At 36.3% G+C, this 144,179-nt stretch overlaps 1 pseudogene; it reads left to right on the top strand.

Moving 5' to 3' along the window:
- The first annotated feature begins 15,331 nt into the window (after positions 1 to 15,331).
- On the top strand, positions 15,332 to 16,437 carry LOC107520986 (annotated as a pseudogene).
- The last annotated feature ends 127,742 nt before the right edge of the window (positions 16,438 to 144,179 follow it).

Here is a 144,179-nt window from a genome sequence, read left to right on the forward strand (position 1 = left end):
TCATTCTTATAATATTAAGCATTAAATAAGAGAACTATTAAGTATACAGCATTGAATAAACAACCAATAAATAATATTTTTATTATTGTTATTATACATCATTCCTCCACTATATTCTAAGGTTCTTTGTCAAAGATCCAAACCATCATCACTTTGAAGCCCTAAAGAGCATCACCATCTAAGATGCTGAGACCCATACATTCTTGTCTAAAGCCAACTCATGGATTTCATCTGGTCTGGGGACCTGTGGTATGGTTTGGGAATCATCAATGACCGTCAGCTCTGAAATGATGCTTAGTACATGTACTATCTGTTATGATACCTATGATATGATATTTAATCTTCTAGTTCTGTTAAGAGGCGTGATGAGGTAATGAACTCTCAAAGGACAGGAATCAGATGGCCTACCCATTCCACACCTACCATGCATCTGTAATTAATAGGCATTCAACAAATATTTGGTGTAATAGGAACCTAGAATTTCTTCCTACCCCTATCCTATAATTCTGGAGTTATTTAACTTAATTCAACATATACTGAGTACCTCCCGTGTACTAATTATTGTATTTGATGGTGAGAATATGATTGTGAAATTCTCCCAAATTCCAATACTCACCAACTTTTTCAAAAGATCACTTTGACCCTCTTGAAAATTGAACACCAACCTGTTTCTGCTCTTGAAATGATGTCATTTCAAATATGTGTTCAGCTCCAGAAATGCCAGTCCCCACCTTCTCTCTTCTTATCACTAATTAAGCCAGTACCAGGACATGTGAGATTTGCATATTCCCTAACAGAAACAGAGTCTGAGGGTAGCCACTTCTGTCACTGATTTGGCAGCTCAAAGATTTCAGGGCCAAGGTCTCTGCAATGTTCTTGGCCTTTCTCTCATTGTCTCCAGGGCCCAGATAGCAAGTTTGTATTCCAGGCATCAGGAAAGGGAGAATGGAAAACCCAGAAAGCACAGCATCTGTGGCAGGAAAACAATGTTTCCAGAAATCCCATACTTCGGTTTATGCATCACTGGCCAAAATTCTATCACATGGCCTCCCCTAGGTACCAGAGAGGTCTGGAAATGTACTGATTTTTTTTAAGTTAGATATATTGCCTCCCTCAAAAAACTTGGTGAGTAAAGCAGGATGGGAAATGGAGATGGGGTAAACAATCAAAACACTCTGCCCCAGCATTATTCGCTTCTTGACACTGGGAATGAATAATAGCCAGGGTTTCTTACTGAAATCTTCATTCTTAATCACCTCTTTCATCAAGCTGTTACAAAAATAAGAAGTCTTTCAGCAGCTGCCTAAAGCTCAGCTATCCTTCAGTCTCCTGAATTGGAGAGTTATCCCTGCTACCAGGTCAATGACAGTCATTCACTTTGGAGAAAAAAGCTTTTAATATAACAGTAGGGTCAGTCTCATCCCAAGTCAAGAAAAGCTGCTTCTCTTCCCTCATAAGAAAACAACTCCAGATGAATAGAATAAACTGAATCAATATTTTTTCATTACTTTACAGATCAAGATGGTGATTAAGCTTTGCCCTTCTACACAGTGGAGTTCATACCAGAAGCTTCACCAACAGCCACATGGCTTTCCAGCAACTTAGAGTCTCATATACTGATGTATGAGTCCCCTCCCTCAGACACACCATCCTCATAGTTATGAAAAAAATCATCTCATGGGGTATGAAAAAAATCACCCCAAGTCAGTTTGGAAATATACCTAGAGCAGCCCCTATAATCTCACATGAACCAAACCACCAAAAGATGAGCCTCAAGAAATCTGTGTTGTACACCTGAAAGTAATATAACATTCTATGGCAAATGTAACTGAAAAAAAAAAAATTTAAACATTTAAAAAAAGAAAAAAAAAACAGTAACAGACTCATAGATGCAGAGAACAAACTGATAGTTACCAGATAGGATGAGGATTGGGGTGCTGGGTGAAAAAGGTGAAGGGATTAAGAAGTACTAGTTGTTAGTTACAAAATAGTCATGGGGATGTAAAGTACAGCATAGGGAAAATAGTCAATAATAAAATAAATAAATAAATTACAATCCTAAAATCTTTATATCAAGTTAAGTTTCCATTAAAATTAGATAAGAGAATTGTTTCTTTGCATCTTTTTGCCAATCTGATGAAAAAAATTGTATATAATTTTTGTATTTGCCTAATGTCTGAAAAATATGTATTGAATAAATAATTTTTCATTAAAAAAAGCCACACCGTACCCCCAAAAAGTTGAAATAGATACTATAATGTTGGGAGAACCTCGAAAAGCCACAGGGAGAAGAAATGGGGAAAAGCATAAAATAAGTTGTTTTGCTTTAGTCTCTTCACAAGCAGAACAAGGATGACTAAATCAAAATCTGTGTTTCGGTGTGTTAGCTTTGTCCCAACCAGGCTGTTGGGACATATAGAGACATGGAATCATATCCTCCACTCTCTATCTCCTTCAAATAACACAACTAACAGCACCAGTGAATAGTAATCTTTCCTTTCGCAAGCCTGTCATAACACAAGGTCTAAAACTCTCAAAACGGTCGCCACATCCTTCCTGTCATTGAAGACATAAGTGTATGTATCTGTTGCCACAATCAGTTGTGAATTCCTTGAGGGGTTCTTCACAGCACCCAGTCACCCAGTGCTGCTGCTTATGTCTCTTGATATTTTTTGGAGAAGGGGAATGGTTATCAAAGAGAATTGGAATGTAGAGCGTTTAATTAGAGCTCATAAAATATTTTTCATTGTTTCATTGATGTTTAACTCCATGACATCAATAATGTTAGATTCCGATAATTACTATACTTTTCATCATTTTCCTCCAAAACCTTATAATTGTTTTGCCACCATGTAGCTTGAGTGGTTTTAAGTAGTTATTGAATTGCTTCAAAATTCCATTAACTTTTACTTTTTATCTACTGTGCTCATTCTTTTTGTCCATGAAATTTGACTAATGGAAATTGATTTCTTTCTCCTAAGTGTCATTTTCTTGCCACATCTAACCCATGCTGCTAACTCATAGGTTTTGATGCAGCGGCCGCTAGTGTTAAATTTGTAAATTATGCTTATATTTCTTATACTTGAAGAATATTATTTTGCATCTTTCAGTAGGTATTTTATCTATAATATTATGTTCCATTCCAGGGGGATTTTCACTTTCTTTTTTTAAGTGGAAACTCAAATGAGATCATTGTTATCTAATTCAACAAATGTTTGAATGTCCCCATCTGCTCTGAGTCTTTGGGGGCGACTGTTGTTATTACCTTTTATTGCAATGACCTAGGAATCATTCATTTTATAACTAAGACTTTACTACTCAGTGCACAGGGAAGATACCTTGGTTATGCTTGTCTTTGGTCACTTCTACATTCTATTAACTCTCTGTGTACCTTGGACTAATAGCCGGATATCTCTAAGCTTTAGTTTTCTCATCTGTAACTGAGTCACAGGGTTGTTGCAAGATTTGTGTAAGAAAAAGTTAGAAAAAGTTCCAGGAAAGGCGCCTATAACATAATAGGGTGTTAAATAACGGTTCATTATCTTCTCTAATCATCTTCTCAGATTCTCCTTTCTTCCTATTTCTGTTCTATACCCTAAAGGCCTTGTAATAGCAGACTTTTAATAGCAGACTCTGTGAGTCTGAAAAAAAAATAATGTTCAAAAGAAATAAATTTTAGGCATCCGATAGGAAAGAATTCTAGGGCCAGAAGAACCTCCAGGTCCCATAATACTGCACTATTTTAAACTATGCTTTCTGCCTTCATCCAAGAGCCTAACCTCTGGGCTCATTTTTACATCAGACAAAAAGAAAACCAAAAGTTGAGTTTTTCAGAATATTTGAAATTAGATAAGTCACTTGGGAACAGTGCAGCCTCCTTCTTAATTTTGGCCATGGGGTTTCATATCACTCTAATGAGAAGAGAGGAGAACAAGATTTAAAAAATATCTTGTAAGAATTGAAGGCATTGTGGAGTCTCTGAAACAGGTGTGTTACTGGCTATCGGCAAATTATTGTTTCCTAAGTGTCTCTCTCCTGAAAGCTTTATGGGGGCATACTTTGAAATTCAATAACAAAATAAAATGATGGGTGTGGTCAGGTGTATCTTACAGTTTTCCAATTCTGTAAAGTAGGAATTCTCTATGAGGATTTTAAAGTACTTCTTGCTTTTATTAAGTGTCAGTTCTGCTGTTCAGCAGTAATTAAACAGAAAGGAAAATGTCAAGAATGATAAATTACTATTAAAGGTTTATTCTTTCTTTTTTTCAGAAACTAGTCAGCTCTGTATCATGAGATTCTAAAATACTAACTTTGAGGGTATTGAAGGAGAAAGACTTCCTGCTATATTATTTTTAATAAATGATGTCTCAAATCCATGTAAATTTTAAGATCTATGATTTAAATACAACCCACCATGCCTAAATACCCCATGTTTATTCAATTTCATTTAGAACTACTTGACCCTGCAGAAGTAAGTCACAGTAGCTGAAAAAGGCGTAAATGGCCCAGTTTACTACTATATTGATAACTATATTTCAATATTCAACATAGGGAATAAAGCGGAGGTTAGCGAATGATTTTTCTGAATAAAGTCAATCATTATTAAAGCTTTCAAGAGACAAATTTCTAAGAGCCTCTGGCATTTCTATTGAATCCAAATAAAGCCTTAGCAACCATGATGAAGAACATTAAAAGCCAATTACTTTTTCAGAGCATCATATTTCAGACTGTAAGTCTCATTATTTGAGATAATCAAATTTCCAGCTTATTTCTCAAACAAACAGAAGTTAAGATAATAAGCAAGGTGGAGGTATGAAGCAATTTAAAGACCTCAACAATTGATTAGTTTTGGACGACTATATCCAATTGCAATGAGAGTATGTGTGAAATCTAGAAACAGTTCAAATCAACATTGGATATTAGGGTTCTCCAGAGAAACAGAATCAAAAGAAATATATATCTATATCTATAATCTATAATCTATCTACATAGAGATTTATAATATTATGAAGAATTGGTTCACATAGTTATGGAGGCTAAGTCCTACAATCTGCTGACTGCAAACTAGAACCTCAGGAGAGCCTGTGGTGAAGTTCAGTCCAAGTTTGAGGTTCTGAGAACCAGAGCGCCAACATTTTCACTACTTATAGGTGAATAATCAGAAAATTAGTTGATAACAAGTAAGTTCAGAATAATTAACCCTAAAAATATCATAGCTAACATTAATTTAACATTTATTATATTCCCAGCTCTGTTAATATTTATGATCACATTTTATATTCACAGCAAACCATTTTACGGATGGGGAGCCTGAGGCCGAGAGAGTTTAAGTAGCTTGCTCAGTGTCACCCTGCAGTAAAAGGTCAGTAGGTCTGACAGGAGTCATTGCTTTTAACCACAATGCAGTGTCTTTCTCTCGTTTCATGAGGAGCAGGATTATATCCAAGGGTGGAGGAATCATTATATCCAAGGGTAGAAGAAGTCTAACAGAGAACCAACAAAAGAATAAAAACTCTGACAAGTTTTACCAGATGTTTTAAACTTAATAAAAATGTTAACATGAATTAAACCTCGATTTTTTAGGTTCTGCCAGGAAAATTACAATTTAATACTGTGCAAAAAAAAGGAAAGATAGCTAACAATTAAGTGGCTCACTTCCATAAGGAACAACCATTTTGGGGGGCAAATAGCTTATAGATTGAGACTATTTCAGCCTTTGTGAGTAAAAGAGAATCTGTATTTCAAACTTTATTATGTGTTTTGCCGATCTACATCAATCCTTTCAATCATAAAATTCACAGTTTATAGAGTTAGATTCTAAAAAGCTTGCCATATTACTATGTATGTATTTTATTGTGCAGTTAAAAGAAAGATAATAAAAATAAACATTTTATGTTCTATTCAAATCAAATTTGCTAAGTAATCCTTTTAGAAAAAGAGGAGAAAACTTTATGGGGATCTTTTTTGTTTTTCTTTTCTTTTTTTTTTTTATAGTGGATCTTACCTAATATAGCAAGTCAGGGATACAGGATTAAGGACTTGTAAATTTATACTCCTTTTCAACAAAAATTAATTAACTCCACTCTGGCAGCACTAATTTCTAACTCACTAGCATTCGTCTCCCTATGTCTTCTGAAGCTCTCCCCATTCTTTTTCTCTCTATCTCCAGAAATCCTGCCAATTCTCGTGTATTAACAATTAACATGATACTCCAGCCCATAAGGATCAATCGTTTCTCGCCTCTGCACAAGGGTAAAGCAGTCAGTTGATTTTTGGGTGTTGTTGTATATTGTGGCAAACAGACTCTAAGACGGCCTCCCATGGTCCCCATCTGCTGGTATGCATGCCTTTGTGTAACCTCCTTCCCTTTGGTATGGATGGGAACTGTGCCTTGTTTCTAACCAATAGAATTGACAAAGGTGATAGGATGCTACTACCTTGGTTACATTATATTACATAAGACTTCATTTTGCCAACAGACTCACTCTAGAAATTCTCCTTGCTCATTTAATGAATTAAGTATCCAGATTGGAAAGCTTACATGGGAGGACCTCTAAGAACAATGAGCTGCCTCTAGGAATGGAAGATGGCCTCCAGACAGCCACCAAGAAGCTGGGTCTTCAGCCCTACCAATGCAAGGAAATGAATTCTACCAAAAACCTGAGTGAGCTTGGAAGTGTTTTCTTCCTCAGAAGAAAGGGTAGCTTGGCTGACATCTTTATTACAGGCTTGTAGGACCCAAAGGAGTGGAACTAGCTAAGCCATGTCCAGATTCCTAATCCACAGAAATTGTAAGATAATAATTATGTATTCTTTTAAGTCACTAAATTTGCAGTTAATTTGTTATGCAACATGAGAAAACTCGTACATATGTCTTCCTCTGAAAACTCCAACTCAAATACCTCACACTGAAACCTTCCACAATTCTAACTCTGTCTCTTAATTGCCTGACTTTGTAGAATCCCCAGACCCTGGCTTCCCTTTTTGTCTATGCGTTAACTTCCTCTTAGATATACAACCATATTCAACTTAGAATCCGTATTTAACTTAGAATCCATGGTTTATCACTTTACTTTCTTGCCAATATCTTCAATACCCTGTTCCATTTTCCTCCATAGCAAATACCTGGCAAATGCCCAAACCTAAATAAATCCAACTATTTTTCTTCACTATTTTTACCCACAGTGATTGAGAAAATCATTCAACTGTACAAACTGGTGATATAGAAAATTAATGAATACAGAAACATTTGTTTTATTAAAAATAATCAATATGTATGTGCATTTTGCAAAAAAAAAAAAAAACATGTAAAACGGTGACAAAGTACTAGATGCAAATTTAAATGAGAACCCTCTCCACTGGTGAATAATGCAATAAAAATAAATAAATAAAGGTAATTTCTTCAGTACTTAGGTAATGCTATTTCAACTATATTTTTAAGCCCTACAAACACTTAATTATTCTGTCATTCCGGATATGCCCGATTCAAGGGAGCTCAGGAAGTGGGAATTCCAAGAATCCTCCCTTGTGACTCAGTAAAAGCATGTGATAGGCTTTCTATTTTCATTTTAGAAACAGTAATATTCTTCATATTATTTGGTAGAAAAAGCTACTTTGAAATTCTAATTTGCTTTGACTTAAGATATTTTCAGTTAGAATGCTAGTGCCTCCTGAGGGCATCCTGGAATTGTTTTAATGGTTTATAATTCCCGGGAGTGTAAAATAATACAGCTAAACATTTTGTCAAATGTATTGGATCGATGGTTCTTTGTTACTGTGCTTGTCATATACGAATAAAAACTCTCAGCTGCTTTCCTCCCACCAACATCATTTCTATATTTTACTTTTTTCAGATACAGAATATTCAGAAAGTAGGCAGATAGTGTTATTTTAATGAATTCTACCTGTTTATAATATAATTAGCATTGTATGTTCAGGACAGCTTTGTCATCTGAGAGCCAGTGTTTTTTTTTAACTCTAAGAGTATGTAATCTTAAAATAAGTAGAAATTTTGTATTTTATTTATATTTGTAAGTATGTCAGGGAATTTTCTACTTTCTAATTTTTTACTCCCCTAAAATGTCATAAATTATCTCCTTGTCTAGCTTTAGCGTTTTCTGGGGGTTTTTTCTCTCTCTCTTTTTTTCCAACAGCTTCACAAAGATAACCTTAGGACACCAAAATCTAAATCCAAAAGATATATTATTCTCTTTTTTCATAGGAATCGTGTTTAGTTGATAATGAGCCATAAAATAATGTTTAAAATGAATACAGTATTTATTTATTCATCACTCTTTCTAGAGCAAGCTTTATGCAAAGCTATGAATTCACTTTGGTAGTGTGCCTGCCAGATTCTGTGAAGTAGGTGAAGTAATCGTAAGTTTCTTTTATTCCCTGTCTACCCCGCTTTCCATCCTTTCAGTAACCACCTTCTTATATCAATGGAAAAAATGCTATCCGACAACTGGCCATAAGCCTTGGTTCTTTTCCATAAGAACCCATTCGACAAATGTCTACTAAATACTAAACACTGTGCTAGTGGAGATGCATTTCTACTCATTATGCTCTTTCATTCTGCCTGTAATAGCTTACCCCTATGTATTGTGCTTCACCTGATTTGGACTTGTTAAATACTCTCCACTCAGATCTCAAATTGATCAACACTTCCTCTAGGAAGCCATCCTTGACTGAGTTCAGTGTCCCGAGCAAGCAATCCCATAGCACTTTTATTCGCCCCTTTTGTATCACTCTGTGTTACAGTTATCTGTTTATTTTGTGACCATAATTAGATTGTTACACTTTTTTCAGTTGGGATTCTTCTTGCCTAGTAGAGGACCTGATACATCAGTACAGTTGAATAAATATGGAATCAGAAAAGAAGAGCAGCTCCAGTGCTATGAGAATCAAAGAAGCAATAGATTAATTTTCCTGGGAAGATTATAGGCTCGGTGGTGGTTTACGAAGAACTTAAGAAGGACAGAAAGAATTAGGAGAGAAGGCATTTCAAATGAAAAGTTGAGCTAATAATGATGTAGGCTTTGTAAAAATCATGAAATATGGTGTAGATTGGAACAAGAATGCTGAATGAAGGGATTCAGGCTTTATTTTCTGCAGTCAAATATAATCTTAAACTAAATTGAGGCAGAACCAAAAATAAGGTATAAATCAACAGCTCCTGTCTTCCATTTAAGATGCTTATCATCCATATACGTTCCCCACGCTTCTCCTCACACTGCTTTTACTAACCTGATCCCTCTATCTAAAATGACTTTGCATCCAAATGCTGAAGTCCAGATTTTAGGTCTGCAACAAGATCTTCTTACATGTCAACTCCTCTATGAAACCAATAATACTAATAATGATCATATTGGTGGTGATGCTAATTATTGAAAACCTATAATGTCCCAGGGACTATATTAGGCACAAAACATAGGAATTTTAATCTCCATTTTATAAAGTGCGAAAAAGACTCAGAATTCTGGTTAAATCGGAACCCAGACAGTATTTGAACCAAGGTCCATTAACTTCAGTGCCTACACCTTCTCTACCATGCCACCTTCTACCTGGGCTTTCCTTCTTCTAGAGCCCCATAATAGCATCTTATCCATGTCTCAATATAGCAACTTCCATGTTTCTCTTGTACCACACTAATGCTCCCCTCTTCAGTGAGTCTCTTACCTTGAACATCCTGTGTGATTCTCGCCAATTGCCAAGCAGAAATTTTCCAGTGTGGTCAGTAGACAGTTGTTGAATGAAAATGCTCTAAAGGTCATTTTTTTATAATATACCAAATTTAGCTGCATAACAAGATGCGTGAAATTAATTTGTTCAAGGTATTAATTATAGTTGAAGTTAAGCTCTTCCAAATTGTTTTCTGTTGTAATTTTTACAGTAGAGAGAGAGAGAGAGAGAAAGAGAGAGAGAGAGAAAAGAAGAAGAAGAAGAAGAAGAAGAAGAAGAAGAAGAAGAAGAAGAAGAAGAAGAAGAAGAAGAAGAAGAAGAGGAGGAGGAGGAAGGAGGGAGAAAAGAAGGAAGGAGGAGAAAAGGAGCAAGGAAAGAGGAACAAATCTTATCATTGGAATGAGATGTACTATTTTTGTTCGCACAGGAGGAAATCATCTTTTATTCTTATTTATGGAAAGAGGCATATCCAATGCCCCTTTTCAAAAGATTTTTGGCTTTCACCACAAATCTTCTCTGCAGTTTTTGAAAAGTAACCTTGGCTAGTTGCCAGTACTCTGATTTCATAAATATAACCAGGAGTAATTGATGATTCTTCCTTCTCCACAAGCAGGGAGAAAAAATTCCTACTCTCTAATATATATACAAATTCAATGCCTCTTGAGTGACCTGAAGGCTTAAGTTTTCCTCTTTGAAATGTAACTAAAGCAATAGAATTTAACCAAATTGACTACATAGCCCAGTTTAAGATTCATTCATCATACAAAAATTAAAGTCAATTTAGTCTCATCAATAGGGCCTCTATTTCAGTTGTCACCAGAAATAACTTTACATGATTTCAGTCATTTCAGCATCTGTTCATATATAGCTTATTTCCCTTTGGATTACATAAGCAAGATAAAATGTATAAAATAAGAACTCAAAGGAAAGAAAGCAGTTTGGATATGGTGGTGGTAGTAGTGGTATGTGCTCTTACTCCTTGTACCTATGGAGCTGATCTAAACAAGGTACTAGTTTTGAAATGAAACATACATAAGACAGCTACAGAGATAGAAGGCAGCTAGCTGTAACAATGGTCTTTAGTTATTAAAGGTCCAATCAAAAATATGTTCATATTTTTCTTAGTCTTTGGCTTTCTAACATTTTTGATGAGTGTATATTTACAGTATCTATCTCATTCTATAAAGTGAATTACACAATTTATGACTCTGATTTAGTATCCCACCATGCCTATTTCCTCTGAGAGTAAATATATCCAGTCGAAAAGGAATGACGAGTTGAAGAAATTCATACAAGTTCTTCCTCTGCACTTGACAGTTTATGTCAGTCTCAATTTCCCTTTGTCAGCAAAGGAAGAATTACCCTAAAAATGTATCTTATACACACACTCAGGATATATAGGGATGTGTGAGAAAGATCTGATCACTCCATGACTGAGAGCTTGTGGACTTTTATATGTAGTCAAACGGAATAAAATCCCCCTCCCTGATAACAGGGGAGAAACTAAGGTGTCAGAGAGAATTTTGATGTGTGAGCCAGTCACCATCTTGTTTGGCTCCAGCTCAGACGTTTTCTATAAAATCTATGGGAAGCCTTTCTAACAAAAACCAGGTCAGGAAAAGGCAAATCTACTTTAACAGGGTTGGATTTTTTATTTTGCAAGACAGGTCAAAGACATAGGAGGAATATTTATTCCTCATAAACTAGACTACGTAGTCCCCAGAAGAAAATTAATTCTCACCGTGTTATGTGTTTAGCTTTAGGTAAATAAAGACCTGCAATAATCATGGGTGAAGAGTTAATGGGGTTAAAGCACTACATATTACCCACCTCAACTATGAGCCCAGAGTTTCTTCCCTTCTCTCGGTGGAACAACAATAACCAAAAATTAAAATAATAATAAAAGCATAATCAAATGATTTTATTTCTACCCAGTCAAAACTTAAGGAGACAGAGTTTATAGGACACCAACAGGAACTTGGGACAGGGCTGTGTTATCCTGCGAGAAAGGGAAGCATACTATGAGGGGAGTGCTCATGAGACACAAAGACACCAGAAAAGAACAAGCTGGAAGATAAGCCACAGGGAAACAGTGATAGAGTCAAGGAATGAGAGCAGTGGTAAGGTTTTGTCCCACTGTATGGACAAAGAAATGAGTTGTCTGAAAAAAAAAAAAAATTCTCAAATTTCTGCTACTGTACCGCTCCAGGATACCCACATGAAGGCTTCTTAAACCCTGATCACAGTTCAGTTTGAAGTTAGTCTGGGGGGAAAATGCCAGCACTAAGTAGTAGGTGGGCAGTGGTAGCCTCGGCCCATTATTCATCTGACAGGCACTGGTCTGCCCTTTACAGATTCTACCCTGAGAGGATGTCCAACCTGCAGCTTACTTCTCTGAAATTATTATAACTTTAATTCCCTGACATCTATGACCTAGAACATGGTGAAACAGCCTCATAAAGGACAGGAAAGAAAGAGAGGCTGGCCACAGGGATAACATGAAGTTTTACCCAGAGACACATGTGAAATCCCCTATGGCTGAGAAAGATGAGCCCAAAGAATTATCTTTCATCACTATTTCTGAACTCCATTTCCCTAAGAACACAGCTACCTTTTACCTTTTCAGGAAAACAAAACAAAACAAAACAAACAATGGCTTGACCTACTTGAAGGGTAATCAGGGAACAAGAGCTTTTAAAAATTTTTTCTAGACTGGAATCCCTCCCTTTTTCCTAGTAAGACTAAAAATTTATACCCCACTCCTTTGTTTGAACCAAGAGGCTCTGTACCCCCCATTGCATCTTATCCATTTATTCTAAGACACGAGAGAGTCGAGCGGTGCCATCTACCTTGAAGGCCCCTTGTCTCTCTTCTCGTCATGAAACCCTGGGTCAGATTTCCAGCTCGTATGCCTTCAACAAGAACCAGGACCAAGCAGCTATTTTAGGGCATAGGTGTCAGCTAGAACTCTTCTGTTATTACTAATTTAAGAATAATTCATATCTAATGATAATCTATATGATAGGAAACTACTATTATCTACTACTTATTAACATCATGAGAGCACAATATTTGAAGGTTTAAAGAAACAAAATAACCAAGATATAGCTCATATGCTTAGCATATCAATATAAATTAATTTTAATCACTGTCAAACTTAATCCAATCTTGGTTTTATCTTTCTTGAAGAACATAGACCTCAGTTCCATGCTCCTTTAAGTGTGGGAGCACTTCTGTGTTCACTGAGGCTTATTCCTGAAGTGCTATGCAAACCTCCTCCAACCCTCGTTGGAGTACCCCGGTGCAGGGAAGTACTTTTATTAATTTTTTACAATGTATGGCTAGAAGAGTGCCCAGCCCTGCATCGATACTCTGCTTTGATAACTTAAAAACATATATTCTACTCTTCTTCTGCTCCAAATCAAAGACAGCAGTCTCTTCTCAATGAGAACGCCTGGTTCTTCCTCCCAACTCCAGACCCCTGCACCTCTCATCAGCCTATGAAGAACCAAATCGCTGAGTTACTCTAATACATTTCTTCATTTTCTCTAATCAATTAGGTCTGATTGCTAATAGAAGGGCAACATAAATATCTAATTTGAATAGAAGTCATAAAAAAAGTACTAAGTACATGTTTCCTTCCACATTTTTTACTTCATTTTGTTAATAAATTTCAAAAATCTAAGTCTTACATTAACCAGAATAGGTCTGGCTGCTTCCCCACAACACAGAGTCCTGATAGCTGCTCTTCTTAATTTCTTCTAAAATACATGGTGACTTTTTCTCCCCCTATCGCTTACCCTATTATTTCTCACCTTTCCCAAAATAAACCCTTGAGCTATATGCAATTGTAGCATTTTAGGTACCCATATGAATTCAATAGCATTTTTCCTAATATCTATAAATATTTGTATCTGTATCAGTATATGAATATTTATAAAGAGAAAAAATCCTAAGTATTTTCCTCCGTGTAGAGGTTAGCACAGTGACACGTGTAAAGAGACATTTAATTAATGGATTCTGTCATAATAAGAATCAAGATCATCCATCAAGTGCTCTTTCCATTAGCCTATACTGCCCTATTTATAACCATCATGTACTTTAGAAAATGAACAATCTCTCCATTTTCATGACTGACTACTCAGGGAAATTTGCTTGTCAATATAATAACTGTAACATGATGATAACATTTCCCACAGTTAGATTTAATGCCATGTGTACATATACAGATCGAAGATATGGATCTCGTCAGAATCAGTGAATTCACTCAAGAATTGTGTTAGTAATACTCAAGACCAGGAAGCTGAGACAATAGTCACAGTGATATGGAACCGAAAGATAGAAATTGTGCGGATCCAGTCTACAACGGGCTCAGTAAGGCAATATGACCACTGGATAACTCTTTGTCAGATGTTCTTCAAATACAAATGCTTGGGAGTCATAAAAATGATGGAAGCAAGTCAGAATCACAGTTCAAGCCTCTGAGCACTAACTTGAACATAACAGGAAAAAAAAATGATTATTTATTTTAGAATCCTTCACCATATCATTTCATGGAGTTTTGTTTTGGGGAACTGAAATATAAGATCTGGCCCAACACACTTGCCCTAAAAATGCCTTAAAGGAACAGTCTCTTCTCAAATAATCCTGCTCCAGTTGGGGTAGATAAGCTCAGTCAGAATTCCTGAGTCTATGAGGATTTCAACTGGAAAACAGACAATGTGTAATTAAAAACATAAAATGTTTACTACCAAATAAACATCCCTCCCTACCACTGCCCCAGCCCACATTCCCACATTAGGGACAAATTGACCACTGTTTAGGATCAGAGGTAAGAAAAGAGCAGGAGAGATGTTTGTATCTACATCACAGAGACAGATAATATACAATTTCAATTAACTAAAGTGCAACTAGATAATTCCTTACTTATCAATTTTTTTTCCACTTTCTGATCTCACAGTCTACCTCAGCAATCACTTTAAGCACAAAAGTTGTAAGTACGTTTATAGAAAGAATGTAGCTTTTTAAGATCCTGAATAATCACAGCAGTCTTGAGAAAGAAGAACAAATTTGGAAGTATCACATTACCTGATATCAAACTATACTTCAAAACTATAGTAATCCAAACAGCATGGTACTGGCATAAAAACAGACACATAGGTCAGTGGAACAGAATAAAAAGCTCAGAAATAAATCTACACGTGTATGGTCATTTAATCTATGACAAAGGAAGCAAGAATATACAATGGGATAGAGACAGTCTCTTAACAAATGGTGTTGGAAAAACTGGATATATATATATATGCAAAAAAAAATGAAACTTGATCATCTTCTTACATCATTTACAAAAATAAACTCAAAATAGATCAAACTTAAATGTAAGACTCAAAACCATAAAACTAGAAGAAAACACAGGCGGTAAACCCTCAATATTGCTACTAGTAATTTTTTTTCTGATATATCTCCATGGACAAGGGAAACAAAAAAAATAAATAAACAAATAAAACTACATTATACTAAAAAGATTTTGCACAGCAAAGGAAGCCATCTCTGTCAAAATGAAGACAGAGATATGTTCATTAGATCACTCCTCTCTGTCAGTGGACACCACGGAGAAAGCATTGTCAAAGTCACCTCTCCAGCAGTCATTATGCCTAAATTAGAGTCTCCCACAGAGCCGAACAGCTGCAGAAGCTTTTCATCGAGGGTTTGAGCTTTGAAACAACCAATGAAAGTCTGAGGAGCCATTTTGAGCAACAGGGAATGCTCACTGATTGCGTAGTGATGAGAGATCTAAACACCAAGCACTTCAGAGGCTCTGGGATTGTCACCTATGCCACTGTGGAGGAGGTGGATGCAGCCATGAATGCAAGGCCACACAAGGTAGATGGAAGGGTTGTGGAACCAAAGAGGGCTCTTTCAAGAAAAGATTCTCAAAGACCTGGTGCCCGCTTAACTGTGAAAAAGATTTTTGTTGGTAGTGTCAAAGAAGACAATGAAGAACATCACCTAAGAGATTATTTTGAACATTATGGGAAAATTGAAGTGCTTGAAATCATGACTGCCCGAGGTAGTGGCAAAAAGAGAGACTTTGCTTTTGTAGCCTTTGATGATCATGAAATGACTCTGTAGACAAGATTGTCAGGTGAGTATCAGATGATGGGCATTTGCTAAAGGTTTTGAAATCTATGTTTTATTCTAAACACTGAGATTGTCCTTTTCTTTCTATCTTTGAAATTTTTTCCTTCAGAAATACCATAATGTGAATGGCTACAACTATGAAGTAAGAAAAGTCTTGTCTAAGCAAGAGATGACTAGTGCTTCATCCAGCCAAAGAGGTTGAAGTGGTTCTGGAAAGTTTAGTAGTGGTTGTGGAGGCGGTTTTGGTGGGAATGACAACTTTGGTCGTGGAGGAAATTTGAGTAGTCAAGTTGGCTTTGGTGGCAGCCATAGTGGCAGTGGGGACAGCTATAATGGATTTGGTAATGATGGAAGCAATTTTGGAGGTGGTGGAAGCTACAATGATTTGGGCAATTACAACAATCAATCTTCAGATTTTGGACCCATGAAAGAAGGAAACTTTGGAAGCAGAAGCTCTGGCCCCTATAGTGGTGGAGGCCAATACTTTGCCAAACCACGAAATCAAGGTGGCTATAGCAGTTCCAGCAGCAGCAGTAGCTATGGCAGTGGCAGAAGGCTTTAATTACTGCTGGAAACAAAGCTTAGCAGGAGAGGAGAGCCAGAGAAGTGACAGGGAAGCTATGGGTTACAACAGATTTGTGAACTCGGCCAAACACAATGGTGGCAGGGCCTAGCTGCTACAAAGACATGTTTTAAAGAATACTCATGTGAATGGGCAAAAAAAACCTTGAGGACTGTATTTGTGACTAATCATATAACAGGTTATTTTAGTTTCTGTGGAAAGTGTAAAGCATTCCAACAAAGCATTTTAATGTAGATTTTTTTTTGCACCCATGCTGTTGATTGCTAAATATAATAGTCTGATCATGATGCTGAATAAATGTCTTTTTTTTAAATGTGCTATGTAAAGTTAGTCTGCTCTGAAACCATCTTGGTAAATTACTCCAACAGTTTGAAGTTAGATTTCCTTCAGGGTGATGCCAGGTTCCATTTGAAATTTATTTGCAACCTGCTTGGGCACAGAAGCCATTGTCTTCAGAAACTTTGGTGTAGTTGAATTGACAGTTACTGTGTTGTGATTTGAAATTCACCATTAAAAGAGCCAACTAAGCAGAATAATGAAATTTTTCTTGGTTATTAATGATGTTGGCAAATCCTATGCAATACATCTGAATTGAGTTATGGTACCAGATAAAATTATAGATGGGAATGAAGCATGTATAATCCATTATCATGTATAATCAATAAAAAATGTAATATTCTCTTTAAAAAATCAAAACAAAAAGACAACCTACTTAAGAGGAGAAGATATTCACCTACAATACATGTGACAAGGGGTTATAAAGAACTCATACAACTCAACAACAACAACAACAACAAAAACCAATCCAATTAAAAAATAGGCAGAAGACCTGAACAGGCATTTCTCCAAAGAGGACCTAAAGATGACCAATAGATGCATGAAAAGATGCTCAAGGTCATGAATCATCAGAGAAATGTGAATTAAAACCACAATGGGATATCACCTCACACCTGTCAGATTGTCTATCATCAATAAATCAAAAAATAACAAATGTTGGTAAGGATGTGGAGAAAAGGGAAACTTCATATAGTGTTGGTGGGATTTGGTTCAGCCACTATGGAAAACTTTTGGGTATTTATCCAAAGAAAACCAAAACACTAGTTCATAAACATCTATGCACCCCTATGTTCACAGCAGCACTATTCATACTAGCTAAGATATGGGAGCAACCTAAGTGTTTATGAATAGATGCTTAAATAAAGAAGTTATAGTAAATATATATAGTCATTTAAAAAAATAAAATTTTATCATTTGCAATGACATGGATGGACCTAGAGGGTATTAAGCTGAGTGAAATATGTCAGACAGAGAAAGATGAATACCATATGATTTCACTTATATGTGGAATCTAAAAAGAAAAAAGAAAGAAACAAACACACTAAATGAAAAACAGACTCACAGATACAGAGAACAAACTGGTGATTGCCAGAGGGGAGGGGAGTTGGGGGGCTGGGTGAAAAAGGTGAAGGGATGAAGAAGCACAAATTAGGAGTTACAAAACAGTCACGGGGGTTTAGAGTATAGCACAGGGTATATAGTCGATATTATTGTAAGAGTTGTGTGTAGTGCCAGGTGAGTACTAGAGTAAGAAGGGGGATCACTTCATAAATTACATAAATGTCTAACCATTGTACTATAAACCTGAAACTAATACAAAATAATTTTACAAAAAAAAGAAAAAGAAAAAGAAAAACTTTACATCTGGAATATCCAAAAGGAGGTGGAGTGGGGAAGAATGTATCTTTTTAAATCAACATATCAGGAAGTACATTCTGGGATCCGCGCACTTCAGCCCAGTGTCCTACACATTATGTACTTTTTCACTGACCATTTATGTTCAGATTAATGACACCAAAAGTGTTTCAAGAGCTTCAGTCTTCAAAAAAAATATTCAATATTAGTCACAAAAATCTACTTGCTAAATGATGAAGCATTTTTAAAACTTTCAAATTAAAAACAGCTTTTTTAAATATCTTGGTGAGCAAAAATTTTAATTAAGCAAAAGCTCATTCTTGCAGCATTTTCATTGATTGTTGCATTACTTTATAAGTGATTTGAAAATTATCCATTTTTTGGCATAATTCATGTGTCTCTTCCCCTTCATTTAAGTAATCAAAAATTGTCTGCATCTAAAAATGAACTCGTATGATAAATGAGTTCAGCACATAAATGAGTTCTGTATTCAGGAATTTTGCACTCAAGTTGCAAAAAAAAAAAAACTTTCAAATTTCCTTTCAGAGTCTATTTTGTAAAAATGTGATTGTCCCACTCAGTCATTGAAGAATCTCCATAAAAACTCAAATTCCATTAGCATACTAAATGTCAGCCTTAAATGAAAAGCAGAATGAGGATTGACTGAGATCTTAAATGATCAATAATAGAAAATAATAAACTATAGTTATCAAAATAGCTACCACTCAGTAATCCTAACTATTATGTTTTTAATATGTGTCACTGCTATGCTTTATAATATATATTATCAAACAATGTGCCTCATTTCATAAACCATATACAATCATCAGACATGTCAATTTATAAGCACAGCTTGGGTATACCATTAGAGAAAAGAGAATATACTGAAACCCTCAATTAACTAAACTTTTGCTGCACTCTATTTTTATGAGAGAAGCCAATCACAAGAAAACTCATGGAGCGAACATTTTAAAATCCATTACATCCTAGGGTTTCATGCACATTAAGGCCAAATGCTTACATTAGTGGTTCCTAATCATTTTTTTAAGCAAGAGAAAGACTTTCCCTCCTCCCCAAAAAATAAAACAAAAAGAGAGAAATTATTACAGTTAAAGGGAGGCATGTGCGGCAAGCAGGAAAGAGTTAATTTCAGAGCTCTGCCCACTTCTACCCTATGGATCAATCAGATAAGGCTGGGCTACGTTGTGGTATCAAAAAATCCCAAAATCTCGGTGGCTTAAAATAGCAAAGGTTTATGTCTTACCTCTCTAGGCTGCAGAGGCTCCATCTTGACACTTGCTGCTATTATTACCATGAGAGGAGAGACGCAAGCCTGTCAATTAAAGGCTTCCACCCAGTGAGACTCTCATCTCTTCTGTTTCTATTTCCTTGACCAAAGGAAGTACATAGTCAAAGCTAATCTGAAAGTGATAGAAAGTATAGTCTTTCCAGGGGAAAAGGTAGTGGTGGACAGGGGTCATGCCTAACATATGCCAACCAGCAGTATCAAAGCTACAGCACAGCTCAAAGCCACCACGCCCTCCATGGTTTCACTTAGTGTTATTCAGACAAGGCATTGCAAGATGCAAATTGATCAAGAATAAAATTATTTTTATTTCATACCATAGATATATTAAGAAAGCTAAATGGACTAATATATTAAAGAAAGATCTTAACAACAAGAAAGATTTTCAGAATATCCCTTCGGTCAGCTGGAAAATTCAATTAATCAGACAGAACACAATTTCTCAAATATATCATGGAACTTGCATTAATCTTTTTACTTTTTAAATGAGGTTCAGTAATTCTTAACATAAAACAACCTTCGAAAATTGTAAGAGAACTAATACTGCCTCATTTCTTCTTTTCTACTCTGTCAAACTTGTTACAGGCCAAAAATCAGAAGCAAGTGAAAATAGATTAAAGAGCATCAGTGAAAACAACTTCGATGGCCATCTATGTTATATAATAGTTAATGTCACCCTTGAGTGACTATTGATTTAATATTGTGTATAAAACAGGTTATCAGCTTATGAAGCATGATTAGCCTTACTGACTCTCATCTCTCTCCTATCACACAGTAGACACAAGATTAGAGTCAACAAGAATGATCAAAGAACTCCCAAAAGCGGCAGCCAAAAAAATAGTGACAACTAATTGAAAAAAACACATGGTAACCTTTTAACGCCTTCATTCTTGAGGGGTGAATAGTCTACACTTAGTAATTCACCCTCTATGTATTATAGGACAACCTAACAATTAATGTTGATAATGGTGACTTTAAGTCATGAATAAAATATCAAAACTATAATGATCTTGGGTGTATCACTTAGCCTCATTAGTGTTTAGTTTTATTAGCTAAAAATAAGGGAGTAGGAATAACTGATCCCTGGTTACTTTGTGATTCTATGAGGCTTGAAACAATTGATCAGCACTAACAAATGTGAACTAGTGACCTAAAGGGGAAAAAAAAGAAACCGAAATAAGGTAAGGAATTAGGCAAGAAGAAAAAGTCAATGAAGTAAGCTGCCAAATGCTTACATGATTTAATAGGCTAAATATGTGGTTCATTTATCATAGGATTTTTGTTACAAATTAAAAGAAAGCCAGCATAAACCAGCTAAAACAATAAAGAAATGTATTAGTTTTCATCGCTAGAAAGTTCAGGAGTAATGTGGGTTCGAAGTTTGGTTTGAGCTAGTAGCACAAAAATGTCCACAAGGAAACCTAACCTCTCCCTGTCTCTATGCTCTGCCCTCCATATTGTCTACCTCATTCTAAAGCTACTCCCCTCATGGTTGCAATATGACTTCATGCCACTTTGTCCACATCCAACATGAAAGAAAGGGCATCTCTTGCTCAGGCTTCCAAAAAGTCCCGAGATTCATTACAATTGGTCCAGGCTGGGTCTCACGTTTGTTCTTCGACTCTGCAGCCAGGTTATAGAGTGTTAATTGTCCAAGTGAATGAGGACCCATATTAGAAACTCACAAAGGGATGACCTTCCCCAGATGCACACAAGCCACAAAGGAAAGGATAGATACCCAAAAAAAGCAGGATTACTGGCAAGGAGAGGAAAACAATGGTTGGCAGATAAAAAGTAAATGTCTACTATCTATAGAAGAAAGCAAGCTAGGAATGGAGCAATTTAACAAGTTGTTTTAATTTATTGGGAAGATATTCAAATGCTTAATTTGGCAAAACACTATTGTAGATACTAGTCGGGTGATACAGAAGTAAGCAATACATAGCCTCTGCCCTCTGGGTAACTTACAATCCAACAGAGGAGAGCAGATATGATGGTTAATGTAAGGTGAAAGATAGGGAATACCTTTAAAAGCTCAAAGTTACAAAAAAAAAAAAGGAATAATAAAGCACATCACAGAGTGTTTGGAGTATCAGACAGAAAACAATTTACACTTCCTAGAAAACAAATAAAATTTCCAAAAAGTAAAAAGAAGCACATATTACGTCTAGCTATTAAAATTCAACAGGATTGTCACAGAGTTTAAAAACTTGTCAGCTTACTTTGATCCTCAGAAAGACACTAAAATAGGTATTAAACAATGTTCAAAATCTGGAGCAAAGAACTTTAGAATCAGACCCCTTCCCCTCAAGTGTCATGGTCTTGCACATCAGTCGCTGGAGGCCTAGACACTGAGGCTTTGGGCATGTGGAAGACTTAAAAGTAAATCCAGCAAACATTTCTGAGCCCCTATTATGGCACAGGCAGCAAAGAATAGTCCAGTGGCCAGGAAATACATGTAAACAGATCATTTCTATGGACTGTTTTAAAGCAAATTTTGAAGTAGCTGGACTGTGGCTAACAAAATCTTGGCTTCCACCACCCCCATTTCCACCCTGAGCAAACATCCAACTGCAGTTGTCTTCTTAACTAAGAAAACAGTCCATCTATACCATACTTTTAACTTTCCATCTTCCCTAAATTCCATCGAAACTACCAACACAAAACCAAACTAGGGGAAATTCTGCATAATTGCTAGAAACTAGAGAACAGCAATATCCACATGACAGAAACAACAGGGAATTTTTTGCTAGATATTGCACAGACAAAACCAGATTGGAGCAAGGGCCAACCCAACCCACAACTCCTTGTGTGAGAAGGAATTGTTGGCTGGGAGTGTAAGTGGACAGGGGTCCATGAGAATTCCTAAATCTGAAAAGCATAGCCCACCTTCCATAAGGACACACAGAGAAAAATCACAGAATGCAACATGACAGTTCAAAAGAAGGGCATCACGCTAAGAAATCAAAACAATGTTTTCCAATGAACTGGGAAAACTAAAAGAAAACTTTACAAATCTATAATTTGTATTCTTAATAATCAAAGAGATATTGCATTCAAGAAAGTAGAACAGGCAGCAATTAGGAGAGGGTTTCTGGAGACTTCAAGAAATGAAAATCATAAAATCCAAATTAAATACTACAATGGAGACATGCAAACAATAGGTTCACTATTTCAAAAAAGTGGGGAAAAAAAAGAGAAAGATTAACAGATCGAAAAGATAAGAGGCAAGGAAGATAGACCCTAGAAGAAACAAAAATCAAGAAATACTAGAACTTTTCGAAGCTGAAGAAAGGCCAAGTATTCACATTGAAACAGTTTATCAAGTAGCAGGTATAATTTGTTTAAAGATGCTGTATTACTTTGCTAGGGCAGTCATGACAAAATACCACAGTCTGGGTGGTTTAAACAGAAATCCATTTCTCATAGTTCTGGAGCTAAAAGTCCAAGACCAAGGTATTGGCAGGTTTGGTTTTGTTTGAGACCTGTCTCCTCAGCTTGCAGGCTTCTTACTGTGTCCTCATGTGGCCTTTCCTCTGTGCATTCACATACCCTTGCTGTCTCTTTGTGTATCCAAATTTGTTCTTTTGATAAGAACACCAGTGAAATTGGATTAGGGCCTACCCTCACAGCTTCATTTTATCTTAATGCCATCTTTAAAGGCCCTATCTCTAAATATAGCCATATTCTGAAGTACTAGAGGTTATGGTTTCAACATATGAATCGGGGGAAGAGGGACACAATTCAGATCCTAACAGATACCAAAAGCAAGATGTTTCATGGTCATTTCTTTAAATTTAAGTATTTTTTTAAATGATATTATCAGAGCTGAGAAAAACAAAGTAATGACAGTAATAAAATCAAGATCATGTAGGTTTAGATCATGTAGGTTTTTCACCTATATTGTTAAGTACCAGAAGTTTTTCCTGGGAAAAAGTCTGCAGAGTTTTGTGGGGAAAAAGATCTTATCTAAAGAATCAACGTACAACCAGGGTCACAGAAAGACATTCTCAAGACACAAAAAGTGAAGAATGTGTAACATCCATTTACTCTTTCCAAAAATAATTACTTCAAAAATTGGTGAATTGTAGTGGTATATAGTAAAATTCTAATCAGCCATTCAAATATAGAATTATATCTAAATAAATGTTGATAGCAGTGTCTTAAAATGTAATTTTTTAAATACATTTTTAAAATTTTTTTAAATTTTTTAAAATTTTTTTAAATGTATTTTTTTAAGTAAGTCTTTAAAATAGACATAATATAAAAATAAAAATGTAAAATAAAAATCTGGACCTAAAATACCAGATCATATCAAGGAAACCTGGAAGAGGGGAGAGAAGGGGAAAATAAAAGAATACTAAGAGAGAAAAACTGATTTAAATATATTGTAATTAATGACATATGAATTAATTACATTGAATAAAAATAAGATAAAAACTTTTTAAATTATTGAGAGTAGCAAATAAAAATATCTCATATGAGGAAAAAGAAAACCTTTTCAAAGAAGTGCAAAAACTTTAAAAGTATAAAATACTTTTATAACCAAATCTATCACGTGTGGTAATAAATACGAATGGATTAAGCTTCCTTATTAAGACCCAATAAAAAAATCCAATAACGGTTTCTTCTTTCTGCTTTTCTTTAGTTTCCAAATTGACTTCAATAGAAATGTTTTAATTTTAATTTAATGTTTAAAATTATATATAAAATGATTTATAAAATAATAAATATGATTATAAAATACAAAAAAAAAACTAGAAAATGGAATCTAACATACACAAAGATTGTATATTTGCCTGTTGTTGCCATGTCAACTAGATACTGCTGGGGACCACACTGCACAAGCTCATACTGCCCCTTCCAAGGCAAACTGCCCCATCCACAATCGCTCTAAAAGATCAGACTCTGTCACCCCTACGTCCTCAGCACCCCAACCAGAGTGGATAGACAGGTTACCCAAGGTCAACCAATCCATGGGCTTGCTTATGGCCTGGTGGGAAACGATGAGTTAGAGCAATTAGATTCCCTCTCTGGGAATTGTTGGAGCTGGAAATATGGGAAAAGGAAGTCAGTCAACAGTGAGAGTCAGAGTTACAGGGCTCCTGATAGCTCCCTAGGTATCTGTGACAAATTCTCCCTTTTTCAGGGGCAACTTGAGCAGCTCTCTGTTCCAGCAGCCAAAAGAGCTGGATCAAAATGTGATTGGAAAGTGGCAGATTCCATTAATTAAGTGATCTGCTCCACATCAAATTCAAAAATTAACCAAAGTGACTGAGTTGATTCATTTTGAATCCATTGTGAGGATGTGAAGTTTACTCCATACTGCATAGTTACTTATTAGAGTTCTGCTTCATAAGAAACAGCAAGGAACTTTGTGTTCAAATTGTTTAGATAGAGTGACTAAAACAATTAACAAGCTGACTAGTGTTTTCACATCTATCTGACCAAACATGCACATTCCTCTCTCCATAGATAAAATCTACACTGTACTTTTTATTCAGGCAAACACTTTTCAGGATTCTGCCTGTTGCAAATTTCTCATCTTTTCTAGGTTGAAAGGATGATAATACATTGAATTTAATTCTTTACAATAAAAACTTTGTCTTGTTTCATGGTGGCTGAGCTTTTTAAAAATGGTAATGTCTAGTTACTTTTTTTTAGAATCAGCAATCATCATCATGTTTCTTATTGCTCATAGATATAATCATTAAAAATAAATAAATAAAAGTACTTGACGTCCATGTGTGTTTGCTGCCTTACCAATATATCTTGTAGAACCCATTTGTTAAACCAGAGTTCTGTAAGGGGTGCTGCCTTTCTGGTTTGCTAACTTTTGAGTAGCAGAACCTTCACTAGAATAATCAAGTGAGGTCAGCCATGTATAGATCTATAAAGAAAAAAGATTTAAAATTTTGTGCTTCTATGAAAATAATGATATGATAGGTGGAGAATGACTGGACTCACACTGTAATTTTATTTATTCAATGGATAAATAAACATGGAAACAAGTGAATGAATGACAAAATAAACAAGTGAATAAAGGAATAACTATAAATGAAATAAAAATTTAACCTTTCTGTTAAACAATTATATGTAGAAACAGTGGATAATCTACTGAAGTATTAATGAAATTTATTTCTAACTTCTCAAATTGGAAATAGTGGGAGGAAAGCCTTTAATAGAAAAAAGATAAAAGATAATATCCCTTTTAGATAGATACTCTCTCAGTTTCTGCTGACATTTTTCCACATTGTTATGGTCAGCAATATTTGCTTCTTGGTATTTCAGAGCCCATGTTACCAATAGCAGAAAAATAGTTTCTCCTCATGCACTTGCTCAATGTGCACTATAAATGCAGTCTTTAGCAATGGCACTTGTAAAGAGAGTTCTTTTATTAAATAATTTCCAAAATGCCAGCTATGTCCTTAATCTATTTCCTTAGGAATGGCTTTTCTTTCCTAGGGAAAGAAAACACATTTTCATATGGTCATAGCACTGTGCTCACTTGCGCGCGTGCGCTCTCGCACATGCTTTCTCTCTCTCTCTCTCTCTCTCTCTCTCTCTCTCTCTCTCTCTCTCTCTCTCTCTCTCTCTCTCTCTCGTGTGTATTTTCATGCCATAGCAAAAGAACATGGTTTTATATTCAAGTACTTTTGGTAGCAAAACAATTTTCTAAGAAGAAAACAGATTCCCCTACTGGATGAAAATACAGCCACCATGTAACTTTCTATATAGTTTTATTATTAAATATTCCCTCCCCCTGACTTAGCTGCTCAGAAGTTTGTATAACTGTTTCAGTATTGATAACTGAATGTTTTCATTCTACCATTCAACCTTTTGGTAAAAATTTTATCTTCTAACCTATTGTGTCTTTTGTGCTCTATTAAATTAACCTAGAATATTCTTCCATCACCAACTCTTTGAAAGCAGGAACTCCAAGATACATAATAGTGTCTGTTACATATGTGAATTGAATTAAATTAAATTAAATTAAAATGACTTAATATTGCTTGGGGTGTTTTCAATGTGGAAAGTAGTATATGACATGTATATGCAAAAACAAGTAACTAAAATATTTAATATGTGGGTAAACACTAGACATATGAAATAGTAAAAATATTAATAAATGCAGTCAAAATATAACTTAACTTATTACATGGATTTGGAGACATTAAATGTTAAATCACATCTCTTGAAATGTAACTTCACAGAATAAAATCCTAACGTAAACATAGTCATTCTTTGGGTTTTGTTTTTCCACCTCAGCCATGTGGTGGGGTCTGATCTCATGGGTTGGCCTGGCTAGCCAAGAAAAAATTAGATAGAAACTGATGCAAAGAAATAGCTTGACAATGAGGTCTGCTACGTTAGGGAAAAAAAAAAAAAAAAAAAAAAACATTCTGAAATGGAATTGTGATACCTATCAGCTCCTGGGGACATAGAAAATTAGTTTGCTCAAAATTCCAAAAGGCGTGCTCAAGTAAGGCAGTTTCAATCAATGCAAAGGAAGGGAGATGGACGCTCACTAACCTGCCAGGTCTAGTCCCTTCTTTATGCCTCTGAACATGTCTGAAGCACATTAAGAAGATATTTATATGCTGCTCACCTTGAATGCAAAGGCACACACTCCACATCTCCCACAGTCCATGCAGGACCTTTCATTTTCAAATTTACAAAGAATAAAATAAAATTAGAGCTTCCCTTTAGAGGGAAGGAAAACAGACTCAAATTAGGCAGTAACATGAATCACTCAATCATCTTTGGAGAGTAACCAGAAAAAGGAGTGTGTGGTAACCTTTTCTTAGGCACACCCAAAGATGAATTTTTTCACACACAATGTAAGTGATTTCTAATTGCTCTCAGAAACTGAAACTCTGAAATCATTAAGTCCCACAGACTTTGTTCACATCGCAGCTTGTAGTAGTTACACTTTAGTGAACTACATTCCTGGCTCTCCCCTACCCATGGGTACTGTAAAACCTTATCTATTTAGATTCTATGATCTAAGAATTTTGGACACTTTAGAAAGTAATTTGGGCTGAAGCTTACCTTACCTATGAAGAAAATATTTCTAAGATATTAGTGTTGTAAATAAAATTGCATCAAATGAGTAAATTTCATAGCACAGGCAAGACCAAGATGGCCTTTAAGGTCTCCCTCGGTCTGACTTAATCTCAAAGACAGGCTCTTCCCAGTTACAGGCCCTGAACATCCCCTTTTCCTAGAGTATTTATTTTAGGAAAACTGTAATTGTACATTATTTCTCTGTCCCTTTAAGATATAAACCGTCAACAACCCAGAGATGTCTTTCTCAAGGACTGGAGAGTCATCCCTTTGAAATGTAATCACCAAAAAAGATACCACCCCTGTATCCCAGTCTCTATGGGAGGGTAGTAGCCGAACTTCCAGAAGAGACAATAAGCACAGATGGCCTAATCGCATTGACCTACCTCCTCCCCAGCATCCTTCAGTACTTTGGATTAGCTCATCCCAGTGTTTAAAAATCTTTCCACCTATTATTTCAGCAGACTTGGTCTCAATCTCTTTTTCCTGTTGTAACACTGTCTTTCTCTCTCTCTACTATCACAATAATTTTGAATAAAGTTTTCCTTGCCTGTTTAACCGGTCCAGTGCACTCTGAAAAACAATTCCTGGATATACCATCATCTACTATCCCCTTCTTCCATGTTTTATTGGGGGCAGCAATATTCCCAGCCAGAAGATTACATGCTCCAGCCCTCTCTGCAACTGAGTGTGGCCGTCGTTGTTCCAGCAGCCATCTTAACTGGAAGTTTTGTGCTCAGGATGGCTGAGGAGAGTGGATGACTGAGTCTGGGAGCCTGCTAATGTCCCTCATATTAGTGGTTTTTATATCGATTGCCATCAGGCACTTCATTCAACACACAGAGTCTGACTAAAATATTCAGCAGGCCCAATTCTCTCTATAAGAACAGTGCTATCGAGTTCCAGACATCCTTCCTTCTGAGGATCTATTGCTCTGTATAAAGTTATGACAGTGGAATCAAAATATTAAATCTCTTTGTTGGATTAGTTCTCCTATCATGTGTAAATCCACACTGAATATGCCAAACCAAAGTGTAAACTCTTTCATATGCCAGAATTTTAAACTTATTGTTAATTGTATGTTTAAATTTGCAAATACTTGAAGGCAAAAGCATGGATGCCAAGTTTTTACTAAGGCCTAAGTTATATCAAACTGGCTTTTTTTTTAGTCATATCCCCTTCTCTGTGACAGGGTCATGTAAGGAGTGTTAATATGCAAGAGACACTACAGGAAAGCTTCCTCTGATCTCTGTGACTTCATGTTTATGGAGTTGTTTCCTCATCTATACAGTAGTGTCTAACCAGACAAAATTTCAGGTCCTGTCAGCTCTGATAGTCTATGACATTGTTATTTGATTTCTACACTGTGTAATGTGGGGATTGCTTACTTCTCCTCCCACACAGGACATAGAGAAAACAAAGTTCTGCTCTAATTCTAGGAAAAAGGGTATAGGAATGAACCCTTGGGTTCCCACTTTCCATCCACTCACTCATTCACTCATTCACTCCTTCCAATAGGAGCAGGAACAATTTATCTGACGGGGAAGGCAAGGAGCATCTGAAATCCACAGGACCTTGTTTACCAAGGGTTAAGGTCACAGCATCAAAAATCGCATTAGCCACAGATCTTACTATCTTGCTGTCTTGGTTCATGTGCCCTCATGCTGAGTGTCCTCTGCCCCTCTGCCTGCTGTCCCAAACAGTATATTTCTTCCACCAGGAGAGCCAATAATCCCTAGTTTCTATGCTCAGGACTGATAGGCAAGTTTCAACTGGGGTATGAGATAAGAGACCAAGCCACCATCCTCTAACTTAGCTTCCCTTGTATAAAGCTGATACTATACTTTAATCCATATTTGATAACTGGCATCCATTATTGGTTAATGAGAACACCACATGCAATAATTGTCCCAGAATAAGGTTTTAAGCTGGTACCTTCTGCACATTCCAGAAAGTCAGAACATGACCCTGTCATAGAAAGGAGGATATGACTAACCTATGGAAAATTATGGCTGGGCCTTGAAGTCTAGGCAACAAAGGGAATGGGGAAGAAATCGACACATGGTGATTAAGGAGAAGGCAAAGTTGCCCCAATCTGAGCGTAATCCATTGCATGATGGTATCTGTATCATTTTCCAACTTAGCCCCAAGAGAATTTACACCAAGATTTACCAAAATAATAAATTTGAAGAGTAAGTTTAATGAGTATCTTCTATCAGAATAAGGTTAATGAGGAACTTCTATCATCAGGGAATCTGTAAGGAATAGCCAAACTATTTGATTCCTTAAGACAATAAATAGATCGAGGAGTTTGCAACAGTCAGAAGGGAAGCCCTCTCTCCTCTCCCACTCAGCAGTGATGGGAGAGGATCAGCAGTTAGCCATGTCTTGAAGCAAAGACAGGAGCTAAGAGGGGCAGATCAAATATGGAGTGAGGAAGGCAGGAGAATGGAAACTGCCAATAGTTATGGTTCAGAGGAGACTAGGTGCTACTGAGGAGGCCCAGAGGAGACACCAGGGATAGAATCCCTAAATGCGACTGGAGTTCCAGTAAACTTTTCACAGCTCAGGAAGGAATTCCAGAGGATTGTTTGTCATGACCTGCGTTCTTAAACCAGCACTGTTCAATATTAATAGGCTGCAAGCCACATGGGTGAATTTTCTAGTAGCCACATCAGAAAAATGAGAATAAATGAGTGAAATTATATTTCATAATATATTTTAGTTAACCCAACATATTACAATATTACTATTTCAACATTTAATCAATATTGAAAATTAAGTTATTTTTTATTCTTTTTTTTTTTTTTAATACTGTCTTTGAAACCTGGTCTATATTTTATACTTACAACACAGCTCCATTCAAACTAAGCCACATTCCATGTGTTCAGTAGCCACATGCAGGTAGTGGCCATGACATTAGATAATACAGTCTTAAATAATAGCCAATTGTCTGGTTAGTGTGGGAAACATGGACGGGGTGTGTGTGTGTGTGTGTGTGTGTGTGTGTGTGCGCGCACGCATGTGTATCAAAATATCTTTCAACAGCAGCAACAGATGTAAACTTTGAACTCTAAAGACGTTACTACTAAACCAAATTGTAGATGACATTATCTTGCAAAATAGGTAATGTTCTTAATCAAGAGCCACCATTTACCCTCATATTGTAGGTTTCATCCTAGGGTAAAAAAAAAAAAAATCCTTTGTTTCAAAATATCTTGAATCTGGCTCCACAAAGCTGCATTTTAAAATCCCCAGATCTGAGGCATTCAAGATTAGCCTCTCCTGAGCAAATCTCCCGCTCCTATTGCAATTCTGGGTTCATATGAATAAGTTGGCCACAAAGTTGCCTCTGCTCCAAAGAGCAAGCATTGCAACTAAACTGTCATCCTTTGTCTCAGTGGGTATCCAACAAAAGTCGATCCTGTAAATTGCCAAGGAAAATGTATCTTCTCTACCCATGAAATCATTTTCACATTCACACAGTAAAAGATTAGCAAACAATGAAAAGATATTGTCACAGAAATCTGCATCAACAAATCAGTCTCCTGCCCTTCCTTTTGCATACTTCCTTTGCATTTGTAAAACCTAAGACACAACTGATGATTTAAATATATATATAAATATATGCATCTTTGTATCCCTATGAAAACGTGCTCTAGAGAGAATAAGATTAGTTGCCTAGTCTCAGAAAAGGTAATTTTGTTTAAAATTTAGGCCTTCTGTCTCTCACAGGGGCAACTGATAAATTAAAACAAAGGAATTAAAAGATATATAAGTTAATGCAGCCTGAAGGCAAACCTCAATTTTAATGTCAACAAACCACAACATTTTTACAAGCTTTTTCCTGCTTATTTTATATTTAAAAAAATGAATACCTGATATAGCAAAAGCATTCATCTTACAAAAACATATACAACCTAAAACAAGCAGACCTTTTTTTTTTTTTTCCCTTCACTAATGAATCAAATTCTAAGCTATGGCAATTAGCAATCATTGAATGATCAATACCCAAGATTGATTTGCTTGGGCATTTGTGAAACTAGATTTTGACAGTAGGAGTTAATGCTATGTGCTGGGAAGAAATCACAAAGAAAGAGAACTTTGGGTAAATAGTGAATCGATGATTTTATCATGTGTTAGCTGTGTTCGCCTTGCAATTTAGTCTCAGAAGCTCAAGGTTACTGAACATGACTCAACCACAGTGACCTGACTTTTGAAATCCGAAAAAAAACATGTCATCATTTGATTCACAAAATCTTGACCATAACCTCACGTTCTCATGCCTGTGATCATTCAGACATATTCAATCTCCAAAGATAGACTCTATTTATCTGCCTCTTCATGACTGGCCCAATTTACCTTTAAGACCTGAGGCTAATTTCTCCCAATAGTGGATGTCAGGAAATGGTAGTTAAACTTTCTTGCATTAACATTGTCATCCTTTTGAAGTGGATCTCACCAATTAATTGTTAGGCCTTGTGGCCCCAAATTTGCAGAAACTGTTTAAGCAAAGCCTCTTCAGTAGCAAACCTATAGCCCCCTTTTGGAATTCGAGTTATAATGTATAAAACCCTATTATTTTATTTTTATTTGAAAAGTGGGGAGAAAATATTTGAGGGCTGAGCTTCATTAATATAACATAAAGAGGGGTTTAAGTTTCCAGGAAGAAGTTCAGTGCACTTTTAAATACTGCTTTACATGTCAATAAATGTTGTAAGCTGAATTTTTGGTGGCATGTTTTGTAAGAAATCTACACTATGTGACTATTCAGCTACTCAATTAATTTTACATTATGGAATAATTTTTAAAGTATATCCCTTACCTCCACTGCTGAAAAGAAAAGATAAAATTTGCCTACCCAATAGTCATTTTCTTTTGACCAGTTTCTCCATGATGGTCACTGCCTCTGCTGCCGTCATCACTCTTCCACATCACACACTGAGAAAAAAAGAAAAGATCGAAATAATGTCTAGCCATCCACAATCCATGACCTCTCCGGACTAACTGAGAAAATCCATCCAGAGCACAAATCTTCAGGGTACCTATAACTTTGACTTAACGGAATAGCGCTTGAATGTGCTGGATCGTGCCCTGTAACAGATCATGTTGATGACAGTCACTTATCTTCTGTCCATACCGCCTACCCTTTCATTGCAACTGGAGACCTCAGATGTCACTCTAAAAAGTCAGCTGGGCCACATTCACTGTGTCAGGTATGCACCAGGACCACCACCTTCTCATCTGGACCCATGGCTCTTTGCTCTCATATATTTGGTTCTATGAGTCTCCTGGCTTCATATCCAGGTTCTCAACATCGGCATCAACAAGAACTTCTCTTTGTGACCAGTTTGAACACTCTTATATGACTTGCTGTCCTCTAACCTGATACTCTATCCTACCCAATCTCACCCCTAGCCATGCAGACTAGCCCCCTTCAGAAGAGAATGACTGCACATTTCCTGCCTGAACTCCTGAACATCACATCTGTTTGGATTCTCTATCACTGTGCTTCACCTGCCTTCTTATAGAATACTCATCAATTATTTCAGCTTGAGGGACACTTTCTACCTAGGCTACACCCTTTAGACCTTATGATTGGATGGAAAGCTAAATGCCAGTCAGCATTAGCAGCTAAATCTACCTTCTCCCCTTTTCCACCTCCATTGCTTGCCCACCCCTGCAAATAGAATACTTCCAAGTCTTATTTATACCTACTTCCTTCCCCACCCCAAATCACCTCCCTTCCACTTGGTCTGCCACATTCTTCCATAGTTATCAGGCCATTGTTGGCTCTTTCTTTGAAAACAACAGCTCTTAAAATGATGTAGATTTTAGGGAATTGAGCAGCAGTCAAAAAATAGGACATCTTTTCTCCTTATCTTAAGTTTAGCCATCAATAGCACTTCACTATTTCTTTTAAAGTACTAGTTTTCTAGGAATTCAACCAAACACTTACATATTCATCAGCTGTTATCTATATTAAATTACCCATACTTTCACCTTCTTCCGTAAGTGCAGTTAATAAAGAGCATTAGAAAGTAAAGCTACTATTTAGGTATGAATTTTGTGGCAAAGTATGTGCAGAGCTAGCAGATACTTTTCCTATATCTGTTGACCTCTCATGAAGGTAGAAAGGAAACTTAACGCTTCAGATATTTCAAAAGATTTGAAATGGTTTGGGGAGAATTTGATTTGCTAAGAAGACTTCTCTAATGGGAATTGCATTTTGAATTGTTATATCACATATCCATTTTTATTGCCATTTCTATTCACTCAGTCATCAGAATACCAGGCTAAAGCATTAGACCATTGGACACAAGAATGAATTCCAAGAATATTAGGGAACCAGGAAAGTGAAGAATAGGTTTAATGACTCATGGGTGAGGCATTAGTCATTGGTCATAAACCAATATGGAACCAAAGACACTAGGAATGAATTCAGGCTGCAGAGCAACAGGTTCTGCCTGTTCCACTGAACAGTTCAAGCAGCTGACTCGACAATTCTGCAGAGTTCACAAAGCAAAGTCCAGTCAGTTTACCCTATTACATCTGCCACTTAACCTTTTAAAATCAAGGTATCATTTAGCATACTAGAACACGCACACAAAAAGTGATTTATGGAAAGATAGGATTCCTAAGAGAGAGAACAATAACCTAAAATACTTAAATACACACATAAGTAAAAGGCTGCAATGGTTAAGCTGGAAATATCTGTTTAAAATGAATTCATTACAATATAGCTTCTAACATAATCGGTTTCAAGTGGTTTCATGGATGACTAGGAATTAGGAATTCTGGCTCTACTTAATTCTGCCTGCACCTGAAGTTACAACTCAGTCTAAGCAGATCCCTCATGTGGTCTGCCTCCCCATTTTGGACACATGTAAAGGAATGTGAACCTTCTCAGGATCCTTCACAGACCTCTCCACCTTTCTGAAGCCTTCCTTGACCCTTCCCCTTACTATAAAGTAAATTGCGCTTCTCTCTGTACCACTTCTTAATCCTGAAGGTATTTCCCCCTTTGCAACATGCCTATTTGTGCTAGTGATTTACCAACTAGTATGCTTCTATCCACTCCCTAATTTCTTATATGCTATTAAGAGGGATTTATCATTGTTCAGGGCTGATGAACAAATTTTGGCAAGGATCTGATTGGGGAAGTCATCTCAATCTCAACTTTAGATTAACTGACCAGAATTGTGGTTCCCAGTGTCTTGATAATTCTGATCCCCAATGTCCATATTCAACTAAACAACCAGCAAGGATGTCATACAAAGATCATAGATATTGAAGTCACACAGGCTTGGATTCAAACTCAAATCTGTCTAAATGTATACTAATGCCTCCATTTGACAAGTATATGTTGTGTATTTACTATGTTTTAGACATGGTTCTTGATGCTGGGAGTATAGTAATAAACAAAACAGATAAAATAGAGAATTGTGAACCTAGAAGAAACTTTAGAGATATTCTAAGTTTGATCGGGATCCATTCATGCCCATTTGCTTACATATTATCTCTGACTGTGCTAAAGCAGGAAGGTTAAAGAGCGGTGGCAGAGACCAGATGGACAAAAATTCTAAAATATTTACTTTATAGAAATTCCTTTTTGCAGAAAAAGCTTGCTCTCCTTTCTCTAAGGGCTGCTCACTTTTTTTACTGAAAGCATTCTTCTAGGCTTTGGGAATACAGTGGTGAATAAAGCACATACCCTGTCTTTAGGGTGCTTGCAGTTTAGAGAAACAGGACCAGTGAATAGGCCATTAGTATCTAATAAGGCAAGTAGATTCCTCCCTGTTTTGTTCATCAATGTGTCCCAAGCACATTGGTACATTGGAAATGCTTAAGAAATATTTTTAATGAATTAATTTCATGTTCCCCAAAGGAAGTGGCATCTTAACAACAACAACAAAAAAAAAGTAGGGATTTTCTAAGCAATTAGAAAAAAGAGGAGAAGAAAACGTACATGCAAAGGTCAAGAGGCTAGTGAATATTTTTAATAAAGTAGATCTCATTGGAATGAGATGGGTGAGTATTGAAGAAAGAGACTGGAGCAGTTAGCAAAAGACAGACCCACAAGGCCTATTAAGACATGCTGATGAGTCGACACTTGACTCAGAGCAATAGACAGCCACTGAAGTATTCAAGCTTGAGTGTGATGTATTTACATATTTACGTAGACACTTTAAAAACAGTGCTCAGTGTAGGGGCTAGGAAGGAGATCCAGGGGCCAATTAGCAAGCAGTGGCAGTTACTTTGCAAAATGACACAATGAAGTCTTCCCATCTAGGAGTCAGTCTAACTCCAGGTCTCCTCGGTGGACAGTTTCAGGCGTTTGGGTGTCTGTGCCCCTTGATTACACCAACACTCACAACTGACAACTGGGAACTGTTAAATGATGAGGAAACACATTAGCAGAGCCTGTGGTATTTTGAAACTATTGTTAAAGTAATTGAAGATTTTAAATAGATATCTTAGAAAATCCAGGCTACTGGTTAGAGAAAAGAAAAGAATGCTTATCATCTCTGAAAAGCATTATCACTTAAAGCCGATTCATAATTCAGTCAGGAAAAAGTTCTTCCCATTCATTTGAAACCCAGTGTGTGGTTTCTCTTCCTAGATTAGAGTAGAGGTGTATGGCAAAGTCACAGGAAGACTAGCATTGCCACCAGAAGGAAACACTATCGGGTAGCACACATTGTCTTGCTCAATTCATCCCTGCTCAAGGTCCTGGTGTGAACCTTGCACACTCCAAAACTCAGGTCCAAGGATGATAAAGCTAAGGGAGGCTGACTCGGGCTTACTATGTTTACAAAAGACTTAAGTATAAACCAGAAAATCAACTTATTATTTTACCATGAGAAATATAAGCAGCAGCAGGTTATTAACATCCTCAGTCTGGTATGTTCTTTTTCTCTATAAGCAAATTATGCAGGGAGATAAGTTATAATCAGATCATTTCATGAAAAGTATAGAATCTACACTAAATAAATTAGTCACATGCTTTGACTATGGTGACATTGGGCTAAAACAGCCAGAGATAGGCATCCTACCATGACAGTGGTCTTGCCAAAGGAAAAGAAGTATTCAAAGTTCCTCAGCTAAGCCTCCTTCTCCCCTGAGTAGTTTTAGGAGAGCACTTGCCAGTATTTGCCTCTCTGACTTTCCATTTTCTCTTCTTCCATTGCTGTCCAACTGCAGTTCCGAATGATAAGTCCTGTCTTTAGATATGTTAGTATAGTTAATTAGGTTACAATCCAGTTTTGCTGACTCAATTTAAAGTCATTCTCAAAAGCATCTTTCAAGTCTTTGAACTAGTCTGCTAGGTGCAGAGGGCACATTTAGTCTCTGGTTTCCAAATTCTTGAATGCACTTCCCTCTTGTTTCCCTGTGCAGATACAATTTCTGATGTTCAAATGCTTGCCCCTCGTCCCACATGTATCTAGAAGCTGAAAGCAGGACTTGATTAAGATAGAACCTCTTGCATTATGGTATTATTCTTGCTTTTTACTACGGTGAATTTTTCCATGTTTGAAATCTGGTTTCCTTAGGATATCATTAAAGCATTTATATTCTTTACTGATAAAAGATCTCTTGGATGCAAGAGACAAAAATAACACTGCAATTTACATGGTGCTTGCTATTTACAGGTACTGGATTAATTACTTAATAACCAGTTTTTCATTCAAGTCTCTAAATACTCTATGATGAAAGTATCATTACTCTCCATACATGTATAGGGAAATTGAGGCTCAAAGAAGGCAAGTGGTTACCGAAGGTCACTAAGTGATACAGCTGGGATTTAAAACTAAGCCCACCAAACATCAAAGCATGTGTGTCACCTACCTGCTCCTGTTCAGAAACATTTAGAAAGAATTAACCTGGCTACTTGTCAGATAGGAGCCTGGCTGTTTTCCATATTCACTGTACTTGTCAACTCTTTCCAGAAATTGAAAGATTAAATGTATTGTATTTTGATGGTCATCTATCTGACTCTTCCGATTTTGGTTTCGTCCAGGTGGTCCCAACCTGCTGCTCCTCATCTTTGATATTGGCAACCCCCTGTGTGTCCCAGCACTTTTAAAGGTATATCATTGCCCAGGAAAAGGTTGGGAAATATCATTTTATTTTGTTATGATCTAGTTTCCCCACACCATGTACTTCCAGACACTAGTAATCAGACTGAACCCAAAATTGTTGCAGGCCTCATGATTGGGTAGATTCTAATGCCTCCTAGGTGTGGCTCTGCTAAACTTCAAAAATTCTGCTCACTTCCATCCTGGAGTAAAGAAGAATTCATATTGATTAGTGAGAGAATGATGTTTCATTTATCTTAATACAGTGGGTACTGAACCGGGTTGGTCATCAGAATCACTTCAGAGATTTTTAAGCATGTAGATTCCAGAGCCCACTCCAGAACTAGCAAATGCACACAGCTCCAGAGCTAATTTGAAACCTCATCCAGATTTATGATTCCTAGTACAGTGGATGCACCCATGGGTGTTGGGAGCAGAAGATCTAGATTTAAGTTCTTGTCTGTCAACATGTGAAATTCACCTTGGGCAAATTCATCTCTTGAGCATCAATTTTCTCTTAAGTATAGGGAGGTTATAAAATACTTATTTCTTTGTATGTGTGGGGAGGACTAAATAAGATAACAGATGAAAAAATCTTTATAAATAATTATTTCATTTAATATCAACATACCTCAATAAGAAAGACTCTAAAGTAAAATGGGCATGCAGTCCAATTTTAGATTCATTTTTGGCACTTAGTGTGTTTTACCATATTCATCCTTGACTTCAATAATTCCAAATTTATGACAAATATAATCATAGCTATCCCTTATAAAAACAAACATAAGCATTTCTGTTATATTTAAAGAGAAGCCAAGAATCTTGAGGAGTCTTTCTTGTCCTCGAGCTATTAATTTGTCTTTCTTTTGGGAAAGGGTGTTTTGAATTTCTTGCTATCAATCTTTCACTTAATATGGAACTTCATGAATTCCAGCTGTTAGCCACATAATTTCTCTCCACATTAGATTTCTGGGCTTTTCCCTTGTCTCTAAATTCTTCCCATATGCTTGTCGGGGGGCCCAGGGCTGGGTGGGAGCAGAAGACAGGAGGCTCAGAGCTGCCCTCTGTCCAAGGGCTAAAGTGATATGTGGGAACACGTGACAAGCCGCGAGTGCTCTCTGTCCTCATACCAGGCCTTCTGCCCTCCGGGCTGCAGCAGCCACCTGCTCCTTATTTTCCTGAGCTATTCTTCAATTCACCATGTTAAGAAAAATAATTATACTTTTTTCAGCCGAAACCGCTCCTAGACTGTCTGCATCCTGGCTTTTGTTTACAAAGGCTCTGTGGTGTTCTTGCCAAGAGAAAAAGAAGAAAAAATACCCTAGTTCATCTTCAGGTTAACCTTTTACAGTCAAGAGCTCTTTTAGTACACTGGAAAAATATGAAACAATGATTCACATGAGAAAGATATGATTCCTAAGAGATAGAACAGATGATAAGAGATAAGAGATAGATAGATGGCTCAAAATATGCAAATATACACATAAGGAAAAGGTTGCAATTTTTAAACTAGGAGTATTTGTTCAAAATGAAATGCACTGAACGTAGCTTCTAACATATGGATTCGCGGCTGACTTGCAACCAGGAATCCTAGGATGGTTGAATTTTGCCAGCAGTTCAGGTTACGCCTCAGCCTGAACATGGGGGATCCCTTGTGCGCTCTGCCTCTTCATATTGACACACATGATGATGAACCAGACCACCCGAAAACCTTCTGATGCTCTCTATGACTCCTCCACCTGATATAAGTTAAAGACACTCTTCTCTCCACCATTTCTCCATCCATCGTAGCCCATCTCACTTTATTCTAATTACTTGGCTACTTCTTCAGCCCTCCTAAAGGTCAAGATTATACCTTATTCATCAAGATGCTTCCCAACCTCCACCACCCATCACAGTATCTAGTAAAGCTCAGGTCTTTGTTGATTAACGTCATGAGTAGCAATGTATGTTTAGAGAATTAAGGAGAATATATGTGTCAAGTATTTGTGACATATTCATCTTAACTTGTTTTTCCATAGCCTTCACTCTTCCCTTCCTCTATGCCTTAAAATCTTCCCTAGACAGACTATATTTGGAGGGCTTATTTAATTCTGAGCACCAGCTTTGAAGAAATGTAGAGAGACTGGAGCACATCCAGAGCCCAGCAGAGAGCCTGGTAGATAGAAGATGCGTCTGATATCTCTTGGGCTTACTTTTCCCTAATTCCAACCACTGCCATAGGACCAGATCAACTCCCACAAATGTAACTGACAGCCCTTGCCTCAGATCCAGCCTCATGCTTTTGCTTCTTCCACAGCTCTTCTCTGCTGAAGAGGTTGGTTTGGGGAGGATACTCCTGCTCAGGCATTTGCAACCTGAGAGTGAGGAAGAGTTAATACCCCACTGGGTGAAATTCTGATGCATAGAAGATGGGAGACAATAGATAAATGCTTGAGCCCTGCTGTGGAATGGAACATCCTGTTCCCCCAAGCAGTGCCCAACATGAAAATACATCTTTTATTCACTCTTTCTCTATATGGTTTCCCTGTCCCTCACTTCTGACCCTAGGTCATACACCCCAATAAAATATTTACACATAAGCTTTGACCAATATTTGAGTGAATGAATCAGAAGGCTGAAATGATATCCCAAAGTACATAAAGAACTAGGGCATAATTCTTTAAAAAATAAAAATAAAAAAAGGAAGACCCTAAAAGAACATAGAACTTGTAATATGGGAGATAGAGTAGGTTTATTCCATGCTGCTCCAGTCAAGTTAAACTAGACCTATAAATGAAAGTACCAACGAGGAAGACCATATGACTCAATGCAGAGTTAGGAAAATGTTTAATGATGAGAACCGGCCTCCCTGCCAGTGTCCTAGCTGCCAGCTCTCCTCTCAGACCATCCTGTGCAGGATTCACAGATTCTTCCTTTAATCAATAGCCCTTTAATCAAGGTAGTTCCTGCTTGAACATCTCTTAAAGTTTGCAACTCACTTAAGGACCAATTCCAAACCCTGGCACTGGAACTATTTGACAGTACAATGAACTGTAGTTTGAGGTAAGGAGAGCTCTGTCACAAGAGCTCTGAGTTCAAGCTATGGCTCATTAACCATTTGGCAGATTTGTTATAAATAAGATTCCTTCCCAGTTCCTTTTCTCCAGGTGCCTGCCAGTCACTTCCACTCTGGTGTTTCATTATCACTTTGTACTTAATTCATCTAAAACAGAATTCATGTTTTCCCCAACCTCTACTAACTTACTTTCTTGACTTTTTTATTTCCGAAGTGGTGTTTTCCAATCCCTTGTTGAATTTCTAACCATGGGCAAGACCTTGCTCAAATGCTACCTCCTCCAAAAATGCTTCCCAGTTTGCCCTCTTTTCTTTTTTTTCTGTGTGCATTATAACAATCAACACACACAATTATAGGTACTGCAAAAAGAAATCAATCTGTGAACACCTTGAGAACAGAGACCATGTCTCACTGTTTTTAAAAAAAAAAAAAAAAAAAAATCTCAGCACCTATGTAGTGTCCTGAATATAGTAAGCACTCAGAAAATATTTGGTAAATGAATCACTGAAAGAATAAGGCAACATTAAAGGACATGATTACTCAAATTACCACAATGTAAAACCTGAGAGTCATTGTTGCCCGCCCCGCTTTCAAATCCCACAGTTAACCGTCTATTAGTCTTGCTTTTTTCTTTAATCCTTCGCATCTCTCCCAGTTTATGTCTCCATCGAAACAGTCAGGTCTAGGACACAAATCTTGTTCAATAATTTCCCAGCCAGTATCCCTACCTCAAGACACTTCCAACACCTTTTAATATCCATTCACTATGGATAAAAACCCAGATTATCATATCTTAAATCCCACTAATGGCTTCCCTCCAACCATGAGATAAAATCCAAGTGCCTTGTCCAGGAATTCAGCCATATTCTAGTCCTCTCTTTCCGTCTTTATTTCCCACATGCTTTATGTCAATCCGCGGCACTCTACTCCCTATATCCCCACACATGGCTTCTGCATTTTTTCTGCCTTGCCAAACCCTACACTATTTTAAGCACCAGTTCAAATTCCTTCACCATCATGAAGACTTTTGTAATAACCTCAGCCCTGAGTGCTCACTTCATTCTCTGAATTTCTAATGTGTTTACTGCCTTCAAACACTCATTTCTCAGAGAATGTTTTAAGGAACAATAGTCTTTTATGACTGCCTCTTGCAAAAATAAATAAATAAACAAAAAGGTTTGTGAAGTCAAATAAGTTTGGAGGATGTATATCACCATGTGTAGTGATAACACTTAACAACTATTGAAAGTGTGTGCCAGTCATCAGCTTCATGTACCTGTTGTTCCGATGAATCCTCATAATAGCCCTATGAGAGGCTAGTCATACCTTAGTCAACAGACAAAAAAGTTGAAGTGAGATATTTGACCCCCTTAACTCTCATTTTTCTTATCTATCAACTAGGATGCAAACCTAGACAGAGCTTATGATACGTTTTTCCTGAATATATACAGTCTGTCAAAATTACAGGTATATAAAATGCTATACAAATGTAAAAGCTTGCCACTATCAGTATTATTTTTGTTCTTCAAATAGATTGGAAGTTCTCTGGAGGCAAACACCAGTCCAGTTCCCCTTTGAATCTCCATAGCAATAAGCACAGAAAATGCCCATCTCCTAAATAAAGAGGTCAATTTTCTTCCCTAATTTTCATACCATTGATGGCCTTTTTAATACAGAAAAAATGACACATTATAACTTCTTAAAGCATTTTTTCATCTGTTAATTCATTTTATTTTCACAACAGTGCTCAGCCAGGTCGGTGTTTTCACTGCTTATTGTATATGATGTGCCCAGGAGTGAATACCTAGGATCTGGCAAGAAATAGACTCTACATCTCACCTAGTGAGTATGAAATCCTCACTCCACCTGACACCAAGGTCCCCCGTTAGCATCTCCAGGAGGGGCCTGGTTGTCCACCTTGAGTAAGTCCCTTTATTTCACTCGATCTCCCCTGACTGTCAACCTCAGAAATATATATAAATGCTATTTATATATATTTTAGGAAAATATATTTTAGGAAAAAAATGATAAAGTCTTTCTGATGTATCTACCTTGAATGTATTCAAGCCACTGTTTTGTGGAAATTAAATCACTGTCTCTCTGAAGTGAATTACTAGAGGAATACATGATATTACACTAAATCAAGCCCCTGTTCCTTTGGTTACTGTTTTGTTTTTCTTTCCCTTTTTGCTTATCCAATCATATTGCCTGTTTGTATTCAGTATTTGAACACTGTAATTGAAACATAAAATATAATACATCTCTTTACATCTCCTTGTGGATATGTGAATGGAAAGTGTCCACATACAGGTGCAGATGTACCCTTCACTGAATAGAACTTAATCCTCTTGTCTTTGCAAGGCCACTTTTTCCGTCCTCAAAGCACTTGTCTAAATAATGGGCTTTGGTATTCCTATTAGCGGCAATTTACTTTCTCTCAAAAACTCCCTCTGGTCTGTAGGGTAGGTTGTTTCCAGTGAATTTTTCTGTTTTTCCCTTTCCCATCATCCTTTTCCTGATCAATGTTTTAGTCTAACTACTTGATTTTCAAATTACTTCATAATTACAAAATGTTTAGCTAATTTTAGCTTAATTCCAAAAAGCAATTTTCATTGGTGCCATCTCTGTCTTTGTCTGTTCCTCTCCTTGGCAATATTGTAGCTAGATGTGAAATTAATTGCGTCTTGATTTTAACAATGCTACCTGAACTAGCTAGCTGTTCTTCTTTGAGGATGCATGAATTTAAAAAAAAAAAAAAAGCATTCAAGCTGATAGGTAAAAGAATTAGGATCTCTTAGCCTGTAAAAGTGTAGAGGGGCGACTATAATGGCCTTTAAGTACATAGGAGATAATGCCTAGTTGTCAGCAACTGCAGGGAGAATAGAACAAAAGAAAATAGGTTTTTAAGAGGAAACGTGGAGATTCAGAATAGAGATAAGGAATAATTAATATCTAAAGACAGAACCAATATAATCTGTAAGTGGGACAAATCTATGGTACGTGTGGTATTTTAAAGATTCCCAGGAAAGCTCCTCTTCCCCCGCAAATGTATCTCTCCTGCTGGCCTCTAAGGAGCTCGCGAAGTCCTCCATCACTCATCCTTTCAACATTCCCTAAGACTTTCTTTAACAATCAAATTTTCCTATGATTTATTAAGTCACAGGGTAAGCAACATAATTTGTTGGGGCCAGCATGAAATGAAAATGTACAGCTCCTTGTTCAAAAATGAAAGACTTTAAGATAGTGGCAGCGGAGCATTAAAGCCAAATGTAGGGCCCTTCTAAATGCAGAGCCCTGTGCAGCTGTGCAGGCCATGCACCCACGAATCTGGCCCTGATGGCTTAGTTCAGTAAGATGGAGCAAACAAGGAGGTTGGACCGTGTGGCTTCTAAGATCCTTTAAGAATCTGTCAAATGGTGGACCTAGATCCAGTGTCTAATCTTGAAGCAACCAACTTCATGAGATCATGTTTTTAGGAAGAGAACGTCATGAGAAGAGGAGGGAAGAAGAGTGAAGGGAGATGAACATGAGCCCAATTCACCCTGCAGTTATGTGAGGACCTATCTTAGGTAAAAGATGATATGATGAGCACAGGGAAACCTGCAAAGTAAGTCTTCAGTCCCTGGCCACTCTTTTGCTGATGCCCCTTTTCTCCAGTACCCCCGGCTAGTCCTCAGCCTCCACAGAAGAGCCTTCTCTTCTCAGCATTAACCAGGTTCCCTCCCTCCAAGCCTATGGGTCTGTGCTTCTCTATTCTCACTCACTGTGCTGCGAGACTAATAAGGTTGATACAAGCTAAGGTGTTACTAGGTACTAATGTCTTAACACCTAAATCTATTATTTCTAAAATGATTCACTTAAAAAGAAAAAAAAAAGAAGAAGATGATGATAAAACGCAACCCTCCAGGACCTAGGAGAATAGCTTAAAATAAAATAAGGCCAAAGTTTGATCTAACGTTTTTAAAATCTTAAATATACATGTACATTCTACTTTCTAGTGCATAATATGGTTGTATCTATTTCCAAATTTTTAAGGAATTTTAATATGTCAAATTACTTTCAACTAGAACAAAATGAATTGTCTACATTTTCACTTTTCTCCAGGCATAAATAAAATATTTGATCCAATACAATCGTGACAAGAAGTCATACTGATATGTGGGAGCCAGTTGGTTTTGTTTTATTTTATTTCACTTGTACTTGACATAATTAGAAGTTCAAAAACACTAGTTCATAAGGGGATAAAACTCATTTTTTCAGGGACTAGCTATAGGATTTGTTGAGGCCAGTTTAGAGCCTCGGCTCTGGAAAGTTTATACGAGTTTTTGAGACCAATAAAATCAGCATGTGTCCTCCCAAAACATAACGTCTGGTTCATTTTGATGCAACCAATTCTCTAACAGCCAAAAGTTTCTTGGTAATACAAAAATAATAAGTGCCAATTTCCAATCATGTACTCTTTGAGTTGTCAAGAAAGGATGAAATTGGCCCACAAAGAAAAAGTGGATTTAGTGGATTTTCTTGAACATTCTGTCATTAAAACATTTGTAAGAATAGAAATTCAAACTTAACCTCTGCCCCATTATTTCTACATATTCACACACAAGTTGATGCTTCCTTTTTGTTCTATGGCTTCATCACACAGGCTGAAGAGAAAACGTAGGTCAGTCTCCTTGAAACAACATTTACATGTTAATCACTGGTTGCCTTTTAATAAATATCAACAAGAAAACAATTGCTGTCATTTTCTGACCACTTCTCATAGACCAGGCACGATGCCAAAGGCCATGCATGCCTTATCTCAGTCACACTAATGCTAAGAGAAGGATGATTATCTCCCTGAGTCATTATGAGGATTAGATGAGCTAAGTGCTAAAAGTTAGCTTAATATTAGCTTATTTACATATGTTATTTTCTTTAATCCTCTTAATAATCTCATGATTAATAAGTTAATAAGATCAACCTATTAAGTAACAGATAAAATTCTATCCCAGTTCAAAAAAAAAAAACAGAAAGCCTATGTTCCTTTTCCTGCACTGCATTCTAACTAGGTCCAAACTCAGCAGATAGAAATTTTTCCATGAATCACTTCTGTTTCATTCCCTTCGTGGAACTGCCTCCACTGACCACCCCAACAAGAAGTGCCTGCTGCCTTTTTTTCTCTGCCATTGGTAATACTCATCTGATATTTATTATTTATTTCTTTATTCTTGTGTCATTATAGCTTATCTTGGTAAAAAAAAAAAAAAAAAAAAGTAGGCACTAGGTAGTAGCTGAGCCTTTGAAGGAAACCAACCTGAGTGAATGTTACTTCCAGATCTGGAGGAGTTTGCAGTTAGAAAGGACACTGAGATACGTGCACAAGATAGGACCAGAAGTTTAGGAGATAAGCACCCCGGGAAAGGCACAAGCAAAGGGCCTCCAGAGTTCAGAGGCAGGGGTCTTCTCAGGTTTGGAGGTCAAGGAAAGCTTCATGAAGAAGGTGACATATGAGGTGGGCCTTGAACAACAGGTAGGTTTGGAGAGGAAGACCTGCCATCCAAGAGAATAATATGAGCAAAGGCTTGGGAACAAAGATAAATAAGTAAATCTCACAGCATCATTATGGAATTAGGACTAGGTCAGTTAAGCTGAAGGAATATGAGCATGTGAAGCGGAAGTTATGGCTGGAAAATTGGGTGAGGAATAGAGAAGGCAAGGACGAAGTTTTATCTTTTATTCCCCTGACAAGATGAAGCCATCGGGAGGCATGGGACAGAAAGGTGGCTTACCCAGATGTGGTCGAAGGGTAGAGTATGCTGCTAATATACAGCAGTGTGGAGACTAGAGGAAACAGGGGAGAGAGAACCTGAGGGGCCAGCTCGCAGATACTTTCCAGGCCCAGTAACAAGAGCCCAACCGAAGATGGGAGAGAGGGATGGGAAACAAGGTCAAGTTCGAGGAACACTTAAGAGCTAGGCTAAGTGGAATTTGGAATATAGCTGGTGAAGGGAAGGGAAGGAAAGGAGAAGGATGGAGGAAGAATCAAAGTCCACTTTGGCTAGAAGAATGTCAGCACCATGCTTCACCATCCATGACAGGCACATTCAAAGAGGAAAGCAATATGCTCCCATTAGAGTACAGGGAGCACCTCAGAGATGTACTTCCATACCTTCCATACCCTATAACATCCTACATGACCTGACTCTGGCTCAAGCCTCACCAACCTTCTGTTCCTTGAACATAACAAGCTCATTCCTCTCAAAGCCTTATACTTTACTCCCTTTGTCTATAACATTCCCTCACCTCCAATCTTCACCTGGCCAGCTTCTTATCATCACTAGATTTTGATTTAAATACTGCTTCCTCAAAGAGGCCTTCGGTGACCATGTAATCTAAAGCAGCCCCTATCTCGTACTCCCAGACACTCTGTCCGATTGCCTGGTTGTATTTTGCACTTTCCACCATCAGTGCGTTTCTTGATTATCATCTGTCTCCCCTCACTAGAATACTGGCTTCATGAGAACAGAGACATTATCTTGTTCATCATTGCAAATCTAAGACCTAGAATGGTGCCTGTCTCTTCATAAGCACTCAGGTAGTCGTCAAATGAACTATATGTCATTTTGCACCACATAGCATCCTCATGGACTGGCTTTCTTCAGAGAACACTGCTTGAACCTAGCCTGTTTTCTCGCCTAAATGCACCTTCATTGTGGTATCATGTCAATAGTACTGACAGAAACTTCTAGTACTTCTACCACCATTACTACTACTATCTATCACATGTTGAGGGTTTACCATTTACCACATAGAATACTAATCATTTTATATACATTATCCTATTTGCCATTGTTACTATGCTTGTTTTAAAGATGGAAATCTCAAGATTAATTTGATGAAATTATGCAGCTTGAAAGTCATACAGCTAGTAAGTGGTAGAATTAGAGCTCGGATCCAGTTTTTCCGACTCAAAAAAATACTATGACATATTCCCTTCCCTGTCAAAAGTACATATTTCCAAGGGTATAATTTAAAAGTTTCGGAAACACTGAACTAAAATGATGGAAGCCCCAACTAGGGAGGGCCTGAAGAAAATATTTCTAAATAGCTTCGAATGATTCTGGGTTACAGACAGGAAGGTGAATGAATTCTTTGAAAGAAAAAGGAAAGTGCTTTTTTCAAAAAGGGTGGAGCTTAGCTAGCCAGTTATTCCTTGTTAGTGTCAGGACAAACATTAATCACCCCACTTTAGAGAAACCCAATTATGAAAGTGGCCTCCCAAAGCGAGGACAGATATTGGGTTTGAAAGAAATGAAACTAACTGAGAGAGAAAGGTTTCATTGCACAGCAGGGCTGTCCACTACAGTCAGTCCTGCCTGCTGCTTACGGCCTCAGCAGAGCCATCAGCAGAGTTAGGGAGATAGAGCTGCACATTTTAGTCAGAAGATGTGAGCAAAAATCGTACAGAGTTTTAAAGAATATTGTACGTTATTGGAATGGGCAATGGGTTTCCCATATGCAACGTACATCCTAATCTCTCTACTCCTGCTAAATTTAGGGCCCATGATAAATAATAGATAATCAACTCTGAGATTCATTAAGATACATTTTGAGCTGAGGAAAATGTCTGTGAATCGAGCAATAATGCCATAGGTGGAAAAATACATAGGAAACCAAATGACCTAGGTTGTGAAAAATAAATATGATATCATGAGGTGATTGTGACACCACTTTTCAAGACTGCAAATAGAAAAGGAGGATGAGAGAAAAGGATGAGGTTTCAAAGCAATACAAAATTTAGAGCTTCCTAGTCTATAGTCAAATGTATGTGAGACTCCAGTAGGAAAGCTGAGGACCTTGATTATCACGTCACTTAAGCATTCTGGATGATGTTATACTCAGCATGCATCCTATCAATACTGGGGCTATACTTCCTTTTTCTAATTCTTAATATTTGATCATTTTCAAACAGAAAATCATAGTCTATATCCCTGCCAAATTTACCAGAAAAATTCTTTTAAAGACACAGCAGTCCATCAGTAGAATTTGTTTGATTTCTGCATTCATCTTAGCAATGGTCCTTACATATGTACACCTCATGTGTCATTAATTTATTTTAATACTTCATTACAGAGTTCTAGAAGCCATATTTCTGTACTGCTAGAAAACAATCTTTAAAAAAAAAACAAAAAAACAAAAAAAACAAGAACAACAAAAAAACAAAAAACCCCAGCTGGACCAGAAATAGAAAAGGTTAGTCCTATATTATTTTCACACCATAAAAAGCATGGGGGCACTGGGGACAATTCTGTTTTAGTAGCAGAAGAAATGGTATAGTGATAATGTTTCACGCTAATAAATTAAATTTTGACTGCCAATGTAAAATAGAAATGTTTTTGATAGTCATGGCCTAAAATATGGAATCTGTAAAAGAAGTACAATTGCTCTAGAAAATGTTTCTTTGTATTTAAAAAAGGAGCCTATCATTTTAACATTTCTCTTAACTTTGCTAAAAATAATAACCATGACAGAATGCTTTTCCCCTACTAACAGGGACGCCAAATGGAAAAAAAATAACTAAAGAACCACAGTGACCTCTAGTGGCGTGAATCAGGAACGTTCTACATGCACACTAAGTTAATTACACGGAGCATTTGTGGATAAAATCATTCTCTTTCTACAAATGAAATTGGAAGAAAATGATAGTACTGTTGGTTCAAAAAAAAAGAATTCAGTATTCATTTCTGGACCTATTTTCTTTGTTATTAGGTGATAGCTTGTGTAGTTACATGACTACATAAAGTCATATGCATGACTTTGCATGACAATCCAAGCATTTCCCTATGCTATTAAAAATCTTCATAAGTATCTTTTGTGTAATAATTTAACCTTTCTTTTTTCTTAGACTTTAAAAGAATTAAAAATATTTTTAAAAAACAAAAAGTTTGTAAAGGAATTCAAATACTATTAGCAAGGCATTGCAATGTAAGGAAGGTCCTTGGGCAATTGCTTTAAGAAACTCATAGAGATGATTTGTAATCCAAATATCAATTATTCAGTGATCCCTCTACTATTTTAAACTGTTAGATACACACTGTGAAGGACTCAACAAAAGAAGTTATGCTGGAGGGATGTGATCGAGGTATTTAAAAGGCGTGTACTTATAAACAATGCAAGGCAATACACTGAGGTTGGAACTAAATATCATAATGAGCTAAGAAAGGGTTTAAGTGGCCAGCCCTCTAGAAAAGGATCAGGAGAGCCATCAAAGGGATAGATAGTTGAAGAGAAAAGGGAATATATAGTCAAGATAGAGTGAATAAAGGAAGCAAAATACAGAAGCAAGAGAGCAAATGGTTTTCCCAAAGGATGAAGAATAGATTTATCCAACAGAGGGTTCAAAAGAAGCAATTCCTGTGACACAAAGGGAAGCGGGTGGAAAGAACATGTGCTGAGCATCATCCATGTCCCATGCCCAGAAGTTTACCTGCTCATCTCACTTATCCATCATTCAACCTTGCAATGATGGGGGTTACTGACCTAGTTTTAAGATGAGGAATTGGAGAGGTGATTCATAAACCAATAAATGGAAAAGACAAGATTTTAATCCAATCAGGTGTCTTGTATGGATTATATTTTCTAAAGTGAGGAAATCTTATCCTGTGTAATCATATTTAATCTATTCATTTACCTAGAAGAAGAAAACTATTTTTATCATAGAAAGAAAGTAGTACACTTCAATTACTCTTCTATCTTGGTGATCATAAATGTAGAATATGTAGTTTACGAATTAACTAAAATTGCAATTCAATGGCCAAAACTCTTTCAGATTCTTCAAAACACTATCCTCTCTTGTATATGTAATTTGTGAAGGCTGAAAACTATGACACCTAGAGTAAGGATGCTAAGCCGGCCTTTGTAAAATTACAAAGGGTAGCCATTCTCTTTCTTGCCCCAAGCAGAGGGGTAGAAGGAGTGAAAATAGATCAAGAACAGCAATGCTGCTTTTTGGGATGGTATTTGATTGTGTTGAACCTGCTCTCAGGTAGCCACACATACCCACAATATTCCTGTACAGAAGGAAACTAACACACAGCTCCCCTACTAACTGCCATATGTCTTTTACATATGTTACCCATTTGATACTCATCCCAGCTACCCAGGGTCACAGAGTACTGAAAAGCTGTGACTGTGCAGTTCAGGTGCTCAGAGTTTGTTCTCACATTCAAAAAGTACAGTTCAACAACACAAGGTCAGTTAAAACTAACTCAAGTCTTTACTTGCATTTCTCAAATATTCTGAGGAGTGTACGTAGGTCACAGCAACACTCTTCTAAAATGTCCTCATTCTCTCTCCGTTTCTTTTCTTACCACCACAACTACTCCAGCACCTCTCATATTTTGAAATTCACACATGCAAAAATTTTTTTTTCAAATTAAAATCTTTTGCTCTAAGGGACTGTTAAGAGAATAAAAAGACAAGTCATAGACTGGGAGAAATGTATCCACTGTGAGGAAATACTTTTCAAGCACATATCTGATAAAGATCTTGGCTTTAAAATATACCAAAAAAACTGTTAAAACCCAACAATAAAAAAACAAACAACCCAAAAGGGGGCAAAAGATCTAAACAGATACCTCAGCAAAGAAGATATACAGACGGCAATGTTTTAAATGTTTAAAATATTATTTTCCTCTCCACTTAGAAGTGGACCCTGAGACCATCCACAAACCCCCACCAGCTGTTGTGGGTGTCAGAGGACTGGGAAAGATGGTCTTCCTCACTGTATTTCCCATGAGAATCTACCCATATGTTTTTTGACCCTCTATCTTTCCTCTTGGCCATTATTTTACTTATTTTGGATTAATTTTCATCCTGTCCCACTGGTTATTCTTATGTCTGTGTCACAGAACCCTGTGCTCTACCCGATGCTTTGTGGCCAGAGAGGCTCAGAACACAGATAGCTCACCTATTCCCTAGGGAGATTCTCCAGGGAGAGGCAGAACTTCCTGAGAGGCCAAAGAGGTTGCCCCCAGGGAAGCAGTGATGATCTAGAGGTGATAACCCCATGTTCAGTCTCTTCCCAGAAAGATTCCTTGCAAAGGAGCTCAGAACTGATTGGTGGGATCTTTAGTTGTCCAAAGGTCTGATCTAAAGATGAACCAGGGTCAAGGTCAGTGCTCAGGGGAAATGACCCTCCCCGTTTTGACTGGTTGTTCAGAAGAATCATTTTCTGAACCTGCCCCTCCCTTTGCTTCATTGTGAAGCTTTTGTTACAAAAATGCCACTCAGGGTCCAGGTCTCTCCAGACCTTCTGGAGTCTACTTCAGAAAGCTCTTTTTGGAAAGGTCTGCTTTGGGAATCCCCAAAGGTAGCCCATGTTAAAGTATCCAGTATTTTCTGAGACAGGACAGAAAAAATAGCCAACTAACAAAATCCTCAAAGAACCCTGTGTAGGAGAGTAATTATACGCAAGTAATTATAACCAACACAGGATACTGAGCCCCAAACTGATCATCAGTCCTCCACAAGTGAATTCAAAGGTAATATCTCTTACTTGAAAGAACTCCCTCATTGCTTTTAAGAGTTAAACATGCAAATAATCTCCTTTTATTTTCAGGCGTTACATCTTTCCTAAGGCTCTAAACACCCTTATTTTTCTTATCTGGTAATTGTCAGCCTGCCAAATCACTCAGGAGGAAATGTTTACGGTGCAGTACATACATTTTTAGTTTATCATTTTGCCATCTGTTCGTGGGAAACTGTCAACACCAGCACATACATACACATTGTCCTCTAGTCTTCTCCTACCTAAACAGTACACAACAGCAGAAGTTCAGCACACAGTTATTAACAGCAGATGACCTTTTCACCGAGATGCGAGGAATATTGTCTAGACACACAGAATGCATGGGATTAGATAGGGTGGAAAATCAGCAGATACCTTCCACAGAGAAAATCATTTTTCTCACACAACTTCAATTAAAATAAAAATGTAAAACTGGAATGTTTTCTAAAACACATCTTTCCTAAAAGAAATATAACCATGATGTCTTTTTAGAGCAATTTTTACTGATATACAATATGTGATGTGGATGCAGTCCCTTCATAATTTTCAAATTCTTGTAGAAGTTTTTCTTTATTTTTACTAATAAGGAAAGATATTAAATTCACTTGATGTTTTCTGAGTGCCTGTTTCGAGATTATTTTTCATTATATCCTCCTTGTAAACATGGAGAATTTTATAATCCCCTTAAAATGTGGTAACTCTACCAGATAAAGAATGTTCTCTGATAACCCCAATTTAAATTTACATTTCTCTGGGTTTTAATCTTTTGCATTTTAAAGATTTATTTTTTTCTTTATAGATTTGATTTAAATTTTAGCTGTACTTTTCTGAATTTAAAGATTTACCTAACTAGGGTTGACCACTGTACATTTGTGAGATTGCTGACCCAGATGACCCAAAAATGAACAAATTGAGATGAGACAGTTAGTTCTAGGTTCTTTGAATCTTGACTAAATTTAAGTAAGTTATTACTTCCCTTACCAAATCTCAGATAAAGTAGGAATATGATACCCTTACAGAGCAATTGTTCGTTTCCTGGCTTAGTTCATTCAGCCTGATAATGACTAATCCTAATAAGACCTGCAGTTGGGATTTGAACCTCCAATGGACCAGCTTGCTTTGCACTAAAAAAAAACCTCTCTTGATTGCCCCTATTAAGCTTCTCAAAGATGTATCTTTTTTGTTACCATGGATACCAGGAAAGATGTGTGAGTATGGATCTGCACAAATCCATAATCACTAATCACCTCCGGAAAAATGAACCCAGAACTTCAGGCCCTACTGAAAATGATTCATAACATCATTTTGAGTAGAAACAAATGTACTTTTCTCCTACATTGAAACAAAAATTCTGAAAGCTACAGCTCACCATCACATGCCAGGCTGTCTTGCCTACCATCACACATGTATATTCATGGAGAAGAGCAATGTCAATCAATACCATAACTATCTTCACTTTTGGTTCTAAATCCAACTGAAAGAAAATTGTTGCAGAACATACTTTAGATTGTAATATACTAGTATCCTACCTTGATTTTAGCCAGACAAAAGATAGAATTAAAACATTAGGAGATCCTCTTTGTAAACAAGCAGAGAAATATTTCTGCAAAAAACAACAACAACAACAAAAAAAAAAACCTGCAGTATAAAGACAAAAGCAGGTGATTACTATGAAGGCATTATTTACCAAAAATCTAAACATCATTAAATTGATATATATTTTTAAGCCTTAGCCATGAGCCAAGCATTGAAGATATTTTTAAAAAATTCAAAACCTATCATTTTCAGAAAGCTTATATTCTGCTTAGGTAAGTGAGGCAAATATACCAAAACAACCTATGAACAGCAAAGACTGTCTAGTCACAGTCCAGAAAAGATAGTATAGATAAGTACTATGGAGATCAAGAAACAGAAAGATCCTTGTAGAATGAAACAATTAGAGAAAGGCTTTCTAGAGATGGTGAGCCTTGAAGTAGACTTGACTTGAGTTAGAGTTGAATAAAAGGATAGGCATTCCACATCAGATGAGGCCGCTTACTTTCTCATAAGGAAGCTGAAGGAAGCCTCTCCGAGGAAATGGTGTTTGAGCTGAAACCTAAATTTTAAGCAGTCGTAATTCCTGCAGGCATCAAGAAGAGGAAGCAGCAAGATCATATGTTCTTAGGAGAAACATAGTTCATGTTCATGTTCTAGGACAGAAAGGAGACCAATGTGTCAGATGCACAGTGAGAAGGCAGAGAGTGGCCCATGGTTCAGGCTGGAATAAGAAGGCAGCAAAATGAGAAAGGGCGTGTATATGTACCAACATTGAAAGTTTCCCAGAAATCTCCAGAAGACTTTGATATACATCCCTCATGACTGCCCTTAGCTGTGAGGATGTCTAAAAATGTAGTTCTTACCCATGCATATTGCTACCAGGGTTCTCTTGAGGAAAGTAAATACTGGGAAGGTATCCAGCTGTGTGAGCATAATATCCAAGTACAAAGTGAAAGAAAACAGTTGGTTATGGGTATCTGGAATCTAGGGGAGTAGTTAGAAATATGAGAAGAAAAAAAAAACAGACATCAGCCTACAGAAGATATTTAAAGCCATGGGACTAAATAAAACTAGTTAGGTAAAAAGTGAAGAAAGAGAAGAAAACTCCAGGTTGAGCCTAGAAACCTTTCAATATCTGAGGTCCAATAGAGGAAGTAGCAAAAAAGGTTGAAAGGAACAGTCAGGAAGACAGAATGAAAACCAGAAGAATATGCTGAACCTTGCTGAGAAGTCATGTTAGAGACAGTAGAGCCGGGGCCCCCAGATTTGGCAACATGGAGATGGTTGGTAAACATGAAAAGAGTAGTTCCGATAGAATAACGAATTACAGGCACCACATTGGAGTGGGTCGAATGGTGACTAGGAGGCAAGAAAAGGGGATCGAGTATAAAAAACTATTCTAAAAAGTCTTGCTATAAAGGAAAAAGAGGTAAAGCAATGATGGAGCATAGGCGACTTCAAGAGACATTTGTTGTCGTTCTTGTCGTTAGTTTGTTTTGCATATTTCCTTGTTTTGTAAGTGGAAAATACTAGAATATGTTTCTCTGCTGATGGAAGACCTTGAATTTCAAGCTGATAGGTTGAGATTTATTTTTAGAAGTGTTGCAAGTTTTAAACCAAAAAATGACGTAATGAAGTCAGTGTTTTAGAAGATTCATCTGAAAAGAGCTTCCCATAAATTGTATAAAATTGGAAAAGTATACATAGCAATGAACAGTGCTAGATGTCCCCCAAAGGGAGCTGACTAATGCAACAGCAAATGGCCTTAAAGAGGCTCCTGAGGTAAGTCAGTTGTGAGTCTTTCGATGGCTAAAGAATGGGCCCCAGAAGGGCATTTAGAATCGATGCCTCTCCAAAAGGCAAAATTTAAACTTAAAGTCTGTCTCCAAGAGACTGTCATAAAAACTCCAAACACTGTAAAATATCTGAGGATAAAATAGTGAAGCTATCACTAAAATCTACTAAATATTAAATGGATGAATGTGTTGGATCAGCACTTATTTTTATTCTTATAATTTATCGAACTGTGTAAATGTACATGGTACTTTATAGAACATAAAACACAAAAGACAAAGTTCCTGTCCTGTGAAGCTTACAGTCTTGTTCAGACTTAAACTAAAACACTGAATGATGATCCCTAAAATTTTTTTCAGCCAAAGTGGTTAGAGAAGGTGTGAGTGCCACTAATACAATAGATCAATGTTTTACAAGTCCCAGTCCACAATCCCGATAGAATTATTAGAGATGATGGACACTTACCAAAGTTTTTTTTTTTTTTTTATCTGTGTTGCATATACATTCCAAAATATTTGGAAATGAACATGTGTTTATTTTCATGGCTCCTCTCTGGTACTTCTCTGGTAACAGGAAGCATGGAAGCCATAGCAAGCAGCCCAGTCAATTTACTTTTCAGATGGAGCTGACAGCCTGCAAGGTGAAGGTGAAATAATTCGCCCTCATTCACTCCACCCACTAGCAGAGCCGGATCCCCATGTGCAGTCTAGTACTCATCTTCTTTCCTCCTTCAGAAGCCAATCAGCTAACAGAAGTTCCATTTATTTCCCCACTGATTTTCATGAAACTCCTGTGACCCTTTTATTCTGTTTCCTCTAAAATTCAGCTGCATTCTGCTGCATTTTAACAAAAGGATCAGCGAAAGAGATAAAAAGCTGCTCTCTAAGGCCCAGGTCCCAGGTTCTGATGGCCCAAAATGAAAGATTGTCCATCTTGAACATGGAATCATCTCTGACAGAGGCTTTTCTGTTCCCTGAGTCCATTTTTGAGGTATTTTTGCTCTGAAAATCAGATGGTGCCCACTCTCAGCAGTCACATTTAAATCAGCCTAAAAATGCAGCAAAAATGCGGTTTGTGAGATTTGGGTGCATAGAACAAAAGCCCACAGAAAAGAGCATACAGTATGTGGTAGATTAATTGACTGTGAAATTATGTTTAAGCAACAAAGCTTTTTAAAGTGTTAGGAATGTAAAGAAGCATGTAAGCAAACTGATTTTCATTATTTGTTGAGGTAAAATGGTTTGCCCTTTTCTCGTGCTCTTTTTCTTCTTTTCTCTTTATAAATGTACCTGCTATGGGATCATTTCATTTAGAAAGCTTTCCTAAACACCAATCCCTGAAAAGAGAGCTCTATTTGCAGAGGTGGTGAATGATTCTTAGCCAACATGATCTGCAGTGGTTTCTATGGATGGTAAAAGCTAATAAAGCACTATACAAATCAAAAGTATCATATTAATGTTATTATGATGAATAAAGTGGATGGTCATTGTTGTGCAGCTGAGTGATTGCCTATCATTTTACAACTGCAAAGGACAATTGAGAAAATTAATCCACCCCACTCATTTTAAAAACAAGGAAAATGCAGGCTAAAATGAAAGAATGTGATTTGTCCAGGACTCCACAACAGGTGAGAGGCTGAGCTGGAGACAGAATGTTATAAAGTATAAGGAGTTATAAAACTCCATTCTCCAGAAAGCTCTCTTGTGTGATACCTCAGGTCTGGATGTGATATCTTCCACCAAACCATACCTGTCAGTTATCTTAGTCTTGCCCAAGAGCATCCTGTGGGTCAGTGACTGAAGGTCCAGGACTAAAACCAACTAAGAAGAAAGGTCAGTCCTTATTAGTCCCATGTTCCTAAAGCTAAAGCCAGAGGAAATGAGGCAATTATTTTGGAGGAATATTAAAATATTGATTCCACGGTCTTTAGCCTATGGTCACAGCAACATAGGCAACATAAATGCACTAAACTGATTTATTTTTAAGCTTCAATTTTCCAAGCATTCATTTTTTTATTTCATCAGAATTCTACAATGTGCCCACTTTGGCTTTTCTATTTCCAAACACTATATTGGTTTCCTACATGATAATCATTTCATAGGATACCACTGTAATAATTGTGCATCGTCTATTTGCTGAACAGTCTATTTTTTGTTGGCATTAATATAGTCTATTGTCTCTTATGTCATCCAATAAAGAACAGAGTATTCTTTGTAAGCATACTTATCAAAATTTTCAGCAAGACATGTGGAATCTATTGTTTTCAGAACAAGTGAATTCACTGCAAATTTAAAGTCAAGCTATAAAATATTTCCCCCTAAAATTCTAGGTTTTTCAAAATGTTGCCAATTCTACAGAGGCTAGTCACAGATATGATGATGGGGTCAGGCTCCTGATTGACAGGAACACATAGGATCACAAAGTCATCAATGTGTGACTTCCAGCCATAGTGAATGTATGTTGAGAGAGATAGAAGCAGGCAATTATAAAGCTCAGGGGGAAATATTATGAATAATCAGAGAAGGAAGAGGTGGAAAGTAAAGTGTGTCTCCTGCCTACCTACTTTCTTCATATGTTGGACATAGTAAATGCATAAGACACAGATCAATTCTCTTTGCATAAAATCTCTAGATTATGATATCTCCATTCCAGATTATGATATCTCCATTCCAGAGGCATTCTGTCTCCCATTCCAGCAATGATCAAGCTTTTCAGGATATCATTATCTCAGTGAGAACCTCAGTAGTCCACCCAAGTCAGGGGAGGTCCTACCATAAGGAAGGGCAGAAAGAAGAAACAGCCCCCTGCAGGTTGCTTTCCCTGCCGCAGCTCTTAGAAAACAAAATCCAAAGAAAAATTTGCTTCTCTCATAGCAATAGGGTACTCCTCCTAAGCAGTTTATATAAAGTAGAGTAAAAAACCCACAATGGTAGAAATGAAGTTTCTGATCTCAAAATGAACTCTTTGAATTTGACGGAGAAGGGAGATGACAAAGCTCAACCTCAGAATTTCCCAACCAAATCAAGTAACAATAGTCGTCATTTATTCATCTGTTCAGCAAATATTCATTGAGTATCTGCTCTGAGCCAGCCACTCTTCTAGGTGCTGGGGATACAGCAGTGGACAAACAGTCCAGGAAAGTGAGTTAGACAGTGTAAATACTATGGATAAAAATAAGATAAGGCAAGGGAGAGACATAAGGACTTGAGAAGGTGGGCCAGTTCTCAATTTTAAATAAGGTGTCCGAGGAGAGGCTTACTGAAGAGCTGACCTTTGAGTAAAGGTCTGTGAGAAGTAAGTGAGTGAAACAGACAAACTGTCTGGGACAACAACAGGAACAAGAGCAAGTTCAAATGCCCTAAGGTGGGAGCAAAACTGGCATGTTCGGGGAATTACAAGGAAGTCTGTGTGGCTGGAATGGCGAAAAGGAGAACAGTGGATGACAAAGACGGAAAGAGAACATGTAGGGTCTTATATATGATAGTAAGGACTTTTACTCTCAGTGACATGATCTGACTTACATTTCTAAAGGATTACTCTGACTTCTGCATTGAGAATAGATTGAATGGGCGGCAGGGGGTGTGGGGAGCACTGGAGGTCAAGGTAGGGAGAGCAGTTAGGAAGCTATTACAGATGATAATGGCTCAGGCCAGGAAGGTAGCCTAAGTGATGTACAGAATGATGGGTTGTGAGTATAACTGCAGACATAACTGCAGAGCCAATAAGATTGACAGATAGATTTTTTTTAATTTTATTATTAGTTTCAAGTATACAGTACATTGGTTAGACATTTATATAGTTTATAAAACAATCCCCCTAGTTGCTCTTTCTCTCCTCTGGCTCTGCACCTAGCCATTACATTAATACAAACTGCATTCCCTATGCCATGCTCCACATCAATTGGATGCGGGATGGAAAAGAAAAGAGTCAAGACTTCAAGGTTTTGAACCTGAATAGCTGGAAGTGTGAACTAAAATGCAGAGTACTGAAAGAGAAGCTAGTTGGGAAAAGATGATCAGAAGTTCAGGTTTGAACATGTTATATTTGAGTTGCTTCTCCTACATCCAAATGAAGATGCTAGGTATAAGAACTTGGATATGCAGATCTAGAATTGGGAGAAGAGATCCTGGATGGAGATATAAATGTCAGTCACAAATACAGAGCTTCTCCACCTGCTGATCCAATTTTCATGGCATCTCTTCCTGTTCTGAACTTGATTATTTTTTCAAGCTCTTTAAATTAAAAGGGCCCTCCTCCTAAGGACTTTAATAATTTAATATTTTTTCCTTCTGTGTAAGTGTCTTAATTCAGGGCTCAGATGAGTAACTAGAAAGGAAAGTTATTATTGTTCTACTATTTCTAGAACTACAGCTTTTAAGTCCTACATTAGTCACTAAAGAAGCTTGAAGAAGACTTCTTTAAAAAGAAAATAAAGTGAGAAATTCCCTGGTAGAATTATTATAGAATTTAATTTGTGACTCTCCTCATTGCAATTTTGTGAGATATCATCAATATTTCACTGTTATGGCACTGGAAACATTCAGTATGTTGGGGTTTTTTGTTTGTTTTGTTTTTTGTTTTTTTCGCATTGTTATTAAAAGTTGTCTGTAGATTCAGATTCCTCAATATAAAATCTTAAGTTTCTTTTGGCTAGTTTCTAAAATTTAAAGATGCATTATTGCCACACTGTCACTTTAAGATATAACAAGACATTCCCTGGTCACCTAGGTCACATGTTTGCCTCCCTTTAGTTATTTGATAATCTAGAAATCGTTTAGTCTCTATCTCTTCCAAAAACTCTCCTTTAATCCACCTGTGATTAAATTGTAAGGAAGAGAATCTCTCCACACCAGACTAAGATAATATTAAGGGATCGATAAACACATACCAGAACTATTTTCTATTGATTTTTGAAAAATCTTAGGTTGTCTTACATTGAGTAGGCAAAGCACACCACAAAGCTCAGGGAGTGGCTGTATTGTACAAATGCAAGAATCTTCTCCTGGACTTGGAGGCAGGAGATGTCTGTTCTGACCACAATAATTCCTTATGCCTGGTTTGTGACAAAGACAATAGCAAATCACTCCGCTTCTCAGTTCCTAAACCCTAAATACAGTCTCATGCTGCATAAAATGTTTTGGTCAACAACGGACTGCATATACAACAGTGGTCCTACAAGATTATAAATTTTCCTGTCACCTAGTGATGTCATAGTCATTGTAACATAGTGCAACACATTACTCATGTGTCTGTGGCGATGCTGGTGTAAGCAAACCTATTGTGCTGCTAGTCATACAGCACATATAATAAAGTACATAATACTTGATAATGATAATAAAGGACTATGTTATCGGTTTATGTATTTACTATACCATACTTTTTATTGTTGTTTTAGAGTGTAATCTTTTTACTTATAAAAAAGTTTGCTGTAAAACAATATGCTGTGTTATACTGGCAGCAGCCTCACACATCTCATGTTTACCACATCTCTTGATTCATCATTTTCTCTTGTAGATGGACCTAGAGGGTATTATGCTAAGCAAAATAAGTCAGACAGAGAAAGACATACTGCATGATTTCACATATATGTGGAATCTAAAAACAAAATAAACAAAACAAAACAGAAACAGATTCAGATACAGAGAACACACTGATGGTTGCCAAGGGAACGGGATGGTGGGAATGGGTGAAAAAGGTGAAGGAGGTTAAGAGGTACACGATTCCGGCTATAAAATAAGTCATGGAGATGTAATGTACAGTGCAGGGAATATAGTCAATAATACCATAATAACTTTGTATAAGGACAGGTGGTTACTAAACTTGTCATGGTGATCACTTCATGAGGTAAACAAATGCCGAATCATTATGTCATACACCTGAAACTAATATAATATTGTATGTCAAATATAATTTTAAAATAAATTTTTTTAAAACTCTACGTCTTCCAAAAGTGTATACCAAACTCATTACTTATTTGACAAATTCCAGATAAAGTAAACTTTCAGATGTGAAACTGTCAAATAAGAAAGATCAGTATAATCATTTGTAATAAATGTAATAGTCTGACTAATGGTCTACAATAGAGAAAAAAATAATTATTTACCCAAATAGTGCATGTATCAAACAAGAAGTCTCATTCAAAACAAAGTAGATCATCGACCAGAATAACAAACAACTTCTACATTTGAAGTTAATTTCCAAATTTTTGGAAATTTACCTATATGCTACAGTTTCCACTTCTGTTCAACTGAAATAATCTTAACTTGTAAATAGAGATGTCAGGAATAATATTTGGAGATTTTAAAATGTATATTCACATCTCAGTGATCCATATATAAGGGTTAGAAGCATCAGTGAGTATTTCTAACTGTAATCCTAAAATTCCTAGAACGACAGAATCATAAGAATGAAACAAGGTCTCAGAGTCTCCATGAGTGTGTGCTTCTTGAATAAGCTGTTCTAACTTTTGCTAACTGAAACACCGTGTATTAATGCTAATTTATTTGTGGATTATAGGGACTGTGATAGCCAATTTCCAAGGTAGCCTCTGCATGCCGTGGTGTTATCTCTTCCCGCATTGTAGAGTTGTTCTATGTGACCAACAAAATGAAGCATAAGTGATGTTATCTAACTTCCGAAATTAGACTCTAAAAGACACTGCAGCTTCTGTCTTGGTTTGTCTGTCTTGCTCTACTCTCTTAAATCACTTGCTTAGTGTGGCCAGCTGCCAAGTCATGACCTTCTTGTGAAGGGGCCCACATGGTAAAGAAATATGACTTTCTGCCAACATCCACATGAATGAGCTTGGAAGTAAATCATCCAGCCCATCAAAAGGCTGCAGTCTGGTTAACAGCATGACTACAACCTCAAGGGAGACCCAGAATCAGTTCCACACAGCTAAGCTGCTCCTGAATTCCTGGCCCATAGAAATTAGGTGAGAGAAATATTTGTTGCTTTACTCTGCTAAGTATTTGAGTCATGAGTTACATAGAAATAGATAACAAAATAGAGACTAACAAATATCTAATATGTAAATAAGTTTACATAAAAACAGATTGTAATCCACCTGCAGTCAGTATAGAAAGGACTGATAATATTAAAAGGCAGGCAAAGATGAAAAGCTCTTCAGGTGTCACAGCTAGACCCTGAAATGTGGCTCACTCTGATGAAATCCAGCCATTATCTGTGAATGTGAGTTCAAGTAGCCAAAATTTGAGGAAATACTTCCCGTTTAGCCATATCCTGGCACTGAAATTCCATTTCTTTCCTTCTACCGGTGCCAATGTGCATATTTTGTTCATGCTTTGTGGCCCTGGTCAGTGCTCAGTTCCTTCCCCAAAACTTTTCAGACCATCGCAGCACCAAAGTGTCTCCCTACCTTTTCTCAGCATCAATTGCATTTAATTCTATACCACAAAACTTATAATTAATTAGGAATTAGTTTAATCTTTCCAGGTACTTTGAGAGCACAGCATGTTTTTATAAGAATTCTATTGCCTTGATCTCCTCATATTATTCCTCTACTAGTGACAGCACCCTGTCTCATGCCCATCTTAGCAATTCAGAGGCATGTTCTGTGCTAGATACTGTATGTGACATTTCTCATCAATTTTCAATCTCTTCCAAGGTTCCCCTGAATTCTGGGGCTTAATGGCTGAAAATTACAGTTTTCAGACTCCTTTGCAGCTATAATTCTGAATATAATTTAGGTTCTGCCAGTAAAATGCACTTATGTGAGATTTGGAAGGTGGAAAAGAGATGAAATCCTTATTTTTTCAGTTGTGATTGGTGAGAAACATGCTCCAGCTAACATCAGTATTGACAGCCCACAACCTTCAAGGCTGTAAGGAAGTTATAAAGGCAGTAATGATAATAGTAACAGCAGCTTCCTGACCTATGGCCATGGCTCAGTCATATGACCTTGAACAAAATGTCCAGAAGTAGTCCCCGCCTCTGGGCCTTCCAAAGATTTTGTAAGCACCTAACTCTTTGTAGTAAATTGTTTGGAGGATATTTGCTCCTGTTGCTTGCATTGAGCCCTGAATGATACACATACCATACAGCTTTCTTTTTTTTAAACCTATACTGATGATCTGGTCATTTTTTTCTTATTTCATTTATCCACTCAACTCTCGATGGGCATTTGCTGAATGAATAGATAAGTGGAGAAGACAAGGTCTCAATGGAAAGACAATAATTTCAGTTTTTAGTAATGTTTGTGGGTTCTTCAGATGGGGATAACAGACAGTAAAATCTAAGATATGCTTTTAAGGATAGAAGTCCAAAGCTTCCTTCAATACTCTGGTGTTAGTGAAATGGCAAGTAAAGGAACTTAGCACGCACTCTTTGCCGATTACCGTAATTGGGTCTGAATCAGAGCAAATGCACAGAAGCGATGAGAGAAGGTGACAATAAAAATGTGAGTGCTAGCCCTAACTCTTTCTTAAATGCTTTGCAGTGGGAAAAATAGTTTTATTACCATAAAATCTTCAACATTTCAGTAACTAGTACTTTGAGGCTAATTTAAAAGAGAAGAATTATTTCAGTGCCTCTGCTTGCTTCAGCAAAATTTAAGTAGGGGAAAAAAGGCATTAGTATAACATTCCGAGATGGGGCTTTTAAGAACTTGGGCTATCCAAATCATTTCAGCAAAGCCCTTCTAAACTCCTAAGAAGGCATAGAAAATTATTGCTACTTAAATATTTAATGTTAATTAAGGCTAGCATATTAGTTTCCAATCAAATTTATGGTAGAATGGAATTATATTTTTAAGTGTTATGTGTATACTTGATACTACATTAGTGTCAACTACAATCAAAGTATATGGTACATTTATGTCCTTTTATAGCATTTTTATTATTTTAAGTGATCATAAATGTTTATAGTAGCTGTAGCTTTATCATATTGTTAATAATGTTTATAATGCTATGGTGCCCGGAGATGAATATAAAGCACACACCCAATTACGACATGTTTTTCAATGTGAAAGTAGGATTTTCTTCATACGCTTTACTTTAACACAATGCAGTCAAACTTTGGCACTGCTGATACATTTTTGCACATCTCCCACAGCAGTTAGAACAGTGCAGGGTACAAAGAAAGTGTCTAATATTTTCCTGCTGCTTGAGTAAATGCATCAGTGTCTGTAGATCAGTGAAAATATTCTGTATCTGAAATACCAGTGATTTCTTGAATTGGCATGCTCTTCCCTCTCCCAATTGTTTTGTTCATGTTCTTCTACATATCAGAGGCCTTTCCTGACCTCAAGGACAGTCCTTCATGAACTACAAGATTTAAAATCGTGAGTCTGGTAGATAATGGCTTCCCCAGTTAGTCTCTCTGCTCCAATTGTCTCTCCCATAATTAAACCTTATATAACTTCTCTCTGAGACTGTGCACCAGCTCATAATAAGGTCTCACTGCTTCAGCGTCACCTGCTTCTATCACCAGTCATTCATCCCATCATCATGCACTGAGGACCACCACATGCCAAGCACCGGCATGACAACAGAGAATATGGTTAAGAAGCCATACTGCCTGGGCGTTCATATCTTAGCTCCATCTGTTACTAGCTGTGTGGCATTGAATAAGTTCCTTAACTTCCCTGGGACTCAGTTTCCTCACTGATATAATGGAGATTAAATTAGTGCCTACCTCACAAATGTATATTAAGTATTAAAAGAGTTAATACAAAGAAAGTGCTCAATAAATAGTACCAGTCTTAGGGATACAAGATTGAGTTAGAGTAATCCTGCCCTCAGAGAAATCACAATCTAGTAAGGAAAGCAGATATTCAATCAGTCATTACTTACAGCACAAGTATTGTGAGAAGAGAAGCACAGAGAGAAAATGTTTAAATTAGACTGAAATTCTGCATAGGCATCCTACAGCAGTCAATATTTGAGACAAGCTTTGCAAAAAGTACAGAGAAGATATTCCAGCCAGAGGCAACAACATCATGAAGGCCTGGAAGTAGAAAGCTGAAGATGGCCAGAGGGATGACGGAGGGTTCAGAGCAGCTGGAAGAGAAGCTGAAGCCAAAGGGACAGTTAGGGAACAGATGATTATGGACCTTGCATGCAACCCTAAGGGATGTGAAAATATCTTTTTGGCCGTTGGATAGAAATTGATGCGCAAAGTAGCTCCAGATTTCAAAATCTACAGAAAACTGTAGGAAACAATCACCCTATCCACTCTCTCCTTATTGTTACTGTACGCAGCATGGTTTTGTCAACTATCTGCTCTATGTCCTGTAACTAAGTCAATCTAATACCCTTAATAAAGTTTACTCAATATGAAAACTTTAAAATTACACATGGACTCTAGATTCCCTTATGTATGCTATATTAAAAGAGAACTTCGGACCATCTATGTTTAATCAGCTCTACTAGAAAATTAGTAATATGGTAGCCCCCCACTGTTCTATGAAATTTCCATTCACTCAAGAGGTGAATCTGCCCAAAGATACAGATGAAGATCATAGTTCTATTTTTAACCTCCTATTCTTCCTAAGTAAAAACAGGGTAATTATATTTCAGAAGTAACCTTTTCCTTCCTTTAGATTAGTAATGGTGTCAAATAGTTCCATAATGGATAATAAAAGTTCTATTAGTGTTATGAATTATATTAGTATGAATCTTTTCCAAAGTCTTAAAATTTTTTAGCTAATATTTTAACTGTCTTAAAATTACAGTATAAAGTACTTTTCAAAAATTCTCTAATGGTTCTATGCCAGCTCACCCAAAACCAGCAATCTTAACCACTGCGCTGTATTAGTTCAAGTTCTTCTCTCTCTAATATAAAGCCTTTAGTAATGCTATATCTGATGCTCTTACTACTCTATATTCTTAAATAGACCTTTACATTGCAAAAACAAGACTTACTTTTCCAAGAGAGCTTCTTAAAACTTAAAACACTCCAGGAATGCCTTCTAGGATGGTGAATGTTAGGTAGAGAAAACAATTGCTTCCAGACAAACAATAGTATTTAAATACCCTTTCTTCTGTCATTGTTTCTCATCTTCTATAATAAATGCTATCCATTTCTAAAAGCCACCCTTTATCAATAAAATGCTGCTTCACACAAACTTTGCTACTTACAGGTTCTATTCCTTCCTTCGGATACCAGAAAAAAATTTTACAGTGATTAGTTATTTGAATTACTCTAAATATATCTTTAGCATCCAGATGAGTAGACTTGGATTATGACTACATGATTACAACATATTTATTTGAGAAGAAAAAATTCAGTCATTCCCTAGGATATTTAATTCCCCTCAAGACAAGTAACAGATTTATTAAAATGTTTACTAATGCTATAAAATTAATATGCTATAATAGACTCTTAATTTTTTTACCTGAAGTAGGTTATATTCATTTATCTTGTTGCATAACAAATTATCACAAACTTAACAGCTTAAAACACACATTTATGATCTCACAGCTGCCATGGCTCAGGAGTCTGAGCATAGTGTAACTGGGTCCTCTACTCGGGGTCTCACAAAGCTGCAATCAAGGTGCCAGCCAAGCTGTATGCTCATCTAGAGGCCCAACTGGGATGAATCTGCTTCTAAGTTTATTTAGTTGTTGGTGAAATTCATTTCCTTCTATCTGTGTAACAAGGGCCCTGATTCGTACTGGCTGTCAGCTGGAGGCCACCCTCAGGACCAAGAGGGCAGTGCAATTCCCTGCCACCATTGTCTTCCTAAAAAGCAGTTCACAACATGGATTTTGCTTCCTCAAGACCAGCAAAAGAATCTCTTCCTCCAATCTGTAAAGACCATATCTTATATAGCAAAACATATAAACAAGAGTGACTTCCCATCACTTTGTTATATTCTATTGATTAGAAAAAAGTCATAAACACCACCTATAATTATGGGGAGGGAATTCAGGGCATGACTCATGGGAGCTCACATGGGTGCTTGAGCTACTACTACCATCCATAGAATACATCTTACCTCTTCACCCTAAAGAGAATAGAATATAAATAATTGTATTACAATTTTATTCATTGTTGGAGATTTTACTATTGCAAAGTTATTAACAAAGCACCTGAAATAATGTTATTTAAAGAGAAAACAATTAATATAATTAGTACACTTCCTCCTGTGTTTTTAAACACTCTGTTGAGGTTTTTGAGACACACTGCTGAGGCTTAAAAAAAATTTAGAGGCATGACTTTGACATTTTTCTGAAAAGTAAACAGGATTTTCAGGGTACGTGAGTGCCTACTGTGCCTCCTACTTATCTTACTGAAGTCTGGCTGGTAGCAGTTAGCTCAAGAATTCACTAGGTTTCTACTGAATGTGTCTGTAGTTAGCATGACTGTATTTTCTGCATAAATCTACCCAAGGATGTTCTCAAAGGGATTAAGCCTGGGTGTAGAGGCAATGCAGCCCTTTATCGAAAAATTCCTGACAAGATTTTCTTGGTTAAATTTAACTTTTGGCCGTAATAGGAAAAAAAAAAAAAAAGATGAATTTGTTCTTTGTGATGCAATTTTCTGGTATAACAAACTTATACACTTCTTAGGAATATCTGGGAAGTTGGCAATGATGTGTTTGACCATTTCTCTTCTGGGATGTGCCATGACTGGAATCCTTAAGAATTTTTCATATAAGACCTAGAAGACATTAACATAAGTTGATCCTCATGATTTTTGGCTTTCCAAATGTGATTTAGGGCAAGAAAGATCACCAGAGGTCTTATATTGCAGTTTTTAATATAAGTTCAGGAAAAATAATGCTTAAGAGTGTATTCAGCAGAGTGCAGAAAAGGAAATGACTCAGTGTTCTTTTATTCTTGACACCTCCTCTCATCACTCTTAACATTACCACTGGTTAGATAATCTAGTTAAAGGAATGTTCAGAATTATCTGGGAAGTTCACACAAAGTAAAGACTTCAGGTAATTGTCACAATTATTAAACCAACGCAGACCCTAAAAAACCTTTTCTTCCATAAAAACTAGAGTCAAAACCATTTTTTGCTTTAGTAATGTAGAAAAAAAATGGAAGGAAAAATATTAGTACTTATTTTTTTAGATAATTATCACAAATATCTTCTTTACTTCACATATGTAACTAAATGTAATAAGAAAAACAAGTCAATATTCTAAAAGTGAACATCTATCATCCTTCCTTCATTCACTCATTCAATATCAACAAGTCTGCAAGGTTCTCTGCTGGGCACTCTACAATGATGAGATATACAGGATCCTAGCTCTACATATTTATGTAATGTGATTTATTAAATATGCTCTCAATTCTAATATATACAAAATTAAATAAAAAGTGAATCCATAATGTATTTCCATTGAAATGCGTCAGTTAGTATTTACACATGCACCATCGGTGTTCAAAAGAAAGACTGAACAAGGTTAAATGCATATTTCATTCTTTTCATTTATTTCTTATCTCATTTATTTCCTGAAAATGTAAATATTATTAAACACCAATTGTATGTACAATTCTTAGTTCAGAATAAACTATAAAAAATTATATTTTTTTACCATAAAAAATTGTTCCCAAAGACTGAATTTGTCTTACAAGTTCTACCAAAGTATTTACTGCTCATTTATTTTTATTTTTATCCTCCATTTTGAGCTAATTTTAAAACTAATCGTGGACTCTTTCAAATGGTACATAACAGTCAACAGAGTCCTTAAAATTAGAGAAAAGACAAAGTCAGAATCCTACATTCAAATGTCAAGTAATTCTGAGGCAGGTAGTTTTCTAACCTCATGACCTCGTATATGTTGGGCGGCAGGCATAGTAGGCAGGGCGTTGGGGAGGGAGCAGGAGTGAGGTTGTGGAGAGTCACTAGCTTGGAACACAACAGACTGAAATGAATCACTTTGTGCAATCTTGGGAGCCTTGCTTCACTTCTCTTGAACTCAGTTTTCTTTCATCTGTAAAATGGATGTAAGTACTACCCCAGAAGTGAACACTAAATGGGGTAATGTAGCACTTTGAAGCACTTTGCATGTAGAGAGCACTCAAAAATGGTTGCTATTTCTTCACTTATAAATTGGGAGTAATAAAACACCCACCTCACAAACTTGTGGAATCAGCATTGGTAAATGCATGAGGAAATGCACAGGCATGGTGCCTGGTGTTAATAGACATTTATTATAAATGTATAAATGAATGAGTGTGTGTGTATGTGTGTGCACACACGTGTTTGCAGAAGTGAGTGTGTTTATTTTATTTTCCAAACCATCATACAGACTAGAAAAGAACCAAATTGTTACTTTGAGAAATGCACAAAATAAAATGGCAAGTTTAGCCACAAGTCCCAAGTCTATATGGTTGATATAACCTAAACAATGCCCTAGGAAGATCTGGAGTTGCTGCCATATAGCTGTTAAGTCTACTTTCATTTTTCACCTTTTATGAGCATCTATCTCATGACTTCCTTATCACACTGGTTCTTTCTCCCTATTCATGAGGGTAAGGTTGAAAAAATAATGTTTGATATTATCTTCAACTTCTTTGAGATTGGTTTAAGATCATTTCAAACTATTAACAGGTAAGATCTTCCTCCTAAAGGCCTCATCCTGAGAAGGTACCATTCCCCATTATCTGTCTTCGTACTGATGAAATGTTCTATCAATAATGCCAATTTCTTAAAATACAGACCGGAAATTCTAATGTAATAACTGTAAAAGACTTGAATACCTAGTGTTTTCTATGCTAACATATAATAAAATAAACCCTGACTGATAGAGCTCTTCATTCTATTTCTCTTTGCTTTGGTTCATCAGTAAATATTCAAGCCATTATAGTAAGTTTACCCACCATAGAATATTTGGTCTATTGAGAATATTCTAATTTTATATTATTATTATTATCTTATTTTAAGCATTGTCCGAACTAATTTCTGATCTGAAAATTATCTCCCACCTTCTCTGCCTTTGTATTAGGGGATATATAGATCCAGCTGCATGTTTCATAGGCCAAAAAATAGCAATGTCTTAAATATGGCAGAAGTTCCTTTTTTTTTCCAGTCATGGGTGGTAGAGGGCTGGTAGGGTGGCCAAGTTTTGCAAAGTCATTAAAAGACCCACACCCCTTTCTTCCCATTATTCCACCAGCCCTAGGCTTCTACTCTCATTCACATGGTTCAAGATAGCTCATCTCCAATCAACATTCTGAGCAGCAGAATAAAGGAAGGAAGTGGGAAGAAGGGGCACATCCTCCCTTTAAGAATGAATTCCAAAAATCACACACCACTGCTCCTCACTTCTCATTGTCCAGCACTTTGTCACATGGCCACACCTAGCTGAAAGGTAAGTTTGGGAAAAGAGTCTTTGTCCCAGAAGTCAGATGCACAGCTAAAATCAGTAATTCCATTTTAGCAGGAAAAAAATGAAAGTGAAAATTGAATCATAATTATTGGTCCCTGCCACACATTTTTGAGAAATATAATGATCATGAAACAACTCTGCAAAAAATTGTTTCTCAGTAAGGACTTCTGGAGTTGGGAGAGGGAAAAAGTTTAACCTGAGAACAAAACAAAGAATTACTGTTGTGGAAAGAGGAAGGCCAACAAAATAAAAAAGCAAAAAAAGTTCATTCTAAAAATTTGAACTTCACAAAATATCTCTCTTCAAACTCTCTTTCGCTAATACACTAAGTTTTGTAAAAGTTTCTTAAATGTCAACAGGACATAAGTTCTCCTGATTTCTATTTTCTATTTTCATGATTTGGGGATTTCAGTTTTGTTTTGTTTTGTTTTGTTTTTTTGTTTTTTGTTTTTGTTTTTTGTTTTTTGTTTTTAATGCAAGATTTTCCTAAGATGGGGTTGTTCCAGAAACTTAGAAGAGGCCAGATTTGCCTGCTTGAACCTACAAAAAAGGAAAACTTTTTTACAGATTTAATATTAATACCATTCATTTGTATATATTAACTTCATAAAACATAACCACCCCTTGAAATAGGAAGAAGAGAAAACACAAGCCCTGTATTACTAGCCTGAAGACAGCTGGTATATTAAAAAGCGCACTAGGTTGAGAGCCCCATGGCTTGGGTCTGGCACTGAATCTTCGTCTTCCCAGCCATGTGACTTTCAGCAAGTCAAGTAATCATTCTGTAATTACTAACAATTTGTAGTAGTCCCCATTGTCCACTGGGAACACATTCTAAGACCCCCCCCGAAATATCAGATAGGGCCGAACCCTATATATACTATGTTTTTTCCTATCATACATATCTATGATAAAGTTTGATTTATAAATCAGCACAGTAAGAGATTAACAATAATAACTAATAATAAAATAGAAAATTTTTAACAATGTATTGTAATAAAAGTTATGGAATATGGTTTCTGTCTCTCAAAATATTTTAATGTACTGCACTCACCCTTCTTCTTGTAAAAGTAGGAAATGATAAAATGCCTACGTGATGAAATGAAGTGAGGTGAATGAGACATAATAAAGTAAAATAACAGTTTTCTGAACACAAGCACTGCGATACCATGCCAGTCCGTCTGATAACCCAGCCTGCTACTAAATGACTAATAGGCAGGGAGCATATGCAGTGTGGATACACCAGACAGAGGGGTGATTCACATCCAGGGTGGGGTGGAGCAGGTCTTGTAAGACTTCATCACAACACTCAGAAAGGAATTGAATTAAAACTTATGAATTGTTTATTTCTGGAATATTTTCAGGCCACTCTTGACTACGGGTAACTGAAACTACGGAAAGCAAAACCATGGATGAGGGAAGACTACTATACTTGGTTGTAACAGAGTTGCAAGTGGAAATCGGCATCTAGACCTTTTTTTTTTTTTTTTTTTTTGATGTATTAATATAATATGTTGTCTAAGAGAACTATCGATTTAAATACTATGGGGAACCCATACTGAAAACAATGTGTATATTTTCTCAAAAGCAAATTCAATAAAAACTGTCAATCTGATCCTGCAATAATTGGCACAATGCTAATCTGGGTATCAAAAATATTTCCACCCCAAACTGTGGTAAAAGCAAGTAGGTGTCTCATAAAAACATAGGTTTGGCTTAATGTTTACAATGAGCTAGCTATTCTCTTTCTGTTTTTTATGATGGTTGAGGCCAGGGGTTATTAAAAGTCCTTTTCAGAGATGGGCTTCTTTAACTTGTCTCTTCTTTCTGTGTGATGGATGAAAAATTATTAAAGGCATTGATTCTATTTCTGAAGGTTTTGTGTTGAAGAGTGTGCATTAAAACATAAAGTGATAAAATAGACAAATCATTCAGGAGATTAATCATTCACTAAACAAATATTTGTGAAAAGATGACCACATGTCAAGCTAATGGGAACTATAAATTAATAATTTAAAATACAGTAACATGTAAAGCCCTAAATCTGTTCTCGAAGAGATGACAGACCAGTGGGTGAGACCATCACATATACACAGAACTACAAGTGAGAACAAATGTGCCTTGTTAGGGAAATGTGGTAGGGGGCCACCCCCTGGCCTGGAGAGATAGCTGTGAGTGGTGGAAGAGGAAAGTCAGGGAAACAATAGAAAACTGTAGTTCAGAAGGAGCTTGGCTCTAGGCATAGAAAGACTGGAGTTGGAATCATGTCTTCATTGCAAAGTAGATAGGTGACAGAAATGAACAATATTACGATAATTAATAATAATATGCTAGATATTTATTTTAGTATTTCTAAAGTACCATCAGCTTTGCAAGACACAAGTATGACCCAATAGAGAAATAAGCCTGTCTCATCTCTCTTTTACTTTTAAATTTCCAGTTAGCATGGGTCTGCCTTGAATGTGTCTGACAAGGTGCAAATGGCACCATTGAGATGAGAATAACTTAGGTACGTACATAAAGGGACGAATGAAGATATTTCAAAATCCCACTTTAAACTTTTTCCAGTAAAAATATGCAAGGAAGAGCTATTTTCACTACAATACAAAATCCTCTTTTGGCAGATACTTTAAGGATTAAACAGAGATTAAACATCTACCCTCTTTAACCTCCTACCAAAAGGAAGCTGACAAGAAATCTTAAGTCCAGCCAAATTATGTTTGTACAAATCAGTGCACAAAACCTGACATCACAAAGGCTGAGTTGTCTTGAAGTGACCTCACAGGCTATGAATGCCAGAAATTTTTTAAAAACCAGAACAATCTTGAGTCTTTAAATTTAATGCTTGAAGGAGAGAATGTATTTCTCAAGAATAAAGTTTGCCCTCATCAAATAGCTACTTCTCATCAAATCAGGTGATGCCAGAGAAAGAACATAAATGGAAAATAAAATTAAGGCTATAAAAGTTTGTTAAATCTTGTCAATTTTTCAACCTCTTCCCAGTTTTCAGAAAAACAATTGGACAAAAGATGATAATCTTGAAAAGCAGCAAAGACTCAAAAATGTGTCTTTTTCGCAAAGAAACAGCATTTGAAAGCCCATGCTGATTTTGGTATGTAATGATTTTCATACTTTCTTTTGTTGTTCTTGGGTTTTTTTGTTGTTGTTGTTCTTAACATAAAAAGATATTGTTTTGTTTTCTTGAGCTTTTATCCTTCAAGTTCATTTCACCTGTTTCAAGGTATTGTATAACTAACTAAACACTGAATAAATTTAACTATGAGTCACCACAGTGTCCTGTTTTCAATAGTCAAGATGACTGGTGCTAAAGCCTTGTTTTCACTGTGGGAAAACTGAGTTCTCCCCAAATCTCCCTGAAGAAAACCAGCTCAGTCACTGTGGAGCTGCAGTTCCCATGTACTCAAGTGGTAAGTCATTCTCAATATAGTACAAGTCACAAGGTCCACTGTTTTTATCAACACAAAGGTAATTCTGGGCTAAAGAAATTACATATTTGATTCTGACTCATCTTCAAAGCAAGCAAAACTAATGTCAATTAAGCAATTAATTTTCTTTTACATAACAATATTTCAAAATATGGACATAAGGATAAAAATCTTCCAAAAGGTTGTGTTTTCAAGCATTTCATAGGCTGCCTGCAAAAGTATTTTGGTATTTGACTCCAAAATACATAATACATTTTTATTTGTCAAGTCAGGGGTAGAAAATAAAAATGGCTTTGGTCTAATTTAATTTCATGATTTACCTCATAAGCAGTAAGATGACTACAGAAAAAATGATAGTGAAGATCACAGTAAAGGTGGTGGTGGTAAAAATGATACTGGCTTTTAATAAACAAGTTATAATTGATATTTTTTATTTGACGGTTAGGAAATAGAAGATGAACCAGAAAAAAATCAGCAGGCCTAGGTTACTTTGGGAATTCATAAAACATTTCACATTAAAAACATTTTGTAGGGGTACTAAGTCTCGATAGAATATGGCCTTTTGAGGGCCAGGGCATGATATTTCTATTTAAAAATGCAGATTAAATAGCATCTAAAGAACAAGATATTGGAAATATCACAAATGAACCTATGGTAACTATATAGTGTGCTCTTGGGCGAGCTACTCGACCTCTCTAAGATTCAATATCTGGCAAATGGCAATAATACCCACCTGAGGGTTTTCATAAGGTTCAAAATAATAGTAAATGTAAAATACTTAGCTTATAGTAAGCACTGAACAAATATCAATTGTCTCTCCTCCTACTTCCACCCCCACCTTCTTCTAGTGTTCTCGTTTTTGTTTTTAATAGAATAAAACTATTTTGATAGAATAGTATTAAATATATTGGAAACACTAATAAAACATATGAAATAATCTCACTAATTAATTCAATGTAAGACCTATCTTTGATTGCACAATGCTTTGTAAATCAGAAACACATAAGGCTTAAATGTTCAGAGAACAGGGCTTCTTCAGAGGCAGACCTAAGGCACACCAAGATATTTGATTTGTTGTTCTATTCTATTCAGTACATCACCTCCATCATTTGTTCAATCAATGTCTGCTCCCAAGAAGAAAAAATTGATTAGATATTACTTCTTAATAACATATGAAACTTCAGTCAGAGTCACTAATTTGGAATTAAAAAAGCAATTTTTTGTGTAAGTAACACTTCTATTCTATCCCTTTCCAAGAGAAGAATGCCTCATCTAATAACCTGTGTCTCTGAGATAAATGAATGCATTAAAGCTCTTAACACCCCTTTGATGGACTACAAATGGTCACAATACAGGACAATATTTGAACAGTAATGATTTGTGCTTTCTTCTTAAGTGTAAGCTGATTGCAAAGGCTCCTAGACCACACAAAGTAAATAGCTAAAGAGGTCATGAATCTTAATAGCTTCCAAATCAGAAATATCTGCAACTTATATGCTCTGACTGGAGTGTGAATGGAATGCATAAATATTAATAGGTCTGGCAGAGCCTCTGCAGACAAGCTGTCTAAAGTTTCACAGCAGGAAGATTGAGGTTGCAATGTACAGAGCAGACATGAGGCTCTCACCTGGAAATGAACTGTCAGCATGTGTGTAAATACATTTTTCCTGAAGGGATATTTAACACTTGGTGCTGCCCTGACACCCAGCAATACTATGCATGGGTATTTAACTCCAGTCCATTATTCAAGAATATGAACATGCAGACCTGGCTCATCTCCAGAAATGCAAAGACAGAACATCCTAGTTTGAGAGTCTGAAAATACAATTCTTTTTCAAAATACAATGTTGAAAACAGCACTAAATCCCTGGAAGATCTAAAATAATACCTCGCTCCATCACTTAATGACTCACTTGCTAGTGGGGCATGACTTGGCACTGTAACATCCTGTTCTCCATAGACAGGACACATGGGCATTGATTGGTCTAATCGAGAAAGAGAGATTTCAGCTCTGAGTTGTGAGTAATACAGTGAACTGAAAATAATAAACATTGGTTAAAAATGGTAACAAAAAGAAGAAAATTAGCTTTTAAATAAAGAAAATCTATGTCGAACAATAAAGAAGATTTTGTCTTTTCTAACCATAGCATCCTGGAAGGAATAAGACCTATATATTAACTTTTCTATACTTTTTCCTATAAGCAGGAACCATTCTCAGAACAAAGTATGCAAAGATTACTTTGCTATCCATAGATGACACAAAACAAGGAAAGAAAAGAAAGATGAGGCATTCTTAGGAGCAGTGAAAAGAATGTGGTCAAATTCACATTTTTCTTCATTTCAATATTTGTGAGGGAAATGGAAATGCACAGGGATACTTATTTTTGTATTGGCTTAAGAATTTTTCTGTACTTTCATAAAGGAATCAGATATTGATTTAAAATTCTTCTGACTTTTGTTCATCTTGGACCAAACAAAGCCAAAAATTTCATCACTAACCACATCTTTTCCTCCAAAAGTAGTATTGGTCATTGTCGACTCTCAAGTAAGAAAGGTAATGAAGCCCTCAAGAAAAAGCAAATACTGATTAGGTTTAGAGATTTGTGAATTTGATTCCTGTTAAAATTTATCAAAAATCTGTCTTCACCAACTTGGGACTCTCAAGAGTAATTACTTGAGATTTGTTAGATTTTTCACACCAAAGTCTATCATAGGCAGCCAAACCAACAAATCCTCATCTACCACCTTTTCACACAAGGCAATTTAAAATAATTAATTATCACCCCCAAAATAATTCAGGCTAAAAGCAAAATTTGAATCTAACCAATAGTCTTAGTGTAATAATCATGATGGCCCTGGATACATTGGCCAAAGAAAGTACCATGAGTTGCCATCATTTGGTCAGTTATGTGCTGCCTCTCCTACAGCGGGGGTCTATTTCTTAAACAAATGAGCTCCTGGAGAACTGTGCACATGTCAAACCTAATCCTTCCATTTAATTTCAGACATACAAGTATTCCCTGCTTTTCAGAAGTTTGCGTTAAACCATTTTGCTTTTATGAAAAGTCTACATAAATTAGGACCTGTTTTCACTAACCAAAAGAACTCCAAAGAGATTTTTACTTTTACAAAAAAATGTGGGAAGTGAAAATAGTGTTAAGGTTTTGTTTTTGCAACGAGCTGTTATAGAGGCAGCATGCATCCAGAGGGGCAGCAAGAGCAGGGCAGCCAAGCTCCTTCCTGGGAACTGCACTCAGCACCTCAGCATCTTAGCATCAAGCCACCATAGATTTGAACTCTGTCTGTGAGCATTTGTGATTTAGCTAAATTATTTTGCGCATCATTAGCAAGATGAGTCCTAAGATATCAGAAAAGCCTAGGAGAGCTCATAAGGGTGTTAAATTTAGTGAAGAATTGACTCAAAATTTTTTTCCATATAAATTAATTATACTTGCTTCTTCACTTTATGCCATTTCAGCTTACGGAAGGTTTTATAGGAATGCCTTACTTTTGGATAATGGGGGAAACCTGTATTACGTTTTCATTTCCAGTAGATCTTGTGATGTAAATTATTCTTAACACTTTACTTTTAAGCTCCTCTCTCCTTCAGCCTCTCTGATAAATTGTTAAAGAACCTAAGGAACTCCATTGTTAAACTTTCAAAAAACTAAATAATCTTTTAATACTAACTGGTCTTCAATAATCTGCTTGCTACATTTGGAATTTTTTAAGCTGCTACACACCTGTGTGAACATTTAGCAGAGACTAGAATTTCATTAGCAATTTCTAAGAGAATTTCAACTTTACGAAAAAGAGAACTGTTCTGTGGGAGAGTGACACCAAGTACAATGCTGGTTAACACACACTTGGCAATGAAAAACCTAGAGCGATTAGTACCTCAGTTATCCCCAAAATTATAGACACAAGATTAGATCTGCATTTCAAAGCTGTCTGCCTTCAGCCTGCAGCCTGCAGATAAAAGAACATTTCTTAGAAGTCACTGCAGAAGGCTTTGGTGTTAATTATGGCCATCTAGTGTCATAATGTCCTTCTGGCTTTTTATATTTCCATTCAAACTTTATTTTTGAAATACTTGCCTTTATCGCCCTAAATTCTGAAAGTTGTTCCTTTCTATCTGAGTGATAGGTAGGACACAGGTGTCATTTTTATCCCCAGGTTTATATTTCTGGATGATACAAAGACAACTTTAATTACAACTTTATATGTGGCTGCTTTCGATGTGTACTAAGGTCTTTTTTAATGTTATGGGTCTTAGAATTAAGAGTTGTGGTTAAGACCCCCCCAAAATGGTGTAGATGATAGAGGCTTCGTTCGTCCCTCTTGTAACCACATCAAAGTTGTGACAGAAACACAGAGCAAACAGCAAGTAAAGTCGCCTGGGATCTAGATGGACAGAAGGACTACAACTAGGTAGAGAAATAAGAAATCATCCTGCAATGGTAGAAAGTAGGAGGCAACAAAGACAAAAGGCTGCCCCTCCAAGTAGCTGAGTAGGACAGAGACAGTGGCAGCCAGCCACATGACCCCTTCATAAAGGAGTCATGTCCGGGAGTGGACTTTCATGGTGACAGATTCACTTGATCTGAGCATCAGTGCTAGGTCGGCTCAGAGGAGGCACCAAGTACTTACAGGTCAGAGGCGAGGGCCAGAAGCGAGGCTCTCTCCCAGACAGAAGTGCTGATGGTATCCATCGTTCCTCTGTTGAGCCCTCCCCACTCCCAGTATGTAGACTTAGCACCACCATAGCTGACACATCATTGAACTGGATAACAGAGGTCACTCTGCCCGGAAGATTCCCTGAAACTCTGCCTCCCCCAACTCCTGGCCTGCTCCAAGCCACATCCAAGTATATCCTCAGCAAGTCAGGTGCTCCTTGCTGAGTAGCACCTTGACTCACACTGGAGGCAACTGGCTTCAGTTTCTGGTGTGGCCTTTTGAGGCAACTATAAGCACAACATCTGTGAATTGCTTGCTAATCTTAACAGGCTGCTCCAGAGGGGCACAGGCTAGGGCTAAACTTGGCCTGCAGCTCAACCCCTCAGGACTTTCCCACTGGACGCCTACTACACAAAGCCACACTAATAAGACTGGGAGACTTAGGACCTTTGATTAGTACATAGAAATAAACAGAAAAAGACAGCCAAAATGTGAAGACAAAGAAGCAGAAATCATATGAGAGAATAGAACAGAGATCCAGAAATAATGGATTCAAGCAATCCAACAGATATAGAGTTCAAAACATTGGTTATAAAGATGTTCCCTGAACTTAGACAAAGTGTAGATGAACTCAGTGAGAATTTTAACAAAGTGATAAAAAAAAAATGGAAATGGAAATTATAAAAGGGAATCAGTCAGAAATGAAGAACACATTATCTGAAATGAAGAGTGTATTGGAGGGAATTGACAGAGTGGATAAAGAAGACGATTGAACCACTGATATAGAAGACGGGTAAGTCAAGGACACTCAATCAAAACAGCAAGAAAACAAAGCCAAGACCATAATGATAATTTCAGGAACCTATAGGACACAATTAAATGTAAAATATCCATGTCATAAGGATAAGAAAACAAGAAGTCAAAGAGATATTTGAAGAAATAATGATGGAAAACATCCCTCACCTGGTAAAGGAAATAGACATACAACCCTAGAAAGCTCAGAGAGTCCCAAAAAAGAGAAACCCAAAGAGACCCACACCAAGACACTCATAATTAAAATCCCAAAGATTAAATACAAAGAAAGAATCTTAAAAGTGGCAAAAAAAAAAAAAAAAGCAGTGAGTTACCTACAAGACTGGCAGCTGATTTCTCAAAAGAAACTATGCAAGACAGAAAAGCTTGGCACAAAATATTCAGCATGACGAAGACTCAGGATCTACAACTAAGAATACTTTATCCACAAAACTGTCATTTAGAGTTGAAGGACAGATAAAGAGCCTCCTAGACAAAAATAAGCTAAAGGAATTCATCAACACCAAGCTAGTATTTCAGGAAATGTTGGAGGGACTTTTTTTAGAAGAAAAAACATGTGTCAAAACCAGGAATAAAGAATGGTAATAACTACATTCCTATTAACAAGTACCTCAAATGGAAAAGAATTAAGTGCTCCAACCAAAAGATAGAGTGGCTGAATGGATAAGAAAACAAGACCCCTATATATGCTGCCTACGATAGACTCACTTCAGATTAAAAGGAAGGAGATGGAAAAAGATATTGCCTAGATGGACCTAGAGAGTACTGTACTGAATGAAATAAGTCAGATAAAGACAAATATCACATGATTGCATGTATATGTGGAAACTAAAGAACAAAACAAACAACAATGACAACAAAAATGGAGATAAACTCATAGATACAGAGAATATTTTGAGGACTACTAGATGGGAGGGATGGTAATTAAGGGAAAAAGGATTAAGAAGTACAAATAGTAACAAAATAGACATGGAGTTATAAAGTGTAACATAAGGAAAATAGTTAACAATGTTAGAATAAATATGTAAGGGGGCAGAGGGGTACTAGATTTAGTGGGGTGATCACTTTGTGAGTTATATAGATCTCTAATCACTATGCTGTACAACTGAAACCAATATATTATTGTATGCCACTTATAATTGGAAAAAAACTCATTGAATTGTACAATGTAAATATGAGCAACTAATTGCCTATTATATTTCTACAAAGCTGGGGGAAGTAGAATGTGGTTAATGTAATGGTTTATTTCCTAAAAATATAAAACTCAGTGGTCCATCAGCACAGAATTGCATTTCTGAGATTTACGATATCAGGTCCATGTATCCCAAAGGTTTTCTTTTCCTGGTCACTTTCAAAGTTTCTATAGAAAACCACCATTCGCTGAATGACATATATCAGTTGTCCCAAATACTGCTTTTGTAGTCATGTTTTTTACTACTGCACAAAGCAGAAGCCTTTGCAGATGGGCAAAAGAATTGAGAACTGGCTATGGTGAGAAATGAAAGCATTACAACACTAGTAAACAGGTTTATCACGCAATGAAAATGGCTTAGAAATGTTGAACTAAGCCAAATGTTCATACTGTAAGATTGATCTGAATCTTTATGTTTTGGGGTGTACAAGGGCCTGCTCAATTATCACAGCTGACAAGCTCTATTTCTCTACTTTTCTATTTTCCTATTTTAAATTGGTCAAAATATGGTTGAATATCTTCAGTTAAGGATATAGAATCATGTTCCCATATGTAGACAAAGGGCTTCATAATCCCCCAGGGCAACATAAAACTCTGGTGTTCTCCTCCTAGCTGCCAAGTCTACAAAATTCCAGAGCTGGTACAAAAGTAACTTTACTGAAAATTGATTATGAATACCCTCAACATTTTTAGAACCAATTTCAACCAGAGTTTCCAAAATTACCACGGGTATTTTTTTGATTTTTCAAAAAAAAAAATTAAAATACATTTTACAGAATCCTTTCAATCATAATGTTCAAGCAGAAATATACATTGGTTTCCCAGAATAAGCCATTAAGACAGCCTTTGAAAGTCTAGGTAATACTCCAGGGCCTATATTTACATATAAATTAGGCCCAGCACATCAAGCAAAAATGTCATGATTTTTAGATACTGCCATTAAATTCTGCACAATAATTTCATATTCCTCACTTTAATAATTAGCATGCCTGAATCTGCATTTACTCAAATAGCTTTGCTTATCTTTATTTTTTATGAAATTTTGCCCCTCATCCTAGGAGCTTAAGATATTTTCACAATACTTAAGATATTCAATTTAATGATAGATCATAAAGGAAAGACTAGCAGTATTTCTGTTATTGGTGCTGTTAAGATATTAATGGGACTTTTCCACCTCAGGCACAGTCAGAAGGTTTGGTGACTTATGCACATCTAAGCAGCACCAGATGCATATAAGCACAAGATAGCTCCATTCATCTCTATTTTACAAAGTAGGAAACTAAGGATCATAGAGAAGAAATGATTTCGTTACCATCATATGGCTAAGAAAGAGCAGATATCCTATTTAAGGATATCCTCTTCTCAGTTTAGTCAAGCAAAATAACCAAAAATATGGAAATACAAAAACAATTATTTCTAAAAGAAACAGAATTCTGAACTTTGTCAAAATCAAAGTCAGTTATACTAGATGTGAATGAAATGTATAAAATATCAAGAAGGTCATCATTAAACTGTCATTGCAAGAACTTGTAACATCTAATTTATTTCTTACTAAGACCATCATTCAGTTATAGTCACGCAGTGTGGTTAAAATTAAATAGTATTTCAAAATTGTTATTAATTATATTAGACAATGTTAAAAGTAATGTTTATCTTGATGCAAAAGTTAAAAAAATGGCAGAGTAATGAGAACATGTAGAGTGAAAACCTAACATTTTAGGAAAGGCAATTTAGCAATATGTTATAGAAGCCTTAAAAATATGCATGCCCTTGACCCAGAAATTCAACTTAGAATGCATCCTAAATTAATAATCTTAATTTTGAAACAAAATAATTTGAGTACAAATATGTTGCCTAATGTTTTATTTATAATAGTGAAAACTGAATACAACCTAAATGATAAAACATAAGACAATAGTTACATAAATTGAAGTATATCTAATTAGTAGACCATGCAGTTAGCAAAATGCTAATTAAGTATACTGCATAATAGCATAGAAATGCATATGGCATATGTTAAATTTTTGAAAACTAATAAAATACACATGCAAAATGCAACATAGTATAAACAACATGATGTAAAAATTATGGAGAACAGACTGGAAGGAAATGTATAAAATTATGAAAAAGGAGTGAGTTTTTGAAAGATTTGCTATCCCTTTGTTTTTTAGGTATTTAAAGTTTTTTGTAATAATTATTATTTTGAAAATTATACATCTTTTATAAATATAAAGAAGAAATGGTCACTGTTAGCTCTAGTAATGGAGAATCTGTTCATTTGAACCAACCTCTTTGCTGAGGAAAATAAAAAAGCAGAATGAAATATGAAAACATCTGCCTAAAGGCACCAGAGACTTAACAAAACAGTGAAAAATAACTGAACTCAGATCTTGGAAAATGTGAAAATCCAAATGAGCTTTTCCTTTAGATCTACTTTTGCCTTAGGACAAATTCCAGAAGAGACTGCTGAAAGTGAAGTCCCTTCAGTCCCTTCACCTAGGGAGACAAAATTTGGAGCCCAGACCTGCTAAATGTAGGAGCTTAGATAAATCCTTAGTGTTTTGGGCTGGGATTTCAAAGATCTATATTATATGCATAAGAGAAAATTATAAGTAAACCAGCCCACATAGGGACTAAAACTCATCTTTAAATCTTCCAGATGGCCCAGAAAAAAATCTCAGTTCCAAAAATTGGATTAAGGCAATCCTAGATTACAAGTGCCCTCAGGCTTCTGGCAAAAGGAAATTCTCTCTGGACAAAGAGACCTTCATCCTAGACTTCAAATTATTTCCACAAATAATTTTTTTTTAAATATAAAGTCTAGATACAGTCAAAGATAACCAGGCATACAAAGGCATGAAACCATAGGAAGTAAAATCAGCAAAAAACCATAAAGTTAAACTGATATACAGGGTCTCAAGATAGTAGAAATTTTAGACATAATTTTAAAATAAATCTGTTTACCATATTCAAGGAACTAAAAGACAATATTTCATTTTCAGCAGAGTTAGAAACTTAAAAGTACAGGGGAAAAAATCAAATTTAAAACAATAATCAAAATCATGAACAGATTTAATAGCCTATGAGATACGGCCAAACAAAAATTAATGAACTACAATATAAGTTAGAAGAGACTTATATAAAGCCTAGAGAGACAAAAGAATGGAAAATACAGGAAAGAAAATAAGTATGTATAAAATATATTTAGTTGAAGTCTCAGGAAGAAAGGGGCGAATAAAGAAGAAGCAATATTTAAAATATAATGGTAAAACTTTTTCAAAAATAACAAAAGATATCAATCCATAGATTTAAGAACGTTGTCAAAAAAGGAACTTAAGGAAAACTCAGGATTTTGCTAATTCAGTTCTCATACCAATGAGCTATATGGCCTGAGCAAGGCATTTCAATCTCCATGGATACATTTCATTATTTGTAAAACAAAGACATTGAATTATATAATAAAAATTTATCTTATGTTTCTAAGAATAGCTATCATTCTCAGTAATAGTCTTTATTATATTGTAATCTTGTAGCTATTTCAAAAATCATGTACAAAAATATATCTCATATCAATCAGCAATATTATAAATCTACACTTCTACTAGTCTGTTAAGTCCTACTCTAACCATCCTTTGGGTTGTTCAACAAACCAGGTTATTTTCTCTTTAAAAATATTATTTAAATGTTCATATGCTCTCTGATGTCCAAGATGAGAGAGAAGCAAGTCTCAGCCTTCAATGAAGCAACATGAACTGATTTGTTTATTATATTGTATTACTGTCAATTAACAAAGAATTGTGCTACAGTACACAGAACAAGTAAGTTTCAATGAAAAAAATTCCCAAATATAGTAAATAATATAGGAAAGATCGAAGTAATAATAATATAAATGTCATCATTAAATTTTCCAAATTTATCTAAATTCTATCAACTTAATTAAATATAAAATCATAATATTTATCAGAGTATCAGCTTGCTAATAGTAAAAGTTATAACAGAGAAACAAAAACTCAAATTATAATAATAGCACTATTTTACCACCAAATTATTTAGAAAAACTCCTTTGATCCTTATATCATCACTTATTTTTTTAAAGAAAGATAGAAGGCATAGAAAAGAAAAAAAAAAACAAGCAGAAACCATAAATAAAGGATATTAATATTCTACTTGCATGTCATAGGTAACATGGCTTTTTTTTTAACATGTGTATTAAAATAAGAAATGTGCCTCATGAATTCACTGTGTTCATAAACTAAAGATAGGGTAAAATATTTCTCTTACCATTGATTAAAGGTGAATAACTTTTCCATCAAACTAGTTTTACATTTACTGATTCCTCATAATCATTTCCTAGAGCCCTTGTAAATAAGAAACTTATATGTTACATTACAAATTTGGAGAATGTACCAGATAACTTAAAGGTAATTTGGCAAAAGTTTTTGGTTTTTTGTTTGTTTCTTTTTTTTTAGGAAAAATAGAAATAGAAATCGTATCTGATTTCTAATTTTAATGAGATGCGAATTGAATGCTTCTCTCTGTTAAACATCAGAAGGGTCGATGTATAACTTATTCTCTCTATTATTCAGGTTCGTGCTGTGAATTTTAAAGTCTAATTCCCTAGTTCATTTCTCTTTCACCTCACCACTGACAATATCTGCTCAATCCTTCCCTGGAATAAGGTTCATTTTCTCTGGTGATAAAGGTATTGAAATTTAGCTTTGCCTGGCTTTCCTTAAGCACTGCATTTGCCGTTTCCATTCAAGATCCAGCCAGTCTTTTGATCATGAAAATCTGAAAAAATTAAAAAGCTCTGCAAAATGTTTGGAGTAAGTTTAAGAAAACTGGGTTATCACTAGCTAATATTAATATTAAGAGGAAGGAAAGAGTACTGAATCTGAGCAGATAAACAGGGCTAGGGTCTTTTATGTAGTCATTAATGTAGAATATGGTTTACAAAGAAATATCATCTGTGAAAACCTAAATGTGACCCTGCAAGATTAGTGATGCGAGCAGTTGATATTCAGCAAATACAAACCCAGTGCAGTTGTTATGCAGCTTTAATTACGCACTTTACACCAGCTGCTAGAGAGGGAGCACTGCCAAGTAATGTATTTAAGGAGAAAAGTTGAGGATAGGTCCTCTCAACTAAGAATATTTTACATGTGAAATGAATGGTAACAAGTTCAAAGCACTGCAGGTGAAACCTGTAATAGTCTGTACATAGAAGTTGGGGCGCTATATGTGTGATCCAAACCCCTCGCTCCTCGGGGGGAAGCTGGAACTTGGGGGTTTGCTCCTGATTGTGAGGCACTATGCTAGGTGTGAGGTTTATGGCAAGAGTGTGTCTCAGTCTTTCCAACCCATTTCAATGCGGGTATTTTCTTAGCGTCCACATCCCATGTGTAGGAGTCACTCAGCTAGTTTCTGGATTTCTCTCAGAAGGAACTAATCCACGTGCAGCTGTATATTCAGTGTGTCCTGGGAGGAGGGAAATTCAGGGGTCTCCTACACCACCACCTTTTTGTTGTATCTCATTCATCTTTTTATCCATCTGACCACCCAATATTGTTCATGAAAATAGTAGGTGCTCAATAAACATTTGTTTAATTGAAGTAAAAGAATATTATAAATATATTTAATGGTGAAAAATCAAACTGGTCACCTTACCAAATAATCTCATTTCATTGATATAAAATGGAAAAGAAATAGCTGTAGATAACAAATATAGGCCAGGTTCCTAGAAAATTCATTTTCATGGAAGACCTCCTTCCCCAACAATGTTGAATAAATATTTCTCTGTTTTGGAAAACTGAAATTTGATAAACTCATTTTTTTATTTATACAGAGTTTTAGAAAAAAATAGTATATATAGCAATTATATGTAGAACAGTACACAAATAGTTGCTACTATAAAAATAGTGAGTGGTTAATAATAGAGTATTTGGACTATAACTACTTTAAACTGTGTTTAATGGGCTAAGCATTGGTAAATAAATTGTTTGTGAACAGTAGAATGGTCAAATCTACTATCTAGAAGAAAGGCCCAGAACTTTAGTAAAAAGTCTATGAGGAGATGATAAACTGACTATAAAACTTTTCATTATTCAGTCATCTCTTTCACCTTATATCTTAAGCCTTCTTATTCTCTCTCCTTTCCTTTAAGAGTTTGCTTAACTCTCCTTTTTCTCAGAAAAAATAAAGCAAAACTCCTTTATCTCTTATGACCTCCCTCCTCCTCTTTGCATCAAAATTCTCAAACGTAATGACTTACCATCAACAATTTCTTAACTATAACCTTCTCCTCTATTCTTAGTCGTCTGTCATTCGCTTTGCAAAATTTTACCAAAATTTCTCACAGAAGCTCCTAATGAGCTCTGCATTGCTAAGGCTAAGAGCTATAATAAGGAGTTCAGCTTTTATTCTATGTGTGATGAGAAAATGACAAGAGGCAGCCAATAACAGTAATTAGAAGCACACATTCCAGAGCCAGACCAACTGGCATAAAGGAAGAACAGTTAAAGAGAGGGCTATTGTAGCTGCCAGGAGAGAAATGGTGAAGAATTACTCTAAGTTTGTGGCAGAGGAGCTAGAAAGAAAAAGAAAGACTCAGGATATTTTTTTGGAGATCAAATGATAAAACTTGCTGAGGAAGTTGGGGCTTAAGTAACTGGTGACAGGTGATAATTTTATTAAGATGTTAGATTTTGGGAGGATAGGCTGGGAAGGAAGGGTAAAAATTCAGAGTTTTGGTATTATGTTTGAGATGTTGAGCAGTCCTCCAAAGGGAGAGATCATGAAATTAAATGGAATGTGTAGTATTGTATATCAGACACTAATAATTCCTGTCCATTTTTAAAATATGACAAGTGAATTCAAAAACATCTATCAGAAATTGTTCATTATTTGTAGAGTTTAGCATTTCTTGAAATTCTCATTTATAAAGTTTGATTCATATTTTTTGAAATTAAGATCGAACTAGGGTTTAATACTACATGAGCAATCAGACACAGTGACAGAGTTCAAAATCGGCGACTTGTGGAAGCAAAGTCTGCAGGGATTTTAGGCTTCTGATTAAAATATATAGACAGCACATAATTTAGGGTTAAGTTTATCTCACGTTCTGATTCCATAACTTTAGCCCCAGAGGAGAAACAAGACTCATCATATAAGCATCCATTAGGGAGCCTGAATACCAAGCTCTAATTTGAGTGTCTTATTAGGTCAACATGTCCTAACATTCATGCAAAAACAATTTAAAATCTCTTTCAGTATGAGAAAAACAAGCACAGTAAAAATAGAAGAAATAAAGTGAGTTAAAATAATAAATATCACTAAAAGGAATAACAATAAGAACTACTCAAAGAAATAGCAAAAATAAATAATTGTTATTAGAAATACATTTAAAAATGTCAAAAATTACATTGATAAGAGATGGGTACCTAGCTAATACAGAGACATCTATCAACTGAACTAGCCTTGGCAGAGCTTTATGCTATGTGGCTATTCAAATCATTCAGTCATTCAGCAAACATTAATGATCACCTCCTTTGTGCCAGGCACAGCACAACGAAATGAAAGACCCAGGCCTTGCTCACTAAGAGTTTATATTCAATACAATAAGTACTATCTGTGATAGGGTAACAGCAAGATCAAAGGAGCTCCTGCCTCATCCCGAATATGGAGTACGGGGAAGAAGGAAAGTTTCAAGCTCAAATCTCTCAATTAAATGATACTTGAGCTGAGTATTGATAATGAATAGCAATTAGGTTCTCAAGAACTGGAAAAAGATTGTCTCTGGCCGAAGAAACACCATACATGGAAAGGGTGACACCAAGAGCTAGAAGGACACTGCTGGAAGGTTTGCACATCAATTTAGCTTGGTTGAAGTATAGGGTGGGTGTGGGGGAAGCAGATGAAGAAGATAATAAGGAAGAGAGGGAAGGTCATCTAAGTCTTCGTATGGCAGATGAGGGAGCTCTGCTATGGTCCTAAAGTCAAGGGATTCCACGAAAAGTGTTTAGTAAAAGAAGTAAAATGATCAGACCTTCATTTTGTATACACTGCTTTGCCCACTTTTGGGAAGGTAGATTCAAAAACTTAAGACTCTAGAGGCAGGGAGTCTGTTCTTGTGTTTATCATAAAATTTGTGCCCTGTAACTCTTAAAATAGACACTTGGGCTCTCATTTAAATCTCGTTCACTTATATTGCAGATTTACTTAGAAGAAACTTGAAATTTTTTTTTCTAGACCACAGAATATTTGAAGTGGCAAATTAATAGGGAATTGAGAAATACGAATATAAATGCAAAGATATAACAGGTAACAACCTAACAAAGGCAAACACAGAAATAACAAAGCAAATAAAAGCACAGTAGCTTGAAGTCATTCAGCAAAGGCGCTTGCAAAACTCAGCAGGGAGACCTTAGTACACAATAGCATTTATTTTTTATGATAATTCAATACATATTTACTGAATACCTCCTGTCTGCTGGGCACTGTGTCCCTGCAGATAAAAGAATAAATTAACCAGGAAGTGATAAAAATGCATGTTTGGAAATTTTCATTAAAGATGATTTTTAATGCCTTTGTTTGGATGATTAGCTTAGGCAGAACGCCTTATTCCCCTACAATGAAGCTTTGTAAAGTGATTTTCTTTCTGTTTTTCTTTCAAGATCATTTAATAAACTATGGTTAATATTAGAAGAGACTACTAACTAGCATACATAAAAATGGAGATGAACACATTCAAGAAAAAAATGAAGACAAGAATAAGATATGACATAATTCCTACACCACCATTCAAAACTGTGTGATTGAGACAAGATACTTACATGATTGGAATCTTATTTTCCTCACCGTGAAATGGGGATAATACTATCCATCAAAGTGTTACTGTGACTTTCAAATAAGCAATAAATAAGAAATTATTTTCTAACTATAAAGCACTACATAACTATAAAGTAATATTAGAATTTGTATTCCCAATTCAGCTCAGCAGGAACATCTTTCAGGACTGTCATTGCTTAGAAATTTTCTCTTGTATTACTGCCGCTATCATCATTACCACCCCTCAGTACTGTAGCCAGATCCCTTACCATGGTTAGTACAGCCTTTTACCCATCCACAGTTATCTCTACATGCCACCACTACCCAGTGATAGCCAGGGTGGCTTGAATACAGAGATGATGATCACAGGATGCAGAAGGATAGCAAGAAACCTAGCAATATATGATTTGCTTTCATGTTTCATTTAGTTAGTAGAGACTAATCTTTATTAATGCAACTAAATGTTGATTAACCATATATTTTAAACTATAAAGACATTATGCTGAAGCAAGACATTTAAACTGAGAACTGAAATCTGAGAAGTCATCAGTCATGAGCCAGAATTTATAATTTGGTAAATTATAAATGTCTCTCTCTTTGCTTCCCTAATCTTGTACTTCTTTCTCCTTTCATTCTTATTCCCAGTGAATGAGTTCATGAAGATAGAAATTTAATTTATTTTAGTGAATCTATTACTTGTGCACAATATCAGTGAATCTTTGTATTATGAAATGAGCATTATTTTTAATTGTATTATTCATTGGAGGATAACGCTTACTACCTAATAGTTCATCCCATAATATCTTGCTGAGAAGAAATCTCTTTTATCTTTTTACTAAGTAACATTTCCTCAGGGATTTTTAACACATATATAATTGTACCCATAAACTCCTGAAAAGTCATTTAATCCTCCTCAATGATGTTTGAAAAAGTTCAAATTTCTTAACATGATTTAAGGTTTGGCATGACTGATATCTCTCAAAACTTACCTCTCACCTCTCCTTACCTTATACTTTCTGTTCCAGTCACATTGAATTCCTTTAATTTCCTCAATTGCACCATCATTTCCTTCGCCTCCAAATCTTTGTATATATTGTCACCTTTATCTCTTACACAAATTTGCCTTCACACTTCATCTGATAAGTTCTTATTGATTCATTAGATTTTCAACTGCAATATTCCTTCCTTCAGGAGGCCCTCTCTGACCCCTCATACCAATACCAAGATTGGTGTCGGTTTCCATCTTCTGTGTTCACATAGCGCCCTGGAGGTGCCATCACTGAAGCACTTACATTACTTTGTAATTGCCTGTATTCCTCACAAGACTGCAAGCTCTGCAAGGGCTGCAGCCATTTCTGTCTTAGCTCACTGTTATAACTCCAACATTTAGCAGAGTCTGTCTATAGGCACTAAATGAATATTTATTATATGACTGAAAGTAGAATGTATCACTCTCAAAGTACCAAACACAATGCTAGATACAGGGTGTACAGTGGTGGAAAAAAGTACATAATGACTTTTCCTTTGTGGGACTTGAAGTTTAGAGTAAAAGACACTAACAAGTAAATGAATAAATAATTACAAAATGTAATGTTCTGTGAAGAAAGTTAGTAGTCTGCTTAGATAAAGAAAAATTATATAGACAAGATCTGGGGGAGGACCTATTTTGATTCAGTGATCAAGAAAGAAATCACTGTGGAGTGAGATTTGAAGTGAGACATGAAAGCTGAGAAGAAGCCACAACATGAAGATCTAGGAGAATAGTTCAAAGACAGCAAGTGAAAACCCTAACAAGGGAAGACAGTGGCAAAACAGCTAAAAAAGATTTAAAACATGTAAGTAGAAATGAATGAGATTACATAGAAAAATTGTGTAGACAAAGAAGACAACAGGATGTAGGAGACAGGCATGATGTACTTCCCTTTTAGAACTGAAAAATACCATCTCTAAATTAAGACCTTAGTAGAGATAAATAGCTAAAGAACTAAACTGATATGCTGAATGCATTAAGCATAGCTAAAGAGAGAACTGATGAATTGAAATAAATCTGAGAAAACAACTCAGAATAAAGTAAAAAGAGGTGGGAATTATGAAAGAAAAGTTGAGCAATGAAAGATAAAATAAGTAGGTCTAATATACATCGAATAAGAATTCCAAAAAAGATAATAGAAGACATGAGGGAGAGATAATTCAAAGACTGAAAAGAGTATGCTGATTTCTGAGCAGGATAAATAAAGAAAAATCTACAGTTGGAAATTTCTTCTTGGCAATATAAAAGATATAAACAAGACATTAAAAGTAATCTAAAAAAAAGACATTGCATATAATGAAATTATAATTAGAGGTTCTGCAACAATGCCAAGGAAAAAAGGAAGTAATAGCTTAAAAATATCTGTGGGAAATAACTCAAGCTAGAGTGTTATCCCCATCTAAATTAATACAAAAAAGTCTATGTAAAATAAAAACATTCTCAGAATATAAGAGGCTGAAAGCATTTACACTCAAAGATCCTCTCTGAAAGAACTACTAAAGAATACACTTCAGCAAAAATGAAATTAAATCCAGAAGAAAGAGAAAAAGAGTGAGAAGCGGTAGTGAGAAAAAACTTTATGAACATGTGTAAATATAAATAAGTACTGACTTATTTATAATAATAAATGATTAATTTGGGCACCATATAAAACACACTATTGAACTAACATAATAGACAAAACTTATGTGAAATATCATTGGTGGAAGATGCTCACAAATGGAGTTAAAACTTTCTAAAAGACCTCCCTAAATTATTCTATAAGAAAATAGAGAGACTAATTAACTTTTAAATTGTAAAATTAAGAGTAAATATCAATTTTAAGGAAAATTGGTATAAAAATAGAATATGTAACTTATAGGACAGAAAATCGAGAAAAGGAATAAAGAAATCTGAATCATATAACAGAAGGCAGAAAAGATGGAGGCAGTCTAAGCAAGGACAAAGAAAGGTAAAATGTATGGCATAAATAAATATAAATATAGCATTAATTACAATTAATGTAAATAAATTAAATTTGTCTATTAAAATGAAATAAGAGAGATCATTTAAAACAGAAACAAAGCCAGTTGCTAATAAGAGACATCTTTAAAATAACATTAACAGAAAAGGAAAAATTATCTACCAGGCAAATACTAACAGCCAAAAGTAATCTTGGGTAGGATGTTAATATTAATAAGGAATAAAGCATTAACAAGGATAAGAAAGTATACTATAATTATAAAAGTGGAAAATTATGTACCAATAAGTATCTATCATCATAATCTTTTAATATACTGCTTGTAGAAAATAATAAATCAATCAGAAAAGGTTAAATGAATATAGAAGATTGCAACAACACAGTAAACTACTTGAACTAATAGATCTATAAAGAATCCTTCATCTGCAGATATTAAATATATATTCTTTTCTGGTATACATGATACATTTACATGAATTGATCAGGTAATGAAAATCAAAAGAAATGTTAACCAAGTCTAAAGAACTGTTGATAGAAAAAAATGATCTGAACATAATTCTATTAAAATATAAATAAATACTTAATAGGATGTTCACTGACGTATCTTTTGCGTATTTAAAAACTGCAAATAATTTAAACATCTAAAAATTGGACAAAGTATAAGTTGTGTTATATATGTATAATAGAATACTACATAAGAGCTAAAATAAATTAATTATGACTACATGTCAACATGAAGAGATCTCCAAAATATATTGGATAACAAAAGCAAGAGGCTGAATGATAAGCATGATAAGTTTATGTTTATTTATGTAATTATTGAAAATACATGAAAAACTTTTTAAATCATTTAAAGTTGGATAGATATGCCTTAAAGTATCAAAACATAAATTGAAAGAATACTCTCCAAAATAATGGTAATAGTGACCTCTGGGAATGGAGGGAGATGTTTGGGACTAGAAAGAGACTTTATACATATGCCCTATGTCTAGAGAGGCAGTTATGTATTTAATTAAAAGCACAAGCTGAGGGGCTGAGACTACTTGGGTTCAAATCTTGATCATGCCACACTGTGTCCAATTCCTCATCTGTAAATTTTAGTTAATAATATTTCCTACCTAGTCGGACTGTTTGGGTTTAAATAAGCTAACACATGTAAAACATTAGACTAGTGCCTGGCACGTTATAGCCACTCAAAAAATAAATGTTAACTTTATTTTTGTGGTTGAGAATTTTTTTCAAAGTACGAAATGGAAAATAAGAAATTGGAGAGAGCAGGTATAGACAACTCTTTGGAGAAGTCTGGCTATGAAAAGCAAAGGAAAATAGTTTACACTCAAAGTAGTATGTGGAATCCAGAGAGTGTTTATTTAAAATGGGAGCGTGTTAAGTGTTTTTGTAAACTAATGAAAATGAACGAAATAAGAGGGAAAGATTGATGTTACAGGAAAGAGGAAATAGCCCAAAGGGCAGATTCTCTGATGAGACTAGAGGGAAAAGGACTCACAGCACATGCAGAAAAATAAGTCCTTGAGGAAAAGAGAAACAAATTTCTACCATTTCAGGAAAGAAAGAGAAAATAATGCAGATATGAAAGTTTGAAGGGAAAGGCTGATGAAGGTCTCCCTTGCTGAGTTTTGTTTTCTCAATGAATTTGAGGCAAAGTCTTCAGTGGAACTTCTAAAAATGAGAAGGTGAGAGTCCATGCATCAAGTGAAAGAATGAGCTTACTAGATTGAAGCAAGCAAGAGGGTCAAGCGCCAGTATTGAGCTTGCACTGAGGCTGGTGATCATGAAGTTACACTTTTTCCAAACTGCCTATCATGTAGCAACTCTTGGCTGTGTGCGTATCTGCATGGAGATAGTAGAAGGTTGGACATTCTAGGGTGTGGATTTCCCAGGGGTGCTATAACAATTCAATGACATAAAAATTATATGGTTAAAATTCAAAATGTACCCAAAAGAGAATTGAGAAGGGAATGAAAACAAAAACTGAGAAATAGCAAGAAAATGGATTAAAGCTCTCGGGGTCTTTGAAGAATTGTTTCCATAGGTGATTAAGGAGGCAAACAAGTAAAACAAGACATTGGTCAGAGAATGGGATGCATGAGTTTATTTTGAATGCACAGCTGAGTTGGAGTGGAAGAAATATTCACTGGGGGTGAGATGGCCAAGATACTAAGAAGCCAGATTATTAGTTAAGTCAAGATATTGAAGGTACTCAAAATTGAGACGTAGATAAACACTGTGATCAGGTGTGTATTTTGAAAACACTGCAGCTACAATAAGAAGAATGAATTGAAAAGGGTCAAGACTGGAGAAAGGGAGATCATTGCAGAAACCCTTTGAGATCATGGTGGTTTAGATTAAGAGAGCAGTAGAAAAGATGGAAATAAATGGATATTTTCAAGAGATGCCGAGGTAGTGGAAAGGCCTCTGTGTTTTGTGGTGGGAGTGGGAGTGAGAAAGGAATCAAGGCATCAAGATCAGGTGACTGAGGCAGATGCTAGTGTAGTTTTCTGAAAAAGAGAAAAGAGGGAATAAAAGCTGCTCTGGGGATCATTTAAATCACTGGTGACAAATCACCTAATCTATATGGATATAAATATATCACAGAAATGACAAGAATAACATCTAGATATTAAAATTCCAGCTAAAGTTTATAGTTTGTTGATCACATATTTTGGTGGTTTGATATTGTTTCTGTATAACAGCAGTACACAATGAAGGCTTTCAAATACAGAAGAAAAATTAAATTATTTTTTAAATTATTTTTAATTTTTCGATTATAGTCGATATACAATAGTATATTAGTGTCAGGTGTATAACATAGTAATTAGACATTTATATACCTTACAAAGTAATCACTCCAATATATCTAGTACCCATCTGACACCATACATAGTTATTACAATATTATTTATATTCCTTATGCTGTACTTTACATTTGCATGACTATTTTGTAACTACTAATTTGTATTTCTTAATTCCTTCCCCTTTTTACCTACCCTGCCAACCCCACTCCCATCTTGCAACCATCAAAATGTTTTCTGTATCTATGAGTTTTCTGTTTTGTTTATTTTATTTTTTAGATTCCTCATGTAAGTGAATTCATATGGCACTCATATTTCTCTGTCTCACTTATTCTACTCAGCACAATACAGTCTAGTTTTGTCCATGTTGTTGTAGGTGGCCAAGATTTTTTTTTTTTATGGCTGAGTAATATTCTATTGTATATATGTACCACCTCTTCTTTATCCATTCCTTCATTGATGAACACTCAGGTTGCCTCCATATCTTGACTATTGTAAATAATACTGCAATGAATATATAGATTCACGCATCCCTTCGAAGTAGTGTTTCGGGTTTCTTAAAATAAATACCCAGAGGTGGAATTACTGGGTTCTTCTTTGTCTCTTATTATAGCTTCTGTTTTAAAGTCTATTTTGTCTCGAATAAGTATTGCTACCTCAGCTCTTTTTTATTTGTTTGTTTTCATTTTCACAAAATACCTTTTTCCATCTCTTTACTTTCAATCTGCATGTGTCTTTCAATCTGAAGTGAATCTCCTGTAGGAAACACATATAAAGGTCTTATTTTCGTAACCATTCATCCACATTATGTCTTTCAATTGGAGCATTTAATCCACTTACATCTAAAGAATTGTTGACAGCTATGCGGTTATTGCCGTTTTATTATTCACGTTTTTTACCTTTTTTCTTTCTTGTTCTTAAAGAAGTCTAACATTACTCATAATAATACTGGTTTGGTGTTGATGAACTCCTTTAGCTCTTTTTTGTCTGGGAAGCTCTTTATCTGTTCTTCAATTCTAAATATCTTTGCTGAGTAAAATAATCTTGGTTGTAGATCCTGGGTTTTCATCACTTTGAATATTTCATGCCATTCCTTTCCAGCCTGCAAAGTTTCTGTTGAAAAATCAGCTGACAGTCTTATGGGAGCTCTATGATAGGCTTTTCTCTTGCTGCTTTTAAGATTCTCTCTTTGTATTTAAACTTTGATATTTTAATTATGATGTGTCTTGGTGTGGGCCTCTTTGGGTTCATCTTGTTTGGGACTCTGCACTTCCTGGGGTTGTATGTCTATTTCCTTCACCAGGTTAGGGAAGTTTTCTGTCATTATTACTTCAAATAAGTTTTCAATTCCTTGCTCTCTCTCTCTTCTCCTTCTGGAACCCCTATGATGCAAATATTATACCTTAAACTAAACAGAGGCTCTTAAACTATCCTCATTTTTTGAATTCTTTTTTCTTGTTGCTGTTCTGATTGAGTATTTTCTGCTACCTTATCTTTTAAATCACTGAGTCAATCCTATGCTTCATCTAATCTACTATCGATTCTTCCTAAGCTATTCTTCATTTCAGTTTTAGTATTCTTCATTTCTGACTGGTTCTTTCTAATATTTTCTCTCTTTGTTAAAGTTCTCACTGAGTTTATCTACTCTTCTCTTAAGTTCATTGATCATCCTTATAACCAGTGTTTTGAACTCTGCATCTGGTAGATTGCTCGTCTCCATTTCGTTTAGTTCTTTTTCTGAAGCTTTGTTCCTTTCTTTTAGTTCAGACATGTTTCTTTGTCTCCCCATTTTAGCTGCCTCTTTGTGTTTGTTTCTGTTATTAGGTAGGGCTGCTATGTTTCCCAGTCTTAATAAAGTGGCCTTACGTAGTAGGTGTTCTGTGGTGCCCAGTGGCAGTCTTCCCTGATCACTTGAACTAGATGCCCAAGGTATATCCGTTGTATAGATTGTATCTGCCCTTCTGTTGTAGTTGAGCTGGGTTGCTATTTGCACATCAGTGAGACTGATTGATTGAGGATTGACCAGTGACTACAGTGGAGGAGCTGTTGTGCAGGGGCTGACCCTATGGAGCAGGATTCACTTTAGCAAGGCTCTGGTGCCTGCCCAGTCAGTTCTCTGGGTATGTTGTCTTCAGATGTAGCCCAGAGTGGTGCTCTGGCTTGGTGTGAAGCTGGCCACCAGGAGTGCTGATGCCCGGGCCCCCCGGGAGGGGCCCTGCTGCAGGCCAAATTCAGCCACAGACTGTGCCCTGCCTGGGGCCACCTGGCATGAGCCACCAAGCCATTTGCAGATACCCACCACCCACACTGGGCTTGGAGGTGCCTTGAGAGGCCAAGCAGCAAACTGAGGCCAGCTGCTGGGCTTGGGGCTGCTCAGCGAGAGATATGGGGCCCATTGAGACCTGATACTGCTGGTTTGGGTTTTGTGAATCTTTGAGACATTTTAGAAAAGTTAGCAGCATGAGCCAAGACAGGCTATTTGTATAGAAAAGCCACTGGAAGAGGCTTGGGTGGGCCCTCAAATTGGGTGGGGCAGGGTCTCAGGGAACCACCAGGGCAGAGCAAATAGTGTTAGCCAAGTTGATGGAGATTCAGGTATGGCAGCCACCTGCATCTGCACACAGTGAATGAGGAAAGCTCAACAAGAAAACAGTGAGTTCTGCCAGCACTTCTGTCTGGAAGAAGGCTGGCCCTACAGCTCTGCCCTGAAGCAAGATAACTCAGTTTCTCCCCATGTGTCCCTGGAACATTTCAAACTACTATTCCAGCACTGAAGCTCAGATCGAGTGAGTCCATAAGCAAGTAAGTTTATGCATGGACCCCTTAAAAGAAATGTCTGCCCTCCATCTCACTCAGCTACAAACTCCGCTGGTTTTCATATCCAGCTTTTGTGAGGACTTCTTTTCCCTGCACTGAAAACCTGGGCTGGGGAGCCCAGTGTGGGGCTGGGACCCCTCACTCCTCCAGAAGGGCCTCTGCAGCAAAGATATTCCTCCCAATTCTCAACCATCCCATGTGGGTGTGGGACTAGCCCATTTCATATCCTCACTCCTACTGATCTCTAAGTGGCCCATTCTATATGTCTTTAGTTATAGGATCTGTTCAGCTAGACTTCAGACAATTTTCACAAATGGTCATTTTTTTAGTTTAGCTGTAATTTTGATGTGCTCATGAAAGGAAGCAAACACAGCATTTACTTACTCTACCACCCTGACCAAAAATCAAAATATTAAATTATTAAAAAATTTGGTCTCAACAAAATTGCTTTCCCTAAAGATTAAAGGACTCCCAAACATCATAAAGATTAAATATTAAAATACTTACTTCAATTTCTTAATAGATGAGGTAAATCTCATTTTAAAATTTGCATTTTAAAAATCAGTTAAAAACAATATCAGTATAACTTGATTGGACTAATATTTTATAACTCTCACTAAAGAAACAAATATTGTGCTACAAAGCAGACAACTTAAATATTAAAAATATTTACAAATGAATATATAATTTCCTTGCATGTCATACTTTCTCAGTAACAAGTTCATGTTCACTGTAGTACAGGTTTTAGAAAAAGCTATTTTTCTAAATAGCTACTTTCATAAACTTTCCATTTGCTAAATCTCAACCTTCTAAATATCATGAAAAAGTCAACATATCAACTTGCCTGGTAAGAATTTGTAATTCATTCAAATCCTAATTCAATATCCATGTTATTTACTATGATTTAATTATGATATCTTATACTTTTCCAGAATAATTATGAATAATTTTTTGTGTAATACCAAAGTACATTATTAATGCACATCATAGGACAGTTTGGCTACAAAAATAATGACCCATGCAAAGTAACTTTGGGCATGAAATTTTATAACACAGTCAATTTTTGTCTTTAATTCCTTATTTTGCTTGATTCTAGATGTTTTAAGTAGGCGTGAGTACTGTTTTATTCTTTTTGATGAAAGATTAGAAATTATATAGTGTTGTAATAATTTTTTTAATACAACATAATGTAATTTGTAGGAGTTCTTGAAGTTTTCATTTGGTTATAAAATATGTTCTCCTGTAATAATTAAGTACATAATGAATCTAAGAGCTAAAGAACAGTTGCTTTGTAACATTTACAAGAAGTAATTTACATTACTGAGAGGAAGCAAGAAATTTTTAACATGAACGTAATTAGAATCCACTGGACCCCTTTTCTATTAGTCTTGCAAAGACAGGTCTCTCATACAAATTTTTCAATTCATAATTATTAAAGAAATTCAGTGCTATCTTTCCCCACTTTAGTATAAGTGTTTAAGGATATATGAAATTCTTAAGGCACTTTACTTTCATGCTTACATGACTAATTATCAGGATGGCTATTTATAACTATTGTAGCTTCAATAATTTATAACTAATTCTCAATTATTATCTCAGACAGCTTAACTAAACATGGATGTACACTCCAGGAAAACTGTAAATAAATATTGCTTAGCATTTTAGCATTTGGAGTGTTAAAATTTAATAAAGATGTCAAAGGCTTGAAGAGCTCTTAAGGTGGCTAGAAATGAACTAACATTTAGTAAATATTTCCATAACAAAAGATTGCCATGTTCTTAATTAATTTCCCAAGTAATTAAAATGTGATTAACAATAATATTATGTTAAAATTGTTGACCATCTGCATCATTCTTCTATGACAGAGCAGGAGAAATGGGTAAAAGCTCATCACAATAAGTAGTGTTCATTGAGGGCTTGCAATGTGCTAGGTACTGTGCCGAGCACTTTATTACGTATACCTTAATCAGTCCTTATAACTAGCTTGTGCATTGGGTACTATTACTGGGCCCATTTAAGAGATAAGGAACCTGAGTCTTTTTATAAGCAGTTCACTTAGTTTGTCTCCAGAGCTGGTCTCCAGAAGCCCATGCCTACTTGACCCCAGAGGCTCTTGCTCTTCAACCCCTCCCCTTTCTCCTTTCCAGGTAAGATAGAGTGGTGGTTATGAACACAAACAGCATGATCTCCCAACTCTTCTGTAGCCATTTTTAAAAACGTGAAATGCTTTATGGTTAATAAATTTAGAGAATAGGCTAAATATGTCTTCAGAGGGTCCCTTCCAAGCTTGCTCCAATAGGGTCAAGAACCTTGATCCTAACACCATGTATGCTCTTAACTTTAGAAGTCAATAATAACAAAGGAATACTGACAATCAATAGGATGTAATGATAAAAGTGTAGTCAAAGACTTGTCTCATAAGCCTTTCTTCTACTTTGAGCATCTGATGCTTAGAGCCTTTAAATGTCCAGTCACATCTTTCCACACATGGATACAGGGACACTGAGATCCAGCAAAAGCAGGCCTTTTGCGGTATTTTTCCACTAGTCTTAAGAAACACTGGGGATTCCTCTAGCTTCACGACTGCCGCTTTTTTTTTTCTTTCTTGTCTTTATGGGATATTTATTAAATTTTGGAGTCAACAAGCTGGAACAGCCTACCAAGTTGTTATCAAGTTAACGACTTCAACACTAAGTAAAAATACCTTCCTCGGCTGATCAGTGTACCCCAGCCTATGTGTGAATGTTCTAGGAATAGGAGCCAAATCAGCTTATAGAGAAGACCATATGAACTTAGAGCAACTCTAATTATTAGCCTTCATTCTGGGCCATAATCTACTTCCCTGGTATTTCCAACCTCTGGACCCAGGCAAATCTCTCTTTCATGACCAACCTTTCAATTTTTGAAGACAGAAATCAAAAGCAACCAAATCTCCTTTCAGGCTCAAATGCTCCAACTAATTCCCATTTTCTTCAAACATTTCTCATTTGGCATGAATAGACAGACCCTCTACCAATTCTGTCAACCTATTCTGTCAGTGACTTCCTTAAAATGTGTTCCATCCCCCAAACCACTCAGAATATCACACATATCACTAATGTGAGTCAAGTACAATGGTGGGAATAGTCCCTTACAGTTTGGACACCATGATTTCATGGATGCAACCTAATATTGTATTAGAGTTTGAGGCAGACAAATCACACACGTCAGGCATTGAGTTCAAAGTGTTTATTATGAATTCATGTTAACGTGTTGACAGTTAGTTACTTTATGTGATGTACATTATCAATAATCTAAGCATCGTCTAGCTCTACAGCCAAAGCTTTTTCCTCAAAATTTACTTGCCCATTATTTTGCCCTGTAAATTACTAGACTCTTGCCTCTATATAAATACAAGAGCTAACATATCCTTAGCTCTTACTATGTGCAGAAGTTGTGCCAACTACTTACATGCCTGATCTCCTAGCGTCCCCACAGGAAGGGGACTCTCATCATGTCTATTTTTCACAAGGAAAATAAGGCTTAGAGAGATTAAACGAGTTTCCCAAGGTCACAATGCTAGTAAATAGCAAAGCCAGGATTTAAACCCAATTGTGTTAAAGCCCCAGAGGCTCCACTAATCTTGTTCTTTCTATGTCGCACCAATGCCATCCTCAAACATGATCTGTTTTGCAGTTGCAGCTACTAGTTTTCTCCTTCTGCATTAAGTTACTGTGTAGAGCCCTCTGGATATATTTGGAGATCTGCCAAGCTCTTCACCGATCCTCCAGGAATTGTCTGAAAATAGCAGAAAGATAACTCGGGATAGACTGAGCCACCACTATATAATGAACACCTCAAACTGTTTACTACACACTTAACCCACGCAAAATTACATAAATTAAATAATTGCAATAAATTATAAACACTATGAAGAGAAATGATAGTATAATTAAAGCCTATTTCTCAGTCCACAAAAACTTTTATCCAGCTGCCTAAGATGAACTGTCTTCATGATGAAATGTTCTGGATTTCTCCTCTTTTCTTTTTGCTCAGGTCTTGCTAGCCTCTTTTGTACTGGTCATTTGTCAACCTGCTTTAGGACATTCACACCTGAATACTGGGCCTTGATCACTATCTGTACAAAATGAGAAGTCTTTACATATGAATTGTAAATAAATGGTATTTATCAACAATATTGTTAAGGAGGCTTTCCTTCCCTCTCACACGTTCTGTAAAATAGACCTAACACTAATTACTACTCCATCTGGGGACATGTATCTCTCTGGTTTGTGCAACTATGGTTCTGCTGTCTGGGGGGGGGAAGGAGGTGTCTCCTTTCGATTAGCTTTGTGTTCTGTCCCACCACTTGACAAGGAGGAAGATTATGTTAATTTCTCCATTTAGTAAAAAGAAAATCTTAAAACTTGGATGCCAGTTGAGACAGATTTTTATCATTAGTCAAAAAGTCAATGCCATGATACTTTCTATGAAGTAAAACTCAACATCTTGGCTGATTGCAGCAGACCAGAGGTTTGAGAGCTTAACAATTTATGCCCAGTGCCCATGTGGGCTACCTATACCACACAAGGTTATATACTATGCAATGATAAGAGTGTTTTCTCATTCTCTCCCTATACCCTCACATTCTCCTGACAAACTACATAGATTATGAACTAAGCCGGAGAATATATGGCATAAAAGCAACAGCACATTATGCTGTACAGTGGAAAATTATATCTGGGCAGATGAGCATGAAGTCCTCCCTTCCTTTACTAATAGCACCCTGGTGTTCTTTTAGGGAATAACCTCTCCTCCACTGGGTACTTAGGGATAAGATCACTAATTAAGGGATGCAGCTGGCATTATTCATGGGGAGAGGGAGAGAATGACCATAGGATCCAATCATATGTCCCTCCCTGGCTCTTGACCCCTGAACTCCCATTCACTCCAGCAGCAGCACTCCAATGAGCCCAGAGAGGAGCTCCTGCTCCATGGATTCTTGGAGTGTCCTCAGCCCTTCTTTGAACTTAATTTTCCAGTATTCCTGCTGCTCCATATTCTTCCATTGAGTTCCCTTTTTACCTAGAGTCAAGTTCCATTGCTTATAACCAAATAACCTTGATGGAATCACATCTGCATAGTGTCACCTCATATGGACATTGCCTATCTTAAATAGCATCACGCATACTAGATCATATCTTCATCTGTGGAAAGAAAATGAAAACTAAACTAAACATCTCCATCAGCTTTAGTATTTTGCCCAGTTATAGCTAAATGTCATGTGAAATTTATCAGCTGTTCCCATAGGGCTTTTCTTAAGGAAAGCACTATTTTGTGTTTTGCATCTATTTATGCTGCTTGCTATTTTATGTTTTGTATCTATTTATGCAGCATAGTAATTCTCCACTTAGTAATCCTCTTGGGAAGGGACACCTCCTTTCTTTGATTTACACTCTCATGAGAGCCACCCATATTTGAATTTTGAGCTTATTGTTTACATGTGCTTCATTCTGGAAAGGAACAGCATGAGAAAAAGAAAGAGAACTTTACCATTGTAAGTAACAGGGAAGGTTTGAAAATCCTTACTAGGAACAACAAGAGATAAGGAGTGGAGGGTAAGACCTTATCATCTCTCATTGGTTTAATTCACTTCAAACAGCCTGAAGCGATTAAGTATCTCCAGGCAGGTTGATTTTTTTTTTCTATCAAGACAACCATTACCTAGTTATAAAGCCCAAATAAACCTTTAAAAACAGTGTTCCAGTGGTCTTACTACCATCTACCTCTGAGTTTGTAGACTTCATCCTAAGTTCACCCTAAGCAAAACAAGAATTTGTGCTGTGTCATAACTAGACCAGAAAGACCCTAAAATGGGTGGAAGTGAGAATTTAGCCAGCATCGTACACCTTATTTTGCATGTGTCAGAATGTTTACATTTACTCAGTACTGTTTCCCTCCTATCGGAGAAGTGTCAAAACCAAGAATTCATTTTATTGATTCGGTGTGATCTGGTTTCATCTTTTTCCTCATACCTGAAACGCCTGCTGTCAGTTTATATCTCTACTGCCACATATGGGGAACTCTTGCCATTTACAGAATGCAAGGAAGCCATATCCATGGTCTTATAAAATAAGTCTTATTTTTCCCCACCTGAATACCTTTCTGCCTCACTCATATAACTTTGGCAGAAATATAGCTTAAGACTATTGCAGTATAATAAGGCAATTAATAACACTTGGGGCCAACGAGAGATATAATATGATGTTATGCTTCTTTCACTTTTAACACATTAAGCTGTAGAATATGAACTATGGTTGTCTTTATCTTTATACCACCAAAGAAACCCATAAAGATAAAGAATGATGGCATCTGAAAAACAGTTTGCGTTTCCAAGCCTACCTGTCATTTCGAAAGGCAGATGAAACATAGAATCAGACTAGAATGGAAGCTGGCAGGCAGAAGAAAGGAATTGGGAGAAAAATCTGATGTCCCTCATGTCTTAAAAATAATGGTTTTAATATTGTATGGTCTCGTGTTTATTACAAAGGAAATTAGAACAATATGCCTTCACACACTGAAAAGGAAGGAGGAGGGAAAGAGGGATTTGGGAGTGGAAGTGACTGGAAAGGAAATCTGGAAAGATATATCACAGACATTCTCTGAAACAAAAGATATAAACACAGGCTTCTGAGCCACAATGATTTCTCAGCAGTTTGTGCTGTTACCACATGAACTGCTGTGATTAGTATAGGTATTTACTTATACCTCATTTTTGAACAGTCTTGGCCTATGATACTTCCCTTTTTTAGAGAACTGGAATGAAGTCTGAGGTTGGAACACATCAAGGGACACAGCACATTGTGTATCCCTTACTATTATACCATTAAAAGTTATAGAGAGCAGCTATTCATTCTTTTTTCCAAGACAATGACTATTACAGCCAAAATCTGCAAACTAACCCATAAATAAACAAATAAAGCCAGATTCTTTATAGCAAACAAGATCGTATTTAGTGGGAATTTGAGCTCTGTGGATCAAAACCCCTCTCCTTATTTTTTTAAAGAAAATGAAAAACATCACATATGAAATTGCCAGATACATTTTGGGAAACATATGGTAGTTCTTGGAAAAATAAGCTTCTTTTACCCCTGCCCATTACTTTCTAATGAACACCCCCATCTATATTCATACCATGGCCATCTAATAACTTCTTTTTCTTTTCCAGTATACATAACATTTATTTTAGAAGTTATAGTCTAATTATTGTGGCAAGTCTAATTCAATATTCTGTATCAAAATGTGTACCATACTAAACAATAGCAACATGTTTGTAATTTACAGTTTGGCTTCTTTGAACTATTTAGTAGCTAAACCTATTATAAAGGGTCAATTCTAATAATTCTTTGCATTTTAAATTCCCTTCTTTAATCAATTGCCATTTTATTCAACACTGATAATTCCACAAAATAGAAGTTATTTCTAGATATATTTTTTCACCTCATAAAATATAAGATGTGTCATGTAACCTCCTAAGTTTAGAGATACATAAAAATACATGAACAAGACGATATAGCACAATAGCAAAAGACTCAGACTTTGGAATTGAACAGAATTGGCATCAAATTAAGCTCTGCCACTTACTAAAACTATGTGAAAAGTTACTAAGCTTCACCAAGCCTTGTCTCCTAATAATTAAAATAGGCAAAACAATGTTTACATTGTAAAGTGTAAGTGAGAAAATTGAGTAACGTGTTTAATATAGAGCTGTACACAGAGTAAGTGATCAAGAAAGGGCTGTCGTGGTGGTGGTTGTGGTCTAATGGAAGAAGTGGAGTCATACCCAAGATACTGGTTCTATTCCTGGCACCACCATGGACTCGGTTGCAGACTTAGTTTTTTCATGTACAAAGTGAAAAGTCTGAAAGTAGGGGACTAGACAATGACTAGTGTCTCCTGAGATTAACATTTTTTTTTCTCTCGGAAAAGTGTCGATTAGACTCTAGCACATTGTCTCATGCTAGCTCCTCCACTTGGGCACTCTTCTCTGGGCTCTTCGCAGGGCCAGCTCCTCCATTGTTCTGGGGTCTCACTTCAAAGTTACTGCCAGGAGGATTTCCTTGACTACCCTGTGTTAAGTAGCAGCCTTCCCTCCTCACCATCACCCACCCACTCTCCATCACATCACCCTGATTATTTACTTCATCATGCTTGATTATCATCTACCTCCTCCCGTTCGATTATTAACTTCATGAGGGCGGATACCTTTTCTGCTTAGTCATCATTTTATTGCCAATGCTTACAACAGTGTCTGGCACAGTGAAGTTTCTCAATAAATAGTTATCGAATGAATAAATATTACACCCAGTTAGAAACCCAAGAGAAATGAGTGCCCATATCCACAAAATATTCCCACAAGAATGTATTTAGCACCTATATTCAACATAGCCAAAGATCGGAAACAACCTAAATGTCCATTGACAAGAGAATAAAGAAAATTATTTGGCTTTCAAGCATTAGAGTAATATTTTGTGTATTATAAACAGGTAAAGAACTGGAGCATTTTAACTGATATACGTAGCACACATTAGTGAATTCCTTCACTTTGGTATGCATGCTTTCATGTAGAAATGTCCTTTTAGATCGCAGAATTAAGGGCTTGATGAAGCCTCAGCAGCACTTGCTCCAACTCCCTTATCGACATGCGAAGACATGCCCAAAGTTACACAGCCATTGGCAGTGTCGAGGCAAGAACCCAGGCGTCCTGATTCCTAATCCAGTTCTCTTTCTACTGCATTTGTCCCTCTGCTGCTCCATGAGGCAAAACAACATGGCGAAAAGACGCTAGAATCAAACCTTGGTCTTCTACCAGACCAGCTGTGTGATCTCTGTGTGGCCTTCACCTCTCCTAGCCTATGTACCTCCCTCTGTGTTATCGAGATGTAATAATATGCACCTCAGAGATTCCCTGTAAACATAAGTGAGATAATATAACAGTCAGTGGCATAATAATCATTCAATCAAAATCAAATAGGCAATGTCTTTTAAAATAAAATTCCACCTAACATCGAGCAAGATGAGATTTGAGGCACGGATAACTCATAAAAGCCAGTCATATCTTTGGACCAGAGAATTCCATAACTTCTACTTAAAAGTTAAATGTATTTAAACATCAGTTTTCATTGGCTCTTTCCAAGAAAAATTCCCATATTCTTCTAAAAGCAAAGGTCTTCGAATATGCTAGTAAATGTTATATTTTAATTTATATCCTAACTGAAAGAGTATGTTTCTTTCACAAAGTAATATATTTTTATTTTAAAGGTCATACTAGATCACCTATAGATATATGGCATTTTGAACAGTTCTAGCACATTTATTTTCTGTATAAAGTTAAATGGTCCAGTTTTAGAAAAAAAAAAAAACACTAAGTTACTTGAGCTTAAATATTTCAAAAAAAACTAAAGGCTGTTTGGTTGAGATAAATATGTAGAATACATAGGGGATGTGTGTGTGTGTGTGTGTGTGTGTGTGTGTGTGTGTGTGTGTGTAACTGTCAAGTGAAAGTTAATGGCGATGCCTCCCCAACCAAATGTAAACAGTTTTTCATAAAATCAGTAATTCTACAAACAGTCCAATTTCTTTATCTCTGCAAACTTTGGAGTTGTCTTTTGTTTCTACTAAACAAAACCTACACAGGCCATTCTCTGATGTTATAACATCAGAAATGGCACTACATTATTGTATGACCCTTTTGGAGCCTGTAAGGGGTGGTGGAAGGGTGCAGTCACAATCCCGCAAGTCTAAAGGGCATCACCAGACATGTGTGGTCCTGTGAATGAGTCACGTCAGTACATTAAGAGTCAAGTGCTTTTCTTGTCAGAGGACAAGGTGATGATGGTGAAGGCTTTATATTTCCTCTGTTGTTTCTGAAAAGAAATAGGAAATATGCTATTTAGAGTCTAAGACAACTAAAATAGAGGCATTTTGTAGCAGATGGGATTTTTATGAGCTGTTTGTCACCATATACCAGTCTTGTTAAGAAGCAATCGTTTTCTGCTTCATTACACTAAGATAGCTCTGTTTAAGGTTCCACTCAGCTGTGAAATGATTTTAAAACTTCTATAAGGAGTAGAAATGAGGTTTTTTATATAATAAAAAATTGTTGACAAAAATGTACTAAATGAAAAAAAGTGGTCAAACGCACTATTTTTTATGTCAAGGAAATAGAGATATGCTGAATTTTCTACTTATGCTTAATCTGCTCATTTACGTCAACAGAGAAAACTACACAATACTTTTATTTTCTTTGCCTAAGAAAGGTTAGAGATCCTTTTATGTTTTACATAGTCTTCATGGTATATATCATATAAATAGAAAGGGATGAGTACTTGAGCAAAGAGCAATTTCAGTTTAAAATACATAAAAGGAAAAAACAAATTTAGTAAATGCAAGAAATACATTTTTAATGGCTTTATTTTCCTCAAAACTAATCTACTATTAGGTTTCTTTTTATATTTGACCATATTTTAAAAGATCAACATTGAGGCCAAGAGGAGCCTAAGCTTCTTATTTTAAAGTTTATAAATTTATTATGTCATCTTTCCTGACTGTAATCCCCATTCAATGTAACTCAGGGGAATCAGGAGGGCTTGGGCCAAATCCTGGCCCAGTCACTTATATGACCTTAGCTATATTAATTAACCGTTCTGAACCTCACTTTTCTCATCTATAAAAAAGATGATTAGTGATAGAAACCTTGCAGTATCAATTATCTATTGCCCCAATAATGCTGCATAACAAATAACCAAAAATTCTCAATGGCAGACAATAATAAATATCAATTTAGCTACTGAGTCTTTGGGGTTCATTTGACTCAGGCTCAGCTCAATCAGGCTTAGCTGCACACACTCATATGCCTGCAGCATGGCTGCCTTGTTCACATCTGTGGGTCGGCTCTGCTAGGGGCTGGCTGGCCTAGAATGGCCTCGGCTTATACAGTTGGGGCAATCTGGCCCTGCTTCATGGGTCTGCCACCCTCCAGCCAGCTAGCTTGCACTCATTCTCGTGGCATGGAAAACGTGCTAAGAGAGAACAAACCCGGTCACACAAGATTTTTTCAAGTCCTGCTTGTATCGCATCTGTAACTGGCCAAAACCACCTCACATAGCTCAGTCCAGAATCAGGTTAGGAGCGTGCTACATGGCTGCTTGCAAAAAGTGAAGAACTGAGCCATTAACACCATCAGTATGCACACTCGATTTTTATAAAGACTGAGCTATCTTGTGAATGTTTCCTATACACATGCTGCTTCCAAACACTTTTCCCCAAAATCCAAGGCTTAATTTGACTTTTAACAAAGTCAAATAGTAACAGAGGAAAAGCACATCCATACTCATATTTCAAGTAAATGAATATTGGTGAGGCTATTTAGAGGAAAGCATGGAACACTTTTTGTCTCATAAGGTAGGAGCCAGCTCATCAAAGGAAAGACATTGGATTCTCTAGTCCTGGATGCTGCTGTGAGAGCTCCCACAGTCCCCAGGAAGCTGGAGAAAATAGTTCCTACCCATCCCACCTCACACACACCACTCAGGCTACTATCCTTGGCTGGTCCATTCCCATCCACCCTGGGACTGAAATGCTTAGATCTGTGAATCAAAATAGCCCATAGAGGCAGGAGCGAGGAGCATGACGAAGTACTTCCAGCCCCTCCTCGATTCACCCTCTTCTATCATTAACATACTTATAAATTCTGAAACCTACTTCCTAATATCCCCTGTGAGTTTCAATGACATAAATATTTTTTCCTTACTATCTTTGAGAATAATATATATACCAGGGAAAAGCACCAAATAACTTTGCCTGCACTTTGCTGGATGCCAGAATAAGCAGTAAACTCCCAAATAGAATAAAAGAACAAAAGAAATCTGAGGAAAACAAGAGAAGAGAATTTAAAGATAAAAGCATAAAATTACTAATCAGAAAACAGAATATAACAAACTTTATATGTACATCTAAAAACTACTCATTAAAAAGACAGATAAAATAGAAAAATCTCCACAATCATGGAGGAAATCTGGCTTGCTAACCTCTGCTAATGAATCTAAGTCATCATGTTTTAAATGTCAAAGCTTGATAGACATTTGAGGAAGATTGGTAGCACAAAAAAGAAACATGACTCAGGGAATAAAAGAACTTTATTATTTATTATTAGTAGTAGTAAAATTAGTATCCTCAAAGATATTAGTTTTCTCGACAGATTATGAAGAAAAAGGAACAATAAGAAACAAGAAGCATCTTGGAGATGAAAAACACCGTTTCCGAAATTAAAAACTCAGATTATATAGAATGGTCAGATTTAGTTAATAATATATATATTTGCATATCGGGAGGTCTGCCACTTATAACCTAGGCTGTTGACAGAAAATTGCCTCTGACAACTGGAATAGGTGGCCTGAGCAGGAGATAAACTTTCACTCTTAGGTTAAGAATACAGAGTCTTCAGCAAGCTGTCATAGTCCTCATCCAAAAACCCCACTTAACTCGCTGTAACTTTGAGCAAGTTACTTAATTTCTCCATGCCTCTATTTTTCCATCTATAAATATGACTAGTCATACTACCTAGTATGAACACTGCACACAAACACACACACACACAATGGAATATGATTCAGTCATAAGAAAGAAGGAAATTCTGCCATTTGTGACAACATGGATGAACTTGAAGATATTACACTAAGTGAGAAAAGTCAGACAAAGACAAACACTGTATGATCTCACTTACATAGATAATCTAAAAAAGCCAAACTCCTAGAAACAAAGACTAGAATGATAGGTGTCAGGGATTGAGGGGTGGGGGAAATGGGGAGATGTTGGTCAAAGACTACAAACTTCCAGTTATAAGATAAGCAAGTTCTGGGGATCTAACGTACAACATGATGGTTATAGTTTTAAAAACTATTATATATTTGAAAGTTGTTAAGAGAACAGATCTTGAATGTTCTCATTGCACGCACACCAGAAAGATAGTAATCATGTGACATGATGGAAGTGTTAGTTAACTATTCGTGGTAATCGTTTTGTAATATATAAGTGTATCTATCAAATCAACAAGTTGTACATCTTAAACTTACACAATGTTACATGCCAATTATATCCCAATAAACCTGGAGGCAGAGAAGCGTAGTTCTCAAGCACATTAATTTATATAGCCCCATTATATATCCTTACTTTTTGAACATTTTCTTTCACTTTATCTCCTTTCCACACATATTTACCAGAGAGTGGACAAAGTAACAAGGCTATCTGTTCTGATCCCTTTTAACTAAAAGATTTAGGGAAGAGTTTAAAATCAGGAATAAATATTATTTCCTTCTGTGTGTCATAAAGAAAGAGAGAGAAATCTAGCTGACAGAATGCTAAGTCCCAGCTTCTGGCTCTTTCATGACCACAGAAATCATGCCTCTACAGAAACTGCAGGTTTCTGAAACTTGGCTTAATCTGATGGTCAAATGAGGACAGAAAGATCATCTGTAGATGCCCTTTATTCAGATTATTGTTAACACAAAAGCAAGTTCATACCAAGTTCATATGTGCTCCTATAGATTCTCCTTACTCTATGCTAAATTCTGATAGTTCTGGGTAGTTGCAATTATGTAAATATAACACATCTGAAATATACTTGGGGAGTTTGAATTTTAAATAATCTTGTGGTGAAGCTTTTTATAAAGCAAATTATTAACTCTTAATTTTCTTATTTTGTAAAACCAGATTTCAGTATGTGACATGTTTAAAGTGGGATAAATCTATAATTCAGCTTCATGAGATGTGTAATCGAAACAGCAAGCATCAATAGTTATGAATCCATGAGACATGCATCCTTATGCCTTGGATTAAGCAAATGCAGTTCTAGAGATGGTGGCCTAGAGTTTCCCCTCCAGGATCTCACTCCACCAAGGGGCTTTCAAGTGCTCGAGGAAACTCCTGTTTCTGTGCCATGGGAGCTATGTCGGAAGTCTCTGGATGGGGCCGATTGGAAATGACTTTGAGCACAAGGGTAAAGGATGGTGAGGTTGACACCACCACCCCACACTGCCTCTACCACCAGGACGCTACCACCGCTTCTCACCCAAAACTAAATATTATAACAGGGAATTAATCTTTCTCTACTGAGAATCCTACTTCTTCCTTTTGAAAAACTGGTTCCTTTACTGCTCATAGGATTCTACAGTCAATTATTAAAGAAAAATAAGCTCTTTATCAAAACAAAAACTCCTGTCATTAAAAAAAAAATGTCTACCCTCTACTAGCCACAAATAAAACATTTTTTAATGGCTGTCAGTTTGAGTGTTAAGTGTCTGGCTGAGTTAAAATTAAAACATATCCTTAAAATTAAAACACAGAAACATTAACTTAACTCAAAATCCCTCGTCAATGCAATTCAATAATTCAGTGAAATAAACATGTTTTGAAAGCTAATCTGAGCTGGGAAGCTTTATAAAGGAGAATATGTCAGTAAAACAAAGGGTACCAAGGTAGCAATGGAGAAACGTAGACAAAAAGCATCACATGCTATAAAGGCAGACGAAGATGGCTCTTTGATGGTCGAGAAGCCCCTTGTGTTGTACCCAGTGCCTTAGGATCACCATTCCAGATATCTATGGGTACTGCTATAGAAAAAAATAAATGTCACTAGATCTCTTTGTATTATATATACTGTGATTTTTTAATGAAATTAACCAGAGCTAGTTTTTACATGAAAAAAAATTAACTTTAGAATCAGATTGGCTTTAAACCTCTATCTGCTACCATGGCATATGATGCCTTTGTGAGCTGACCTTGATTTTGAATGCTGCCCTTAAAAAATTCATTATGGGAAGGAAAGGACCTAAAGGAATTTCTTTTAGCATATTAATAGCTCTCACCAAGACAATTAGGTCATTATGGAATCAAGTCAGAAGCACTTCCATCTCCAGAATAAATTTTTTAAAAATTTTTTCAGTTACATGTTTTATAGAACATCCTCAGATGGAAAGGATGGCTCACCATTAGAGACTGGACTCTTTTGGTCCTTCCAGAGAGTTGGGGATGGTGGGGTAGGGGAAGAGACAAGCTCTATTCTAATGCATCTCTGCTAAGCAGTTTAGAGGTGGGTGGCCATGGATGTTTCAGAAAGTAATTCAAATGACAATGTAGTCTTAAAGAGGCAAAATGAATGCGGTTTCCAAAACAGTTGACTGTGGATGACCCAAATGGGTGCAGCGAGTCTTGGGAGAGCTGTGTCAGAAGTCTCTGGATGGGGCTGATTTGAAACGACCTTGAGCACAAAGGGTGAAGGAGGAGGGTGAGGTTGGCACCACCACCCCACAATACCTCACCACCATGACTCTACCACCATCTCTCACCCTCTTCTCTCACTCCAGGTTCTTCTTCCAAATGCCAACAAAGCTTAGATCAAATCATCAGGTGTCTTTCAGGACACCTTTCAGTAAAGAGGAATATTTACCTGTTTAGGACAGTAAAATCATTCAAAGAAAAGGACCAAACCTTCTTGAAGTAAACATATGTATAAAATACGCATATACACACTTCTACAAATGTTTTCATAGTTTTCATCTTGGCCTAATGAAAGTTTCTAGACTTTCTTTACACCACCATCTCCCCCCTCACATAACTCCTTTCCATCACAGTGGCTTGATTCTGACACATCTCAAGGCTTTTGTTTCTCTAAGTATCTGAATGGCCATTTCCAGATGAGCTGCTCTGTGCTTGCCTGTCTCTCTATTTCTCCACATCTTGCTCTTTCTCTTGTTCCTCATTTTACGGCTATGTTGATCCTAAAAAGTACACAAGGTCATAATGTACCATTGACACATGGAAAACCTACACAAATCTGCCAGGTGAGGTATTTCTCTTCTACCAGCTATAAGAAGGGTATACGGAGTATTTAATGTCGCTATAAATCCTTGTATTAAAAATTCAGAGTGCCATTGTGGCCCAAGCCGAGGGAATTCCAAAAATATATTAGAAATATATTTATATCCCTTCAGAGAGTCATATTGCTCTGAAGACATACACAATTTCCTGAAGTAGAACTTTCATTTTAAGAGCTCAAACATACATTCGCATTTTTGCCAATTGTTCAGGATTATCAGGTCAGAATAAGAGCTTTAAGTAAACATTGATAGTGTTCCATTGTTTGCTCTGTGAAGAGCTGTTCTGACTCAAATATATGCCCTATAGTTTTTAAAGCATTGTTTTTATCATTACTGCACTTGGGTTTTTACTACAAAAGCTCATGTTTCTGATCTATGGTATTTTTCTTGCCATCAAACTATTTGCTACAGCTATCAAATCCTTTTGCCCTCCTTATAATATTTTAATTTAAAAAGAAATACCAATATGTTGTCTCCTGTGCTGAGAACACTTCTATGGTGAAAAATCTAATGGCATATTCAATCATTCTGTTATTGTTATCAGTATATCTTGACACAATGGTAAATGTCTGAGAAAGCTAAAGTCCTAAGGAAAAAACGAGAGGGTCAACCACAGGGGATACATATATAGTGATTATTACTGGTTTCATGTTTTCAGTTTAATCATTCCCTAAGACCCATTTGCCCTTAGGATATGACTGTTGAAACAAAGTTATTTCACTTATACTCCTCTTAATGGGAACTGTAATTCTAGTCAGTAGCTCTTTGTGTTACAAAAGACTACACCTCCTACCAATCATTTAGAAATGCATTATAATTCAAATAAAATTTCTCTTGTAAGGCAATGGTGCATATGACCCTTTTACGATAAACTATAATTTTGGGGTGCATAATACAATAGTTCTATAATTTGGTATTCCTGGAGGTAAAATATAGATTAATATTAAAACATCCTCCTCTGTGTATTTCATTCAATGCTACCTAGTAACACATCAGTGATTTAAAAGTATTACAAACCTCTGCCATATCTAAGAAAGAATATTTTAATAATCTCCTTAATCTTCCTTAAATCTCTCCAGCATAATGTTCCTCAGAACATTATTCTTTACCACAAGCCAAACTAAACAGGTCCCCAAAAGAAGTTTAAGTAATATTTTACTCCTCTATTTACTTTGTTTCTATAAAGCAAATGCCACAGGATTAGGGCTGAGTGAAATAAGACATTTTTGAAGAGGCTTTCACGTTGTCCCAGCCCATCCACCAGAACTGGGACACCTTTCCATTAGTTATGAATCCAAAAGACATGCTGGATTCTGAGTCCCTAAATGCAAGATCATCTTTTTGTCATGACAGCCATATAGCAGCTACTTCTTCCAGCACCATGGCCAGTTCACCTCCATATTTTCCCAGAGACAAATGCAAGATGACATTCCATGGAAATGTGCTTTGTAGCCTAGCACCTGAACTTGTCTCCCTCAAACCCTGGTGAACTGGGCCAGGCCAGCTATGGGCTTCAACCTCTCTTGCCTTTGGCACAGGCCTGGATGACAGTCAGCTTTTCTTCTATCTCCATCTGGGCCTTATCGTGGTCCCAGGGTGCCTCCAGTTTAAAGGCATTCCTAGCACCAGCTTCCCAAGGCAAAAACAAGCAGAACTACAGATAAGTGAATGCCTTTAGCCAAGCCCCTAATCATAGAGCAAGATAAAACTCTACTCTGACCAGGCCTGGGCTTAGCCTTCCAACTCTCTGACAACCTGTCATTGAAAAGTGTTTGCTGATGCATCTTATCACAATTTTACCTCACCATAACTGCTGTATGGAAAAAGAAAAAAGAGAAGGAAAAGGAAAAAATAGGAAACCAAGGGTTGAAGGAACATGGAAGGAAGACAGGCAGGCAAGCAGCCAGACTGCAGAAAGATATTATTCCTGATTAGTTCTATTTTTAACTCCTCCATTTCTCCAATTAAAAGTTACATTTCTTACTTTCCAGCCACCCCATTTTAGTGACTTTATTGTGGACCCTTGAGAATTTCACCTTATCCTTGATGCATATCAGTTGGAGTAAGGAGGCTAGAAAGAATGTTGCCTCCCCTTGCCCCACCTCGAAATGAAAGTGTGTGTGATGACTACCTTCCTGCCTCAGAACCCTCAGATAAGACAAGCCCTCAACTCCAAGCATCTTTCACTAGCTGGGATGCAGCTGTTTGTAGCTCCAACAGAATAGTTTTTCTGCCCTGGTTTTCTTTGCTCATTGAATTCTGACATATGAGAGGGAAAGTAGAATAAATATGTCCAAAACTCTTCAGCTATTTTCTTTTCATCAAAATAAAGGAAACCGAAATTTTAAAAAATAAAAGGGAAAAACACTTTAAATAAAAAATGAAACATTGATGCACTGGTTTATCCAAAGCCTGTATGTTTATTAAAAATGTACTTCAAGTACAGTTCATTTTAGACTTTGAGGATTCCAGGACCCATTCAGCCAAGATTTATTTATGAGACCTAAACTCAATGAGAACCAGGGAAGAATCAGGAAGGGGGAAGAGAGAGAGAGAGAGAGAGAGAGAGAGAGAGAGAGAGAGCGCGAGCGAGCGTGAGCGCGTGTGTTACAAGAAATCAGTTCTACACTATTCTGAGGGCTGGTTAAATAAGTCCAAAGTCCATAGGGTCGACATTCAAAAAGGGAAGAAATGTGCATGCTGTTATTTATGATCACAGGCTGAAGCTCCTGTCCCCAAGTGGTTAGGAAGAAAGGTCACAAGCAGGCTGCGGCCCCACAGGCACAAGCTGAAGCTTATTGTCCATTGCCATCATGAAGGGAAAATCATAATGTAAAGGTCAAACCACTATGCTGCTTACCTGAAACGAATTGAAAATAATATTGTCAACTCTAACTGAAAATTTTTTTTAATTTAATAAATAAATAATTAAAGTGATCATTCAAAAAAGAAGGAAGAATCATAAGCTACAACCCCAAAATCCAGGGGAGGGGGAGAGAAAATGTAGATCTAGCAGCTGTTAGAGTCTGACCCCAAAGAAGGCCTTGTTGAAAGGGCATGCCTGATTAGGTCAGACCCACCTAGGATAATTTTGATTAACTTAAAGTCAACTGATTAAGGACTTTGAACTACAAGATCCCTTCATTATAGCACCTAAGTTTATGTTTGATTGAATAGGTAAGGACTATAGCTCAGCCCAATCAAGTTGACATATCGAACCCAGTCAAGCCATCTTACCCACTGTCCCTAAAACTAGTTGGGGAAATCTACCAATCTACATTTATTTAATATAGGAACATCTACTACATGCAAAGCCCTGTGCTGGGGTCTAGAGCAAAGTTACTTTACTGCACAGAAACCTACAAAAAAGAATGAAAAGTGAGGCAGCAGCAAGAGCAAAAATATCTAATGAATAAAACCGAAGTAATGACAAGGAGAGAGGATTTTAAAATAAGATAAACACATATTTTTAATTACATTAAAAACCAGTGCAAAAAACTGGTTTCTGTAAGAAAATAGGGTAGGAAATATATTCTCATTGTTATAGTATCCACATCATATTAATATTGATGTGTAATAACATTCTCAGAGTACCGACCATGATAGTTGATTTTCCAAATGAAGTTTTCTAAGCTAATGAAAATTTATAAATACCTAAAGTATGTTAAAGGAAAAATTATACTTAGTAGTTCCTGAAAGGAACCACTCTAATTACAGACTATAAAAACTTAATTTCATCTTCTACAGAACTGTATGTTATAAAAACAATGTGTCTGTCATTCTTTTGGTTTTGCTCAAGAGAATGAAAGATAACGTAAAAATATACCACAGAAAAGACCTGGGTTAAAAAACAAAGTCATGAAGATTTTATTTATATTTAGTTATGAGGATTGTCACATTCTTATGAATGCTTAGTCTTCTGTGTTTAATAGTGTAACCTGCATAGAACTGGGCTTCCTGGAGTCCGGCCTGAGCACCACAGCACCGCCAAAGTCTGTCTCTCACCCCTCAGCAGCTATTCGTCATACTCGTCCCCTCCCCACATTTGTTCATTTGTCTCTCCCTCTTTCTCTGCCTCTGCCCTAAAATATTTGTCCCCCCCTTCTTCTTTCTAATATAATCTGGCCTGTTTTTGGCTTCAGCCATTTTCCTCCCCACTCCCACCCTACACCTCATTCAGCACAACAGAGGCCCTGTCTCGGGCCCAGAGAACAAAGACTTTTTCCTTCATGGAAGGTAAGGAGAGTGTACAATTGCAAATACACATTACTTTACATAATTTTTTCCTGACAGAGCTGTAAATCTCCAATGCATTTTCAAGTAATAAATCAAAACTAGTTCTTTTATTTCTCAAATACAAAAAAAAGTCAGAAAAAAAGATAAATATGCTCATCTCAGGTGTCACACTGAGATTATATCTATATCTAGAGAGAGAGAGATATAGATATAGATATATATTCTATTTGTTCACTTGCTGAATTGCTCTTAAGATTTTTATTTCTCTAGATGAAATGCAAGGTATTTGGGACCAAACAAATAAAGGTTTATTCTTTATTTGATTATTTTTAGAGTAATAGAAAAGAAATCTTATGGTCGGGAATAATTTTGAGACAGAAAAAAAAAGACAAAGTTATGCCCAGCATTATTCGGGCCTGAGATGTTATAGCTGATTCTCAATTATTCCAGGAGCTGACTGGGCAATTTGTGAATTGACCAGAATTAGTGCTTCTCTTCAGCCTCCTGCTGCAGGACTCTTGGCCATTGTCCTGCCGGTTGGGACTTCTGTGGAAAGGTGAACAGGGACTAGAAAAGCAGTCAGTCCTGTAAGTCTATTCTGCTCGCCTGCTACTTGCTGAAAAGCTTAGTGTAAGATGCTAAAAAAAAATTATTAAAATTATATGTGTGGATTTGGGGGGCATTTCAATTACCTTTGCTATTCCTATCCCTCATTATTTTTTTATATTCAAGAGTAGATTTCATATTCAGGCATGCAATTTAATCATCCAAATTCATTATCCAAGCTGAATTAACTGCAAAATGTATTTTTTCAATAATAACACAAGTAATATTTAGTGTAATAATTTCAATGTTATAGGTCAAGGGAATATGATTCAATAAGAAAATTTTAATATTCTTATTTTTGAGAGAATCACGAAGACCCATCCTAATTATTTATTGAAGGTTTTCTCTCAATATTTTTATTTCTTAAGGTGAGATGCAAAATCTTTACTATTTTATTTTAACTAAAAATTTTGAAATGTTTGTCAAAAAGTTAAGTGTCTGCCTTATTCAAACACAAAATAATATGTCCGTAGTCATGAAATACGAGAATTGAAAAGTCCTGAGAACTCAATTTAGAAAATGCAAGATGAAGAATAGATTAGGAATAAAGACTCTGACGAGGATGCCTACTTTCACTAGTCCTATTCAAAATAATACTAGAAGTCCTAGCTAGAGCGATCAGGCAACATAAAGGAAAAAAAAGTATCAGAATTGAAAAGGAAGAAGTAAAATTGTCTTTATTTACAGATGACATGATTTTATATACACATATATAAAATCCAAAAGTCTCAATCAAAAAACTGTTAGATCTAATCAATAAATTCAGTAAAGTTGCAGTATATGAAATTAATGTACAAAAATCAGTAGTTTTTTTATACAGTAGCCACAAATTTCCTAAAAAAGAAAGAAATCTATCCCATTTATAATAATAACAGCTAAAACAATAAAATACTTAGGAATAAATAAAACTAAGGAGGTTAAAGATCTTTACTCTGAAAACTACAAGACATTGATGAAAGAAACTGAAAAAGATACAAATAAATGAAAAAGTATGCTGTGTTCATGGATTGGAAGAATTGACATTGTTAAAATGTCAATACGACCAAAAGCCATTTGTAGATTCCATTTAACCTCTATCAAGATTCCAATTGCAATTTTTATAGTAGAGAAAAGCATTTCTAAAATTTATATGAAACCATAAAATCCTGAATAGCCAGAGAAATCCTGAAAATGAACAAAGCAGGAAGTATTACACTTCCTGATTTCAAGCTATACTATAAAGTTATAGTCATCAAAACACTATAGTACTCATGTGGGGGAAAAAAAAAAACAACAGATAAATAGACCAATGGAACAAAATCAAGAGCCCAGAAAAAACCTAAGCATCTATGGTCAACTAATTATTTGACCAGGGAGCCAAGTATACTCAGTAGAGAAAAAGCATTTTTTTCAACAAATGGTGCTGAGATAATTGGATATTCACATGTAAAAGAATGAAATGAGATATCTATCTTACTCCACTCACAAAAAATAACTCAAAATGGATTAAACCCTTAAATGTAAGACCTAAACCATAAAACTACTAGAAGAAAACATAGGAATAAAGCTCCATGACATGGGTCTTGGTAATAATTTTTTCAGATGTGACACCTAAAGCACAAGGAACAAATCAAAAATAAAGAGGTGGGACTACAACAAACTAAAAGGCTTCTACACAGCAGAAGAAACCAAACAAAACAAAATGAAAAGAAAACCTATACAATGAGGAAAACAAAATTGCAAACCATATATCCAATTAGGGGTTAGTACCCAAAGTATATAACAAACTCATGCAACTCAAAAGAAAAAAAACAACCCAATTAAAAGTGTGCAAAGGTCCTGAATAAACATTTCTCCAAAGAAGATTTACAAAAAGTCAATAGGTATATGAAAAGATGCTCAACATCACTAGTCATTAAAGAAATGAAAATTAAAACCACAGTGAGAGATCACCTCACACCTGTTAGAATGGCCAGTATCAAAAAGACAAGAGATAACAGAAGCTAGCATGGATGTGGGGAAAAGGGAACCCTTGTGCACTGTTAGTGGCATTGTAAATTAGTACTGTCACTATGGAAAATAGTATGAAGAATTCTCAAAAAATTAAAAATAGAGCTAACATATAATACAGCAATTCAAAAGAAAATAAAAACACTAACTCAAAAAGATATATGTACCCCCCACCCATGATCATTGCAGCATTATTTATAATAGCCATGACATGGAAACAACCTAAGTGTTCACTGCCGGATGAAAGAGTTGTGGCATATCTACCATGGAATATTATTCAGCCATAAAAAATGACAATGTGGATGAAACTTAAAGGGATTATGCTAAATGAAATAAGTCAGACAGAGAAAGACAAATACTGTATGATCTCATTTATATGTGTGGAATCTTAAAAATATATATATCTCAGAAAAAGAGATCAGACTGTGCTGGAGGGTGGGCGAAATGGGGAATTGGAGAAAGGTAGTGAACAAGTTTAAACTTTCAGTTATAAGACAAATAAGTACTAAGGATATAATGTACAACACAATGACTATAGCTAACCCTGCTGTACAATATATAGGAAAGTTGTCAAGAGAGTTCGCACCACAAGGAAAAAATTTGTTCCTTTTTTTTCTTTCCCTTTTGTTGCATCTATATGAGAATATGGGTATTAGCTGAACCTATTGTGGTAATCATTTCACAATATATGTAAATCAGACCATCATAGTCTATGTCTTAAAATTATACAGGGATATATGTCTATAATTTCTCATTAAAACTGGGAAAAAATGTTTGCAGGCAAAACATTGGTATCAAAGCCACATAATGCTGAGCACTTTCCTTATTGATGCAGTTGATATGTGCCTAAACCATGTCTCACTCGTGCATTTATTTATTCACTCAGTAAGCATTTCTTGAGTATTAACCTTTTGCTGGGCATTGTGCTAGACACCAAGGATACAAATATGAGATAAGACATAATCCCTGGGCAAGAGTATGAAAGGAACACACTCTAAGACTGATAGCAACGAATGTGTTGAACAGCATGTTGATAGAGGCTGGTTAAGGAAAATGCCCAAATACCTCAGTAAAAGTACCTTCTTGAGTTAGTTATGAAAGGAAGGGGACTGATTCACCTACAGTTATATACCCTGTGTGTGTGCAAACAGACTCTGGGCTTCAAAGAAACACTGATGAAAATGGTAAGCCTTGTCCAGAAACAAGCTGAAGGGAAGATAGAAAAACAGCTGTAGGAGACGTGCCCTGGACTTCTGTTTCCAGTAATAGCAAAAGAAAATTTGGACTAATCCTCCTGACCTTGCCTTTTCTGGCTCACTGTTCACTCTCCCCAGAAACCAGTTCACTCTTGGTGACTGAACCAGACCAAGAACAAAGCAGAAAGTCTACCCAGGGCCTCAGCTTCATTATGGCCACATGGCTCTTATAGATCTCAATTAGCACACCCAACATTTGGTGTGTGAGGAACAGAGCCTAAACATATGCATGGCCCTGCTTTGACACCCTGTTTCACAGTCTGCCCAATACCACTGTCTTCTCTTAGTTAGTCATTAATTCATGTCTTCATTCAATAAATATTTATTGAGCAGTTAGTATGTGCCAAGTACCTTGCTGGTGCTGGGGATCTAGAGATAAACAAAACTGAGATGGTCCCTGTCCTCCTAGAGCGTTCAGTCAAATAAACAGTCTCCAGAACTAGATCTCCTATCCTCAACTCTAAGTCTTTTGGCTCAACTCTGAATCCATGTCTTGTCAGCACTTGTCCCTGGGAGCAGGGATCAATGGATCCTATCAAAACTTGTTCCTTTATATAGCTGGGGCCAGGCGATCATCATATGGAGCTGAATGAGGAGAGTAAAAATTGGGTCGCCTTTACTTTTAGCTATGGAGAAGACTATATATATCACTAAGCCGAGAGAATAATCTGAAAAGAAATCCAAAGGTACATGGGATCCATAAGCCAAGTAGTTCAGTTAACATCTAAGTCACCAAAACTGAGAAGTTTCCAAAAACAAGTCAGGCTGCTAAACAGCCAATGCTAAGACTCAAGTCTAGCAGCCAGGCAGCAGAGGACAGGAAGGAAGTCTAAACCAGTAGAGCCGAACGGCCAGGCCTACCCCTTAGCAGTTCCCTACCTCAACTTCCCCATCTATAAAAGGAAAACAATAATAGTATTCTCATGAGGCCACTGTAAGAATTCAACGACTTATTGACTTTAAATTATGGTGACTGGCATACAATAAGTTCCTTAGTAAATGTTATCTCTTACTATTCCTCTCCCTGGGGAGGTCAGAGAAACCAACAAAGAAGCCTTCTTTATCATCTGCTCCACTGACTGCATGCCACCTGTAATACTCATAAGAAAACAATCAGGTATCATAGATTCTCTTGATAGGTAACATGGCTGATATGTAGTTAGACTCTTAAGGCAAAATGACACAAAGAGTTCTTTGATAAACTGTAAACAATTACTAATGTTCATGGAGGGTGACATCAAAAAATCGGGAATTAGGAAGAATGTGAAAGGGTGTAAGATGAGAAGCGAGGCCCTGACAGAGCAAAACAGAGGGGTGGGTGATGGGAAACTGACCAGCATCTCACCTGAGAGCCCCAAATTTAGCTCTCCTGGAATGCAATTGCTAATGGCTCATCTTCCTAAAGAGAACCTTTTATTTTTAGTTGCACAACAATTAAAGGGATCAATCTATTTTAAAAATTGAATAAGGCCAAGTTATACTTCAAACTTTTTGTTGGCCCAATCTTCTACTTCTTGTTTTATTCAACTCTGTGAACTGTTTTTCTTCCATGAAGAATTTTTAGGCACTTCAGTCCGCCCTGTAAATCTCTGGCTTTTGTTCCCCCGTCAGTGACCTGCTCTTTATGTATCTAATTTTGTAGCTCACGAACAAAATCTCTCCAGAAATGTCCTGTGAAGCAGCCACACAGGGCTGCCTGGGACTTGAGAGCTTTCATTTCCTCCCCCATGGAGAGCTGCGATGATCCAGCATAGAAACCAGAATGAGGCAACAGGGGAAGGAAGTTGCATTTTAGTCGTCAGAGCTCATGTTTTGCAGTTTGCCCTCCTTGCGATGACAATTTCTTAGTTCTCTTTTAAGATTATGAAATAAATTTTGACCTCTTATCTTAATTGGCATATAAACATACATTTACTAGAAAATAAGGCATGTCCTAAGGGGCAGTCGAACATTTACCTTATTCATGATACATATTTATGTCATTTAAGGTGATTCAGTTCAACTGTGGTTTTGCAAATAGATGGAATCATTTCCGGAAAAGTCATAATAACAAATCAATGTCTTATTCCAGAATTATAAAAGGATAAGCCTCTTTTTAAATAACTACAGTTGCATGTCAGAAAATTTAAACAAATGTGTAGTTAAAAATGATTGTTATACCTTAGGGACTTAGTTTATACAAGACAGATTAGCGAGATACGAGCCTCATTATGTATGAAAGTCATTTGTTTTTCCATGAATCCAGCACAGCACAAGTTCTGGGCTTGCAATTCATAAAGAGAACGAATGTGAAGACAGAGCGTCGTTATGACATTAATCTTCATGAATATGGAAAGAAGTGAATTATTATCTTTCTCTTTATGAGGTGAAGAGAACTGTCACAACAAATTTGAATCTTGGTATACAGTATATTAGAATGTGAACGCTGGAAGGGCCTTAGAGAGTTAGTCTAACCCCTTCTGTTTACCCAAAGGAAAGTGAGAATTTATGTTTTTAAGAGACTCACCCACCTTTATGTGGTGAATTAATGGCAAAGACGGTACAGACATTTGGACTCCCTAAATAGAGGATCTTTTCAAGCCAGAAGTGGGGCAAATTTTCCCCTAATGCCAGTTTTTCTAAATGATCAAGAGTCTTCTATGTGTGTACCCTCTTTAATGTACTTAACATGAGATCTTAAACTAAATATAAATAATCAATTAATTTTGGACCACTTATTGTGAGCTAAACCATTTCTTAGTTTGTATCTGTTTCTTCCCTATATTTATGCTATGTAAATTCCACTGTCAGTAAGTTCTTGGCTCTGTTAATGTCCATAGTTATGAATTTCAGCATTTTTGTATAGGTGTTCAGCACCGTGACCTTATGGGGAAATTTGCAGGGTATTCAGCTTTGGCTGTGCCCTCATATATTTAAATCTTATATTTAAAAATTTCACTGAAAATCCATTCATATTTATTAAGTGAAAGGAATTGCAATTTCTGAGGGAGTTGTTAGGGCCTGTTTTTGGAGAAGCAAGATTTCTTAGCAAAAAGAAATTAAGAATATTTTTTAAAAGTAAAGCAAGCAATCACTTCAAAATGCCTTAGAGTCCTCTATCTTTAGAACTACCACTAATTATAAATATGTATACTATTAATTTCTGTCAGATATGTTAACTTCTGAAAAGGATGTACTAGCAGAAAGGCATTTGGAAACTAGCATAGGAATCAAAAACTTAAATTCGAAGCATCTGTTTTCTTGCTAAGGAATATAGCAAAGGAAGAATGGTACGTTGATGAGAATCTGATCTGGCTTCTGAGTTTGATTTCACCTCCTACTGCCTGCGTGACCTCGAACACATATTTTAACCCCTGAGCCTCAGTTTCCTTCTCTCTCATTAAAAAAGAGTATAATTCCTACCACAAGAGTGGCTGTCAGAATTAAACAAGATAATATATCTGAAGCAGAATACTAGCAGAATACTAGACTCATAACTGGGGCTTAGTGAATGCTAGTTTATTATCTCTTCACCTATCTTCACCCTCCCTAATCTCTCTGCCTCAGTTCTAATCTGGATAACCTATATTAGAGCGAACTGTAAGGATTAATTACAAAACGATGCACAGAAAATGTTTGGTGCATCCGACTCATATTTTTGCTGATTTTTTTCCCCTCTCACAACATAAAGCATTTGTATCATTTTAAATCTTCCTTATCATGGGCTCTTTTTCCCTCATGCAATAGTTGGCATGGAGCACCAAGTTGTTTGGGAATTGTTGATTAGCTTGTTTGTCCTAAAGTGATGCCTCTTCTCTTCCTTTCATGGGAATTCACTAATGCACTCAGCTGCTAAATAGAATGAGTGCGCACCTGGCCATCTTGAGCACGTCCGTCCAATTATAAGACCTCTCAGCAAAACCTTTAGGGCCTTCTAAATGGTCCAGCTGACAACTAAGATAGGACTTGGTCATCCATGGGACTGAGCTCCAATTTCTATAAATTTTGGAAGATGTTCATAGGAAAAGTACTACAAAAGTAAAATGTGATTATTTAAAATGTGATTATTAAATACCAAATTGTCAAATATACAGTTTCAACTATGTCCTAGGTATTTGCCTTGTCAGAAGTTAATAGCAAAAATATGGTGAAAACTACTAAGTTTCTCTAAGTTTGTAACTGATTTCACAGGATATACTTTGCTAAGTTCCTCCCAAGGCTGAAGAGTCCAGGACAATACAAGGCTAAAAAGTGACTGCAGTCACTCTTCTGATCTAGGTCATATTTTGGACAGAAGAGAGTAAGAGGAAAGGAGAGTGGGATGAATGAAATGTCATTGAAAGCTGTGCGAAGACATGTATTTCTCTCCTACATCTCAGACACTCGACTCTACATTCCTCTTCATAAAGACAATCTGACTTAAGACAGAAAAATACAAAGGCATATTTAACCAATAATTTGACAATATTCTCATGACACCCTTTTCCTCTGATTAGATAGCCACTTGCTTTTGACAATGAAAGAAAAGTAGCTCTTATAATATTAACTTCTCAAATAGCAAGGTTGTGTTGAATTTAATGTGTTCATTTATGTTCTGCTTTTCACTCTACCACAGACAGCATTAAAGAATTGTTTTTTTTAAAAAGCTGCAGCACACAATAATTACAATTTATTGATAGTATTAATTATTTTAGTTCCTGTCCTATCACTTCGTATATAGTTTTAAAGGCTTGAGAACTTAAATGTAAAAGAAGGAACTTGATTTTATTTTTTTTATTCTTTATTTTTTTATTGTTTATTGGGTAACATTGGTTAATACAATTATATAATTTTCAGGTGTACATTATAATTTGACATCTATATATTCTATTGTGTGATTACCACCCAAAGTCCAGTTTCCTTCAGCTACTGGGAAATTGATTTTAAAATAAAAATAGTTATTTATGTTAACAAAAGGTGAAATCAGAGGGTGTTCTTTTTCCCTTATCTATGAACAGAAATTCTGTTATGTTACAGCTAATATTTTATTGATTTTCCCCTTCCTATTTTTGCAATGTGCTTTGGAGCTGTTTTTTATGTATTTTACATATACAGGTCTTGTGTTACATTTAGGGAAACACAGAAAGACAGAAAATGTATTCTCCCAAATGGACCTAGGTATTTTGGCTGTCAGAAATCTATTTCACACACATTAGTCTAGCATCAGACCAGCTATGACACCTGTGAGAGGAATAAGTTGAGATTGGAGAATTCAGCAATAACTGCTCAATGAAAAAGACTGATTTCCAACTAGAATAATTTCAACCTGATTTTTAATTAGAGGCAAAAAAATATGGAAATGATAATGAATACTATACTTTCTGAGATGTTTTCCCCTCTTCTCTTCACACTCCTATTGCCTCGATCCTATTATTTGCACACTGAAAAATAATTAGCTTTGGTAGCAGGGCTGGCAGACCCTGAGACTGACATCTTCAACCTTCTTACCAATCTCATCTCTTAGAACAAAATGTAAGATGCAAAAAAAAAAAAAAAAAAAAAAGTTAAAGGAAAGGGGGAATTGTTACATATTTGGAATGAGACTTTGTAAAGTACAAAAGCCAAATGTATTAACTCTCTGTATTAACTCCATCCAGAGTCTCCAACTTCTAACTTAATTTTGGGCAGGGCAGTCCTCCAGGTAAATCAGTGAGGTAAGCAAGGTTATGAATCCAGAATATAAATTTATATGCAGTGAAATCAGGAAATACAGCTTCTTTAGAGGACAGAAGCACCTTAGACTCAGAATCACATCTTTAGCTTAGCCTCTCATTACCTGTATCGCCCTGGGCATGTTGCTTAGCCTTTCAGAGTCTGCTTACTCATTGGTGACATGGACTAATTGGACTGGATAGTATCTGCAATCTCGTCTAGTTCACTTGCAGCCAAAAAAGCATTGATGGAGCAACTGCCTTGGGCCCAACTCTGTAGGATAAAATAAAGAGCTATTTAAGTCTGACATGCCTGGGTGTGCGGTGTCTTACCTCCCCTCCCAGCCTATAAGATATTTGAAGGCAGATCTGTGTTCAGTTCCTCTTTCTTTCCTCCTACATTTACCACAGTGCCTAGAAAAATAGAAGCACCCAATAATTTTTTTTTTGTAAATGAATGAATATGTAAAAGTTCTCATAGGAGCTTTATAGCCTCCTTGAGAAAATATCACTGATTTTTTTTTTTTTTTTTTTTTTTTTTAGGCAGGGGAGGCAGAGGGAAATAACTACTACAACCAAGAAATGTGATGAATGCTGGCTCTCTGGAATCTCATTTATCCCACTCAGAGAAACAAATTAAAATAAGATATTGTACCATTCTCCCAAATTAAAGTATAAGAGAGCCCAGTTTGTCATTGGGAGAACCCCTAAATTAACAGGTGTTTTTCATCTCTCTAGCTACACCTAAAATTGACTGATGCCTTGAAGGGAACTTGCTGGCTAATAATCATTAACTCGGTTGGTGCCTCAAAAGCTTTCCACCAAGATTGTTACTTTGGTTAATGACGTCTCCTTGGAAGATCAGAGATTTTAATCTCCAGCAAAGAAGTCAAAGAATTTCAAACATTAGAATTCATTTCATGAGACTTGAAAAACATTTTTTTGAAATAAATAACAAGCTTAACTTTTAAGAAAAAAAAAGATGTTTAAATAGAGGGAGAAAATCTTTTTCAGACACAATTTTTTAGTGTTCTCAGTGAAATAACTGAAACAAGCCTCACTTGATTTAAAAGTAAGCCAGATTCTATACCTAAGCTACAGCCATTAAAACACACAATCTGTTTATTCCTCAGAGAGGACTTTGGTAAGGAGATTGGGAGGTATCTTATTTGTCACTCAAGGTGAAAGACAAAAATCAAGGTGTCTGTTAAAAAAAAATAAAAAAACGTATTTATGCTTCTCTAATGCATCCTAAAAGTCCCTTGTCAGAAAAACTATATGTCTTCTAGCCTTGCTCATTTTATCTCCTGAGACATCACGTATTGTCAGTCATCCCAATCTGTCAAGACAAAGAGCTGGAAAACAATTATATTCCAAAAATCTCTCAAATATCGAATAAGTCTCAAACACAAAGTGCACTCTGGTTATCGATTACTATTGTATATTCCAGGTGACAAGTTCTGTTCCAGGCTCTTAGCTCTCCCTTCCCACCTTCAGGCTCAGAGGATTGCACTAGAAAGGCACAAAAAAGAACCACATTCAGGAGGATTATCAACTTTACCCTGAAGAATAAACAGCCTCATTCCCATAACAGAGAGAGACAAGTGGCAACCACTATGACCTTGGCTTCCTCCCAGGGGTATGCCAACATTACCCTGAATGTATGATTGACTCCAAGATGGTGTCCTCTGAGGGACAAGGAAGCCCACACTCTTCCCCCGCCAGCCAAAGTTGCCACCCTCAATGGCCTGCTACAGATGAGTCACTAAGTTAAAGCTTTGACCATAACCAAACACCTAAGACATGGTACTGCTAATAAGGACGGAGTTAGGTAGACAAGCCAGAGAGAGAGTTTGGACAGCCACCACAGAACAGTGGGTGTTTGAGGAGGGGGATAAAAAGGAAGGCTCTAGAAAGATGAAGTTAACTAATCTTAACCTATTTTACAACTTTGCCTGAACTTGCAGCTCTGAGATCTGGACCAGGAGCCTTACAGTGAAGAGAACAGCATCAGGAGTCTGCATGTGCAAGTAGTAAACATGGAAGCCTCTGCTGTCCATGACTCTACTTTAGAGGCTCGCAATTGTTTTGAGTCATTTGTAAATACTCAACTCAACTCACTAACTCAAATCTGTAAGCTTCTTATTTGAAGAAAGTATGGCTTTTTCATTCCTAAGTAAATTTTGTTCCAAATATCTAAGTGTTTTCCCATCTTCTTTGTTGATTTCGTTCTCTCTTCAAGAAAAGCCCTCCCATCGTAAGTTTAACTAAATAACATCCATCATTCAACACCCAATTTCTATCTCATCTCCTCTGTGAAGACTTTCATTAGAGAGCGACCTTTCCCCCTTTGAAACCTCCATAGCCTTTCTATATAAATCACAATGTATGTTGCATCAGGGCACATCAAAACTGCACAGAATTCTTATGTTATCTAAATTTGGGGTGCAAGTTGGCTGGACAGGCAAAGCATAGGGTACACCCCATTCCTGTTCCAAAGACAACCCAAGATAGGGCATTCAGTGCATCCTCGCATAGATCTCTAGCTCTAGCCGATTTCCCCAAGAAATGCATCCTAACATTGTACAGTTCTAAGCAAAATTACTTTAGTCTGGAACTAATGATAGTAGATAATTTCTGCCAATATTAAAATGAGGCTGCTTCCTCATAATTGGGAAATGAATCTTTTCACAGTTGCTCATCTCCCTGGTTCTATTGTTTTCATTTAGCTTTAATATCAGCTCTACTATTTTCTCTTTCTTTGGTATATTACCAAATCTTTCAAATGAAAGAGCTAAGGTAGGTTGTTTTCTACATTTTTCTTTAAAATTTCACATCAGACTTAGAAAACATGTATGGTTATCAAATAAAAATAATTAGTACCATTTCTGTATTATACTATTTTTTGAACAGTAAGATAACCATTTTTTAAATGTTTCTGATTTGGTTTAACTCTAGGAAATTAGTTTTCCCCTCTCTATAATCTATTATATGACTAATGTGTGTAGTGTTCACCTCTAAAAGCATCAAAAATAAGGAATTTTGTATGTTTGCTCATTATTTATGTTCATATTAGCCAGATGTTTAAATGAGGTTTTTTTTTAAATCTTATTCAAGTCTTTGATTCCTACCATTATGATTCTTAATAGTCACTGGTATTGACTGACAATATTAATCTGAAAAAGGAGTAAACAAAATGCTAAATTTAAAAAAAAATAAACAATCAAAATAGTTTTTAAATGTACTCTATACTAAGTACAAGCAACTCATAATGTCCAAAATTTTCTATAGGAAAGAACTGTATATTCATGGGTTTATGTGCATTTACAGAAAAGTTTATAAAAGATTTACACACTATCCTTATAAGACAAACTTGAATTTTAAAATGTTTATGTTATACTCACATAAATCCAGCTTAACATCATGACAGTTCATTTAAGTGTTACTATATAAGTATAGCCAGTGAATTACTTACATTTTAGATACTTAATAACATTAGTCCTGATGAGAAAGAAGAGGTTATATTAATTGAGCTCTGACTTGAGTTTGTCAATCACTTTAAACATCTTATCTCATTGCATGACATTTCACAGATCAAAAACTGAGAATAAGAGTGACATTTCTAAGTGATTGAATTGGAGTTTACACATAATCTGACTCTAAAGGTCATGACCTTTTCAATATACCATGTGGCCTCCCCAAATTAAGCCTCTTTTGTCAACAAGTCTATAAGGATAGAGATAATGTGACAGGCAAGAAGGGGCAAGGAGAAGACAGGAAAAAATCATCAATGCCTTTTCCAAACACAGCTCACAAAGACCCTAGGAGATTTTAACCAAGTCATGAAGCTATAAATAAAAACTTTTACAGTTTATCTATCTTAACATAGATTACAGAGCCACAGAGTTACTTATAATATTTCTTCATTCAACTATATACTACATGATGAGCTCTAGGGTATTTTCCAGAACAAGTATCTACTGAAGGTAATTAGTAAAAAGCAATTGAAAAATAAAATAAAATAAATTGCTGCTGAGGGTTATACAGGGCCACCTTCCCTATAAAGGTAAAGCAGACACTAAAATTTAGAGATAGAACAGAAACATTTCTATCTGTAGTCTGCATACCTGTTCTTTCACCTAAAGTCAACAGGAAGGAGAGATATAGAAAATGAAGGGGAATGATCCCAGAATAAAGGGCTCACTCAGACATGTGTTACCAATGTGCCTCAATCCCTGTCTCCAATCCCTGGAGCAGTTGGCAATTACTAGGCCCTGTACTATCCACTGGAGATTTGAACTCAGAAGTAGTCCAAGCTTTCCAAGAGTTCATGTTCTAATTAGGGAAATAAAGCAAGTACACTAATTGCTGCCATTATAGGTAAAACATCACCCATGCCATAAAGAAAGATACAGAGGTGTTCAAAGGCCACAAAAATGATCCCAAGGGTGCCATTTGGGATAGGTGGGAGGTCAACAAGGGGAGGTGAGGAACCTGCGAGGCATAAAAGGTAGGTATCCTTCAGAACTGGCACTTGGTTTCCTGGGCTGCAAGTTTAAGTGTGTTCGATTGGTGCCACACTGTGGACTGCCTGGCACATGACAATAAGTAATCTATCTCATTGGTGACTTTTGAAAGAGCAGTTTCCATAGAGCAGAAATGTCTAAAATTAAACCATAAAATGTGATTTGCATTCATGAATCCAGTGACCAATCCCCCCACTCTTTTCTTTCTTCTTATAAAGCTGCTGCCAAAATCTGAAATTTGATTCAACACCTGAAACGTTATTTGCTCACTCCTTATCCCCCTTGGAAGATTTAATTGGTAATAGATTCAAAGTAAAATAAACAGAGTAATAAAAAGAGAAATTAGAGTGGTGGCAAGAAGTGTTAGTAACAAGAGATTGGCCAAGAGAAAAGATTGATGGATCTTAAGGGTGGAAAGGAGAAGTCTGCACACCCAGCCCTCTCATGCCCCCACCACTCACACTTCCCCACAGAAATTGAAGGTCAACTGGTGAGGGAAAAGGGGGATCTTAGGGATTCAGTAGATTCATAGGCAGTGAGCACAGTAGTTACAAATTTGGAGTCAGACAGATATCAGTTTGCATATATACTTATTGACTGTGTGAAACTGAGCAAGTAACAATCTCTCTGGCCTTCAGTTTTTTGTATATAAAATAGAAATGTTAATAATACTTGACTCACAGGATTGTTGGAGAAGAGAATGAGATAATACAAAAAAAAAAAAGAGAGAGAGAACTAAGCCCAGCGAGCCCTATGGAGGACTGCTATTATCACCTATAACTTTACATGGAAATAGGGATCAGCTAGACAACATTTTATAGCATTCAGAAAACAAAAGACACAAAACCTGCACCCCAACATGTGTGTGTGTGTGTGTGTGAGTGTGTGTATCAGAAAAATTTCACTCTCAAATTTTTGTTGTTTTCTTATAAGAAAGAACATTCCCCAGAACTACAGGCACTTAAATGCCATTTGGGGGAAGAGTTAGAAATCAAGCTACTATTTACACAAGAAGGAGAGGGTAGAAAGGAACAATTGATTTTTGTGGAGATTTGATATACTGAGTGTAGGACTAGAAAAACCTGCATTAACTGAAGTAAGATTCTCAGGATATGAAAAGCAGATGTATACGTACCACAAAAGATGTGCTTTAATCACATACCCAGGCCAAATCCTATTGGTTAGAGTAGTATTGCGAAAACACAGCTCACATCTACCCTATTTTATTATTTAGAACATTAAAAGATGTCATAGATCTGAGACCTCCAGGATGCACAAAGGCTGGAGATCACTGGTGAGATCAAATACTCCTATCTCCCTGGGGTGAGGTGGGGACATCAGTAGTCAGAGGGATCCGGCTGATATGGAACAGAGACTGCAGAGGATCTGGGCTTGACATTCACCTGGTTGAGAGGCAGTGGGGAGGGGGAGGCAACAACTCTGCTTAAAACAAATAAGGGCTGTGGGACTTGAACCTATGACTGGGAGGCCCCCTGGGGCTCTGCATGAGGCCACATTTAACCCACAGGCTCCCAAACTCATCTTACAGTAACTTGAGTTCAGAACGTAGAGTCAGAATCTCACTGTGCCTTGGCTTGTCTAAAAATGCCCAGAGCTAAAGACTCTAGAAAATAAAAATGACTCAAGAATGACTACTTACAAAAATTCATAAATGATGTTTCAGGCTACTCTACAGAAATGATTTCACTGAGTTAAAGAACCAAAAATCAAATGGTCACAAACAACTATGTCCCCAAAGATCCTAGTATTTGAATGCCATCTTTTCCAAGAAATTTTATTTGCATATAGACACAGCTTTAGTCTTGTTTGCATGAAGCATCCAAATATTTTTGACAAATTAACTGTGATCTGCCAAACCAAAGTCCAGGAACTTCCTGGGGGAAGAAGTTGAGTACAATTAGCAGTGTAACAAAACACAGCTGTAACATAGACAACCACTTTCACTCTCATCCTCCTCACCCTCCATTATCCTAAACGCCCCTAATCCTAGGTCACAATTAAAAGGAAAGTTTCTAACAGGTCCTGGAAACACCTGAAGTATCAGAGGAAGACCGACAGCCCATGCCCCCATTTAATACACAACACTTCGGTCTTCCCTAGAACCCCAGTCTGTGGCTCCAAGTTTGTGATTTATTGAGTTAACACCCCTAACGTGCCCATTCCTGGATGAGATAAATATATCAATGTAGTCCATCCATGGAAAGGAACTATTGATTTTTATTATGGAAAAGCAGACTTGGTGGATACTACACTTGAATTTCATTACTTTTGTCAGCAGTCCAGTGACTTTAAGAATAAAGCTAGAGAAGCACTTGTAGTGGGTAAATGGAAAATCTCCAACAGCTCCAACTTTCTATAGTAGGCTATGACCTCAATTCAGCTGGAGTTGCATTTCACTTTTCACAGTGTTTTTATGAGTCTGTTTGAGGGATAAAGAATCAATTTATTAAAACAACAGATCTTAAACTTGGAATGAAAAATTACAAGTTAATATAATGATTCTGGCTTTTATAAACTGTAGCCTGGTAAAACTAGTGTGTCCTATGAAATCATCTCATCCTGTTCTTTTGTTTTACAAATGAGGAAGATGGGATCCAAAGAACATCTGTGACTTGCCCAAGGTCACTTCTCTCCTTAGAATTGTTCTTGCCACTATAGGACAATGACTTTGGATTGAAATTCGCTAAGTAAAATGTCATTTCCAGTCCACCCTTTCACTATTGGTACTAAATGATAACGGGTACTGGAAGATTAGCTTCTCCTTTTTCCTATAAAAGGATACTATTCTTCATACTTTGGTTTAACTATTAAGGACTTGTGTGCATTTACAATCAAGTTATACTCAAAATCTTCATAAATCATCAGTAAGTTAGAATTTGAATTATATTTTCCCCATAAAAATAATATCAGAAGTGATAGGTCAGTGCCAAGACAACTCATAGAAATGTATTTAAATTATAATAAAACTGTAATTCCACAGGTATTACAGAAAATATAGTAAAAAGCAATACTTATGCAATTCTTATAATTAACAATGCTTAGAAAATAGAAAAACAGTCCATTCCAAAGTAAATAATTAGTTTTTAGTTACCTTAAATGTTGATGTTTAAATAAAAGCATTTTAAATAAGTATTTTTCTGACGAGAAGGTAGTGGGTCCCACCAGATTGAATGCTTGCCTACCAGAAACTATAGAAGCCTGAAAGGAATAAGAAAACAAAGAGAATCAGAAGGTTAGATATGCCCATGTACCAAAGGAACACAATCTTCCTGGGGACATCAAGAGAGCCCTTGCGGAAATGGTGACTTCTGATTTAGCACTCAAAGGATGAACAGGAGTTTCATGGAAAGATGAAGAAAGGAATGTCACCCCAGAATATAGACAGAAATGTGTTAATGCTATTCTGATGAGAATTTGAGCACTCTCAGGGACTAATTATTTCTCATTTCACTTAAGAATGTAGAGCTTCCCGTTTTTGCTTAATACAAATATTTCACTAGCACTGCTCATGCTCTTCAGTCATAATAAAGATTGTATTTTGCTGTGAATGAAAACGAAAAAAAGGAGCAAAAGAAGAAAAAGTTTACTGAGTAAGAGCTGAAATGGAAACGGGAAGACCCAGCTCAAATACCATGTGTTTGGCATCCTTGTAGGAAGCCAGACTCTTGATTCATTTGTTTTAGAATCTTTCAGAGCACAGTGTGTAACATGTATTACTCAGTAAATTCCACAATGAGATATCACTTTATAAGCACGAGAATGGTTATAACAAAAATAGACAGATAATAACAAGAGTGGTGTAAGAGGATATGGAGATATTAGGACCCTTAGACATTGGTGGTGGGGAATGTAACATGGTACAGGCATTTTAGAAAACAGATTGGCAATTCCTCAGATAGTTAAGCATAGAATTGCCATATGAGCCAGCGATTCCACTTCTAGGTATTTACCCTAGAGACCTGAAAACATATCCACATGTAAGTGTGTACATCAATGTTCTCAGCAGCATTATGCATAATAGCCAAAAATTGGGGGGAAAATGTCCATCAGCTAATGAATGAATAAATAAAATGTGATCTATTCACACAATGGAGTATTATTTAGCTATAAAAAGGAATGAAGGACTAACACATGTTAAAACATGGATGAACTTTGAAAACATTATGTTAATGAAAGAAACAAGTTATGAAAGACCAAATATGGTATGATTCTATTTGTATGAAATATCCAGAATAGGCATATCTATAGATACAGAAAGTAGATTAGTGGTTGCCTAGAGCTAGAGGATTGGGGAAAATAGAGTACAGGGTTTCCTTTGGGATTACTGAAAATGTTCTAACCTTGATCATGACGATGGTTGCACAATTCTGTGAATAATCTAAAACCATTGAACTGTACGCTTTAAATAGATGAACTCTATCTATAGGATGTGAATTGTATCTCAATAAGCTTTTTTAAAAGTTACCATTCATGTGACAGTAACCACACCTATGAAATTCTTTTATTCATTCATTCAACAAATATTTTTAAAATCAAACTTAGTGCCAGGCACTGTTAGAGGTCTGATACAAAACAATTAACAAGTCCCTACCCTCAAGGCATTTATGGGGGAGGGGTGCAATAAGTAAAAAAATCAAAAGATTGGATAAATACAGTGAATTGAAAATAGGCCCGAAAACCAGTATGCAAGGCTGCCTAGTCTCAAGCAGCTAAGTGGGACGGCGGCAGATTCCTCTTATAGGGACCGCCTCCACGAGCAGATTTTCATGGTGAACAGACCTGCTCTGAGCACCAGTGCCAATTCCACTGCCCACAGGGGGCAACAGGGACTTACAAGGCGACACCAAGTTGTCAGAGTGAGGGCTGAAGCAAGACTCGCTCTGTACAGAAGGGCCGACGATATCCATTGTTCCTTGTTGAGCCCTCCCCACTCCCATTGTGCAGACACAGCACCGCCATAGTGGAGACATCATCAAAATGGATAACAGAGATTCCAGAGGATTCTCTGAAACCCTACCTCCCCTGACTCACGGCCTCACCCAAGCCACATCAAGGTATAGTCTCAGCGAGTCAGGTGCTTTTTACTGAGCAGTGCCTGGACTCACATTGGAGGCAGCTGGCCTCGGTTTCTGGTGTGGCCTTTTGAGGCAACTGTGAGCACAGCATCTACGTATTGCTTGCTGAATCTTAACAAGTGGCCCCAAAAGGCAGAGGTTTAGGCTAAATTTGGCCTGCAGCTGAACTTCTCTCAGGATTGTGCCACTGCAGCTGAATCCCTCTCAGGACCTACTTCACAAATCCACACTAATAAGACCAGGAGACTTAGGAGCTTTGCTTAGTACATAGAAACAGATACAGAAAGGCAGCCAAAATGGGAAGACAAAGAAGCAGAAACCATATGAAAGATCAGAACAGAGATCCAGATATAATGGAGTCAAAAAATCTAACAGATGCAGAGTTCAAAACACTGGTTATAAAGATGCTCAATGAACTTTTGGGAAGTGTAGATAAATTCAGTGAGAACTTCAATAAAGGGATTAAAAAAACATAAAAATGGAAATGGAAATTATAAAAGAGAAGCAGTCTGAAATGAAGAACACATTATCTGACCCGAGAAGTATATTAAATAGAATAAACAAAGTGAAAGCCAATCAGAATGGCAAGCAAAAAGATCTCAAGACTATAAAATTTAAGGAAGATATGGGACACTATTGAAGGTCAAAATATCCATCTGATCAGCATACCTGAAGGAAAACAAGATGTTGAACAGCTATTTGAAGAAATAATGATGGAAAATTTCCCTAATCTAGTGAAGGATATGGACATAAAACCCCAGGAAGCTCAGAGAACTCCCAAAACCAGGAATCCAAAGAGGACCGCACCAAGACACATCATTAATTAAAATGCCAAAAGTTAAATAAAAAGAAAGAATATTAAAAAGCAGCAAGAGAAAAGCAGATAGTTACCTATAAGAGAACACCCATAATACTGGCACCTGATTTCTCAAAAGAAACTATGGAGGATAGAAGGGCTTGGAAAAAAATATTCAACAGGACAAAGACCCAGGATCTACAACCAAGAATACTTTATCCAGCAAAGCTATCATTTAGAGTTAGTTGAAGGACAGATAAAGAGCTTCACAGATAAAAGTAAGCTAAAGGAATTTATCCTCACCAAGCCAATATTACAGGAAATGTCGGAGGGACTTCTTTAAAAAGAAAAACCATGTATCAAAAGAGTAATAAAAATGGTAACAACTACATTCCTATCAACAAGTGGCTCAAATGGAAATTAAGTGTCCAACCAAAAGATAGAGTGGCTGCAGGGATAAGAAAACAAGACCCCTACATGCTGCCTACAAGAGACTCACTTCAGATTAAAAGACACACACAGACTAAAAGGACAGGGATGGAAAAAGATATTGCTTTGATGGACCTAGAATGTATTCAAGTCTGACAGAGAAAGATAAATACCATATGATTTCACTTATATGAGGAATCTAAGGAATAAAAAGAACAAATTAATCAAAAACAATTCATAAATATTGTGGACAATTTGGTGACAGACAGAGGGGAGGGGTGGAGAACTGGGAGAATGGTGTGAAGGGTTAAAGAAGTACAAATTAGTAGCTGATGGATAGTCGTGGGGATGGGAAACGTGGCATAGGGAATGCAGTTATCATTAATATGTTGGCTAGGTAGAGGGTCAGGAGAGGGAATGAACAATTGGGGGAAGCATTTTATGAACTATATAGATATCCAACCAATGTACTGTATGCTTGAAACTAATTAGAATAAATAAAATTTTTTTGTCTATGGCCAGGCTATGCTGAATAAGCCTAATCCCATCTGATCTCTAAAGCTAAGCAGTGTTGGGTCTGGTTAGTACATGAATGGGCAACCACCTAGGAAGACCAGGCACTGTAGGCATAAAAAATTAAAAATAAGGGATTGTAAGCTGACAAGGTCCTTGCAATCTGTAAGATCAACCAAGAGTTGCCTTGCCTAAAAAATATAAATAAATAAATAAAATAAACAGTGAAGACAGAAAAAAAAATCAGATTTGATTTGGGATATATCTTGAAGGTAAAACCAATAGGACTTGCTGATAAATTGGCCATGGAGCATGAGGAGAGAAAGGAATCAAAAGTGACCACTAGATATTTTAGTTGAGCAGGTAGGTAGATAGTGTATCATTTACTTAAATGAAAATAGAGTGAGTAAGATGAAAGAGAGATTTGGGAATGGAGGCAAGAAATTGAGAATCAAGCATCTTGGACATGTTAAGTCTTATATGTTTGAAAGATACTAAAGTGCCTAAGATGAGTACCAAAGAGATATTGTGTGCATAATTTGAATTGGAGATAGATTTGAGAGTCATCAACATATATGTGGCGTTTGAAGTCATGGAACTAAGAGAAGAAGAGGGCCTAGATCTGAGCCCTGAAGCATATAGAGGTGAGCCATAGGCTCCAGCATTTTTCTAGATACATCTTTCATTGTTTGAGTTTGCTCGTGAAATACTTCAACCTATAAAAGTTTTAATTATCTTCTAATACTTCTGCTTTCCATGCCATGCTAAAAAAAGGCCTTCTTCACTCAATACAATAAAATTATTCTCCTATACGACCTTCTAGTGTCTTCAATATTTATGTGTATATCTTTAGCACAGCAGATGGGCTTAAGATTTGAACAGGCAATAAGCCAGAGCAATCATAGAACTCACTTGTTTCCAGTCTCTCAGGGTTTCTGACCTTTCAAATGTCAAATATCTTGAAAACCATCCCACATATGCTTTTAGCATATTTACTATAAATGAAGACATATTAAATACATAGAGTTGTTTCATTTTATACAAATAAAATACGAATACATACATCTATACATATTGATAAATGTGTACATACTTCATAAGTGCATAAAAAATGAACTAGAATGACTGCCAAACTATTAATAGTGGTTATCTTCACAAGAGAAGGAATAAAAGTGAAGAAAGGATCACTTTTTGTTTTATTTTATATATACTCTTTTAGTGTTTTAATTTTTATTGTGATCATCTATTGTCTTTAGAAATTATGGTAAAAATTATAAAAACGTTGATGAGAACATCTTGACTCATTACCCCTAGCTACTCTTTTCAATTTGGTAAACTGTGTTAAAGAAGGGGTGTTTGTCTGGAACTGACTAGCTCACATGTATTTCAAATAACAGTATCTGTCTCCCATGTTTTGAGCTAATCATTTAATGCATATTATGAGAAGGAGGACAATTTAAATCAACAAATGTATACCCTAAATTCAGTGTGAGAAAAATAACTACATCAAATGAAACTTTTGCTAGTAAAAAGACTATTTTTTCTTGAGAGAAAATAGGAAGGCTGTCAAGCAATTCTACTACATAGTACAACCCATCCTTACTGTCTCTAAAAATTTGATTTCTTATTTTGAATACTGTATTTAAGTTAGATGACAGGTTTTGCATTGTAAAATGATGGGGGAAATTCTTGAGCAACCAAACGTCAATCTTGTTTCCAGAGCTTACGACCAAAAATGTAAATTCCACTATATAGTTTGAATGCACTTTGAATAAAAGAGTCCAACAAGAGAGATGGGTCTACATGTAAAGAAATGCTTCTTAATGGGTCTTCAAGTGGGATGTCAATCTCTCAAGTATTTTGAACCTAAGGTGGTAAAAAAAAACTGTTTCTCTATCGCAACACTTCTGACACAAATATGTGGGTGTTCCACACCAAGACATGCTCCAATTCTCTGCAGACACCAACTGCATGTCCTACAATTTAATTCTGACACTAGCTACCCTGAGTTACCAGAGATATCACAGGTCAAAGGCTCAGTCCCATACAAATGAATGGCCAGATGAAGAGGTACAATAGGATGAAGTCTAGAAGGCTCCTGAGTGCAGGAGCCACTATGCCCATGGAGTTGGGGTACATCACACTCACAGCAGATGGATACTACAACCAACCTTGAAGCTCTTCTAAACCTATGGTTTAGGGATTTTTATGGAGGCTTCATCACATAGATATGATTGGTTATAAAGTCAATCTCCAGCCCCTCTATCCTTCCAAGAGGATGATGAGCAGGCTAAAAATTCAAAGCTCCAGATCATGGCTTGGTCTTGGGTGACAAGCCCTGATCCTCAAGCTATCTAGGAGCCTACCAAGAGTCACCTCATTAGAATAAAAGACATTCCTATTACCCAAGAATTTCCAAGGGATTTAGAAGCTCTGTATAAGTGTTCCTATTACCCACCATAACTCAGGAAATTACAAGGGTTTTAGGAGCTCTGTGCCAGATACTGGGGACAGAGACCAAATATATACTTCTTATGTCAGAGGTGGGTGACTACATAATGTAAAATCTATCAAACTTTTTTCTATAAGCAGAGAGATGGGTGCTCTCTGAAGGTCGCTTCAAGATTTAGGCTTTATTTAAATCTATCATATATATTGTACTCCTATAAATAAACACATGCACACACACACACACACACACACACACACACACACACACCACATACACACGTTTATCTCTAACTTTTGATCTTCAAACTATTTTAAATTTCGAGTGGATAATAAACTTTCAAAAGTACCAGAGCTTTAGCCATCAAGTTTGTAGGAGAAAATAAAATTGAATACTTTGAATTTCAATTAACTAACATGTGAAAGCATCTAGAACAGTGCCCAGAACCTGGTAGAAGCCAGGGATGATACTCAAAGTATTTTACCATCAGTATGGCATCATGGTCACCCACCAAAGAAAACAAACACCAGCCATAAACATTTAGTAGGACTATACCACAGCATGCTGGCTAAATTATCAGTGCTAATAAAAGCTCAATAAATGTTTTAATTTTTTTAATGTGTGCCTTGTTCACATAGAGTTTGTCAAACTAGAATTAATATTTATAGGACATTATTATCACAGTATATCTGCTTTCTTAATGAAGTTTTATAATCATATTTACATTTTGTTCATTAATCTATTGACACCTGAGGACTACAGAAAGCTTTTTCTCAAGAACTTGGAAATAAGAGAAATAAAATCTCCCTCTGAGAGTTAAGACTATGAAATCTACTTTTACTGACAGAAGTGATCAGCTGTAATTACTGAAGAACTTCCTCAAATTGAGTAATCTAAAGATAACTCAAAGTTTATTATCATGTTAAAGCTGTGGCATATCTAAAGTGGAGAGAGAGAGAGAGAGAGATCTCATTAACACGGCACCTGTCACAGGGGACCTACTCAATAACGTAGTGCAACTGATGACTGAGAGATCCTGCTCCAAGGCCTCTCCTAAAACCTTCTGTCTATGACTCAAGCATGCCTATCAGATATCTGATAAAAACAAACTTAAACTTCCTTTTGACTATTTCTTAAGACAAAAAAATGAAGATAAATTTCCTGACTTTAAAAAGACCTTAGATTGAAAGTGCTATAAAGGTACCGATGAGGAGAGATAAAAACCTCTTAGTGCCATTTAAGAATGTCAAAAACAAAGAGAAATTCTAAATCTTAAAGAAAGAAAGAGCAAGCAACATAAAAAACAACAAGAAAAATTGTGTAACATGGATACAACACAATGGAGCAATATTTTCAATATAAATCCCAATATACCATTACCAACTTAGAGTTTTCCCCATGTACAAGGATGGTTTAATATTAGAAAATCTATAAATAATCTATAACACTAATGAGTTAAAAGAAAAATACCACATGACCATCTTAAAAAATGTAGGAAAATTATTTTATAAAATTCAACATCAACCCACAATTTTGTAAAATTCAACATCAATTTCTATTCTTAACCTGATAAAGAAAACAAAAACCTAGAGGAACTATTACCCTAAATGGAAAACATTAGTGGATTGACAAGGTGATCAATCCCTAAGTCTCTGGCTGCTCCAGAAAGAAGGGGAAGTAATTTTGTAACATAGGCTTCTTTGAGAAAAACAAGTTTGAAGGAACCCCAAAGTCAAGGGCTTTATATATACAGGAGAGAGCATGAGAAGATGAGGCAAAGAGGACCCCATAAGAGGAAATGGCAAAGAAACAAGGACACAGAGAATCTGGAAAGAGGTCTACTTCGAAATTTTCCCCAAGGCGAACCTGTTCATTCTTCTCACCTCACCTTTCCAAAAGCCAGTTCCAATGTTATTAAATCTGGATAGAATCTGCCTTCCTTCATGTTCATTACCTAGAGTGATGATGGGAGACTCTGAGAAAGTCAGGAGTCTTCACAGAGCAGGGCCCAGGACCCCTGCGGGACACACCCAGAAACTGGGGGCCTTGAATGATTGAGTTTATGCATCATTTAGCAGAAACTCTGAAGCTCAATCTCAGCCCCTGAGAACACTCGAAAGACCTTCAAGTGTCAGACTTATTTTGCCTTTATGTTTTCACTACCCTTCTTTCTAAAGCTTAAGAAATCCGAGTGCAAAATGAAAGAAGGTGGATTCATTATATTCAGGATGGTATATTGGGCTCTAACCTTGTAATGAGATGATTCTTTTCCCATACAGCAGCTGAGGTAGCATATGTTCTAAACCGTAGAGCAGGCACTGTTAAATCGAA

The sequence above is a fragment of the Rousettus aegyptiacus genome, unplaced genomic scaffold (genome assembly GCF_014176215.1).
Source record: "Rousettus aegyptiacus isolate mRouAeg1 unplaced genomic scaffold, mRouAeg1.p scaffold_m13_p_2, whole genome shotgun sequence".
Classification (NCBI taxonomy): domain Eukaryota; kingdom Metazoa; phylum Chordata; class Mammalia; order Chiroptera; family Pteropodidae; genus Rousettus; species Rousettus aegyptiacus.